The following is a 127,328-nucleotide window of genomic DNA, read 5'->3' as shown; positions in this document are numbered from 1 at the left end:
TATGTTACCAGGGTGTGTGTTCATACTTTGGCAAATATTTACAAATACTTCTATTAAAAACAAAAGGCTGTGCTTTTCATATGGCTTAAATTATTAGAGAAAAAGCAGTGCCTTCTTTCTGTGGAGAGATATTTGACAAATAAAAGATATTTCATAAGTTTCTTCAAGATGTGGTAACAGAGACTTAGCTTGAATTGACCATGGAATAGAAATTTGATATCTTATTTTCACTCTGAAATGATGTTGTATAATAGTACTTTGGGCAAAATAAGACAAGAAAATAGTTCCGATTTCAAAGAATTTTTCATTTATATTTAAAGAATAAAATGTTTACTACCTTTTGGAGAATATTGAAGTCTATCATGGTTTGGCAAATTTTTAAGAAGTTATATTTGTTAGGGTCATCTAAGGGCAGAAAAACTAGATGTCAAGACCTTTTTGTATCAGCGTAATGTCTTAATACTTAAATTGTTGTGTATTTATTTTTTATTATGTGCCTTACTATGTGCTTATGATACAATAGCTCAGAGTTGTCTGAACTATCTTGAAAAATATATTGTGGGCTTTGAAAATTCTATTCTTGGTCTTTTTGGAAAGCTTTTCCTTGATATTTCAAAATAGATTTATTTTTTTTTCATTAAGTAATACTCTGAATTCTAGTCTTGTGCTTTGGTGTAAAGGGGGGAATAAGGTTTAACTCATTGCGTAATTGTGTTGTGATTCTTTGGATTTACCTGGTTGCAGCTGTCTGATACCACTACTTGGCTGAAAAAAAATTCACACCCATAAAAATGCACTAAAAACTATATAGAAAGATCAAATAGCAAATTCACTCCAGTTTCTGGACTTCATCTAACTTTTTGAGAGACATTGACAGTATCAGAATATTCTCTTTTGTGTTCCTGCATTTTTCTTTCACTATTAAACTTCAAGAGCTGTCGTTCTTTCCTTTAAGTATGAAAAAATGTTCAATACTGAGTGTCCATGTGGAGAATGAGCTGAGATAGTTAGTTTTGTGTTGGAAGTACATATAAACTTTAGTGACTTCTGCTTGTTTTTAAAAAGTTAAATTCCATTTTAAGAGATTCTTCGTTTTTAAAGACATTCCTCTCAAACATAGCATTTATTTACTTCTAACTACTGTGGAATTTGTTTCTGCTGTAATGTTTTGCCACTGTTTCATTTTGTTTTTTCATTAATCTGTATGAATTGTATGACTTTTTTTTCTATCTTTCTAGAAGAAAGGGCATGTTTCTACCATGATCTGAGTATTCTGGAGTAAGCTTTTTCAAATCTCTGAGTTATTTTTGCAAAATCAGCAAGATACTAGCTGGCTTTCCTTTATTGCATGTAAATTAATTAGAAGTGCAGCAGCCAATCATTGTAAAGATGGTGCCAGACCTCTATACTGCAACGAAAGTGTGCTATTTGACAGTAGATAAAATGCTGAGTAAATATAATAAGTGCTATACAACACAAATACTCGGAATGTACTATTTACTGGAAAGTTAAATTGCTTAACAGTAATAGACAATGTTATCTTTGGGATCTGAGTCTTTCTGTTTTCCCCTTTCTGAAATAGCTAATTCTGTTTGAAGTTTGAAACTCTTTGATTTTGTTTATGCTGCAATGTATTCTGTTTCTTTTAGGTTAGTGTATTTGATGATTACTTGTTACCTCTACGTAACTCTTTTCCTAAATTTAGTTGTTGTAGCATGCCTTTTAATAAATGTAATTCCTGCTGAACTCTTTTACATTTTCCTGTGTTCTTTTCTATTGTTTTGAAGGTTTTTTGTCTCATACAGCTCTTAATGTTTCATTTTCTTGTTTTTCTTTAGCAAACATGGCCATCTAAGTAAAAACTTTTCATATCAGAAGTATTTTAAGAGGACTAATGCACATCTTCAAAAACAGTGGAAGTTTGGTAGTACCTAAACTTTCCCCTAAGTGGGGTGGAAATTCTTATTTACAGTAGGATGGGAATCTATTCTGCAAATCTGAGCCAATACAGCAGTAGAAGACTGCTTCATTCCTCGAGACATAGATGAGAAACTTCAAGACTTGGGGCCTTATCAGTGAGAATTCTTTTGTTTTCTGTTTTACCATGCTGTACTGTTTTCTAGCCTTAGGATTCAAGTTCATATAATTTGCACAGAGATTAAAAAAAATGCAACTAGTACCTGAAAAGATGGTCTGCTTTTAGTTTTCTGTTTCTCATCTTTCTTGCTGATTGCTTTTCTTTCATACTTTTCTGCTTGTCCTTTTGTGTGTTACACAACGCTAATTTAGATCCTTTTATTCTTGCATCCAAAATTCAGGATTGATGGTAAACAGGCAGTAGTCTAAAGCAATAGATACAAGTATGGGTGTGATGTGGGGAGTGCAGTGTCTCTTTCTGAGCTAAAATTCTCAGTCAATCTGGCAAGGATTTAATTGTCTGCCACTGAGTCCAAGCCTAGCACATTTTGAAGAATCTGAAGTCTCATATGTGTACATAATGACTGCCTGTGTCTCAAGGCTAGGACTAGAGCACTGAACAAATCTAGAGTACACTATATTACCAACCTCTGAATGTAGATGCTTTTGTAGGGAGAAAAATCTAAGTCAGTTTAGACTGGATCGCAGCTTTCAGCAAAATACTTATTCTCCAAAGGCTAGATATGTAGTTCCCAAGTATAACTCCTGATTTTGTCCTTGATACTTAAATATTTGATGAACATTCCAGACAAAATGCTAGCTTTTGGTGGCCAAAATCTGGCTTTTTTTATTGCTAAGTCTGCCTGAGGAAGTATGGTGGGAGAGTGGAATTCCCACCTGTCATTTTCTCACCTTCGTCCTTAACCAAAAAATGAATCTCATCTCAAATTTTTGTCTGCTGTTATTATAGACCTGTAATGTTGTCCTGGTTTAGCTAGGATAGGGTTAAGTTTCCCCAGCAGTGGGGGGAAGCTCTAGCCGGGTTATTCATATACCATGCTGACATCAAATCCTGGCACCATAGCGCGGCAGTGCGAGAGCGTCGGTTAACATGTGTGTTATGACATCGCTCTGTTCTCACTGCTGTATTGGTACATACCTTGCTCTGTTCATTGTTATCACTGTTACTGTTATTGTTGTTGTTTGTTGTGTTGCTGTTGCACTGTTGTATTAAACCTCTCCTTATCTCAGCCCCGGGGATTTGTATTTCACTCCCTTTTGGAGGAGGGGCAGCGGCCACGTGGTCTCAGACCCTGGCAGGGACTAAACCACCACAACTTTTGGCGCCCAGCGTGGGGCATGAGAGGGCTGAGATAAGGACAAAAGGAGAAGGTGTGTTAGAGCAATCTGTTAGGTGCAATTTTTCTGTTTGTATTGCTTGATAAGGAACATTTGCAATGCTGGCCAATTTGCTTGCGTGGTGGGGCTGGATTAATCCTTATATCCACTGTGTGTTCCCAGTGCTGGTGTTTGTTGTTGGTGGAAAATGTGTCAAGGGTTTTATTTTGCTGTACTGGCTACTGTCTGCTTATAATGGGTTTGTGTCACTGCTTGTGGGGGTGAACCGGTATCTGTGTGCTGCCTGGGCTTTTGTTAGGGGTCTCACCCCCTCTATGGGTGAGCCAGGGGAAGAGATTCTCTCGGTTTTGGAGAGTTTCAGCTATCCCTGGAGCACCCAGACCAGTGTGCTTGCAGCACTGTGCTTTCTAAATGTCTGCCAGATCTTGTTTTGGGCCACGCGGTACTTCTCCAACAATAGCACCACCCGGAAACCTGCCCCGAGAGCAGATAGTTATGAGTGGCAAGGTGTGTGGGAAGAGATGGGCAAGTGCCTGGGTCAGTGGTCACCCCCAACGTTCTGGGATTTCACTCCCGAACAAATGCAGAGTCCTGATAAACTGGTGGAGTATTTGGAAAAGGTGTGTGGCCAATCTGACAAACCCCAGGAGCACAACTCACTGCGATGTGCTGGGGGCCTTGTCCATGCCTACTGTGTCATCTTTAACACTGTTCACTGCTCTCAAGGGTGAGAAGGGGCTGCAGGATCTGAAAGTGAACTTACTGGTACAGCAGCTGGGCCAGAGGGACAAGCAGTACCAATATCAGTTGCCCCAATATGGAAAACCAAATACACCAAAAAATCCCCTCACAGTGTACAGGGTGGTGATGAACCAGGCCCAGTGCAAGAGCAGGAGGAAGAGCCGGAGGTAACCATTCGATCTCTATCCCCGAGTGAGTTGCGAGATATGCGGAAGGATTTCAGCTGCCTTCCAGGCGAGCAGGTTTTCACCTGGCTGCTCCGATGCTGGGATAGTGGAGCTGCTGGTTTGGAATTGGAGGGGAGAGAGGCCAAGCAGGTGGGACCTTTAGCCAAGCAGGCTGGTATTGACAAGGCAATAGGGAAACAGGCTCAAACCCTCAGTCTTTGGAGGCGACTCCTGCTCGCTGTGAGGGAGAGGTACCCCTACAAGGATGATGCTCTATGTCGGTTAGGCAGGTGGACCGACATGGAGAAAGGCATCCAAAACCTCAGGGAAATGGCTGTGTTTGACATGGTCTATGGTGATCTGAATGATGAGCAGTCACCAATGGATCCAGATCAGGCCCCTCGCACACAGCTGATGTGGCGGAAGTTCCTGCAAAGTGGGCCAGAGGCACATTCCAAAGCATTAGCAGCAGCATCCTGGTGGCGAGACACCCAGACTCAGACAGTGGACGAAGTGATTATCCAGCTCCGGCAATATGAGGGAAATCTCCCTTGCTCCCAACATGCTTTGGTTTCAGCTGTAGAGGAACTGTCTCAGAGGCTCCAAAAAATGGAAGAGGACATATCCTACATTTCACCTGCACGGGCCCATGTCTCAGCCATTAGAAGCAGGCGCTTCCCCACCCAAGAGAAGAGCAGTGGAAGGCACACACCACGGGGCACCCTGTGGTTCTTCCTCCATGACCATGGGGAAAACATGAGGAGGTGGCATGGACAGCCCACTTCCGCCCTAGCTGTACGAGTACAGCAGCTGGAAGGGAAGACCACCATGAAAGGGGAGTCTTCCAAGAGAGATGCAGCTCCAGTGTCCAGTCAGAAATCCCCCAGACAGAATAGAATGGCCAACACTATGCTTGACCCTCTTGAGGGGACCGGGAAGTCATTCTTGCAGGAGTCACTCTTAGGACAAGTGAGTGATGGTGAGCAGGATTAGAGGGGCCCTGCCTCCAGCCAGGTTGAGGAAAGGGGTAGTCAGATTTACTGGAAGGTGTGGATCCGATGGCCTGGCACATCAGACCCACAAGAATATAAGGCCTTGGTAGACACTGGCGCACAGTGCACCCTGATGCCATCAGGCCACGGTGGGGTTGAACCCATCTGTATCTCCGGAGTGACAGGAGGATCCCAACAGCTGACCCTATTAGAAGCTGAAGTGAGCTTAACTGGGAAGGACTGGCATAAGCACCCCATTGTGACTGGCCCAGATGCCCCGTGCATCCTAGGTATAGACTACCTCAGGAGAGGGTACTTTAAAGACCCAAAAGGGTACCGGTGGGCCTTTGGTATAGCTGCCCTGGAGGAGGTTGAGCAATTGTCCACCTTACCCAGCCTCTCAGAGGACCCCTTGGTGGTGAGGTTGCTTAAGGTTGAAGAGCAGCGAGTGCCAATTGCCACCAAGACGGTGCACCGGCGGCAGTACCGCACTAACCGAGATTCCTTGGTCCCCATCCATCAGCTGATCCGTCGACTAGAAAGCCAGAAGGTGATCAGCAAGACTCACTCACCTTTCAACAGCCCTATATGGCCAGTGAGAAAGTCTAATGGCGAATGGAGACTAACCATGGACTACCGTGGCCTGAATGAAGTTACGCCAGCGATGAGTGCTGCAGTGCCGGACATGCTAGAGCTCCAGTATGAGCTGGAGTCGAAGGCAGCCACGTGGTACGCCACGATTGACATCGCTAACGCGTTTTTCTCCATTCCAATAGCACCAGAGTGCAGGCCACAGTTTGCGTTCACTTGGAGGGGTATCCAGTACACCTGGAATCGATTGCCCCAGGGGTGGAAACACAGCTCCACCATTTGCCATAGACTGGTCCATACTGCACTGGAGAAAGGTGGGGCTCCAGAACACCTGCAGTTCATTGATGATATCATTGTATGGGGGGACACAGCTGAGGAAGTCTTTGAGAAAGGAAAGAAGGTAATTGAAATCCTTCTGAAGGCTGGTTTTGCCATCAAGCGACAGAAAGTTAAGGGGCCTGGAAGGGAGATTCAGTTCCTAGGAATAAAATGGCAAGATGGGCGTCGCCACATCCCAATGGAGGTGATAAACAAGATAACAGCCACGGCCCCACCAACCACCAAAAAGGAGACTCAGTCTTTCCTGGGCGCTGTGGGGTTCTGGAGGATGCACATCCCAAACTACAGCCTGATTGTGAGCCCTCTCTACCACGTAACCCGCAAGAAGAACGATTTTAAATGGGGCCCTGAGCAACAACAAGCCTTTGAACAAATTAAGCAGGAGATTACCCAGGCAGTGGCTCTCGGGCCAGTCCGGACAGGGCAGGAGATTAAGAACGTGCTCTACACCGCAGCCGGGGAGAATGGCCCTTCCTGGAGCCTTTGGCAGAGAGCAGATGGGGAATCCCGAGGCCGACCTCTAGGCTTTTGGAGCCGGGGATACAAAGGCTCTGAAGCTAACTATACCCTGACTGAGAAGGAGATACTGGCAGCGTATGAAGGAATTCGAGCTGCCTCAGAAGTGGTCGGCACTGAGACACAGCTCCTCCTGGCACCCCGACTGCCGGTACTGGGATGGATGTTCAAAGGAAAGGCTCCCTCCACACATCATGCAACAGATGCCACGTGGAGTAAATGGGTTGCGTTGATAACACAACGGGCTTGAATAGGGAACCGCGACCCCCCAGGATTAGTGGAAATGATCATGAACTGGCCAGAGAGCAAAGATGCTGGGATGTCACCAGAACAAGAGGTGAAACGTGCTGAGGAGGCCCCACCATATAACGAGCTGCCAGAGGAAGAAAAACAATATGCCCTGTTCACTGATGGGTCTTGTCTCATTGTGGGAAAACATCGACGATGGAAGGCTGCAGTGTGGCATCCCACACGAGAAACCACTGAAGCTGTTGAGGGACAAGGGGAATCGAGCCAGTTCGCACAGGTGAAAGCCACCCAGCTGGCTTTGGATATTGCTGAGCGAGAAAAGTGGCCGAGGCTCTATATCTACACTGACTCGTGGGTGATGGCAAGTGCCCTGTGGATGTGGTTGCAGCAATGGAAACAGAACAACTGGCAACGCAAGGGCAAACCCATCTGGGCCGCTGAAGTATGGCAGGACATTGCAGCCCGGGTGGAGAACCTCGTTGTGAAGGTGCGCCATGTGGACGCCCATATACCCAAGAGTCGAGCCACTGATGAACATCAGCATAACCAGCAGGCAGACCAAGCTGCTAAGATTGAGGTGGCTCAGGTGGACTTGGACTGGCAGCGTAAAGGTGAACTGTTCATAGCCCGGTGGGCCCACGAGACCTCGGGCCACCAAGGCAGAGATGCAACATATAGGTGGGCTCGAGATCGAGGGGTGGACCTCACCATTGACACCATCGCAGAGATCATCCACGGATGTGAGATATGTGCTACAATCAAACAAGCCAAATGGGTGAAGCCCCAGCAGAATGAAGATCGATGGATGAAATATAAATATGGAGAGGCCTGGCAGATCGACTACATCACACTGCCACAGACCCGCCGAGGCAAGCGCCACGTGCTCACAATGGTGGAAGCAACCACCGGATGGCTCGAAACTTATCCAGTGTCCCACGCCACCGCCCGAAACACCATTCTGGGCCTTGAAGAGCGAGTCCTGTGGCGACACGGCACCCCAGAAAGGATTGAGTCGGACAACGGGACTCACTTCCGAAATAACCTCATAGATGCCTGGGCAGAAGAACACGGCATCGAGTGGGTCTACCACATCCCCTACCACGCACCAGCCTCCGGGAAGATCGAGCGCTACAATGGACTGTTAAAAACTACATTGAGAGCAATGGGGGGTGGAACCTTCAAACACTGGGACACACATCTGACAAAGGCCACTTGGTTAGTGAACACAAGAGGATCTGCCAATCGAGCTGGCCCGGCTCAGTCAAAACTTCCATGTGTTGTGGACGGGGATAGAGTCCCTGTGGTGCGCATGAGGGATCTGCTGGGAAAAATGGTCTGGGTTAGTCCTGCGCCGGGCAAAGGCAAACCCATCCACGGGATTGTTTTTGCTCAAGGACCTGGGTGCACCTGGTGGGTGATGCAGAAGGACGGAGAGGTCCGATGCGTGCCACAAGGGGACTTGATTGTGGGTGAAAACACACCGTGAGTTATACTGTGCTTTTGTTAATTTTTCTTTGTCAATGCTAATTGCTAAGTGGCAGCTGGATGTGACGCACATGGTATAGAATAAAGGGGTGGATTATGTCCTGGTTTAGCTAGGATAGGGTTAAGTTTCCCCAGCAGTGGGGGGGGAGCTCTAGCCGGGTTATTCAGATACCATGCGGACGTCACATCCTGGCAGGTCACATTTTCCTGGCGCGGAGCGCGGTGCACTCGTGGTTTTGTACATCGTGCTTCAAACTGCTGTATTTGGTAGCTATTTTGCTCTGTTCATTGCTATCACTATTATTGTTATTGTTATTGTTGTTGTTTGTTGTGTTGCTATTGCACTGTTGTATTAAACCTTTCCTTATTTCAGTCTTGGGGCTTTGTATTTCACTCCCTTTGTGGGGGAGGGGCAGCGGCCGCGTGGTCTCAGACCCCGGCAGGGGCTAAACCACCACAAAAACAGAGCAACTGGCAACGCAAGGGTAAACCCATCTGGGCCGCTGAAGTATGGCAGGATATTGCAGCCCGGCTGGAGAACCTCTTTGTGAAGGTGCACCATGTGGACGCCCATATACCCAAGAGTCGTGCTACTGATGAACATCAACACAACCAGCAGGTGGACTAGGCTGCTAAGATCAGAGTGGCTCAGGTGGACTTGGACTGGCAGCGTAAAGGTGAACTGTTCATAGCCCAGTGGGCCCATAAGACCTCGGGCCACCAAGGCAGAGATGCAACATACAGGTGGGCTCGAGATCGAGGGGTGGACCTCACCATTGACACCATCACAGAGATCATCCACGGATGTGAGACGTGTGCTGCGATCAAACAAGCCAAACGGGTGAAGCCCCAGCGGAATGAAGATCAATGGATGAAATATAAATATGGAGAGGCCTGGCAGATCGACTACATCACACTGCCACAGACCCGCCGAGGCAAGCGCCACGTGCTCACAATGGTGGAAGCAACCACTGGATGGCTCGAAACTTATCCAGTGTCCCACGCCACCGCCCGAAACACCATTCTGGGCCTTGAAGAGCGAGTCCTGTGGCGACACGGCACCCCAGAAAGGATTGAGTCGGACAATGGGACTCAATTCCGAAATAACCTCATAGATGCCTGGGCAGAAGAACACGGCATCGAGTGGGTCTACCACATCCCCTACCACGCACCAGCCTCTGGGAAGATCGGGCGCTACAATGGACTGTTAAAAACTACATTGAGAGCAATGGGGGGTGGAACCTTCAAACACTGGGACACACATCTGACAAAGGCCACTTGGTTAGTGAACACAAGAGGATCTGCCAATCGAGCTGGCCCGGCTCAGTCAAAACTTCCATGTGTTGTAGACGGGGATAAAGTCCCTGTGGTGCGCATGAGGGATCTGCTGGGAAAAATGGTCTGGGTTAATCCTGCGCCGGGCAAAGGCAAACCCATCCACGGGATTGTTTTTGCTCAAGGACCTGGGTGCATCTGGTGGGTGATGCAGAAGGATGGAGAGGTCCGATGTGTACCACAAGGGGACTTGATTGTGGGTGAAAACAGACCATGAATTATACTGTGCTTTTGTTAATTTTTCTTTGTCAATGCTAATTGCTAAGTGGCAGCTGGATGTGACGCATATGGTATAGAATAAAGAGGTGGATTATGTCCTGGTTTAGCTAGGATAGGGTTAAGTTTCCCCAGCAGTGGGGGGGAGCTCTAGCTGGGTTATTCAGATACCATGCTGACATCACGTCCTGGCGCAAAAAAGCGCGGCAGCGCGAGAGCGTCGGTTAACATGTGTGTTATGCCATCGCTCTGTTCTCACTGCTGTATCGGTAGATATCTTGCTCTGTTCATTGTTATTACTGTTACTGTTATTGTTGTTTGTTGTGTTGCTGTTGCACTGTTGTATTAAACCTTTCCTTATTTCAGTCTTGGGGCTTTGTATTTCACTCCCTTTGTGGGGGAGGGGCAGCGGCCGCGTGGTCTCAGACTCCAGCAGGGACTAAACCACCACAAATATAATCACAAGTAATTATTTTTCCCTAAGTAGTTAATATAAGTGTCCATCTTGGAAAATGAACAATCACTTTTAGATAGTGTTGTGGTTTGAACTCAGCCGGTAGCCAGTTGCCATGTGTCCAGTTGTTTACTTCCCCCCCTGCCCCCGTGAAATAGGGGAGGGACAAAAGAAGACATTTGTAGGTTGAATAAAAAAATATTTAGTAATAGTAACAAAAAACCCAACAGTAACAATAGTAGGTCCAAAACGGGTAAAAATACAGCAGTGGCTTAACGAGCACGGCAACAGGTATGCAGCCCACGCTCCCCCCCAGCAGCGATCTGACCACACCAGAAAATCCCACCACACCGACCCGGAAACTGAAATGGGTGTGAGAGAGTACGCTGAGCATGATGTCACATGATATGGAATACTCCAGCGATCAATCGGGGTCCAGCCCTCCAGCTGTGCTCCCTCTCAGCCCAAGGAAAGTTAACTCTATCCTGGCCAAAACCAGGAAAGATAGCATGGATGTAAAATTTCTGATACCAGAATTTGTTCTGTTACTTGCAAGCTGAAACAGAAAGGGCAGTGACTGGTGAATTTGCCAACAGATAAAATCTCATATGGTTTGGATATGTCCCAAAAGATTACTCTACAGACCCAGGGCTCACCTATTTACAGAGCTGGAAGCAAGATAATGTATATTTTAAAAAGAAAATAAAAATCTCCTCTTGCATTTTCTTAAGTGCACTTGGATATTTGGCTTTGAGTTCTTTGAGTGTAGTGGGTGAGTACCAGGATGTCTAAACAAAAGATATGATAGTGGAAGTCATGTGGCAGAATAGATAGGTGAGAGGAAGCATGGGAGGTAAAGGCAGAGAGAAAATGAGACCTCAGGGAAGTGAATCCTCCCAGAGACCATTTCCAGATGAATGCTTTTGCTGTTGACCATAAACTCAGCTCAGATGCTGCAAAAAACGATAGAAATTGTCCATTGACAATGAGGAAAAACCTCTTTAGGATCGTGTAGGGTAGCAACATGTGTTGCCTGACTCCAAAATTGCTCTTATAAGGAGAGTAATACTTTAGTCTCAAGTTAGTGATCATTCCTGCTCCTTAACATTTGCTGTCTAAGTCAGTTTATTACAGTAATGATTTTAGGTCCTGGTTTTTATTTCCAATCTGCTTCAAGTACAGCTAGTTAGTGTTCATCTGAGCAAATCTTAGCTTTTAATGCAAACATTAAAAATTATTTTGTTGAAATGCAAAGGCATACCTTCTGTAGTACCTGCATTCAATATACTGTGCAAAAGCTTTTTTCCAGCTATGGTTTAACTGGATCTCTTGTGTGTGCATATCACCTGTATGGTGAAGGGTCTATAATAGTTTTTATTGAGGGTTTTGTGTGGTGGTTTTTTTCCCCTCCAGAGTCCATTTCCATCTGAAAAGCCACATTATTCCATGCTTGGAAACTTTTTAAAAGAGGTCTCCCTGAAGGATATTGCATAATGCTGCAGGGCCTGCAGCTCTGTGGTCGAATACAGTTTCTATTTCTACCCTGCTATGCTGGTTCCTAGCACACACCTAGAGAAAATGTGTTTGCAAACACTGTTCAGTGATCACTGCCTGTAAAAATAAAAACGAAGCTTTTTTAAAAAATATGATCTTAACACAAACAATGACACAAGGCTATCTCAAAAGCTAAAGAAATCAGGATAATTCTTCTGTTCAGGACTATGAATTCTGATGATGATCTGGGAAGAACTGACTGTCGCTCCATAAACTATTTTAGTCACTCCAATGTGGGTGGATGCTTGGACAAAGGGTGTGAACTCTTTTCTAATTAAAAACTTTCAGTTAAGATTTGACAAAAAATTGAAATTTTCAGGTTTAGTTCTTACCAAAGAACATGGCAATGTCACTGACTGATTTTTCATCATTTCTAATCTGTTCTTTCCTTCCCTCCCCTCTTATTCCCAATTCTGTCCCATGGCCAAATTGCCCTAAAACAGTATGAGATTTAATAGTGGCAATACAGTGCGTTCAGCAAAAGGTCATCCCTGATACGCAGAACTTGATTCATTTGCTCAACAGATTTGGAAATATCTTGTGAAATGTGTAACTAAGGTTCCTCATTTTACAGAGCTGTGAAAGTAGTTTTTCTATTTAAGAGCACAGTAAGTTTCTGAAAAGCATTTGCTACCTAAGTAGTGTCTTCTGTTACATCTGTTAACTGAAAGTTGTTTCTACACTTTCCTTCATATATAAAGTTTAGCTGTGTTATATACCCTTTTCCTTTTTGCCTGTGTATTCTCAGCGTGACTGGATAGCTTCAAGTTCTCTCTTGCTGAGGCTTTAATTATCTTGTCAAAAGCATAAAGGGTTCACAGTGTTCCTGTATGTGTTTCAACAAGCTTACCCGCCTTCATTGGGCTATCAGATACTGAACTGGTTGAAGGTTTTGATAGGAGACCTATCCCAATTGGTGAGTGCCTTCTCTTTCTACAGCAAACAACAATGTATTATGCTATTTGAGTTCTTGAGTTTAAGCATCTCTCAGGATAAGATCTTCCAATGTTAATTCAACCACAGGGATAAAAAAGTGCTTTTTGATGTTAAAACTTGTTATGGCATAAATGTCTTTTTCTCTCTTTCTACTCTGGGTTGGCACTGTTGGTTACAGCCTGCCTGCCACAAGATGGCTTGGGCTTATTTCACCTTCAGGGCATGATATATATGGTTGTAAGACTTTATGGAGCCCTTTACACAGCACTCAGTGCAGTACTATGAGTTCCGCTTGTGTAAATTGTTTTTCTTTGAGGAAGGTGTTAAATTACTGTGTACCTTTAGCTGTTATACAAGCTGCTTATTCTGTGGGGCTTAGATTCTCCCAGTTTTATGTTATGGGAAGATTATACTTTTCACTTAGTTTCTATTTTGATGCATCAGATTTTAATCAAGGTCTTTGAAAAATATTTTCACAGTCATTATTGCCACTCATCAGCAGGAAAATAGATAAGGAAGAAATGACTTCTGAAGGGTCTGACATAACCATAAGATGTTAGCAAAAACATCCTGTCTTGCCTGGGATGCCTCAGCCACTTACTGTCTCATGTGATCTAACAGGAAAATTGCTGATCGCTTTGCAGATCAATTGCATACAAACAGTAGGTGCTGAATGCAAGTTGAAAAATCCTGTTCACATATCTTAATTTTTTTCCCTTTCAAAGTCTAGGATCCAGTCTAAACAACCACACTGCTAAACTTAAATACATGTATCTTCTCACTCTCCCAGTGATGGGACTATGGCTTCAGCCTAATTTTACAACAATCCCATGTGTTTTAAAGACTGGAAGTAATTGTAAAATCACTTACCTGGATCTTAATGCTATGTCAATGCACAGTGTTATATTATAAAGACAGTTATAAATTGGGAAAGTTGATTTATTTAGCTGTATAATGTCACAGATAAAATAGGTGTACTTCAAATGGGTATGAAATAAAAAAATCCGTAATTGTAATTAGACAGTGAGTTTATGTAGTACATAGCAAGACGAAAATACTCAACCTAGTGGAGGACTAAATAGTCAGTCATCATTTAGTTCCCACAGACTTACACAATTTGAATCTCAAGTTCTTCTGGTGTATAGAATGTTCCCCAAGAAGGCAAAAAGAGGATTAAGTGTGGGAGTAGCTCATTAACTACTCATTAGAGATTAATAGTAGCCATATGTTACCCACTCATCAAGGTTTGTTGTGGGGAGAAAGGGGGGGGGTGTGGGGGTGGGGGTGTGGGTGTGTGTGTGTGTGTGTGTGTGTGTGTGTGTCTGTCTTTGTGTGTCTGTCTTTGTGTCTTTGTTGGTTTTCTATACATTTTACGAGGTAAAGATTATATTTTTGTTTGGACTTTTCCTACAGATTTAAAAGTTATAGCTGACAGTGCATTCTAAGACAAACTTTGATTTCTTGCTCAGATTAATCTATGGGTATGTTGTGGATTTAGGCAACTTTCATTTGTCTCAGTTTTCCTCTTCATAATACTATCACAGGAGTTTTGAGAGGAATATTGCACATGACTTAAAACAATTGCAATGCCTCTTCTGCAACTCTAAAGTGTATTCTAATTACAATGTCAGAAAAGTAGTCTAGGAAAAGCAGTTACTGATGCATTGTATGCTTACTGACTGCCCTGTCCAGGTTTATTGGGGGATAATATTCTAGAATGCAAGTTGGCCATGCGTTCCTCAAGAAGATAAGCTACAAGAAGCTTAAATCATGCCCAAAATTTTGATTCTGGGTCTTAAATATTTACTATAGGTCCCAGTGTTCACTTTATGTATAATTGTCTTTAGAATCATAAGTATAGAAGGATCACTAAGTGAAAGTTGAACATGTTTGAGTAAAAATTATATTTTTCTTGGTTTTGAGTAAAAAATATGCTCAGAAGTCTGGATTCCCAAGATTTGGAAAAGTTGCTGTTTGAGAAACTCTGTGCTGGACAAGTCTGTCATTCAGACACCATTAGAAAAGCGCAGTTAAAATGCACTATGTTTTAATTTTGTGGTAACATACCATGAAATGCTCAGGTTGCCATTAAGGGGTGTTTTTTCTATACAGAAAGGAAAAAAAGAATAACTATAAAGGTAGAGCAAGTTATTTTTAAATTTCATGATTTCCAAGGTGTAGCTATTTTTCCTTAGGCACAAGATAAATTAATAATGCCTATAGATGTTTCTACACTTTTAATACACAGATGTCTCTGAGTGTTTTTCTGCCAGCAATGCTTTGTTTTTTCAAACACTGATTACAATTAAGCAATAGCTTAGGTTCAAATACAGTTTCCCTGTTTCCTAGCTGTTGTGCCATCTACAGTGACACTTCTCTGCCTAAATTTTCAGATTAAAGCAGAATGACTAAATGTACAGAAGAGTTTAATTTTGGAAATAATTTAATTTGGAATTTTTTAGTGTTTGGAAATATTTTAATTTTAGACAGTGCTTTAAAAAAACCTCTGTAATAGCCAACAAATACTTGTATCAAATACTTGTGTTTTTATGGTTTGACAAGCAGTGTCCCAAAGCCAGTACATACGAAAATGCATTTTCACGCACAGACCGTTCATCAGAGATGAACAGTAATCTCCCTAATTTTGGGTCTATATATAATGGAAAAATTGACTATCTAGTTGTGTGAGTGTTTTCCTCCAAATTTTTAGGACCCTTTAGAATGTGAACACCTATCCCAAAATACTTTCTTTTGCTTTTATAGAGAAGTTTCCACCATCTTTAAGCATACCTCTCATCCCAAATTGCTATTTAGGTCCTATTGACTAACACATACACTGTTCCTAATGGGAAGAAGCAGGTAGTAGACAAAATCCCAGTAAAGGTCAATGATTTTGTCGTTTAGCTACTGTATTTTTGTGGTGCAATAATAAATGTTCAGTACTAGACAGAATTCAACCTTTAATTACTGTAGCAAGTGGTCTCTTATTGTCAAAGAGTTTCTGTATAGCGGCATTACTGATAGACTTGAAGAGTCTTGTGGGAATATTATAAAGTATTTGAAGACAAACAGGGCTCTCAGCTTTGAATTAATATAAAAAAAGACGAGGTGACTTTTTATTTCCCTAGAAATGTTGATCTTATGTCTTTATTACAATTTATGACAACATACGGATGTCATCACCCAGTGTCTCTTTCTCTTCTGAGTGCCAGTAAATGTAGAAATAATAGAGTTATACCTAATTGAATTTTGAAAGACCAAAGAGCAGACCTTGTGCTGTTTTTGTAACCAAACAAAAGCACTCTGTCCTTGTATGCCAAAAATGAATGCATATTGTAATGAATCTGAAATCTAACTCTGGCTGGCTTTGCATTCACAGATTCTGAAAACCCAGTAAGTTTAGGTGCTTTCTAATTGAGATAACAATGGTTTCTTTAAACTTGATAAACAGCATCTGAAAGCTGACTTGCTTACAAAGCAGCACAGGGAATGAACGTCAAGGTATTTACTAAGAAAGGTTTGATTATTAGATTCTTTCCTCTTCTTTCCCACTATAAAGTGTTGATGAAAATAGGAGATTTCCAGGTGACAAAATAGAGTTGGTCTGTAGGGAGAAAAGCTGTAGGTAAAGAATGCCCAGCTGCCTTGCCTGCAGTGACCATGAAATGGTGGAGTTCAAGATCCTTAAGGTGGTGAGGAGGGCATGCAGCAAGCTCTCTGGCTACCTTGGACTTCAGGAGAGCAAACTTTGGCCTCTTCAGGGATCTGCTTGGCAGAGTAGCATGGGATAAAACCCTGGAGGGAAGAGGGGCCCAAGAAAGCTGTCTGATATTCAAAGATCACCTCCTCCAAGCTTAGGAGCGATGGATACTGACAAAGAGGAAGTCAGGTAATGATGCCAGGAGGCTTGCATGGATGAACAAGGAACTCCTGGACAAGCTCAAACACAAAAGGAAGCCTATGGAAGCCTATGGTGGAAGCAAGGACAGGTAGCCTGGGAGGAATACAGAGAAATTGTCTGAGCAGCCAGGAATCAGGTTAAGAAGGCCCAAGCCCTGATAGAATTAAATCTGGCCAGGGATATCAAGGGCAACAAAAAAGGCTTCTACAGGTACATTGGTGATAAAAGGAAGACTAGAGGAAATATAGGCCTTCTCTAGAAGGAAAAGGGAGACTTGGTCACCCGGGATATGGAGAAGGCTGAGGTACTTAATGACTTCTTTTCCCTCAGTCTTCACCAGCAAGGGCTCCAGCCACACCAAGCAAGATGCAGAGGTACAGACAACAACTGGGAGAATTAAGAACCATGCATCACAGGAGAAGATCAGGTTCAAGACCATCTAAGGAACCTGAAGTTGCACAAGTCCATGGGACTGATGAGGTGCATCCGTGGGTCCTGGGGGAACAGGAGGGTGAAGTGGGTAACCAACTATTCATCAGAAATTGTGTCAGACTGGCCAAGTTCCCACTGACTGGAAGAGGGGAAAAATAACCCCCATTTTTAAAAAGGGAATAAAGGAAGATCCAGGGAACTACAGGCCAGTCAGACTCACCTCTGTGCTCAGCAAGATCATGGAGCAGATCTTCCTGGAAACTATGCTAGGACACATGGAAAACAAGGAAGTGATTAGTGACAACCAACGTGGCTTCACTAAGGGCAAATCATGCCTGACTAATTTGGTGACCACCTACAATGGGGTTACAGCGTTGGTGGATGAGGAAAGAACAACTGACAACACCTGCCTGGACTTGTGCAAAGCATTTGACAGTCCCACATGACATCCTTGTCTCTGAATTGGAGAGACATGGATCTGACAGATGGACCACTCAGTGGATAAGGAATTGGCTGGATGGTCACACTCAAAGAGTTGTGGTCAAAGGCTCACTGTCCAAGTGGAGAGCAGTGACAAGTGGCGACCCTCAGGGGTCAGTATTGCCACCAATGCTGTTTAACACCTTTGTTGGTGATATGGACAGTGGGATTGAGTGCACCCTCAGCAAGTTTATGGATGACACCAAACGTGTATGTGGTGCGGTCGACACACTGGAGGGAAGGGAGGTGCATGCAGAGGGACCTGGACAGACTTGAGAGGTGGGCCCGTGCTAACCTCATGAAGATCAGCAAGGCCAAGTGCAAGGTCCTGCACATGTGTCAGGCCAATCCCAAGCACAAACACAGGCTGGGTGATGAGTGAATTGAGAGCAGCCCTGCAGAGAAGGACTTGGGGGTAGTAGTGGATGGAAAACTGACTATGAGCCAGCAGTGTGTGCTCACAGTCCAGAAAGCCAACTGTGTCTTGGGCTGCATCAAGGAAAGTGTGGCCAGCAGGTTGAGGGATGGGACTCTCCCCCTCTACTCTGCTCTCATGAGATCCCCCACCTGCAGTGCTGTGTTCAGCTTTGGGGCCCCCAACATAAGAAGGACACGGACCTTTTGGAGCGAGTCCAGAGGAGGCCATGAAGATGCTCAGGGGGCTGGAGCACCTCCCCTATGAGGACAGGCTGAGAGAGTTGGGATTGTTCAGCCTGGAGAAGAAAAAGCTCTGGGGGGACCTTATAGGGGCCTTCCAGTGCTTAAAGGGGGCTACAGGAAAGCTGGGGAGGGACTCTTTGTCAGGGGGTGTAGGGATAGGATGAGGGGTAACAGTTTTAAATTGACAGAGGGTAGATTTAGATTAGATATAAGGAAGAAGTTCTTCACTGGAACAGGTTGCTCAGAGAGGCTGTGGCTGCCCCTCTCCCTGGAAGTTTTCAAACCAAGTTAGGTGGGGCTTTGAGCAACGTGGTCTAGTGGAAGGTGTCCCTGCCCATGGCAGGGGGTTGGAACTAGATGATCTTTAAGGTCCCTTTCAATCCAAACCATTCTATGATTCTACGATTCTATGATTCTGAACAACTTGAGGACAACCCTTTGGTTTATAGTCTCTAGTCAATATTTGGTTTTCCCTTCTCGTAAGATGTGTGTAGGGAATTTTTTATTTTGATAGACAATATAGTTGGACAAGTTGCCATATTTCCCATCTAATGATTATTGCACTTCTAGACTGATCCTGCCCCAAAATCATGAATAATGGTGAGAGGAGGATAATACAGTTAGTGGGATTTGGTTTTCTTCCTCTACCTATCAAAGAAATTATCATTCATTTTTACCTTTTCTGTAAGTTGTTATTAACATTTGTGCAGCTGTGATATTAAGGCCAGCATCGATTTGGATGAGCTCAGGGATCCTGGCAGAGAAGGAAGCATTAAGCTCATTGCCCAGTTCTTTGTCTTCTGATTTTAGCAGGTGTTCTAGGATAGAAAAGGAAAAGATGTCTGTTCACCTACCTGGAGTCAAGAAAATCACAACTTTTTTTTTTCTGTTAATAATGTATGAAGGGGGTGCTGTTTCTCTTTTTTTTTCGTTTACTTTTCCTTTGTGACTCTCTGCCTCTCTCCTCTTAACTATTGCCTTCTGTCAGCACGGCCCTCAAAATAATGACAGAGCTTGTATATAACAGCATGAAACAATCAGAAGAAAAGACTAGTCAGCAACCTCCACATGATATTCCAAGATCCAACAACGTTAGGATGCTGCCCCATAAACTGATTGATGCTAAGTCCTTGTGGTTTAAAAATTGGGCCACACTGTAGTGACATCAAAGCTTCTATAGGAGAAGTTTACATTGCATCCTGTCAGACCCACTTTTATGGTGTTAAGCCACAACACACCTATGCAGGAATATTATCCCAGTTTCACAGTGAATTGGGAGGGAGAAGCAAAGAGAGGCAGAAAGTGGTTATCTTATCAAAGGTCACAGTGAGTTTGTGGCAAAGCTCAGTTTGAGGTCCTGCTCCTATGCTAAAACCCGCAGATAGCAGCCCTTTTGCTCTGTAGAACTGCTTTTCTGATTAGCAGCAACTGTCAGCCAGCTTTATCACTTACCATGCTCTTGCTATGAGATATACATGGTATACAATGATGTCTGTTTCATCCAAGGCCTATCCTCCAGGGAAACTGTATAGAAGCATTCAATATTTAAGGTTCGAATTCAGGTATCTCTCACTCTAATTCTTTTGCAGAAATCCTATGTCTTTTTTTCATCTTGACTTCATTTGTCAGGAGTTGAGACAGTGGCACAGGGGAACCTGAGAGTACAAACAGAAATGCTGCAAATAACTTGAGTGGTAATATTGCCTTTGTAGTAAAATTCATTATAAGAGAATGCTTTTATTCCATGCAATATTTATGGAAGAGTTTTCGCCAAAGAGGGTCAGTCAATTTTTCAGTTATTTCTGCTTCAACAGTTGCTATTGCTTATTCTGGAAATTAAGTGGATAACCAGAAACCAGTTATTAATCTGATTAATTTTAAATAGGCAAGAGAGGCAGAATTCAGACAGAAGGAACCTTCCATCAAGTTGCAGTTACTCTTTTCATTGCCAGCTGGAAAGAAGTGCTTGATAGCAAGCTGTCTGAGAATGCAACTGCATTATGAATAGCTGAGTGATCTGTTAACAAGGATGAATTACATTCATTCACTCTGACTGAAGATGTCTGCTGTGTTTTTAAAAATCTGTTTGCTGAAAGAGCCTTTAGTATCAAATATTTTGTCTTTATATGTCAGAATAAGTAGTGTAATCTATGCCAAACATCCTTACAAAAAGAATGTGATTTAGATGACATAGTGACATTCACTGTCTGCAAAGGAGACAACAAATATGGCTGAGATGTCTAATCCTGCTTGCCTTTCTGATTTTCAATTATCTCCATTTAGACAGCTGCAAGAAAAAACTGCACAGGAAACTTCCAAGTGTCTCTGGATGAATTCAATTACTTTGACCATCACAACTCCTTATCACAAAGAAGAGAAATGGAAGCAAATACTGGTAGAAATGCCTTTTGGGTAGTGAGATTTAATGCTACTAGGGACAAAGGAAACATTGTAATTACAAACTAGGTTCTATTAAGTTTGACAGTAAAAAGATTAAAAACCTTATCCTATCCAGAACAGAAAATCTACGTGGATATTGTCCTGTATTTTCATTAGACAGATTTTTGTATGAAATAAGCTAAATTTGCCTAAACATGTAGGGACGCTGATCTGTCTTACCCTCCTGAATCTTTGTCTTTCTAAATAAATTAGTTCAGGGCTTGGGCAGGTGACCTTGGAACAGAAGTGATCTGTGACTCAGTGGCTGATTCAAACCTGGGTCCAGATCGTGAAGACTGTTGGAAGTCTGTTGTGAACTCAAAAAAGACTTAACAATTGAACTAAGTGTTAAATTGAACTTTGGATTACCATTTTCAGATTACAAAGCGAGCAAAATACTGGAACAGATGGCTTGGGAATACTGTGAATTCTACATCACTGTCACTATAAAGAGCAGGTTAGACAAGTATGTCAGGAATCATTTATGTAGAGTTGATCTTGGTAGACCAGAAAACCAGAATAGATGACCTCTCATCCTTTTGACACTTATTTCATATGGCTCTGCTTTGAATTTAGATATGCAAACAAAGTATATGTAGTTTAAAGTAGCCTTGTGTGTAGTTTGATTATTCAGTATTAAAGTATGTCTTAAACAGCAACTAATCTGCTGGTTAAGATCTGCTAGGCTGGAATGAAACAAGGTTTGTTCCAGTCTTGGTCCTGTATTTTCTTCAACTGAAGGGTAGCAGAACCTGGTTAAAAATGTACACATGCTTAACTAGGCAGAACAGTAATTAAAAAACACTCGAATAAGAGCTGCTTATGTAACTAAATCAATAAAGCTGATAGTTTTATGAAACTGGGTTTTGTTTTCATTGAAATTAAAGATTGTTTGGTCTTTGTCATTATAGCACACACAGCAGCAGAAGATCAGGTTATATCACTTAAATGCAGTCATGATGGGGGACTTGACTGTGTTAGCATTAAAGGGCATAAATATAAAGCCAACATAGCACATGAGCAAAGCTTCTTCAGGAAGCTCATTAGAGCATATCAAAGATGCCTAAATCTACCTTTGTGTTAGGCTCCCCCCATTCATCTCCGTGGTACTCCTCTATTGCAGCTGTGATAACTGGGTAATTGCATTTGTAGGTAAATGCAAGTTTATGCAGCTTTCTAAATTCAGGCTTGTGGATCTGAATGAGGACCACGAACTTTAGGAGGATTACCATTCTCCAACAGCAGAAAGCTCTTCACGCGACACTGTTGGTACTGATTGGAAACAAAGATTTGGTATTTACTCGTACTGCGGCAAAGGCAAACAGTGAGAAGGTGTTACTGAATTTCAAGTACCAAGGGCTGGTGGTGTACAGTTACACCATTTTTATGCATTTGTAGAACGGACATGCCAACTTCAAGCAAGCTTGCAGATGGGTCCAGTAGAGCTGTTGGGCAGCTCCCTCTTGCGTACAGGGGAACATGGGCGCCTTCCAGATGCGGGGCTGTGGCACTGAGGACACGCCGGTGGCCGCCTTTCCCCAACATCAACCAGACTTCATGGTGGACAGGCCAGGAGCAACACAGCTGACACGTACAAACAGGTGTAACTTTCCAGTCGCCTTTCCCCCTTTCCCAGGAATCATGAACAACCCATCCCTCCACTTCTCTCCCCACGCCCCGGGTGAGGGCCGGCCGCCACTCAGCAACAGCCCTTATCAGCTCTGTCACTCGCCTGGGCCAGGCAGAGGCAGCGTCCTGGGGAAGGAAAAGGGTTGTGCCAGGGAACAGAGTACAAAAAAAAAAAAAAAAAAAAAAAAGGAAGAAAAGAGGGTTTTGCGGGCAAAGGCTCTTCGGCCGAGAGAGGAAAGGGGCCTCTTCGAGGGGAAAGCCGGGCGGCCCCCGAGGGCGCGGCGGCGGCGATAAGGGCAGCCCGCGGGTGCCCCCTCCCCCCGGGCTCTCCTCCCACCCTCCGCCCCGCGGGGAGGATGCGGAGGCGCCGCGGGCCGCGCAGCACCCAGGAGCGCAGAGGCGGCGGCGGGGATATGAGTGCGGGGGGCGGCGGGGCGCTGGGGCCGCTCCTGCTGCTGCTGGCGCTGCTGCTGTGCGCGGGCCGGCGGCGGGGTAAGTGCGGCCCCTCGGCCCGGCCCCGCGCCGCTCGCTCGGGGCCGTGAGGGCGGCGCCCCTCGGCCGAGGCGGGAGGGCGCGAAGGCGGACGGAGGCCGCGGGGCGAGGGGAGCGGCGGCGGGAGGGCTGGGGCCTGGCGGGGGGCGCCCGCCGCACCGGGACGTCGAGGGCCCGGTGGCGGAGGCGGCCGCGGGCGCGCCCGGTTTGGCGGCGGCCGGTCCCTCTCCTCGCCCGCGCGTGAGGGCGGCGGCGGCCTCGTGCGCCTGCCGGGCCAGGGCGGGAGCCGCGCCTGAGGGGGGCGCGGCAGGGTGGGACTGGAACCGCGAGGGGACTCGGTGCCGGCGTGGAAAATCCTGTGTGACTAAGGAGAAATGGCGGGGCGGGGGGGGGGGACGACGACGACACACAGAACGAACCGTTTTTTATCTCCCAGAGCAGCAATCTGAGGTGGACACTCCCATGCCTTATCAGTAGATAGAGGTATCATGAGAAAGTTCTTACCGTGGCTGTTTGTCCATTTAATTTTCTGACCTACCTTGGCTACCACTGCATGCTGACAGTTTTTGTTCTCTGTTCTTATTGGAAACATGCACACGAAGGTGTATAAAAGCATCGAGAATTAGGAGTAGGGATCTTACGATGCTTCCTATCAGCCTTAAGGCACTCCGAAATGCGCTGTGAGTAAAACTGGAGACGCTGTGCGCGTGGAAGGGCAGTTTTATCAGGCTGATAAATTCAGTGCATAAAAAAACCTGGCTAGGGTGTTTAGCTGACTTCTCCTTCTCGTTACTGTTACGTATTTAGACACTATGTAACGGCAGGCAAAATTTTGTCAGAGCTGCTATATCCGCAGTAAGATTTGCCTACTGTAAGAACCACACCATCCTTTTTGATCTTGGCTGTCTCAAAGGAGTAAAAAATTACGTACTGCCATGTCCGGCATCATGAGACAACATCAGCTTGTGCAGTATTAGTTATTTCTTTAAAAATGTAAAAAGGGTATAACCATATACATGCTTTGTCCACGTTCAAGCTATTAGTTCTGAGGTTTATCATTTGGAAAGCCAGTGCATGTGTGAAAGAACAAAAAGAGTTTACAAAAAATGGAGAGAAATGCACATAATGCATTAAAAGTATGAATACAAATAAAGGAAAAAGTTCATATGTTACTCTAGTTTCATGTATATTTATAGCCCTATCAAACTACAGTAAATTAGGTTGTGTGTCATATGCTGCTAAACTACTTCTAATATGAATTAATTTCTAAAATTACTTTAAGTCATTTTCCTACTGACAGCATTCTCAACATCGTTTTTATGAATGGCATTTATACTATATGCATGTTGATGGTATAAGATACAAATAGATTGATAAACAGCCTGAATGTCTATGTGTAAGTAATAGAATAAATGAGGAAACAGAAATCACAACAAAAGGGAAAGAAAATTAATATGGAGAAAAGATTAATAATATTGGATAGAGCTATTTATTATGTATCTCATAAGCCTTGCTAACTGGTGGAAAGCTGTTTTGCTTGTTGTCAGAGATGGATGGAGAAAACGATTCAGTGTAGTTATTTTGTTTAATCCTTTCTGTTTATTTTTGTTATCTTTGGTCTCTGAATACTATGGCTGTGGTTTTTCTGCAAGTCTGAACATGAGATGGGAGGAGATAGACTTTATTTTATTCTATGTGTTTTAATCTGGATTTTATCCACTTTGGATTTTATCTGGATTTCATCTCCACTTTAAATTCTGTGCCAGTTACCCAGACCACCTTTATGTTTTTTGGTTTTTTTTTAAAGAAAAACTAATTATGTCTTTTTGTTCTTAAAGCAGTTGTAAACAGATCGGTTCCAGATGTCTGTGCAACATGCCACATTCATGCTACATGTCACCAAACTGAAGGAAAAAGTGTCTGCATTTGTAACTATGGATTTGTAGGCAATGGAAGAACCCATTGTCAAGGTAGGCTGCCTCTTTGTAAAATGGCAAGAAACTGTGTACATTCCTAAAATATTCTGTCTTGAGTAATATTACTGAATCCTTCAAAATACAGTAAAAGCTTTGTCATTTCCTGGCAGAATTTCCAAAACATAGAATATACATGAATTGTTTTTCTTTTTTTTTTAACCCTAATGGCTAGCCATGGACTGTACTTTACTTGTACTTGATGTAAATATCATTTTGTAATTAGTTGCTTAACTATTTTATTCAGTTTCTGCTATATAGTGAAGGATTTAAATTAATTTTGTCTTAGAAAATGTAGGGTGTTATCAAATACTTTTGAAATATAATGTATTGGAGTGGTTTATATCTTTGTATCCTAGCTTCAGCAAAAATAAAAATTAAATATGGTGGGCTTCACTTTATTATTCTTTTCAACCTATGTGTCGTTGAACTGAAAGCTAGACAATAAAACTGACAAAAATTTGTGCTGATTTTTCCAGTTATCTCAGATTACTGGGTAACTAAAAATTAGTTTCATAAACTGAAGGTCTATTCTTAATAACAGTGTGCATATATACACAGATTTCTTAAGTGCAAATGTCTGTTACATGAAAAGTGTTGTTCAGCATTGTTTTATTACTGTAGTTGACAGTGTCCTTTTAATACTATCTCAATCAATATGTGAATCGAAGGATGATGTCAAATGCTGCGTTGGAGTGAGTGGTAGTTTACCACTGCTTAAAAGGGAAGGTCCTCCACCTCTGATCTCTTTCCCTCCATCTCTTCCCCTTCCTTCACGAGCACTGGCCCCTGTTGGGCTCTGCACAGAGTTCAGTTATCTCATTACTGCAAGAGAAGACAAGCTGTGTATTTTGCCATGTTTATCCTTTGCCAGTTGAGTACGCTGGTTAAGATCAGCACAAGCTCCATCAAGTGCTGCAGCCAGTGCATGCCATAAGGAAGAGCAGGGCTCTCAGTTTTCAACAGCTCTTAGATCAACTTTTCACAACTCAAGCTGTGTTGTGAAACTTTATTCACAGTTTGTCCTGGTTTAACCAGGATAGGGTTAAGTTTCCCCAGCAGTGGGGGGGAGCTCTAGCCGGGTTATTCAGATACCATGCGGACGTCACATCCTGGCAGGTCACATTTTCCTGGCTCTCGTGGTTTTGTACATCGTGCTTCAAACTGCTGTATTTGGTAGCTATTTTGCTCTGTTCATTGCCATCACTATTACTGTTATTGTTGTTGTTTGTTGTGTTGCTGTTGCACTGTTGTATTAAACCTTTCCTTATTTCAGTCTTGGGGTTTTGTATTTCACTCCCTTTGTGGGGGAGGGGCAGCTGCCTAGTGGTCTCAGACCCCGGCAGAGGCTAAACCAGTACACAGTTTCATCCAGGGACTACAACCCCTGTTGGTCTAAATACTCCAGTATTTAGTTAATACTCCAGGGAAAAAAAACAGTAAGGGGAAATCTGGTTACACAAGAGTGAGTGAGGAGGGGAGGATACTCCACTTCTGTTAATCTCTCTGATGTGTTTTAAATGTGCTAACAGATAAAGATGAATGCCAGATTGGAGCCAGCAAGATCTGTGGAAATCATACACTATGTCATAATACACATGGAAGTTTTTACTGTGTTTGCCTTGATGGATACCGAGCCTCCAACAACAACAAGACATTTATTCCCAATGACGGCACGAACTGTACAGGTGGACATCACAAAGAATCTTGAGCACCAGGAATCCAGAACTTAATTTTCTACTGCATGAATCTTTCTTTCCTGTCACTTTAGAACTTACTTTCTAAACCTATGTCAGAGCACTTTCTGCTGTGGATGCAAACACCTATTTGACACCTAGGTTCTAACAGCTGTGAATTAGTTCCATTTTGCATTCTTTGCTATGTTACAAATTGTTGCTTCACAGTCACATTGAAACAGTAATCTTTCCCAAAGAAGAAGCTAGATTAAAGAAAATAAAGTGATAGTTATCTTTTCCCCAGAATGTCATAGCTGGGTTTAGTGTAGAATATTAGCCAGTTCCTTGTTACAGTAATGAACTCTTGTAACTGATTAAGATATTTGCAGATAGGGGATTTTTCTAGGATAGTTGTAGCAGGAGATAACATTGGAAACTATTTGTCAGGTAAAACAGAAACAATTTAAAAGATAACTAGCTGCGAAATTGAGTCTTCTCCTTCCAGATGCTTGAACACCAGGCAATGATCAGCTCCTTTGTTTCCCAGAAAAGCCATCAGAAGCTACATAGAACCCTTCATGGAATGGTGTATTTGTTTTAAGCTTAGCTGCTACATTAATTAAACTATTACAAAGTGCATATATTTTTGTCTGAATTTTTAGATATAGATGAATGTGAGAAGTCTGGGCTGTGTGGTCACAATGCAAGATGTGTGAATACTGAAGGAAGCTACAAGTGTTACTGCAATGATGGTTATAAATTAGAAAATGGAGAGCATTCTTTTCATCCAGATGGAAACATAGTTTCATGCAAAGGTGAGAGTCTTTGGATGTGGTTTTTGCTAGCAGATAAAATCAGATCTTGCATGATATAGTAGCACCTGCTCTGACCTGTGCTTTTAAGTCTCTAGGGCAGAAGACCTCTCTGGGGACTTTGTCTGCTGTATGATTTTTTACTTCTTGGGTTCAGTTTGTTCCAGTCATGTCTGGATGGTGGAGTCAACACAGGATGTGGTTACTACAGACTCTCAGTAGTGGTTCAGGTGTGCGGGGTCAGAGAAGCTTAATAATGGTATGAAGACAATGTAGTTAGTTTCTGAATAGGAAGAAAGTGTGGTATAATCCACTTGCTAATATAATCGCACTGCATGAAGGGGAAGGGAGGAGAGGATAAACAGCTGGTAAGAGAGGTCAAATGAATGAAACAAGCCTACGGGAGAGGAATAATAAAATAATAGCTTAGCTATTTGTAACATACTGTCACCTGCATAAATAACCTGTTTATCTTGCCATCACAACAACAAAAATTTCAATTTGAAACTGTTCCTCCTTTCCTCTCTAGTGTAAGTTTTTGCAGATGCAAAGTGCTAGCAGTGTAAGCTGTAGCTGTCAGAGTATGTAATGAACCAGGCATCCCAGGTAGAAGGAACTGCCTTGATTGTATCCACCTCTTATTTCTGAATTACTGCAAGAACCGTCAGTAAAGCTTACTGCCTGTAGTTTGTCTATTTTTTCAACTGGAGTGCTCCGTTTCATTTTGCCAGAATTTGTGATAGCCCTGCTTACCTCACTGACTTCCCCTTCCACATGCTGTGGTAATGTGTCTGTGTCACTTGTGGGGTCGGACAAGGGAGCCCTGACAAGCCGCTGTGCTGAAGGAATGTAGCTTTTTTATGCAGGCTGGTTCAGTGAGATGGAGGAATTGAGGGGCAGACCATTTCAGCGCATCTGCATTGCTTCTCCTTTCCCATGCACAGGGAAATAAAGCTGTGCATTGAGGCCTGAAATTTTCCTCTGGTGTTGAAGGATTGTTCAGCCATTGCTGTAATGAGACTGGCACATGCAAAGCACCATCACATTGCAGTGTCTCCTCTTCCATGTTGTGAATGGCTCCAGCTGTACGTTACTAAAGATGTAGCTCGATACCTGGATCGCTGTGTTCCTTCAGCTGTGACCAGTACAACTCTTCAACTCCAGTCTTCTACCTCTTTGGTGACTGCTCAGATTCATCAGATTGGATGGATTTTGTGGTGTGACAATCCAACTGAGCTCATTTTAAAGTGGTTATGTGTTGTGATTTTTGTACTCTGAGATTTTTTAACACAATCTCTTTGCAGAAATTGGATGTGGTTCCCCTCCTGAAATGAAGCATGGCTACATTGTGGGGAACTACAGCTTGCTACCAGGAAGTGTGGTTCATTATGAATGTAAAGAAGGGTTTTACAGCAACGAGGGAAAGTTCTCTTACTGCACTGCAAATGAAACGTGGGAACCTGTCACTTTAAGCTGTAAAGGTGAAAACAGTCTTAAATCTTTCTTAAAATCTTCATTAAGGGGGTTTATGCATGGGGAAGAAAGATAGTAGACTGTTTCCTCAGCTGGAAGGATAATTTTTCAAGATCTGGCTATTTGAAAAACAAAAAAAAAAAGAAGAAAAGGACAGATTATAAAATAGTGCCACCTCTTCTTGTTAGTGTAATGACATTTTGGATGCTAGTTCTTGTATTTTTACAGACACTGCAATGTGTCCTTCTGCCTGTGAACCAAGGCCTAAAAGACAACTAGATTCTGTAGCATTTCATGGGAAAGGCCACTGAGTTGCAAGGCATCAATGACCTCTCATGAAAAGAACAATTTTTCTGACAGCTTGTGAAGTTTTTCCCAAAGGTTTACTATAGAGGCAAAAGAGAGGCATCATATCACCCCTCATCTCTGGATAGCTTTCATGATTTTGTGAACATTTGTGCATGAGCAAATGCTTTCATATCTCTGAAGTGTTAAGTTTCCCGTAAGCATCTTTAAAACTTCCACTTGCTTTGATGTTCTGATTGCCCATTCTGTTGAAATATTACTGCTTACAAGTGCAGGATTTTGTGTCCTGTGAGTAGTTAGAAAGTCTGTATATTAGTTAAATGGCACTTGAAGTGCTAGCTAACAGAAGCTACACGGTGTAGAGCAGTTCTACAGGGGAGAATTGTCATCCTGAAAATTGTCTCTTAGTGAGGGGAGTTCCTTTTCTCAAGATACAAAAGTGCTCTTGGTTTCTAATTCTTTCCTATTTTTTTTTTCTTTCCTTCGAGAGTGGATAGAAATGTCATGTTTTTATGTGTGTCTATGGGAAGGGAATAAATTAGAATAAAGATGCTAGATCAGTGTGGCTGGGAAAAGTGAAATATTTAATATCACTAGAAAATTCATAAGAAAGAAAATATAAAACAATTTAATCCTGAATTACTGGTATCAAAAGTAAAACAATTGAAATAATATTTTTCCCAAAAAATGAGTAAAGGACAATGAATTTGAAAACAAAAGGGAAGTGCCCATAGTCTCAGGAGGTCCTTAAAGAATACTTGTGGAATGCAGTCCTTGTGAGTTGTTGGTACCTTTGTTTTATATCAATATTAGTAGGTCAGGTCAGAGTTTCTGGGCACATCTCTCATGGTTAATTGAAATAAAATACATCAAACACCAAGAAACAGCCCGAGTCTGAAATGACAAACTTATTTCCCCTTTGTATTGTAAACTCTTTTCCTGGATTTCAGTTAGGACTTCTCTTTTTGTAAAACCAGCAAGTCTGATTTTTTTTTTTTTTTTTTAATATTAGTAAAGGCACCTTTAAATAATTCTTTAAATGCTGAGAGTTTCCCTGATAAGTCTTTATTGTTAATTAAAAAATTTCTCCTAGCCAGGTGTAGTGTCTTCTTTTTCAGGAAAATCGATGTTTGTCTTTTGTCTTCCTTCCTATGGTAATTTAAGAGTTTATTTTGTATAGTCATGGTGAAACTGGCCATTGAAGGTAGGTCAAACTTGGTAAGATGTGTGACCTAACTTCAGGCTACTGTAAGTGGAGCAGATCCCCTTTTTTAAATTTAAATGTAAGTATAAGGATATAATGTGTCTTTGAAGAGTATAGCTTCCTTTGAATATTAATAAAATAATTGCCTTGAGATGAAAAATCAGACAGTTTAATGGGAAGATACGATGTATGTGAAGAGGTGTAGTTAAACTGTTGAGTGTGAGTCTTGTGTCATGCTAACAAGAAAGCCTTTTAGATGGCTACCTTAGAAAATGGACATCATATCAAACATTGCTTTTCTGTGCTGCTTGACTTCTTTGTTTTATACCTTTGTAAATGACAACTTGGCACATTTGTGAATAGAGCAACTATTACAATACATTTTGAACACTGTGTAGACTCTTGCTTTAACAGGAAGCTTTTGCATTGTCTGTTGCAACCTTTTCTATGGTTTTGCATTTCTCTGTCCTTGTGCACTTTTTAAAATTTTGGTTCCTAAAGGCAGTTTTTGCTCATCCACCTCCCTCTGTCTGTTACTCACTGCAAATGGTATAGAACCAGCTTGCCACCTGTAATCAGGTTTGTAAAAGAATGAGAATCTTAAAGATAAAACCCTGGGACATTTTCTGTATACTAGCAGCTAGGCTGAGGAAGGAGTCACAGATCTAGCATGCCGTTCTGAGAGAAAGGCGGAGAGAAATTTTATTTGGAAGCAGCTCTGGAGTAGCTACAGCACTGTCAGTCATGGTGGGGATGTTGCAGAGGACACGAGGGAGTGTTGGATTGTCACAGGAGCTGAGGCTTAGTTGATAAAAATGAAAGAAATACTCATGGGAGTGCAGCCATCGTTACTTCTGCTGCTTGACTGACAAGTTTATCTTCCTCTTTCTTCCTCTCCCTAGGTGTGGATTGTGGGCTTCCACCTTCTGTTTTAAATGCACATCCAACATCTGTAAGTGGGACCACATACAGAAGCGAAGTTACTTACCATTGTGTTCATGGTTACTTTATTGCAAGTGGCAATCAGACTGCAGTCTGCAATGCCAAAGGACAGTGGGATGGTACTGACCTGGTGTGCAAAGGTAAATCAAATCTGCCTTCAGATGTAGTTAGCATAGGTACTGTTTCAGCCACCATAATAAATAGTAGTCATCAGTTAGAGACATCCTCTTTGGGCATTCAGTTTGTATGGTCTTCTGACATAGGAAGTTCAGTTACAAAACAAAAGCCATATATTAAACAGGATTTTTTATCTAAGTTGCTAATGAAGTTGCAATAAATTGTTAAAAGTTAACATTCTAAGGACAAAAATCCCAATGCATGTCAGTCATCCATGAGATGAAAATGCAGCCTAAATTGCTGCCATTTTTCTAGCTCAGTATCTTCTCTGTGGTTGAAGCCACTACTCAGAAATTGAACCACTATTAGCAGTTAGTGTCCCCTTAAAATTCCCATATTGGGATACAGTTGCAAACTATCATTGCTCAAGCATGTTATTGTTATTTGGAATTAGTCATAAATCCCTTTTGTTACTCTGATTTGTGAGAATGTAGCCTAATGAGTTCCTTGATAAGAAGAAACACAAAGGTACATTTAACAAAAAGTATTTCACCCAAAAAAATTTCTAGTGTATTTTCACTCTGAGCTCATATTATTAATTAATGTGACCTTAGGATAATTATAGTCTTCAGTCTGTTTTTACATTGGCACTTTTCTGTTCACTGGGTGATTAATATCTTTTCAGCTTGATCCAGCAGGGTTGAGTCTTCTGTTCATTGCAATCAAATGTAATATTTTTTTGAATGTGCAATGTGTATGTTACAACCACTCTCTTTTTTTAGAATCTTCTTTAATATTCTTATTTTGAGTCACCAGTCTATATAGAAGGTTTACTATGTTACACAGAAATGTGCTTCTGCATTTCTGCTTTTCCGTCTGATGACAGGATGGCCATGGGCAGATAGCTGGAGTTAAGCAGCAGTAATTTTTGTATCTCATCACATGCTCTCCTTCTGTAAGTTAAGAAATTCTTTTCATGTGCATTAGTTATTCTACAGCTTGTTCTGATGATTTATAATAGATACTACTTTCATACACATTGGGATATGAAAAGAAAAGTAGTCATGATGGTGCATGTATTGGCAATTGCAATACATATGTTTAACTTTTCCTTTAAAGAATTGGTTTTTTAATTCTTCATTTTCCTTTTTTTGCGTAGAATTTCAGAATTACTTAAGATTATTTATTAAACAGTTTTAAAAGCACTTGTTTTCTGCATGTAAGCTTTAGTGAAGGTTAGATTTTGATTCTTACATTGTTTACTTGATGCAGAATCTCTTATTGACGTTCATAGTGGATTTGAAAGGGAATTTTAACCCTAAATAATATTCTCCCATTGATTTGATCTTCACTCTTTATTCTTTTTTGTTCCCTAATTTTTTTTATGAAGCCTCTGAAAACAACTGAACAAATGAATTAATTTATAAGTGCATTACACCAGCTTTCTCAGTATCTCTAAAGTGTTCTGAATAATCCATCAAATTTTCCCCCGGAAGTGTTCTTTCTGCTTGTCTGCAGCAGCTTCTCCTTTTTTTTCAAAGCTTGAATTAAATCCACTGGCAAAGGAACATAACCTTCTTGATGCTGTTCTTCCATGTCACTCCTTGGACCATGTGTTGTTTTTCAGATCTATTGTTACTTAATGATAGGCAAAATAAAGGAATAATTAGCATGTAGGGGATAAGACAGTGTTGTGGGAAGATGGATCCATTTGTAAAAATTGGCTGAGAGATCCTTGTTCTCCCATTTCTAAGCAGGACCCTTCTATTTGATAGTTCATCTTGAAGGATAAATGCCCCACTCTGCTAGAAAGCCTCTGTTCACAAACTTCTGGGTTCTAAAGGGCTGGCCTGACTTCTAGAAATCACTAGGAAGTGGAAAAAAAGTGAAGCGTTACTTGCTGGAACAATTCATCTCTCTTCCTTAAACACTTTGGTACGCCTTGCCTGTTTGCATTTTCAGGTTTTGTTATCCTGTTTTTTCTGTTGCAGAAATAGACTGTGGCAAACCTTTGATGATTCCACACACAGAAATGATTTGGGACAACTCTACCACTCTATGGAGCAGAGTGTACTATCAGTGTAAAGAAGGATATTATTTTAATGGAGACAGGAATTTTTCAGAATGCACAATAGATCAGTTGTGGGAGAATATTACATACATATGCAAAGGTAAATATCACTGTAGGAAGTTGCTGTGGGGTGTGCTATTTAAACAGTTTCTCATTCTTGTTCTGAAGGTAAGAACAGGAGGAAGGATGAAGGCAAGAAATCCCTTTCTAATTTACAAGGTGGGGAATGTGCGTGTACTTTTGGATGGAAAGGTCACGGGAGAGAATGTTAACCATGCAATAGTTTCTAGTAGATGCCACAGATCTGTCTGTAGTCATCTTGCTTTTTATTTCAAACAGAAAGGGACTAATGCAACTGGAGTTTTATTGCTTTAAAAGCCAGGGGAATGTCACCAGATGAGCAGAAGACATTTAATGTTTTTTTGTTGTGTTCCTAATACTGTAAAGCGCACTGCAATGAAAGGAGGGGGAATGGAATTCAAAACTCTTTTTTTTTTTTTTTTTTCCCCCTCTCATAATGCCCAAAGTAAAATTTGTTTATGGCTGCCTTTCCAGCCTAGATCTAGTTGTCTGAATTTCAGGATTTTGTTAAAGAAGAATGAGTCCTGAGAAGGGAGATCTGTAATGAAGGTGTTGTTATACTGTGGGCTTGGAAACAGGATGTACTGACATTTTAATAATAGCAAAAAAATAGCAGATGTTTTGGACTATGTCATGCTCCTTAGTGGTCTTCTGTGTCCTTAGAAAGCAGTGTCACAGGATAGCTCTATGACTGTCAATTTTTTGTTCTTTAGTAGCAGTGCTGTCTTTTGCAGACGGTAATGTTCCTGTAGCTCTGTGACATCCACATGTTTTTCAAAAGAACTGGAAGTGCATCTTTGGCTGCTGCCAGTTCACAGACCAGAGAATTGCCACTTGATGCCTCTCCTGCCTCACTTGATGTCTTGAGCATTCACTGCAAATATAAAACGTGACATCAAATAAAATGAGCATGTAGAAAATCAGTTCTCTCACTTTTTATAGTGCCTTAATAAAAATGGAAGTACTGTTGTTAGAAGTCATAATTCGTATTTTATTTAGGCAATTTGCATAGCTGTACTTTCTGAATTGGTTTTGAAGCCAGCATTGTGTAGAGTGGCTAAGTTAATCAGGTGTGTCAGCCTTTGCAACGCCAGTAGTTCTATCTTGAGCACTCTGAATCTTTGAAGGGCCTGAACCTGCAGACTGTACTCACAGGATTACCATGAATTTCAGCAAGAGCTTTCCCAGAGGCAAAAACGTAGACTCCAGCTCTAGCTGGCCAAAAAATTCAAGAGTTATGGTCAAGTTGAATGGAAAAAGCTTTTAAAAAATAGCCCAACTTGTCCAGGCTCCTTTGAAAAAAAGAAATCATGAATAGGAAGTTAGTGCAAAGGTCTTCAGTTTAAGTTCTACATTTTTCACATTTATTGAGGGACCATATGACTTTCAAATGAAATGAAATTTCTCTTTCAGTAATGATGTATGGAAATTTATGTTTCAGATGTGTGTGATCTTAAGGATGTGTGTAATTAATCAGTAATTCCCATTAAAATGAGAGAAAATCATGTATCATTCCAAAATAACTTATGATAGAAGTCAGAAAACCATTTGTCTTTTCCTGCTGCCTGAAAAACGTCATTAGAAATAAGGAAGTTAAGAATTTCTGCTGAACATGTTCCCTTTGGCAAATAACTTCCTTATTTTTTAGGCAGTGATTTCTATGGAATGCCCTTTATTTGCATTGTCTGTTGGGATATATAATAAATGTGTGTGTGTATATAGAAGTACGTTTAATAGTAGCTGGTTTAAATGTTAAAAAATTGCTCAGCAAAGTTAATTTTACTGAGAGATGTTGATTGGATTAAGCCATCAGCAGTGAAGTCTGGCAATAGTCAGCTCGATTACAGTCTTCCTTTCCCAACCTTTGGTTTGTATACATAAACTCACGAGACTATCATCAATTAAATACCTGCTGTCCAGTATGCTCAATGTGTGAGTCTGGACATCCTGTGGAGCTTGTCCTGGAAGAACTTCTTTTTCCCCTGCAGAGTGGGAATGCATGGTTTCATTTATCTTTATTGCAGAAATAGTATGGTGTTATTCCAGGCACACTTTGTACTGAGCTCTGGTGGGATTTCATGGTAAATCTGGGAAGTTTTTTTTCAGAGTGAAAAACAAGATCCCTTTGCGGGAGTAGTGTTTCAGTTTGTTTCAGGGAAGGTCTTTGGCTGTAAGGCACAAGATAGGCTGAAAAAAGTTTGGGTTTCCCGTTGTGAGTTTCAGAGGAGAAATTGTCAGCCTGAACTTTTTTGATAGTAATATTTATCTTATTGAGAGAGGTTGTTCTGGGTGTGGGCTCAAAATGGGACATAAGGTAACATAAGACTTCCAGTTGCATTTTTTATTAAAGTGAAAAGTATAAAATGAAGCCTTCCCACTCATGTTTTTCTCTTTGAGTGGATTCCACGCATAAGGTGTGGATTTTTTTAATTTATCATGGCTATAAGAAGGTCAGAAAAAAGGTGATTTGTGCCTTGGCTGAGATGCTTGTTCCTAAATCTGCACTTGCAAATGGCGCAGTGCGCAATGTATAACATAAGCTGTTACCAAGCCCATGAAGAGTATCATTTTGAGAAGGCCAGGGAGAGGAACTGGAGGATGTCTGCAATGAAAATGTGTACATGAGTTGGCTTTGTCTTTCATTGAGCTTGGATATAAATGTTTGATAGTAAAAGGTCAGGAAGGGCTTACGTAGGTGCTGAAGTAAAATCTTTTCCCCTTGTAATATGTGTAGAGCATATATGTGTGTGCATGTACACACCTACACTCACATACAGACAGCTTAACTTTTGAGAACTTACTTCTTGGGCATCTGGGGAAAGTTAAGATGAATTATGGTGAATAGGGGCTTACGGGGTTGCCTTGCTCTTAATTCCGTATGCAGTTCTAAAACTTTTTTGGTACTTTTTCCAATCTTTTTCACAGTTATGAAAGGGTCAGTTCATGCTCAAAAAGGGCAGTGTCTGATGCACTTTTCTGTGTTAACTGGGCAATTGTTAAGGATGTTTTACCTACTGCAGCTCTCTTCATCCCATTTGCAGAGTCCTCCCTTCTACTATTCATCAAGCTTTTTCCAATTTCCCAGGCCCAAGTTCTAGAAATATCCTTGTCATAGAGAGCTTTTTGTCAGAATCTGATCTAGCCTTTCTGTAACAATTGACTCTAGTCCCAGCTGTAAGCCCATAGGCTGCATTGGCTGCTGCTCATTATTCTGATCCTAGAAAACTGCTTCTCTAGAAAACTCCTTTTCTGTGTCTGTTTTCTGTGGACGTTGTTAGTATTCAGTGTGTTTAGCATCTGTTGGTGTGGATAGCAACAATATGGTGTCTTAAAGTCAAACAGTTTGTCCAATTTCCTTACTTTTATCCAAGGAAAAGAAGATACAAATCTGCATTAAAGAATAACTTCTCAGTATTTAAGTGTCTCCAGTACCACTATTCACTATATTATTAGAAATGCGTTTATTAAAGTATATTCTGATGGGTTAAGTGAAATATTGTCCTTCCAAAAGAAGCAACTGCTGCACATGAGTGGGAAAAATCCATGGATATGTAAGAAGGATGGAGGAGGGAGTGAGTCTGACCTGCATGGAAAGGTAACATGCATAATTGATAAAGCAGGCAATGGGAAATAGCTGGTGTAGTCAAAAGGAGAGATTGTCCTCTGTGTCCCATTAATGCTGAGACTGACAGGATGGCAATTATGTTGGTCAGTTGTGAGAACCTTCCAAAGTAGTGTTAGGGGGTAAGGGCTGTCAGCAGATTGTAGGCTTCACATGTGTGGTGTATAGAGGAAAAGATGATCCAGTCCCAACATATTGTGAACCTAGAACTCAAATAGGGAAAAAGCGATTCTTCACACCAGTACACATTCCATCTGATCCTGAGCTTGGAGCTTCTGTGTCATAACCTTTTGTGTGCATGCTCTTTTTTATGTTACCTCTTCCTAAATGCAATGTGAACTGTCCATATTTCGCTAAAGGTTAATTTTCTGTTTCAAAATGCTTCATTCTTCTGTGTTGTGACTCCCCATCCACAAATGGAGTTTAGCTGCATGTCTTGATCTTTGGAGATTTTGTTGAGAAATCCATGTGAAACTTGGGTATTATGGTAGTGTTAGTTGGTGAGCCATTTCCGAGAAAATGGATGTTGTACACCAGCACTGAATGGGAGATACTTGCTTCAGAGATTTGAAGGTTTAGAAGGAACAGCAGTTTGATGAGTCCATCCAGAGAAGGCATAGCAGATTGTCCACACTGTGCACTTTAGAACATGCAGAAGAGGAAAAGAATACTTTCATAATGCAAAAAAACACTGGGAAAAAACAAAAGTGAAATCTGAATCCAACCTGAAATAAACAGAGCAGGATCATCCTTCAGGTGTCATTTAACTGTAGACCTATATCAAAGATAATTTTCATGCAACTGAGAGGGTCTAATTACTCTCTTTTTAATCTATTGTTTTACCTTTGCTTTCATTTTCCCTTCTTCTCCTGTGCCTTATCCCTATTCCCAATGACTTATTTTCCCTCTACCTAGAATTCTCTGAGATGTCAGTTTTTACATCCTCACTTGTACAATAAGAGATGATACAGAAAGGCAGCTATAGAATGTTTCTGTGGTGGCAGTGTCATAATTTCCACACTACAGTGAATGGGCTAATTGTCACTCCCCTAATTTTTATTTCCAGCCATGTGTAAATAATTTGTATCAGCAGTTATGATTTTAACAGAAAAGGTCTCACTCACATCTGTGGGCATTGGTTCAAACCCCATAATTCTATGGGAATAAGAACCCCATCAAACAATTAGGATAATTATAGTCATCAGTGAAGAGGATCTGATTGGCCTGAGTTCTTGTAAAGGCCTAATTTAATATGTTAAATCCAGACATCTGGTAATCTGGTAATTTCTTTAATTGTGTGGAAAAACAAACACAGTGGAGTCTGTGTTGTGGGAGGTGCTACTTCTTAGATCAAAGTGATGCAACCCAGGGACAAACAAAAAAAAAAATGTAGATTTTTGCAGGGCTATTTAGGCTTCTGTTTGTTTGAAACTAAATTAATAATTACCTAGTTTGTGATGGCAAATACCCATCTTGGGAACCTCTTTCAGAGGGGGGGTAGATTGTGCATTTCTAATCCCAGCCCATCTGATCCCATCTAGTCGGACACCCTTGACTGATACGTCTTTTCTTTGTAAGTACGCTCACAATTGCATCTCTTATGTTTTTGTCAGTCTGTTTCAATACATGAATTACTCTGCTCCTGATTGTTTCCTGGTAACATTTTTAGACCAAAGGAGGTAGTAAATCTTTAGCTATCTGCTTGTTCCTGCATGACTGTCTCTACCTCCAGCTTTGCTGTTTCTTTGTGGATTTCTTCTGTGTAAAGTTTGGGGCTGAAGGTGAAAATCTGCTGAAATTTTGCAATGCTAGTTAAACTGGAAGTACGTATGTTATTCAAAATGTGAAAAAGTCATAAAAACTTACACTATCCTAAAAAGTGTAAATACCGAAGATATGTCTTTGCAACAAATTCCATATATACTTGTGAAAGCTACTGTGCAAGAGGAGTTTGCCTGTTTGCTATGGGACAGGTGCCTTGAAACAGTCTGAGCAGAAGTTCTCTTTGAAATGTTTGCTCTCATTTAATTTCTGTGTCTGAGTGTGTGGTGCATGTTAGTAGCAGATGGCATTTGCAGCATCACTGACAGTTTTCACAGAATTTAACAGGCAAAACATACAAAAAAAAAGCTAATATTTGGATTTTTTATTTCCCTAAATTGCATGTATGTGTAGGGGTTGGTAGAAGGAGCTCTGTAAGTGAATTTGCATGCATGGCTGCACTTTTTAGCTACTTGCGGAAGATGAGGTGTCAGATCAGAGCTGGTTCTGTTTGCTTTCTGGTAAATAGCATTTTTTCATGCAAGTTCAAAAATACTTCCCTGATAAGATATATCTCGAGCTGAGGTCAGTGGTAGTCAAGTGCTCTTTCAACTGAAGACTAGTGAATTGTGTAAGTCAAAGTCATGTGGTTTTAATTACTGTTTAGACATGAAGTTCTCTATGTGTTACGGTTTTTTTCTGAATCAGCAAATAATAAGACTGAATACTGGGACCTGAACTTTCAGAGGCTGATAAGCAAAGGATTAAGGTTGATCCTCACAGCACAGGGTTAAGGCAGAAGATCATGACAGTACAGGCATTTATGCACTAGTTGTAATTACTGTGAAGATTTTTCCTACACACTCGAGTACAGAGAGATGCTGTCCTTCCTAGCAGAGCTTTTAATCTTCAGTCCCCGTTTTTCTTCTTAGAATTAATCTCTTTGGCTTCCTTAACATGATTTCTCCCCCCCCCCCCCCCCAATGCTCACAGATGCTGTTGAATCAGTTTGCTTGCTTTTTGCATTTTCCCATTTGTGTTCTGTTTACCAGCACCTGTCTTTCCTGGCTGCTAACAGCCAGGTGCTATTTGCATCTTTCTACCCTCTCCCAGATTTGACTCCTCCAGGATCTTTTTCCACCCTTCTGCTCTGGTCTCCAGGCATTTGCATGTCGTTTCTAGGGCACTTTCCCTTGGGATGGGAAGGAGATTGTGAGAGTAACCTGGAGGTCATTGGAGCAGCAGCGGCATCCAGTGGCCTTCTCGGTTAATCAGAAGTTGGAAGTTTCTAGTGCTGAGGTATGGGGAAATTGAGGGTCTTCACTTCTCCCATCTCATTTCTGAGTCTGAGTGAAAGCTGTTGATCAAAATCAGATATGTTGAAGACCTGGATGCCACTGTCTGCTAAGACCTCACACTGAGGGAGGCATGTAACTTCCCAAGCTCTGGAAGTCACTGGCACCATTAGTTTTTACAGAACTAATCTGTCAAGGGAACCTGTTTCCCTCTAGGAGCGTGAGAATAGTTTTTTCAGAGATACTGTTGTGCTGTTATTGGACCCTGTGTTTATGCTACTGGGATTCATGTTAAATCAAGGACTTGCTCTACATTTGGTTATCCAAACAAAGAGCATGTAATTGGTTTACTCAGAAAGCCCAGGACTTTGTTGTGGTGTTTACTCTGTGTGTGTTCCAGCTTTTTGTCCTCTTTCACTCCTACCCGTTTAGAGTGGAAACTTTTGAGAAGTCTGCAAACTCTTCTTTGGCTGTATAATAATTGCATGGTGGCCTCGTCCTTCTGAAAGTTCAGAAAGCATAACAGAAAAATTGATATAGTTACAGAAAAAAGTGCTACTAGTTCTGCCTTCTTTCTTCCAAGAAGGCCACTGTATAAGATTTCTTTCCTTGCCTGAATAGCTGGCATAATCCCTTTTTTGTTGTTTGCTGCTTTATTTTTCTCTGGTTTTTTACTTAGTATGAATCATGTGCCTGATTTTCTTATGGAGCAGTCTTGGAGATTACATGGATTTTTCTTCTTTCTTGGTTCACATTTTAATTCAGATCTCACTGATACGCAAACATTTTCCCTCTGGCTGTGCTCTAATGAGTGATTTTTGCCACCCAGTCTTTTAATAAGAATGTATCTGATTTAAAGAATAGAACAACTGAACATACTCTTTTGCTCTGTGTTGATACAGAAGTCTTAATACTCTGGAGTTTCTAGACAGTACTGTGAAACAGAAAACAGTAATAATACACAGCACTTAAATACAATTAATTACATGGCCATTTATAAGGAATTTTGTTTTAGAGGACATGCAGATTAATCTCTTTTTCTTCTGTCCTGTAGAAGAGGAAGCTTTCAATAGCATTTCCATACTTAATGGCAAGTTGGAATGGGGGAATTAAAAGTAGTTGGGAGATAAACTGGTCTAGTGAGTGAGGCATCTGTTGAATATGTGAAGAGGGAGATATCATTAGAAACGGTTTTATGACAGTTTTAATAATCAAAAAAAAAAGGAAAGGAAAAAGTGCTGCAAAATGCATAAACAGTTACACTTTAGTTCTAAATAACTGCCTACAAACAAGAATTTTAGAGACTGTATTCATTTATTTCAGTGACAGCTTCATGTGCTGTAGGGGGACCCCTGTGAAATGGTAATGAAGTTTACATATGGAGGAAGAGCGCCCTGAGCTTTTACAGCAGAGCATTACACCAACTATTGTGTGAATATTTCTGAAGTATCTACCAAGGCTGCCCTGTAAATTCCCTTCATTTCTTTCAGCAGCTAGTAAGGGCTTTTCAGCTTAGAAACTGTATGAGCTTGGATTTGTATGACCTCGGTGATGTAGTGAATGTAATAGGAAAATATGGTAGTAGGACAAAGGAATGATTGACAGCTGGTGAAAGAAAGAAGAGAAGCAAATACGTTCACTGTCCATCTGAGTTGTGACCAGAAGGAGCTTTGATCTTAGCTCTGGGAGGGTAGTTGATTATCTTGTTATGTGAAGACAACTGCTCTGTGTGTGATGGCAGCAGTGAGAGAACTACCTAAAAAAAGAACAGGTGACTTGATCTTCCTCGCTGTGCTTTTTCTCTGAGGCATAAGCCAACTTTTAAAAGTGTGTAAATTAACACAGTTATGTTGAGTGATGTATCTCTGGTTGCTAGAACTATACCCCTTACATTCTTAGTTCTGTGGGCTTCTTTCTTTTAATCTAGTGTTTGTTCTGAAAAGTCTTTTACTGTGGCTGTGTTGTTTAATTTTATTTATTATAAAACAAGGACAAATGTTGACAACTTTTAAAAAGCAACCCAAACAAATAATGAACCGAAACATTCATTCAGCTACAAAAAAGCTCTTTTCCAATCTAACACAGAAGCTTTTGTAAAACACTTTAATGCAGGTTGTTGTATTCAGAAAGGCATTATTTTCTACGTTTTTTTGGCTTATTGGTAACCTCTTTTTCTTACAGACAGATCTTTTCAATCTTCTTGACTTTATTTGCAGTTTAATGAAACTTCTAATCCATGAGATCCAATGGTCTACAAGGTCTTCAAGTTGATTTGTGTGTGGCTCATTCTTTAAAAGACAGAGCACTGCATGTCATGAGATCCCGATGCTGGCACCCAAGTTCAAGGAGAATACAGAACGGGTGGCAGAATTAGTGGAATTACAGCACTTGTTCATTGCCCCAGTTGTTTATTGGAGCAGTTGTTTATTGCTCTTCATTTTTGGTGGTGTAATACTGTCGTAAGGACACTTTAATGAAAGACTTTGACCTGTACACAGTACAAGTTTAATGTATTCAGACTAGGAGGAATGTGCAAAGCAGAGCAAAATGTCTTTTCTCAGTGGCTCTTCTGCCTGGATTGTCACCTGGTACGAAAGATTCTAGTCTTTGTATATACTGAAGATCCTTGTGTAAGAAACAATGCTGTTGTATACGTATGCTTTTATATACAGGAACATATCATCAGTCTGATGGAGTTAATGAACTTGTTCCTTTGCTGTCAGGAAACTGTAATGTAGTTTTGATGTCCTCTTCAAGGTCTGTAAAGTCATTAGAATTAAAATTGTCTACAATAAAATGCAAGCTTAGCAAAGTATTTTGTTTTCATTAGTCACAGTAGTTTACAAAGTGCTGGCTGTGTGTTTAAGGACTTCAGTCATTGGCTCAGAACAGGCTTCTTCAGTTAGCTTTGTATTTTAATTTTAGGAACCAACACAGTTAAGAGAAAACTTACTACCTAGCTTCTGCCTACCTTGTTTTATTTTTCCCATTTGAAAAAAAACAAAAACACAGAAAACAGAAGAAATAAACATTTGCTCCAAACATACTAAGATCTGCATGAGAAATAGTAACTGTTTTCATTTTGTGTTCGTGTTTTTGCTCACAGAGGAGGAATTACTCAGTAATTTGTCCATATTCAATGAAACATGTGTGAAGTGGCAAAGGAAAACTGGAAGACTGCAAGTGCAAGAAATGTACATAGTAAGTGAGACGGTATTTGAGATTGGGAGTAGCTTTTTCCTGGTCAGTTGTGATGAATCAGTTGTGGGTTTTGTTTGTGGGTAATTTGTCTTGCTCTTCCCAGTGAGCTGCTTAGAAACCTAAAGGTGGCTGGGTTAGGAAATGAAAAAATCCCTGTCCTAAAGTTAAGTAGAAAACTGAAAAGCTATTGGGATCCCATTCCAGTAAATCACCTAAACATCTGCTTGAAACTGTAAGAACTGTTTCAGCACAAGTTTATGTTTTAGTGGAATTCTGTTGTAGAGCTCAAAGTCACATTGACATAGAAGACACTGCAAAACTTGGGCTCTGTCCCTGTCTGTGATGCAATTTCAAGTAAACAGCATTTCACTTGCAGATACTGGATGCAACTTTTTTCAGAAATGCAATATATATTGATATACTGTGCCTTGCTCAAGAGATTCAACCACCTTATCTTTGAACATTTTAGAACTGTTTTTCATGGAAATTGAAAGCAACCTTGGTAACTACTTTTTTTTTTTAACATAAAAGCATATAAACATATAAGTTAAGATGTAAATTCTCAGAAACAAGTAGTTCAGTCAGTGTTATTGAAAGCCAAAACAGTATAAGAATTCCCATATTTTGAGAATGACAACATCCAAAGAAAGGTTGGTTTTTCGAGTGTGTACAAATAGAGAAAAAAGTAAAAGGGGATTATTTAGGATCTACAGGATGACTAGGTTAATGTGGAAAATACTTTTCAAGGTTGAGTCATAATTTTAGAAAGCAACCTGTCTTTCTCCTCCTGTCTTATAAACCAATGTATTTTCAGTTTGATTGCTTTTATTCAGCACTGCTGAGATGGAAAAAGCAAGTTTCCAATTACCCTAACAGTTCAAAACCAATGCTTTTCATGTATCCAGTGGTAACTGGCAAGCTGTGGATCTCTGGTGTAATGCACTTTGTGCACATGCTTTTGCCTGAATTCAGCTATCTGCAAGACACACCAGAATAGTCAAAACTGAGAATGATGTAGGCATAGGTTGAATGCAGTAAAGTTCAGAACACATTCTGGACTGCCTTGAGCTCAACTACGTAAGTTTTTACTGTCCCTTCATCTCATATAAACAACAGGTTTCTTTTCCTCTGCACTGGCATGACCTTAGGGAAGCTTGTCTTGTACAGCTGTTCGACGTTCAGTCTTACTACTGCTTCTGTATGGCAAGAGGGAAAAACTAGAGAAAACTAACAAGCAGGTGTAGTTTCCATCTGTGTGCTGTAAACAAGAAAAAATATTTACTTACACCTCACTATTTGTGTTGGAGGTGTTTGTTTGTAGTGTCCATGTTATAGATTCCTTCTATTTGTTGTAGAAATATAGGAAAAAATATTTGTAATTTTAACAGCCAGAGGAAATTAAAGATCTAATTTATTAAGCTGTCTTGTTCCACCAAAGCAGTTAGTCACAAGCCTATTTTTTTTTGATTGAGCTGGTATTCTAAAACAGATGTAATCCTAGGTTCTCAAGGCTTAATTGAACTAGTATTCTGAATTTTGGAGAGCCACAACCAATTGCACCATCGTTTTTGTTAAACCTTTAATAGTTTCACATACTGGGCCAAAGATTGGATGAGAAGAAGTTCTCAGAAGATGTGATATTTAACATCACTACAAGTGAAGATAATCCAAAGGTGTGTTTAGATCTCAAATCTGGCAGTAACTACGTGGTGAATATTACTACCATCTCTTCCACAAACATCACTGTCTCAGTTACAGTAGCAGTTCAAACAAAGGGTAGGTTGTGTTTTGTATTTTCTGTGCTTATAGAAGAACTTATAGTGCTGCAGAACTCACTGTTTTGCGTCTAGCAGACAGGATAACAGGCTGTCTCCTAGACTCTATCATTCTTTATGCCGACTGCACACATGTAGCCACCATCAGCATCCTCTTTTTCTGCAAGATGTTTTTTGTTCTGCTCACTGTGGCAGTTGAATCTATGAGCAAGCAGACCAATGGCGGTAACTGCCCTTCAGAAAGATTTGGCAAACTTGCTTCTTCAGGATTGGTCTTTTGGCTGAGGCAGGATTGGTGCAGTGGCATTCCTGGCTACATGCCAGAATTTCTGTCTGCGGTACAGTGCTTACTGGTTTCCATTCCTTGCCTTGAAAACTGATTCTCTTGCTTGTGAGAGAATTCCTTGTTGCAGAGCTGTGTGATAATAATCTGAATAATGTGAGGATTATAGATAGTGTTACTATGTCTAAGATGAGCATGATGTGATGAGCAGTGTTCTGGCAGTTTTTCAGTAATTGTAGAGAAGGCATGTTCTAACAGCAGGTTTCTGTAGAACCTTAGTCATGGAAACTTTAAACTTGCCTTCTGACATACTAATGCTGATGAGACAGACCTTGAGAAATAATTGCTTTTGGAATCCACAAAAATGCTTGTTCTCATGTGCTTTTTCCTAAAGGGCATAAACTGTGACAGATTGTTCTATGATAACTTCATTTCCATCAAAAGGTTTGAACCCCTGGATCTTTCTGTCATTATAACCTCACTAGCTCTGGACAAATAAATCCTATCTTGATTTTCCAAATAGTCTGCTTGAGTTTTTCCGAAAACCATTTTCCTCTAGCAAATGTTCATGCTTTATTTAGTAGGTTTGCTCATTCAAAAAGAAATGAGATTTTTACCTCCTTCCCAGAAGAGAATTAAATTATTTTTTTTTTTATTTTCAGCTACTCATATTCAATAAAGTTGAAGGTGAAGTTTTTGTAATAAGTTGTTCCCTTTTTTATTGTCTCTACAGTAAAGGAAGCTTTCAATAATGTATTAATTTTTAATGATACCTGCTTGAAATGGCGGCGAAATGTAAGAGGAGCTGATGTGGAAGACAGATACTCAGTAAGTGACAATCTGTATTTTGAAACTAGGAAACAGTTTATATCAATCACCTGTATGAAAAAAACTGTAATTTTTCAAACACTCACTGCTAGCAGTGTTCCTCATTCTAATAATGTCTCATAAAAAAACAGGGAGTAAGCCTGAATAGCAACCTTCAAAAAAGAAAGAAACCACCATGGTCTTTTGCAGTCTCCTTTTCTTGCTTATTTTTTTTCCCCTGTTCTACTCCATTTTGCCTTCCCTATCTGTACTTTCAACTTTGTCATGTTCAGGCCTCAGACAACTTGGTTCCAATTCCATGGAATCAGTCCACTCTGTCTTGTGATATGCCCATCCCAGCAGGGCATTTCTACATGAACTGTCTCTGCCAGGACTCTTGGCCACTTGCTGTTGTCTCAAATCTCTGTGTACTAAGAGGTGCTCAGAGATTATCTAAAGGCATAGGATCTGTTTAAAGGAAAATTAGCACATGGTTAAAATATAGCAAGCATTTTAGTTTTCATTACCAGAGGAATGATCAGGGGAGGCCTTAAGTTAATAACTTCACAATCATTTGGGACATCAACAACAAAACAAACACACAATCCAACAGAAACAAAAACCCCCACAGGTCTGTAAATTTGCCTGGAAACATAGATGTCTGTAGGCAGATCTTGGAGGGTACTTGGCATTTTGACATAGGTCAAAATGACTTGTTTTTGACTTGATCGTCGATCAAACCAGACAGGTGTTTGTGTGAGCTTACTTTTATAACTCATAAGTTTGCACCATGAGGGTATACTACAATGAAGTGCACTATTGATGGAAGCCTATATGTTAGCAAGAAATCAAGACTTGGGGGAAATCATAGTACTAATAAAAAAAGAAGATAGACTAGGAGGAGGAGAAGTGAAAGATTTAGGACAGTGTCAGACCTTATCAAGAGGGACTGCAATTCCTGTCAAATTTTGGAAGCACTTGAATTTGAATAACTGTCAGTGCCAAAATTTCTGGGGTTCTGAATGCAGTGATATGTTTTTCTGCTATTTCTTCTAATTTAGAGCATGACATGACTGAATGCAAATGATATATTAAAACATTGCAATTTCCATGCCATGATTGTTTGGTTACAGTTTCATGTGCAAGGCCAGCGTTGGTATCAGAAGGAATTCTTTCATGAAATGACCTTCAACCTTACTACACACAAGCAGGCTCCAGAAGTTTGTTTTGATTTGCAGCCAGGCACCAATTACTCTGTTAATATTTCCATGGTAGCTTTGAATTTTTCACTGCTCGTTTCCATGACAACACAAATTGCAGGTAGGTCCTGCCATTTATTTTATGTATTTATAAAAGCACCTATTGGGTGCCAGAGGCTCAAGTGAAACAGTGTTGTTGATCTCAGTGTTGTATGGTGGGTTGTCAAAGTGCTCTTTCTGTGCTCAAAATTGTTCATTGTTTTCACAGATTTCATAAGGTTGACAGTTCAGCAACAGAAGCGGGAGAGAAAGGGGGGGTGAAGTGTTATTCTGGCACAGCAGGGAAAAGACAGCTTGGTGCGTTAGACACAGGATTGGTGTCTAGGGGAGCTGGGTTAAATTCCCTGCGCTGTTGGAGGCTAAGTCACTTTTTTTGTGAGTTTGATTTTGCTCCACTGTGAAGTTGAGATAATAGCACAACTGCACTTCATATGGGGATTTGTGTTGTGACAACAGATATCACTAAAGTCTGCAAGGATCCAAAGTAGAGAGTCCTGCAATTACCTCAGACAGATACCTTCATCTCTAATTGGTGGACTACAAAACATAAAAGTCATTTGAGCAAATGAGGTTCTGTAGGGAGAGTCTCGACTTCACTATTTAGCAAGATTGTCAAATGGAGCTGAAACGCTGTGATGAAAAACATCTGTCATGTTTTGTTTAGAACAGTTTTTCACCATCCCTATACTGTCAGACTTCCTGTATTAGGTTATTACTGTTCCACTGTGGAGTGCAGTGTTTTGTACTGGTGTTGTTCCCATTGGGACCACAAATTGGAATAGGTAAGAACCATGATAAATCTCTGAGTATTTGTAACTCTTTTCAGCCACTAGATGGGACCAGTTCTCTTCTGACTGCTTAGGAAGCACTAGGGATTTGTGGTGGTTTTAAAATGGGTAGTGGAGCAATATTTTTTGTAGTAAATCTAAGGTTTTCAAACTTTGTGAAAAGCAAAACATCTCTTGTTTCCTAAAGGTACTGTTTAGGATATACAGTGACCTGTTGTTTGTTTGTTGTTTTTTTTTAAAATGAAATTACAGTAATGATTTGATAACTTATATTCAGAAGTTTCCTAGCTGTCAGTCAAAGGTAGCATCCATGAGTTCATGTAGCTTTGTAAAAACTAGTAAGCTGTCTTAGAATTTGGTTCACTGAGGTAATTTTTGAATACGTACTCAGAGTAAAGGCCTAGCACTTTACTCTGTCATCCTGTGGTATTTCCTAAACTCTGCAGGATTGCATCAGGTCACTTACTCAGCAGATCTCTAGAGAACACTTTGCAGCAGGTGCTGTGTGAAGTGGTATTTGTGCCTGGGCAGCTGGCATGTTTTCCTCTTCACTGAGTTAGTGCTTAACAAATGCACATGCATAGCCCCAGAAAAGGTCTTCATGTAAAAGTTAGGTCATTTCCATTTTGAAAAAAGATCCTGCTACACAAGCCACTACTTTTTTTCAGTGAGCAATAAAAGGTAGGTGTTGTTCTGTCATTAGGAATCTTCATCCAAAACTTGCCATGCAAACACTTCATATTGTGCTTTTTTTAATGGAAGCCAAAAAATAAAAGTAGGTCTTTTTGTCGTTGAAATTCAGTGAAAATTAAAAAGCCAACAGTGATCATGCTGCATAGCTCACCAAATAATGAAATTTAAATACGATGTTAAATTTGTTGCTATTTCAGCTTATCTGAGATGAAAAGGGTACAGTTAAAATAATTCTTCTGGCAGTGTCCCTTTGACTTCTATGCCTTACGTTTCAGGAATTGCATTATCTGTACAAGCAATTTAATTTATATAAAAACTATTTCTATTTTAGAGTAGGTGTATAATTTGTTTCTTCGTTTGTCCAGTTATTTTGTAATTATGTATGTTGTTAAACCAGACAGTTGTGTTTCTATCATGCGTGGAATGATCTTAATGTATCTGCCAGCTTAAGTCTGAAAAGTGTTTTTTGGCTTGGGTGGTTTTCTGCCTAAATAGTACTGTATAAGTGCAAAGTATGCCTTAAGCACAGAGGCTCGAAGTAAGCTGACTTACAGAAGTGTTTTACTGTTAATGTACTGGAGGTGGTCTCATTTGTTGCTTAAGGTTTCATATGGTATCCCTGAACAAATGCACAGTCAGTTTGTCTGTTTTCCTGGCCGGCGGCAAATCCAGATACTGTATCTCTCTGACTTTCACACACCTCCTACCTTTTGAGAGTTCCTGAGATCTTAACTGTGGAGTTTCAACAACTGTGGAGAGACATGTCCCAGAGGATTTAATGAACACTGCCTGACAGACTTATTTCCTGACAAGGATAGTAATCTGTGTAAATTCTTAAAGATTGTTGCAGAATACAATAAGCATGTAAATGCTAGCAACAAGTTTGGGTCTTTTTTCAAAAACAGAAAGATTTGTGAATGCGCGTTAGGAAAACTACTCCTATATCCTGAATATCTATATTTGTATATCTCCTGAATGAGGATATATTATGTCCATAGTATTTCTAAAGAAAAAAAAGCAAGAACAAAAGCAAGAACTTGGGACTTAAAAGCCTGCTTTCATCCCTGGCAAGTATCATCCTTTAAAAATAGTTCCATGCTGAGCACAAAGCTGGGTTTGCCCATCATCTAGTGGATGGTAAATATAGTCTAGCAAATGCTTCATGGATCATTGAAATTCTGCTCCTTTCATACTTCCAGTAACAGGCATCTTGCACAGACTTTTATGTCTACTTAGCTTATTTTAGACAAGCTCTCAACACCTGTCTACTTGAGATAGGAAATTGAGTCAATTATGAAAAATGATTAGACAGTGATTATGTTGTGGTTGTAAAAAGATGGTAGCAAGATTGTCTTTTAAGCAGGAAGGGAGTTCATGTCTGTTTCCAAGGAAGGAAAGGAGTGTATTGTGGGTGTACTTTCTCATTCATTATTTCTGTTGGGATTGCACTTCTTACGTATGGCTCTTAATTTTCCTCTTTGAAGATCATTTATTAAGGCATGCTCAGACAAGTCATTGTTCTTAATTTCATTATCTGCGTATGAATCTAAGAAGACTGAATGTTGTAACCATTTTCAAATGTTTGAAAAACAGAATCATAGAGAAATATACTAATTCTAATATCCTAAATAAGAGTAACTTTCTCAGTTGAGTCACGTTACAATGCTATTGATATTTGAATCTGTTTGCAAGCTTTGCTTTGGGATAGAGTCAAAAAGTGACAAAGTTGTGGTCTTTGGGAAGTTCATGAGTGCCTCCTTATTTACAGTGTCTGGCTAGCTATTTTTAGTTTAGAGCAGACCACTGTGACCTAAGACATCATGCTTATGAGACAGAAAATTTTTGGATGTTAGAAATAGATCTTTTTGTGCTTGAATTACATTTGCTTGGACTACATTTCCTTCTTGTAAAATAATTCATATTAGAGTCAATGATTATTTCTCATAACTCTTCATCCTCTTGATTTTTTGCTTTGAATCAAGCTATATTTTGAGTTTGTTCTATGCTTACCGTTCACACATGCTGCCATTTCTTACATATTTGTACATGTATTTTCCAGTGGGTTTGGGTAGGTTTGACTGCGAGCCTGTGTACCTCAGGCAGTTGCAGTAGTTCCTGTGTTTCTCAGCTGCTATTCTTTTTGTTTTAGTCCAGGATATACCTGCAGGCCACATATTCTTGTGTGTGTACCCTCTCTCTCTTCATATGGACATGTCAGAAAGTAGGCTCACAAGCAGGGAGTCTAGAAAGTGACTTGAATTAGAAGAATGAATTCCATCACATACTAAGAATAATCTTCTAGAGACGTGTACTTTCATCTTGGTATGTGAAAAATATACTACATTACAGATCAGGTTGTGATGTCCAGCTTGTTTGCCTGCCCACAGACGTAGACACACACATAGAAGATACATTATTGCTCTGCTTTGTTGTATGATGGAAAGGATTTACATTCATTCTTTCATAAAGGAGCCTCTTCAAGGTCTGGAAAAAGAGCAAAAAACCAAATTACTTTCCAGTGAGGAAGTGAAAGACTGTTGGAGATGTGGTGATCTGACAGCTCTTACTCTGACAGCACATCATGTACCTCCAGATATACAGTCCATTACTGTGTGCAGCTTCAGAACATGAGTATTTCAAAGAAGGGAGCTTCTGATTTATGTAATGGGAAAAAAATCTGAGTATGATTCCATAATTTTTTTTTTTATGTAGGGAGGAATTTAGCTGCCAGTCCTGTAAACACTTTTATACATATGTTCATACATGCATTTTGTATTTTTATGCAGAGGCTGTTCAAATGCATGATATTTTAAGTTCACATAAACTCCACCTCTCCATTATTTTTCTGATCTCTTTCATAGCAAGAATTTTTTTGATAAATATTTGTGAAGTCATGCTCATTCTTATCACCTCTATCATACTGTTTACAAAGCACTTGATGTGGATGGCACAGTCTATGCTTTATAGCCAGTGCTTTACAGGCTGAACAAAATTCTTTGCTTCTTCAATCTTTTCAACCCGTGTGAGGTGGGGGTTCTTCAGTGTTGCTTCAGGTAGCCCTTTACAAATTTATAGTGATGTTTGTGCATCAGCCTTTATGTTGTTCTCAACTTGTTAGCGTAATTGAAGTGTAATGAAGTAAATGAGTGACATGCAAAATGGAAGAAAACAATATAAGAATAGGCTACAATGCAGAGGAATATAGATTGTAATAGATTTTCAGCTAGAAACTCATACATGAGAAGGTCATGCATATACCCTGATACTGTTCCCATTTCTAAGATACAGCTATAGAATGGTTTGGGTTGGAAGGGACCATTAAGGTCATTTAGTCTGACCCCCCTGAAATAAGCAGGGACATCTTCACCTAGATCAAGTTGCTCAGAGTCCCATCCAACCTGACTTTGAATGTTTCCAGGGATGGGGCATCTACCACCTCTGTGGGCAACCTGTTCCAGTGTTTCACCACTGCCATCATAAAAAATTTCATCCTTATATCTGGTGTGAATCTACCCTCTTTCAATTTAAAACCATTACCTCTCGTCCTATCCCTACACCCCCTGATAAAGAGTCCCTCCCCATCTTTCCTGTAGCCCCCTTTAAGCACTAGAAGACTGCTGGACCAGCTCGAGCAGGTCCATGTCTTTCTTATGCTAGGGGCCCCAGAGCTGGACACAGCACTGCAGCGGGGGTCTCACGAGAGCGGAGTAGAGGGGGAGAATCCCCACGTTGACCTGCTGGCCACACTTCTCTTAATGCAGCCCAGGATGCGATTGGCTCTCTGAGCTGTGAGCACCCATCGCTGGCTCATGTCCAGTTTTTCATCCGCCAGTACCCCCGAGTCCTTCTCCCCAGGGCTGCTCTCAATCCACTCATCCCTCAGCCTGTATTGATACTGGGGGTTGCCCCAACCCATGTGTAGGACCTTGCACTTGGCCTCGTTGAACCTCATGAAGTTCACGTGGGCCCACTTCTTGAGCTTGTCCAGGTCCCTCTGGTTGGCATCCTGTCCCTCAGGCGTGTCAACCGCCCCACGCAGCTTGGTGTCACCAGGCTGGTGACTTATATCCCAATAGCTCATTAAAGCTAAGTTGCTTCCAGTTACACTTTGTGTTTTGCTGAGCTGCTGACAGTGGTGTCTTTCAGTGGTTTTAATGTTACCTGTGTAGTACAGCAAAGCTTATTAAAGCAGCTAAGAATAATAATACATCTAAAAAACATGTGCCCCTCACCCCACCCCCTTTGTGAGGAAGTGGGGCAACACTTTCTGTTTGTGCTCTGCCTCGCTCTAAGAAGTGCTGTTCACTCAGGAAGCTTTGCAGTTTGCTGTGTCTCAGCACAGAGGAGCAGAGACAGGATTTGAGTCCTCAGCAGGAAGGAGCAAAGCAGCTGGGCAGTTGTTGCAATTCCCATGTCGCTAGATCTAACCAGCCTGCTTGCCTTCATGTCCTGCCCACCCCATTGTGGAGCAGCACACCCTGGTTCTCCCCGCTGCAGCTTCCTCCCTGGTGTGCCTCTTGCTCCTTGCCCCAGGGTCACTGTGCTGGGAGATCCAGGTGTTGTGGCTCTTGCTGTATGAAGATGCCAGTGCCTCCCTGTCCGCGTGAAAGCTGCAACCAGCAAACTCCACAACCTGCCACTACAAGGAATTACATTGATTTCCATCCTGTTTACTTTGGGTGGATGTTTCCCAGATGAGAAAAGAGAAATAGAAAAAACAAGTGGTGTATTTCCTCATGCCTCTTAGTTGAAAAAGCACCTTGCGGAGTTTCCCCTGACCAAATCTTCCCCCTCTGCGTGGCCAGGACTGCGTCACTGCCTTCATCTTGGTGCATATGAGCAGCTGCCAGTCCCCTGTGCCACAGGTCCCGCCTGGCCAGCTCCGGCTCGTGCAGAGGAGCGCTGCAGAGCGGTGAGCACCGGCGGGGGACGTAGGAACCGGCTGCCACTGCCAGGCCGGGTGCTCAGCCTGCGAGTCCAGCACAGAGCTGCACCCCTCCGCCTACCCATGCGAGGTCCTGACATCGGCTGAGGAAGCGGGGCGGGAGCGGTGGTGGCTGTTCGCAGGATCCCAGCACAGAGCTCTTTAGCTGAGCTGGGGATGCTGTCACACCAGGTCCATGCCTGTGGAAATGCCAGGCGTGCCCCTAACCCAAACACCCTGAGCAAACAGCCCCCGCCTCCCATTCTGCTGGCAGAGCCCAAACCCCTCTCGCTGGCTATGCAGAACAGCGGGCATGAGGACTCCCGTGTTTCGTAGGTTGTGTTTTGTGTGTGAGACGTTTGTTCCTAGAGATGGCAAGGGAAAGGCGCCACAGGAAGAACCAGAGGAAATGGCAGCAGGTGACAAGGCAGAGAAACGTTCAGGTAGAGATGAACCGGGAGATATGGACCAAACTGGCTCACATAAACACGTGGCAGCAAAATTAGGTTAAAAAATCAGGTGTAGAAAAACAGCAACGGGATGACAAACTAGCCATGTGCCCACTTTCCAGTCCTGTCCTGTGGCTGCTCTGCCCCTGCCTCTGCCGTGGACCCGGGGTTTCTGCCTGCTGGGCAGGGCACTCTGCGCTTTCCTTTTCCTTCTGTTTTGCAGCTGAATATCAAAACCATGAGCAAGACTTGTCCCTGCCCGGCCTTCTGTTAGTGTTTCCTATCATCTCGGGGCAGTCGGTGGCCGGTGCGTTCTGGCTCTGAGCTGGCTCTGCTTTTCCCGGGCTTGCTGCAAGCCCCTTCCTCGCTGGGTCAGGCCGTGGGTTCTGCCCTGGGAAACCTCAGAGCATGGCTCTGCCTGCCTGCTCCTCTGCCCCAGGGGCAACGCACGCCCATAATGCAATCTAGCAATGGCCCCTAGAAGAAAAAGCAAGACGTACGTGGGTTTACTTTGAAGGGCGGAGTCTCTGGCAGCCTAAGCGGTGCTCGCATGCTCCAGAGAGAGCTGTTCACTTTCGTGACACGTCAGCAGTGGGACTGTGGCAGCCAGACGCTCTCTGACTCACCTGTCTTCATGTGCCAGGCACCAGCTTTCAGGGCTTGCGGCAAGGCAGGCCCTCCGCCTCGGTGCAGGACTCGGCTCAGAGGAGGCCCCCACGCGCTCAGCTGTGGTCCCGTCCCCGACCCCACACCCGCCTCGCTGCCCCCTGAGCGTATCCCCCCATTGGAGACTGTCCCGCAGCTCGCTCATCACAGGGTTGCCGGAAGGAAATCCGTGTGGACCAGGGGGGCTCTTCCCCTCGCGTGGGGCTCTTGTTTTCACTTTCCCTCTTCGGCAGTCCTGGGTGACCTCCCGGGGACTGGCTGCGGGCCAGGACCTTGCTCTGCAAAGTCGCAGCAGTGGCTGCCTGGTGTCAGCTCCCCTGGGGAAAGCCTGGGAAGGCTCAGCGGCTCACACCATCTGTAGAGAAACTGCTAAGGAGGTTCGAATTTGTATGATATTGTGATGTGAACAATCCAGCAGTTCCTTTATCTTCTCTTCCTTTTAATTTTTTCTCATAAGCTCATATATTCTCCCTATTCAATACTGTCAACTCTTCCTCTTGCAGGAAAAGTCATTAGCTGGCTGCCTGCTAGCGGACACCAAGTATGTAGCTAAATACTCAGAGATCAGGTTTTTAAAAGGCCCCCAGAAAATCCACGTTTAAAGGCTTATTCCTGAGACATGCCGACTGGCTCCGTCTCTGAGCAATTTTAGGCTCTTCCTACCCTCCTGGGACACGGCCTCCATTAGCCCATGACCCTCTGTGTTAATAAACCCCAAATGGTACGCACCGATCGATACACAACGAGGCAGGCAGGGTCACCTTCTGTGTGCAAAGCACCACGTACCCTCTGCAATCCCTTTCCCTGAAAGAAGCCACCAACAGGGTGGCTACGGCTGATGCTCCCCTGGTCGCTCCTCCACCAAGCCGTAACGCTCCCCCGGCTCTGCCTGCGCGTGGCAAACCCTGACCTCAGGTGGAGAGCGGGTATTTCGGTATGCTGGACGCCTGAGCATCCACGGGAAGCTGTGGGCCCAGCTTCAGTTTTGCAGAGGTAAGTCAAAAGCTGTTGTGTGAGGGCACAGGGGTTAGCCTTGAATTGGGAACGGGGCCAGGTGTAGCTGCTGTTGGCATAATTCAGGCTGGTGTTCCCTTGGGTGGTTAAACAACTGCTCTTTTCTTTGGCGTCACCGCCAGGCCAGCAGGTGCTCCCACGATTCGCTAGGGGATCGCTAGGGGATAGGGCACTGACACTGCCCCGGGACTTCCCCGGGGACAGTTCACTTTAGCCATGGACCCAGAGAGGCTCTGTTCTGCTTTGCCTTACCAGAGCCGCGCGTGAATGGTTTGTCTTTGCGCAGCTCAGGAGAGCAGCACCTTTGGCAAAGACCACGCGATATTTGCATGACAGGATTTCCGAGGAAAGTCCTCGCGGAGCTCAGTCGTGTTGCTAAAGGGCAGAGAGCGAAAACGGCGTTGCTGAAGGGTGCTCAGAGGGAAAGAAAACAGCTGCGTGAAACTGAGGCGCCTGCAGGATGTTTTTGCTGTGGCTTGCTTTTCTGCGTCAAAAGGCTTCTCAGTCCTCCCAGTCCGAGCAAGGGAGACACTGCAGCCCTAAAATGAACCTCCTGTTTGTCTTGCCCGTGACAGTACGTGGGAATCTCCACCCCCTGTCAGCCTCACGGCGGACCCTGGGGCTTTGCGGAGGAAGGAGCCCATTCTCAGAGCTCTTCCCTACGGCATCCTTTCTTATTTCTCCTTGATGCCCAGAAGTGGTCTGCAGCTTCAGTCAGCACTGTTGCGGACCCGTTGCTCTGACACAGAAAATGTGATAGTGCACAAGCTGGCTTCACGTCTGTCACGTGGCTGTGACTTACACTGACTTGTGGGCATGGTCGCAGGTCACTTGATGCTACGTTAAAGACCGAGAGGTGCCAGTCAAGATCCCCTAAACACGTCTCCCTGCTTTCATCTTTCCTTCCTTCCCTAGGACCGTTTTACTTCAAAGGCATCCTGGCCCGGGGAGTATTTTCCCAAAGAGAAAGGATTTTTTGTAAAGCAGAGTTCAGTCTCGCACAGCGCAGGGGCCAAACCCGCAGGAGGCAAAGCACACCACTGCAAGCAGAGCTGCGCCTGGCTGGTGGCACGGCGCTGGCCACTAGTTCCCTTTCCATTTTTACTGTCTGCCTCACTGAATTCATACCTTCCCTGTGATGAACAGGATAGTGTGACATTCGGCCACAGATCGGGTGAACAAAGCCCGCAGTCAGCACAGCGAATCACGTGAGTGGGATTTCCAGAGAGGACCAGTCTTTAAAGAAGATTCAGATGATCATTTTCTGTAGATGTGATCTCGATTTATTCAACGTCCTTCATTCCCTCCCTTCTTTAAGTAATGTCTTTCTCCAAGTTAAAAATCTGTTCTTTTTGTTAAAGCAATTATACTGTATCATGTACAGTAAACTTAATTACTCTTCACAGAGTAATACAAGTGGTAAGGTTTTTTTACCACTTTCTATTTTATCAATATCTCTACCTTTAAAAAAAAAATAAATTACAGCAGTGTTTTTGACTTCCTTGTTTCAAAATTTGTTAAAAACATTTTGGACATAATGTCTGTAAATCACCATTTAAAAAAATTCCTTGTTTGCAGGAAATGAAGATCACGGAAATGGCATTATGTCAGGAAAGGGCTGTTTCAATTAGAACTTGGCCTTAAGAGGAATCTTTGATTTTACTTCCCTGAACTTGGAAGTGTTGCTATCTGGTTTTGGACTTTGTGGTTCAATTCCATTACTATTTTTAAAGCTTTTATCATTAGCACAAAATGGTGAAGGGAAGCTGTAAAGATGTCTGTGCTGGCACCAAGCAAAGGTTTTTTTAATAAGGTACAGATGATTCAGTTTAACAGGTTTTGTGCATATCCATATATATGGTGGGACAGAAACAGATTTGTGCATTTATTTGACATGTCTGTGTAGAGGAAACTTACAGCATTTCTTTCCTGTATTATATAACCAAAGGTAAGTAGCACTGAGTTGTCCCAGAGTTACAGTTTCAGAGCTGTACAGAAGGTCAGATGACAGGAAAGGCATTAAATATTCCTGTTACCACTACTGGAGAATGTCATAAAAGTGCCCACATTCCTTGTATTGCAGCAGTTTGCCTGTGAAGTCCTCGGACTGCAGCAGTAAACAGTATTGGCAAAAAACAGGGCTTTAAAACAAGAAGTAAACAACTCATTTCCATGATTAAAGAAAGAAACATAGCTGTTCCATTGTGAAATATTTTCATAACTAATAGTGAGCTGCTTCCAATAAGCTAGCTTTTTCTGAAGAGCATGATTACAGTATAACACCAGGCAGACTTTTGCTCCAGCATTGAGGCATGTGCTATTTTCCTGTGCTGTTGCAGTGGTCGGCACTTCCTGGCATGCATTTCTTTCTAGTAGCCTGCCTTCATGGTCAGAAGGAGACTCAGCGGTGGATTCTTATTGCAGAAAATGAGCCTGTATATGAAATGTCCAAGGGTTAGTAACACAGCACTGCTGTGACAAGGAAGTAGTGAGAGTGGGACTATCTCTGGATGTACTTGCATTTCTTGCTATGTTCTTCCGTGTTTTCCTGTTGTTGCTACAGATATATTAGTCTGTTCTGCTGGGGAAGAATTAAAAAACCCACAAAAACCTTTAACAAAGGCAAGGTGCTAGCAGCACCTGAACAGACTGGAGGATCACAGCCCATGTGGTGCAAGTCTTGATCTCTCCATACTTTCCCCCGTTCTCTCCACCTCTTCTAGATGGTGTTAAGTCAGTATTTTTTCCATGTGGATTTTTAAATCTGGAGATTATGATGACTTCACAGCGGACTTTTTTTTTTAATGTTAAATTTCTGGAAAGGTGCTTCTTTTAATAAAAGTTCATAGTGGCCAAATACCGCATATCAAATAATTCCTTCAGTGTTTCCTTTCTGGTCACTGAAGCAAAAATGAAATACATTTAATCTATTATTATTTATTTATTATTATTACTACTTCACATTGTTGCAAGTTGTTCACTTTTCTTATTAGAACAGGCATATTTCTTTTGGTGTGCTTGATGTTTGTAGTAATTAGTATTTCTCACCAGCAACTGAAAATGGCAAAAGACTCCCAGACTTTAAAAGCACTATGTGGTTTTTTGCATTTTACTCTCTTCTGCCCACTTACTAGGGCTGTCAGTTCTGGATGGCTGCTTATTTTCATGTTTTGCATTTTTCCCGTCAAATTATTGAAAATAAAAAATGTAATTGTTATGAACTCAGCATTTTTTTGTCCCCTGTTCCCCCTTGCACTGCTTCTCTGGAGAAAAGATACAAAACTGTAGGATGCAATGCACATTCTGGCTGGCATTAAAGAAGAAATTCCCAAGTTTTTCTTGGAAATTGGAAAATTCTCAAGAGAAGTTACTAGCGGTGTCTTGTGGTGGTATTGGATGCCAAAGGAAAGGAAGATAGGAGAAACAGACCAGATGAATCTACTCTGACATATATTTTCCTGTTACTCTGTCCACTGGCAATGTCTATTGAAGTTAAGGGTGGGTTTACATTTCTTAAGTTCTGTTTACTTAGGTTTGCAAGGTGCAAAGGCCATAAAGGTTGGCTGATAAATATTATTTGTTCATTTATTTTGTTCGCATAGAAATGTCTATACATTTTACAATATCTGCAGTTGCAGAAGTTTTGGAAAGGCCCTCCAAAGTAAATACTATTTCCTGTTCTTGCAGGCAGCCATGCAATACACTTCATTAATTCAGAAAACTATCTGACAGGGTTTTCTGCCCTGTCTCTGCTAGACGAAAGCCACTGTAGAACAATCAGCTTTTGCTAGATATAATCTTACTCACATTTCAGTCCTAAACATTCGTAGCTATTTTCTTCACTGGTTTTGAAGAGGACCTGGTAAAGGGAGATACCAGAGCAATTCATTTGGCTAGGTAAGCTTTCAGGAGGTTGTCTTGAAGATGATTTTTGCCAAGGGCAAGGTAGGGTTTTTCTTGCTAGGGATGCTTGTATGGCCTGTTGTCTTTATTTTGGGCATACTGTGCTTAAGGCGTTCCTTTCCCATGTTTCATTTGTTTAAAGCAGAGGCCATGTAGACTTTCAAATTTCTTTTTCATAGGCTACAAAGACAAGGTCCTGGTTCTGTCATAAAAGACAATTTCTCCTTTATTTGGATCTTTCTTGAGGTTTCACTTAGCTCTGATGATTGGAACTTCAGACACTCTGAAATGATCACACCTGGGCCTTCTATACCTCTGGTAGTACTACTCTAGTGTTACAGAAATCTGTTTCATATGCTTTTTAGAGCAGCCTTTTCCTTTTTATTTCTCTTGTCATTATAGTAACTAACACTCATTCTGAGATGTACTAATGTGCTTGTCCTACTACTTAGAATATATAGCAAAAAATTTTTGTTAGTAGTCCCAAGTGTATCACCTTGTACTTTATACTGGTGAATTTCATCCCATTTCTGCAAAACAACAGCTGTTGAGGTCATTCAGTTCTTGGGTAGTGTCTCGGTACTGCTTTTGGTTTACAGTAGCATTATTTGAGCAGCAAAATTCATCTGTATACACACGGATTTTGCACCATGTTTGTTAACAAAATGGCAGACTTACTACTTACTTTGTTTAGTCTTGGAGGAACTTCTCTGATAACCCTCCCGCACCCCAGTAATTCTGCTTCCAACATGCTGTATTTTGCCAACTGCATGTTTATCAGTTATTTACCCATTTCACAGTTTTTCTACCAAGCCTCATTTTCTCCTGATGAATTAAGGACTTTCTGTGTTTCAACATGTATGTGCAGCTACCCATATTCCAGCTGTTTGAAAAACCCGTGCATCTCAGGAAGATTTTGCCTGATGTGACAACATGGTCAAATCTGCATATGTTTTCTTTTGTTTGTCTCTATGACATTGATTATTCTTTCTAATGGTGCTCTGAAGCCTTGGTTTTCTGTATATAAGGACTGCATTTGTTACTCTTTAGTCAGATACCACACCAGCAGCCTGATAGACCAGTTTTCAAACAGCCTAGCTATATCTGTAAATACCTGTGCTAGTTCTTTCGGACTTCTGGGGTAGATGATAGTATCTGTACTTTACACTCTGCCCCCTCGGTTGTGCACACTGAAGCTCTTTTCATTTTTGCTTCCATGCTGATAGTGGTAATTTCCATTATCGTAGCACCAGTCTCTGTCAGTGTGCAGCTGTCATCATTGCCATTGAAATTAGAGGCAGAAATGTTTGTTCAGTTTTGGCCTTGATGCAAATTCCCACTAAAACAAATTAGAGCTCTGTACCCATACTGAAATCCAATTTAAAGGACTGGATATTGCCAGCTGACTGTGAGTAGTAACCAAGGAAGTTGCCTTCTTGAAAGTGCTTTTGGCACTAATAGGTTCTCCTTTATTCATACCATTTTATTTCTTGTAGTGGGCTGTGTGCCCAGAGTTTCATCTTTTTCTTCTTGACCATTTCAGTTAGTCTAATAAATAATATTGCTTCTTCCAACAAATCCTTCCTGTCTCATTTCTCTGCAGTCTACTGTCATTTTTGGGTGTCTCTTTTTCCCAGCTAGCAGATATACTTCAATACAGGCATTTGAGTTGGGGCTGTCATGCCATCAAACTCGTATTTGCTCTGTGTTTTTCCTGACCAGACTATTTCTGTTGCCTGCAGACTTTAGCCGTCAGGGGTTTGAGGCTCAGTTAACAGAGGAAGTTTTTTGGGAAGAAATAGCTAGGAACTGTCATGCCTGAAATATTTATAAAGCCTCTCTGAAGCACCGGTATTTGTTTACTTTTTAGATCCCCCTTTTCCAGATGTAGAATTTGTTGTAAAAGGTTCTGCACCTTTGCTCAGACTCCGGAAAGCAGAAGATCGAAATGGACCGATCAGGTTTGTCTCTGTGCACTCTTCACCCTTTCAAAAAACATTCTGCAGGTTTATGTTACTTACATATTGGAACTTTTTGTGGGGGTTAGATTATTTTTGTTAGCAATGGGAGAAAACTTAAGCTGTAACTCCCAGTTCCTCCTCCCTTAGCAGAGAAATATTTGGCTTCAGACTCTTCCCTGCTTTCTGGAACAAAATCCTGGTTTTGACAATTCCGAGTTTTCACTGTTGGGTTTTTGTTTTTGTTTTTTTTTCCTTTATCCACAGTGAAATCACAGTAGATTTGCACAAGCACAGCTAACTCATGCAGCCAGTACATTTTTTTTTTTCTAGGAGCCAGAAGAAATGGTGAACAATGTCTATATTTATACATATTCTGAAGTAGTGTTTTCATACTGATGTATTGCTACCAAAATAGAAATTTAGAGAAAAAGGATTTACACCTTACTAAGTGCTGTTTGTGACAGAAAAAAAGGTAATGGTAACATCATTGCACTAAAGCAGAAAATACGTGAACTCTAATAATGTTTCATGAAGTGACTAGTGTAACAGCCCCAATAATTAGTCTTCCTGTGGTTGGATACCATAGACTAAATATTGTTTTGAGAGGCCTGAAGACAGATTTGAATAATTTTTTACAAATGGTATCTGTTCTCTCCTTTAAACAGAAAAAGTCTTTTCTAGGAAATTATGAATCATTTTTAGAGGCCAATGATTTATTGTTTCATAGGTGAACTTATATGTTAGATGACAAGAGCAAGAGATAACCTGTAATAACTCATTTTGATGCTCTTCTGAGCATGAATAAACATGTAAAGGTAATGTGTGTGTGATGAGGAGAACCACCTCTAAGCTGTGCATGCAGTGCTTTTGGTTCAAAATGCAATGGAACACACAGAGAAATATTTTAGTATAAGAAGCATTTGTATTGGACATTGATAATAAAAAGCAATTAAGAGGCTACAAATAGAAAAGGCTGAATTAATGAATGTCTGGTGCTTAGTACATTGAAGTGAGGGCTAATGTTTACTTTTTTGTTTCTCTCTAGTCTTTATCAAGTGATTGTGCTTCCTCTGGGTTTGCAAAGCACTTTTATTTGTGACTCCTTCGCTGCTGCAACTTTCTTTAGTAACACCACTGACATTAAAGGATATGTGGCAGCTGAATTTCAGGCGAAGGATGTTGCTGATAACATGTCAATTGCTCTTGGAGACAGACATTACTACGGGAAGTTTTATAATGCTCCTTTAAAGCTGGGAGAAGAGTATTGTGTTTTTTTGAGAATAATAAGTGAGTGGAATAAGGTAATGGATGTTTTAAAACCTTTTCTTTACACCTGTTGAATGAAATGTTGTTGGGGGAAAAAAGAGGAAAATGTTAGCTTTGTGTTAATTTTTTTATGAAGTTGCAAGGATCTGTGAGTTGACAGAATTAGATTAAATAATTCTTGTAATTCCTTACAGATATTTATGTCACTGTAATGTTGGAGCAACTCTGGATGCCCAAAGACAAACAATGCAGAAAACTAAAAATGAAGGGCCATCGCTGCCCTCAGTGATTGAGGGTGTCTTTATTGTGCCAGAATTTAGTGGAAGAGATTAGTATGAGAATCTGAAAATTACTCCTTAGTAATGAAAAATTCACTCATTTTAATTTTTAATTGAATGTTTTATAGCAAAATATTCCAGTTCTCCAAATCACAATGAAAAATATGTTTTATCATGTGTGTTACCTTCCACATAGCAGTGAATGTCAACTCCAACTGCCTTGGGAAAGCCTTGTGGAAAAAAATATGTATGACTAACACTAATTCTTTTCTCATTTTAAAGTAAATATGTATTTTAATTAGAAACAAAAAGTTTCTAGAAACATCTCAGCTGTTTTGTGCTCCAGTGTCTGTCCAGTGTCTGTCCAGTGTCCAGCCTCCCATAATGTCATTATGCCACTAGTTTTCCAGTTGTTATCTATCTCAGGAGTCAACAGCTTGTCATTTTTTCTATAATATAAGTCTTAGCAGTAGGAAGTTTTTCTTATATGGGCCAGGTGATAGACTTTTCATGTGCATACAGTTCCTGAATATCAAATGTAAAAACAACAAAGCAACCCTTACTAAAGAAGAAAACACCTAAACAGTGCCTCACCCTGACACCCCAAAAAATTAAAATAGAGTTTTAGGACTTTGTGCATACAGCATGAAGCAAGGGCGAACGCAAAAACTGATCTGTTAGTCACTTGTACATAATTGTCTACAATTTTGGAAGCCTACACCCAAATCTCAGTACGTTAAAGCAGTTTCTGTTAAGGAATGTAACTCTGCCTCTGTCCAAAGCAAGTGAAATTAAAAAAGTACACATAATAGCTGTTACTGGTATCTGCTAATCTGTGCAGCATAAGTTTTGTGTGGCATCAACTTTAACAATAGTCTAAGAAGTTTTTATAGCACAGAGAAAGTGGTTTCTGATCCTGATACAAGTCTGTTGTTTGTCATAAATCTTTAACTAGTTATGTGAGGGAATAAGTGGGAAAATGACATCTGAAGGCATTCAGTTCACAAATAATGTTAAGTTAGCCCAAAATGTTCTGGGATTTGACCAATGAACTGTATTTTTAAAAAAAAATTTACTCTGTGGAGCATGTTTGTTGATGAGTCAAATCTATACAAGTTTAGCCTCCTTAAGCACTCCTAGATACATCCTTGAACTCAGGTTATGTATCCTTGGGTATATGCACTGGTTTCCCTAGCTTTTTCCCTTCAATATTTTCTGATAATGGGGAACATTTCCTATTGTTACTTGTGTTTGGGCTTTTCTTGCACAGAACAGTACAGATTGCTTATGTCTTTCTGCCAGCTGTTTGTTAAATTGCTTCTAAATTACATTATTCTTTCACTTTCATATAGGTTATTTCCTGATGTTTCATCTCTAGCATTGCCAGATGAATTTTCTAGGCCACTGATTTAATGAAATATTATTACCATTATTTGTAGAAGTCACTCTTTGCTTCCTTCCATTTAGAATGCATCAGCTACTTAATATACACTTTCTTGTATGGCTTTTGTTACTTGATAAAGTACAAGAAGTTACATACAACATGTATAAATCATTATTAGGATTGCAAATACCAAACAGCTTTGGTTTCCAGCTTTGCTTATTTGAAGTGGAACTTACACCTGTGGCTCAGAAGTACTGATTTATCTTCAATTCTCATGCCCTTGTATTTTGCACAATTGTTGGTATTAAGAAGTTAAAGAAATTTAGAATTATAAATTGAGAGTTTTTGGGTTTTGAGAATTTCTGAAAATCTGTCTACTTAAGTAACTGAATTTGGATTCAAGAATTAGTATTTAAAAGTCTGCCTTTTAAAAAAATCTGCTATTTCATTTGCCCTCAATTATTGATAGATGTGAAATCAACATTTCTGTAGTGTATTTTACTTGTGAACACATTTCCATCTGAATACAGACAGAGGAATACATGTCATAGACTCCTATCAGATGTTCTCATTATTGTACTTTTATGTTCTGGCATCCTCCAGAGTTCCTTCTGACTCCAGACCCCTTCATGATGAGAATGGTACAATTTGTATCATACCTCCTGCAAAATCATGACTTAGTTGTGACTTTTTATTGCTATTATTCCTCAATACACCTGTCATATTTTCTTTGTGATAAGGGTGGGAAAATCAGTTCAGATAAAATTGTGTGGACACAGTTAAGTAAGCTGTTCCGTTTTGTTGAATCTACATTTATTTAACCCTCACTCAGATTTGGAGGTTCTGAGAACGGTGTCTGCTGTGTGGTTTTTACTTTCTGTTTATTTTTCAAGGTGGAGGATTTAAAATGCATATTTCATTTGTGGAGGACATTCACATGTGTTAAAAGGCTGTCAGATGATCTGTGGAGATCATTAGGGATGTACAAGGAAAGCAGTTAGGAAGTTGGAGATAATGGAAATGATCATTTTTCATATTTAAGAATTTAGCAATTAGAATATAGAGATGATGGAGACCAAGAGAGGATTTGGGAACAAACAGGAATTTACTGTCATTACCATAAAAACCTTACTGAAGTGGAACAAATTGTCCAGCCTTGGAAGTGTCCTTCTCCATCAGGGATACTGCTAATTAAATAACTCAAACCCATCTGGCACCTATTTTAATCTCCAGTGATTACTTTATGGATTCCATGCTGTGCAGATCCAAGGATCATAGTGAAGGGCAAGAACTAAAAAAGGTGTTTGATGTTTAAACTTATTTGAGATGAATTTATTTAGCACAGCTTTTGTTCAGTGTCAGCATCAGCTTTTTTTTGGATCAGTTTCTGCATGTAACGGAAGTAAGAGCAGGACTGTGAAAGGTGAAGATGACACGCAGTCTTTTCAGAAAAAAAGGTATGACCTGTTTGGAAAACTGGAATCGGAATGACCCCTACTGTGAGAAAAGTCTGTTAAAATTAGCCTAATAAAAAATCATATGAGAAAAGTGTATATGCAGGCAAAATGTTTTCTCCAGATGTGCAGCTGTGGAAGGGATTTCTATCTCCAGTTTAGCTACCTGTGAATATTCAAGTTGAAATATGGACTTTGAGATCCATGAATACTCAAGTATTTGGAGGAGTAATTTCACTGATAACTTTCTGGAGAGGTGCTAATTTATCAGTGGAGCAGATTTATAATTTGATTTAGTATAAAGTGCAAATGAGTGAACTTTACTGCTGATAGTCCTGGGAGCTCTGTAATTTCTCTGATAAGCAGAAGATGACCAATTTCCTGCAAACTGAAGTATGTTATGGAGGTGGCTATTTCAAGATGAGGGCACTCACACCTGTGCATCCAGAATCTGGCATTTGGTTGAGTTTTTAAATCCACCCCCTCTTCTTTTTTCTCCCTCTCCTAAGAGGGTTTTCTTTGTCAGTGTTTTGCCTTTTTAAAGAACCAGAAAACTCCTTATAAAAAATTAGTTTAAGAAACACTGAGATTCCACAATTTGGCATGCAGACACACTAAAATAAGATTAAGCAGACAAATGTGCCTTTGCTTTTTTGTGCAAATGCTTCAAAATGTAGCCTTGAATGTCATAGAAACATACTGTTATCCAGAGCAACTTAATACACATTTTGCCAAAAGATGAAAAATATATTTGTGTGTATTCTGTTAAAGTCTGTGAAAGTCATTTAGCAGGAAAGTACATATAGAAGCACTACAAAAATAGACCTCACAGTAATTATACAACAGACAATAGAACTTAGAGTAGAAATTCTTGTGTATGTATGAGCATGAAGTGCTGGGGGGAAGAAGCTCTACAGGGATGAAAGCTTACTGTAAAAAAAAACCAAACTTGCAGAAGCAGACCCCTGATAAACATTAACTCTACTACTATAAACATTAACTACTATAAGTATGCTATAAAAATTGTTTAAAATAACCAAGCAAGTTGTCATAACTGAAGAAAACCTACAGCTAGTATTTGAAAATCATGCCGTTAAGTACCATACTACATATTCTACATGGGGATAGAATTAATGCAGCATATTCAGTCTTAGCATTTCATAAATTTTTAATTCTTATCCAATCAGCTTCAAAGATCCTTCCATGTTACTTGTATGCCTAGGTTATAGAAGGGAATAGTGATGATCTAAAAGACTATAGCCAGCCTTTCATCAAAGCTCTATCTCTAGTCTTATCTTTATAATCTTTTCAGGCAAGCTAGAGGCTGCTATGAGAGGACTAAGAAACTCCATTCCCAGTAGTAGTAAAATACAGTATGTTGTGGAAGGCTGCTCTTGCAGAAGGTGTTAGTGATAATAAATTTCTCTCATGAGAAACAGTGATTTTTATGTTTTCATTTTCAGGTGACAACACAGTCCTGTGCTGTTTGGGCACAAATTAAAAGTAAGTAAATTCTTCCTTCAGTGAGAAACCAGAAGTTGACATGGCAGCATAAACTAATAATTGCTGTGGCTGTTTCTTCGTTTGCCATTTATGGTTGGTTGACCTTGAGGACTGGAAATGTTAGAGGCAGAAAATTTGCCTTGCACTTCTGTATTCCATTCTAATGGATTCAATAATCCATTCTACGGTGGATTCTTTGGTTTCCCCTGGTTTTCAATATTACTCTTTCTATGCATCACATCTGAATATTTACAGCAATTTTTATGCATAAAGTATTTGAAGCACAGAAGACGTGAAATTTTAGAAGCCTCTTTTAAGGTATACTGTCTTAAAGATTTTAAAAAAAAAAAATAACCAAACTTTTTCTAGCTTTTAGAAGCCACATTATTTATTTTGTTATGTTCAGGTGGTCCTTGGAGAATTAATTCCTTTTATGAACTTAGGAAAATAAAGGACACCATGCAAAAATAAAAAGATGGCTAATTTTTGTACTTGTAAGTACAGTTTCTTAAAAATACAATGGCATAACTTTAAAATCCAGTGAATTTCTCAGCATGGTTTTATCTTTGTATTACTTTTTGACTATAAAATGTTTCCAGTAAATGAGTTTACCTCAGAGGAGTTTGGAATCCACTAGACATCAAGTTTCCTTCCTTTCCATGGTGGTAAAAAATACTCTCTTCACCCATTTCATCATGTTTCAGCAAAACACAAACATTTGCCTCTCCTGACAAAGAAAGTGGCACCACTGGAGTCCCCTACAAACTCTAAATTCTGCTTTTGAGTTGAAAGACTTATGAATTTGAATTAGGAAATGCAGTGACACTGAAGAGTGAGACAGTACTTTGGAATGATAATAAATCATGTGGTGCATAGAGTGCTTGAAGTACATCTTCTCCACTGTTCACAAAATCCATGTCTGACTTGCTATTACCGATCTTCTGGTGACAACTGTGTGTTTATTTCTAGGTTGCCTTTTGCTGTGTATTCATGTGACCTAGTTCATTTACCACCACACTTAGAATATAATTTAGGTAGTTTGTGGTTGTGGAGACTCAGCTAAGACCAAGGATTCCCTAGGTTTGAGGTCTCTATGGCAAGAGCTGTAAAATAACTCTGGAAAGAGTCCTCTTCTGAATTTGTCAATTATCAGCTGATAGAGCATCGTCAGGTAGAACAGGCCAGGCCTTTGGCTTTCTATTGTAAATCCATTTGCCTTTATATTGAATGGACTTCTAGCCAAATGGTGTACTTAGCCTAATGTGCTTCTGCAGCTGGAGAGGCTGAGAGTATTTTTGTCTTACTGAATCCTTTGAGGAGTATTTCTTAATTCAACTTGTGTGGAAGGCAAATCTGTAAATTAAATCTAAACCAAATGGGCCTGTTTCAGATGCTGTCTAGACAAACCTACACATTGTATGATAAATCATTGTAAAAAGTTATAGAAAGCTGTTAAAAGCACACTTCCTTCTGTCACAAGTAAGTAAAACGAATTTTGAGGGGGTTTCAGCAAATATATTCTACAAAGCGTAGGGAGGACAGTTCTCTCATTTTTATGGAGGTCTGACATCTGCTTTAGAGATGCATAGTTTGTGTATGGAATTGGTGTTACAGTGATATAAGGACAGATATAACTTTTACCAAAACTGAACATGCTTGTAGGTTGAACAGATTTTCCTTGTAGGGTCCCTATCTGAAATTCTTTATTTTGCCAGACTCACAGTAAGTTTACAGGTGAGAGGTGCTGCACAGATACAAGCCTTGCTTCACTGAGTAGTGTTAGGCAAAACTAGTAAACTGGTCACGTTCTCCTTATGGGTCTGTGTGATTTTCTGTGCTTCAGATCCATTGTTGGGGCTGTTTTGGGAGAATGCCCAGCCAGTTTTTTTCCTGTACATTAAGATGAGCCAAGAAAGAGTTCAATTTAAGTAACAGAAATTGCTTTTCTGATGTTCAGGCACTTGGATTCTCATCATGGACATATTTCCTTGAATAAGTGCCATTTTTGCAAGAATTTAAAGTTTTGCTGAAACACTAACTACTCATGCTTGCAAGATTTAATAGGAAGTAGATTTGTGGAACATTGAAGGAATAAGAGCATCCTAGATGTCTGTGAGAAATACAGTAAGAAGTAGGTAATCTTTGATTAATGCTGAAAATGGGAACATAGAATGGTTTGGGTTGGAAGGGACCTTAAAAACCATCTAGTTTCAACCCCCCTGCCATGGGCAGGGACACCTTCCAGTAGACCAGGTTGCTCAAAGTCCTGTCCAGCCTGGCCTTGAACGCTTCCAGGGAGGGGGCAGCCAGAGCCTCTCTGGGCAACCTGTGCCAGTGTCTCACCACCCTCACAGAGAAGAATTTCATCCATATATCTATTCTGAATGTATCCTCTTTCAATTTAAAACCATTACCCTTCATCCTATCCCTACACCCCCTGACAAAGAGTCCCTCCCCAGCTTTCCTGTAGCCCCCTTTAAGTACTGGAAGGCTGCTATAAGGTCTCCCCGGAGCCTTCTCTTCTCCAGGCTGAACAACCCCAACTCTTCCAGCCTGTCCTCACAGGGGAGGTGCTCCAGCCCCCTGAGCATCTTCATGGCCTCCTCTGGATCTGCTCCAACAGGTCCATGTCGTCCTTATGTTGGGGTCCCAGAGCTGGACACAGCACTGCAGGTGGGGGATCTCACAAGAGCAGAGTAGAGGGGGAGAGTCCCATCCCTCAACCTGCTGGCCACACTTTTCTTGATGCAGCCCAGGACACGGTTGGCTTTCTGGACTGTGAGCACATATTGCTGGCTCATAGTCAGTTTTCCATCCACTACTACCCCCAAGTCCTTCTCCACAGGGCTGCTCTCAATCCACTCATTGCTCAGCCTGTGTTTGTGCTTGGGATTGGCCTGACCCATGTGCAGGACCTTGTTGGACTCCATGAGGTTTGCACAGGCCCACCTCTCCAGCCTGCCCAGGTCCCTCTGGATGGCACATCCCTTTGCTCCAGTGTGTCGACTGCACCACACAGCTTGGTGTCATCAGCAAACTTGCTGAGGGTGCACTCAATCCCACTGTCCATATCTCCAACTAAGATGTTAAACATCACTGGTCCCAACACTGACCCCTGAGGAATGGCACTCGTCACTGCTCTCCACTTGGACATCGAGCTGTTGACTGCAAGTCTCTGAGTGTGACCATCCAGCCAATTCTTTATCCACTGAGCGGCCCATCTGTCAAATCCATGTCTTTCCAATTCAGAGACAAGGATGTTGTGTGGGACAGTGTCAAAAGCTTTGCACAAGTCCAGGCAGGTGACATAAGTTGCTCTTCCCTTATCCACCAATGCTGCAACCCTGTCATAGAAGACCACGAAATTAGTCAGGCATGGTTTGCCCATGTGCCCTAGCATAGTTTTCGGGAGGATCCACTCCATGATGTTGCTGACCACAGAGGTGATCTGACTGGCTTGTAGTTCCCCAGGTCATTCTTTTTTCCCTTTTTAAAAATGGGGGTTAAATTTACCCTTTTCCAGTCAGCAGGAACTTCACCAGTCTGCCACGACTTCTGGAATATGATGGATAGTGGCTTAGCCACTTCACTTCCCAGCTCCCTCAGGACCCAGGGATGCATCTCATCAGGTCCCATGGACTTGTGCACCTTCAGGTTCCTTAGATGGTGTCAGATCTGATCTTCTCTTACAGTGGGTGGTTCTTCGTTCTCCCAGTCCCTGCCTTTACTTTCTGTGACCTGATCAGTGTGGCTGGAGCACTTGCCAGTGAAAACTGAGGGGAAAAAAGAATAAAGGTGGCCGGAAGGGATTGAATTTCTATTTTCTCAGATTACCTTCACCAGTAGTCCTTAGTAATTCTGGATTTGACAACAATTCTCTGTAAGCCTTCTATTCTGTCCCGGAGTGGTTTCTGGTATTATGGCTTGGGTAAGGCTGTGATTGTGACGTTCATTTCTGTTCTGTTACTTGGGAGAAAAAAAAAAGGGGGGGGGGGGAGGAGAAGGGAAGAGAAATCATGCACAGATCATGAAGATTTTGAAGAACATGCAATGCTCAGTTTAATAAAGCACTAGGATTTTCTGGTAGCAGAGACCACCGTGATCTATGACTTAGATTGAATTTGCCAGTGATGAGAGGGGAAAATGTTGACATGGAGTATCTGAATTAAAAAAAAAAAAAAAAAAAAAAAAAAAGGCAGGAAGCTGAGGGATGGAGAATTATAATCACTTTGAGAAATACACCATTTAATCTTACTTCCTCAACTGGATATTAACTACTAGATAGTCACCTCCATTACTGCTTGACCAATCAGTAAGTCTAGCGTCCGAGTTTTTTTAAAGTACTTTGAGCAGACTCAGTTGATCAGTCACCAGACTAAAGCTACACTATTTGCTATTTGTTTGTTTGAGTTGTTTGATATTTTGTTTCAGATTTATCACCCACTCTGCAATACATGACTGCTGTTGGAGTAGGATCAGTTGCTGCTGTCTGCCTTATACTGATCCTGTCATTCTCAGCAGCACGGTACGTATTTTTATTAACTCCATTTTTGTAGTCCTCTGGCACAAGGCTTATGTGTTTTTTCTTCTCAGTTAGTTTTTCTTGCCAACCTGCTTAGTTTAGGCCTCTTGGCTGGTTAAAAACTATTATCAAGAGTTCCTTCAGTGGCCACTAACACTGTCCATTGCTTGAACTGATGCCCTCTATATCTTTGCATTCACTGGTGAAACATCTGAAAATATGGGGACATCTTAATAAAGGAAGGATGCAGTCAGTGAGTAGCACCAGGAATTTAGTTGATAGGTTTTTTTGATTTAATGGTATCTAAATAAATGAAGTTGTGCTACTCTAGAAGTAAATCATACTAACAGAAATGTCAATGCACATTTCTTATGTAAGAAGCTAATTTCTAGTCTTCCAAACTTTATTCAAAATGCCTAAAATGATTGTTTTTCAGAAGCAGTTGATCTTTAGCTAAAGGCCACAATAAAAACATGTTAGAAATTTTTAAGTAAATGATTTCTTTCTGTTTTGTGATCCTTCATGCAGGGGCAGTAACTTTATAACTGTCTTCCTTTCAAAGATAAAACAAATATGTACCTCTAAGTAATTGTGAATGTCTATGTATGTGTAAAATCTCTTGACTAAAAAATATGTCTTTGTTGTTGTTTTAATATGTTTAATCTTTAAGAATAGTCTTCTGACTTATGGCCCTTGAAAGGTCAGAAGCCTCCAGCTTGGGGGCTGTAAAGTATAGAGCATTGATCAGTTAAGCTGCTTATTTGTCATTCAGGAATTGAGGAGCTAGTTTTATACAGAGCTGGAGAAAGTAGGATTATTTGGATTATTTGTAGTTGTCTAAATTTCAAATTAGTTCTTTCAATTCCAAAATGAAGGCTCCACGGTGTCTTTCTTTAAGTAATTAAAGAAAGGGATCTCAGGATTCCCTTGGCAATAGGGTGCAATGGTAAACTTGAGCTTGCAGTCTTGATTGTTTTTGTTTTTTGAAAAATATTGTCAGAGTCAGCTTTGACATTTGGGGCAGAAAGGGCGGTAACTGTCTTGGAGTCAAAACTTGCAATGCTGTCTGAGGGCTTATTGCAGGAGCAAGGGCGTCCCTGGGCTGTCATGGTGGGAAGGGCCCCTCAGTTATTGCAGTTTCTCTGACAAAAATGTGACAGAGGGATATAAATACCTTTTAAAACTATGTCAAATCAATTAGCATCAAAATGATGGGGAGCCATTTAAGATAATAGACAGTACTGGAAGAATCATGTGTGAGTATGAATCAGTTGTGAATGAGTGTAGATAAGATTAGGTCCTGAACTTCCATTTCAATCTTCTTTTAAGAGGAGTGAGAGCAAAGAAAATCCAGGTAGCATCCTTAGGGAGCTGAGTACATTGAGTACATTTGACAGGAGTGATGCTGAAATGTGGTGTAATGTTGAGGGCCAGGACTTGATAATTCAACAAGTATCTTTCACAGAATCACAGAATCATCTAGTTTGGAAAAGACCTTGAAGGTCACTAGTCCAACCATTAACCTAACATTGACAGTTCTCAACTACACCATATCCCTAAGCGCTGTGTCGACCCTACTCTTAAACACCTCCAGGGGTGGGGACTCCACCACCTCCCTGGGCAGCCCATTCCAACACTTAACTACCTGTTCTGTAAAGAAATACTTCCTAATATCTAGTCTAAACCTTCCCTGGCACAACTTGAGGCCATTCCCTCTTGTCCTGTCGCTCATTACTTGGTTCAAGAGACTCATCCCCAGCTCTCTGCAGCCTCCTTTCAGGAAGTTGTAGAGGGCGATGAGGTCTCCCCTCAGCCTCCTCTTCTCCAGACTAAACACCCCCAGTTCCCTCAGCCGCTCCTCGTACGACATGTGCTCCAGACCCTGCACCAGCTTCGTTGCCCTTCTCTGGACACACTCAAGTAATTCAATGTCCTTTTTGTAGTGAGGGGCCCAAAACTGAACACAGTAATCGAGGTGCAGCCTCACCAGTGCCGAGTACAGGGGTAAGATCCCTTCCCTGTCCCTGCTGGCCACGCTATTTCTGATACAAGCCAGGATGCCATTGGCCTTCTTGGCCACCTGGGCACACTGCTGGCTCCTGTTCAGCCAGCTGTCAATCAACACCCCCAGGTCCCTCTCTGACTGGCAGCTCTGCAGCCACTCCTCCCCAAGCCTGTAGCGCTGCTGGGGGTTGTTGTGGCCCAAGTGCAGCACCCGGCATTTGGCCTTATTGAAACTCCTACAGTTGGCCTCAGCCCATCGCTCCAGCCTGTCCAGGTCTCTCTGCAGAGCCTCCCTACCCTCGAGCACATCAACACTCCCACCCAACTTGGTGTCATCTGCAAACTTACTGAGGGTGCACTCGATCCCCTCATCTAGATCATCAATAAAGATGTTAAACAGGAGTGGCCCCAAAACCGACCCCTGGGCGACACCACTTGTGACCGGCCACCAACTGGATTTAACTCCGTTCACCACAACTCTTTGGGCCCGGCCATCCAGACAGTTTTTTACCCAGCAAAGCGTGTGATCATCCAAGCCTCGAGCAGCCAGTTTCACCAGGAGAATGCTGTGGGAAACGGTGTCAATGGCCTTATTAGAGTCAAGGTAGACGACATCCACAGCCTTTCCCTCATCCAATAAGCAGGTCACCCTGTCGTAGAAGGAGATCAGGTTTGTCAAGCAGGACCTGCCTTTCACAAACCCCTGCTGACTGGGCCTGATCGTCTGGTTGTCCCGCATGTGTTGTCTGTTGGTACTCAGGATGAGCTGCTCCATCAGCTTCCCGGGCACCGACGTCAAGCTGACAGGCCTGTAATTTCCCAGATCATCCTTCCAACCCTTCTTATAGATGGGTGTCACATTGGCCAATTTCCAATCTGTGGGGACCTCCCCGGTCAGCCAGGACTGCTGGTAAATGATGGAAAGCGTCTTGGCGAGCACCCCAGCCAGCTCCTTCAGCACCCTCGGGTGTATCCCATCTGGTCCCATAGACTTGTGTGTGTCTATGTGATGCAGTAGGTCACTGACTGTCTCCTCCTGGATTGCAGGGGGGTCATTCTCCTAGTCTCTGTCTTCTGGCTGAGCAGGCTGGATTCCCTCAGTACAACTAGTCTTGTTATTAAAGACTGAGCCAAAGAAGGCATTAAGCACCTCAGCCTTTTCCTCATCACTTGTTACCATGTTTCCTCCTGCGTCTAGTAGGGGATGGAGGCTCTCCCTGGTCTTTCTTTTGCTGTTGAAGCCCTTGATCCCAGGTACAGAGAAATTCTTGAATCCATTCTCCTGTTTTAGAGAGCACCAGACAGAATCCTTTGCAGAAATTAAAGCTGCCCCATCCCAGTAGAAGGCAGAGAAGAGAAAACCCAGATGTCAGTTGTGAGAAGACCCTTCACAGTGCTCACAAGAAATAGCTGTAATGGTCATAAATAACAAGTACCCTTTTAGTTTTAAATAAACATCCGTTTAATGCATTTCTGAGTAAGAATGTAATTTGAAAAAACATCTGAAGTCAGCCTTCTGTCCTGTCCAGTTGTAAAGTCATGGTCTTGTTTTAGGCACTGTACTCCAAGAAAGATGTGGCCCATCAAGAGAAAGAGACAGAGGAACTCAACAAAAGTGGCATGAGAACTATCTGATACAGCTGCAAGTAGGGTAATCTACTAGTATGTTGCTTAGCCTGCCAGAGAAGAGACTGCCAAGAAGCATGATATACAAATAAAAATTCATTATAGAAACACCAGCTTCCTCCTGTCCATAGTGCCCATGGCACATGTAGCATGCATGGGCAGTATCCCTGTGTGCTTCTGAATAGTAGGAGAGGGAAGCGTGGGAACAGATTGCTGCGAATGCTGTGAAATGTGGCTTCTGGGTGGTCTGCAAGGGCAGGTTAAACAAACATTTGTCAGGAATGACACAGCTACAGCTGATCTTGCCATGCTGTCAGGTGAATGGTCTTGGATTATTTCTTGGGGTCCCTGTAAACTTTCCTGTTCTGCAGCTCTCAGTCACAAAGAATGACTGTATTCAAGTGCTCACCAGTTTGCCACATGTCTGCTGCCTCAGGGATTAAATTACTGCAGTGGGACAGATTGTGAATTCCCACTTGCTGACAGCAGTCTTAACTGTTCCTGAGTGAGTAAAAGTCTGACGCTGGATTCACAAAGCGCCCAGCTTGACTGCTGATGTCCTCAGATATTATTTTTTTTCATCTAAAAAATGCATTAGTTATTATTAAGGCACCTTGTCACACATTCACCTTGTTTCATTCTTCCTAGTCCTTTGCTTCCTTTTATATGTGATGCCCATCTAGATGCATAAGGACAATGCCAAAACTTCAGCTTTCTGAAGATCTGCTTTGGGCATGAGTGTTGTTGATGCCAGGGTTAACACAGGTCAGGTAGTCATCAGACCCTATGGGAATGCTTCCTACCCATCTCATGTTGGCCATAATGTTCAGAATTTATATCAGCACCTTAGGTCTTCAGAAAACTTTAGAAAGTCTGTCATTTATCCCATCAATATGAGTGATGCAAATTCTCTGCCAAGTCCATGCTTGAGTCTTGAATAGGTTTTAAGTATTTTTTTTTTAACTGGAAATTTTTCTCTTTCTCCAGCTCTTATCTCCACAGCACAGTGCACTCCCCACCTGCTGCTTTAGCCTGTGAGGCTGTACATTTATCTGCTACAATGGACGTGGCACAAACAGGGATTACGTCATCATTCCTAGAGACTGAAAATGTCTCTCTTCTCTGATGTGTCATCCCCTGAAGTCAGCATAGAGAAAATGCACTCTTTTTACCAAAGCCAGCGTCTGTTGGGTATGGACATATCTGCACGGCACACATGTACTATAGCATGGGCAGTTGAAATGTGTTTGTTACTGGAAGCGAGATGTTTATTGTCTCCCCTTGTTTCCAGATGGTGTGCTATGTAAAGGAGAACCTTGCCTCACAAACAGATTTGTGTCAGAGACATTAGCATCCATCCTGTGTGCTGACCACAGGCTTTCAGCTGTGCCAGCCACAAGAATGCCTGATAATGAGTGTCTGTATTGTACTTTATTACATGAATAATCCCCTGATCCAGTTGAGACTGTCTGAGGATCAACTGCTACTTTAGGTACCTTAGGACACATAAAGTCGGCCATTTTGAGAGAAAGTATAGATCAACCCTTATATCAGATAAAGTGCCTATTGTATTTCCAAGTTTAAAGGTAGAAGACTTTTATCAGTCACTTATGGGTAATGGTACTTCAATAACAAGTACAGAGTTATTAGCCATGAAATCGTCACATTTAAATAGTGTCAGCAACAGATGTGTTCCAGAGATATTGCAATCATTGCTCATAGCAATTAGCAATAATTGCAAATAATATACCAATCTATAAAACTGCAGTTTGCCAAAAAACTGAGCAGCTTTAATGGCATGTGAAACTAATTTAAATAAGGAGCTACCTGTGTTAAATGAGGTTTTGTTAATCTGCATTCTATAATTACAGCTGAGTAAAGCCATTTAAATCATTGTCTGATTAATGAACTGGTGTGTGACATGTGGTTAGAGTTCCTTAATAAAGTACAATTAACCAATTTCTTATGACATACTCCCAGTTAATATTTTTTCCTTCTGTAAGAAAGAATCAAGTGCCTTTAATTACTTCCACTCGTGTTCAGAAGTTGCATTGAAATATATTAGCAAAATCATTCTGTTAACTGGTGAAATAAAGAAGTGAGAGTTTGGTTTTTACTCAGTTTTGTCATTTTTTCCAAGTTGTGTTTTTGTGTTTTTTGTTTTACCGCTTTGGAAATATGATACCCATTTTTGGAATTCTAAAAGTTTCTGATTTCTGCTGCCTTTATAATTTTAGGTTGTGGAATTCCCTTTTTTGGTGGTTAAAAAGAGTATTTTAAAGTGTAACAGCAGACTTTGTAGCAGATAGCAGAGAGGAATTACTATCAAAGTTATGTGAGAGAGCTTTTAAATGCTGTATCTAACTGGGGGTGCTTTTTTAAGATCTGGGCAGACATAATTCCAGTTATCCAGCATTTCCACTGCTTACTAAACCTGCCCTCAAGTTAGTAAGTTTTCGGTAGTTAGTAGCTAAGAACACCTTTGTCTACATTATCGATTAAGAGTTGGTAACATTTTCCTTTGCTGAATGAGAAAGAACAACTTAACTGTTCATACTGGGTTACTGTTACTTAATTTTTCAGTTTCTGCTTCTGAATTCATTCTCACACATTCTGATCGTAATTCCCTTTCTCAATGGAATAGGTTGCCAAGTGGTACAAATTGCACCACTTCATTCTGGTTCATTCTCCTGCTGCTCTGTTCCTGTGAGAGAGTTCATGAGCAGCTGTTCCTGAATGAGGGAGAGCTGGGGAGGCAGGAAATGATTTAAAGAGACAGACATGCTATCCTCTGTGAAAGAAAACGTCTTTCACCTTTTGCTAAGACCAGCAGTGTTCTAGTATGTTATGCAGGACCAGTAATGTGAAGTCCATCTTGTTAGTGGGTATAGTTGGAAAGTTGGAAAGTTCTTCATGTAACCTTCAACAAGTAATTTCTTCTCTGTGTGCCTCCTCTTTACCTAGCTTGTCTTTTCCTAATGTAAAGTTTTCAGGGCAGGGTTTCTTTTTACCAAACATCTACACTTCTGCTGGGACTTACAAAATGTGTTTAACAATTAATTTGGACATCTCTCCACAGCAGAGCAGTGCAGCATATTAATGCCCAGAAATGAACCGACAAGGGAGAAGCAATGAGGCAGGACTCCCTCCCATCTTAAGTTCTCCAAAACAGCTACAGTACTGCAAGTTCCCCTTTTTCCCTCTGCCTCCTTTATCACTCTTGGCAGACCTACCTCTGGCTGTGAGCCTGTCTTCATCTGTGGTGTACTTATCTTTCCTCCATCTACATCTGCTTCAGTTTAATGTGGGAAGCATAGAGAAATAATTTAGCCTTACCCTCCTCAGATAATTGTGCAGATGTTAACAGTTCATTTGTTAGAGCCTCTCTCTTTCAAAAACATTCCTCTATTGCTCCTAAGCTTTCCAATTATATTTTTAAAATTATTTTTTAGGGAAAGTAAAAAGGTTTAAACAGAGGAAATGAAGAAGTAGCTAGAACAGAAGGTTCTTAAAAGTTCTACTCAGAACAACTGTTAGAGGACTGGACAAAAAGAACAACACAAAATTTATAGTGGCTGTATTTTCTGTGTTACAGAAACAAGCTTGTACAGTGGAATTAATCTGGTTTAAGATCACTGCTAGTGAAGGCCAGTTCTCTGACATTTCATTTGAAGAAAATATGCCATTATGCTAGAAAGGGTTTCACTGCAAATATGAACTTTTAGACTTCTGATCAGATAGCCGATTTACAAAAATACTTCTTCGGAGAAGATAGTTCTAGCAGGTGCCACTTTGAGGCTTTGGAGTTCGAAGTGTGTGTCTGTAGGAGTACTTCCATTACTCAGATTTCTAATCCTTAAACTCAAGTTTATGGAACGATCTAGTGGCTCTGTATTTTATACGTAGCATCCTGCCAAACTAATTGCAACATTGACATAATCACACCCTTATGGTTTGAGAAATTCTAGAGACATTTCTAATGATCCTTCACTGCTGTTCCTTCAGTTAACACTGAAATTCTCCTTTTTCTTCCATGTTTTTTTGCTTTGCTTCCTCAGATATGTGTTTCACACCCAGGCCAAGTAAGGTAAAGCCAGCTGAAGCTGGTCTGCTTTTACTGCTGATCTGTACCCATGCATGGTGCTATACTGAGATGTGCTATATTGAGAAACTTTGTTTTAGATACATACCAATGTCTGCGTTATCTCCAAAGTGTCTTTGTGTATAGAGGAAACAGGAAATTGTTAGTCCTGGATAAACAATTCTGTGTAAGCTTAAGTTAAACTATTTAAAACTTTTATTCTGTAATAGATAACATGGAGATTACTGTAAAAATCCAGTATTTATGCATGTGACTGTGATGGTGTGTCAAATGGAAAACCTTTTATCATAAAATACACTTTCTACTACATGTCACTGATTGGTCCTTTAAATCTTTTGGTGAGATTTCGTTGTTCCGGGCATGATAGAGACAGTGAAAAGCCATCCAAGCTTGTTTGTTTCAGTGTTTATAGTCTCAATCAGTTGTAGGGGCAGGGCCAGATGTGTGGGCCAGTATGCTCTTTGTTTCTTCCTCTGGTCTCAGATTTAACTGTTCTCTGATACCATTCCTGCTTCTCAGGTCTTCCCCTATTTTGCAGGGCCATTTTGTATTCAGCAGAATTCAGACAATCCATCATGAGCTGACAGATCCACGATCTCTAGCTCAGATGGAAGTCTTTCTATTCCTGGTGGCAGCATTGCTAGGAAGTTATGAAAGTCTCTGAAAAAAACCAACTGTTGCATTGCTTTCAAGGACAGAGCTGGTGCCTTCAGATGACATTCTGAGGAAACTCTCTGAAATTAGTTGGTGATCTCAGTGCTGAGCTCTAGTGGAAAGGAACAAGTGTCAGCACTGCTAAAGCACCTCCCTAGCTGCAGTTCCTGACAGCAGGAGAAATTACTCTGGACAGCACAGACACTTGTTCCTTTTGGCTCTGACAGAGGTGAGGTCTGAGGAGGCAGAGAGCGATGACAGTATCTGTGGTGTGGCTATTATGGAGCTATTTCCATTCTGAGGTTAACAAAAATGGCACCTTTGAAGTCACAAAGAAGGGAGACTTGCTCTGAAGTTCTGGTTTTCTCCTCTCCCCCTTCCCCAATGTTTTTGTGTATTTTTTCCAGAAATACTGCTTTTGTTTGTGCAGTCTCACAGCTGAATAAGGAAGAGTGACCTTTTATTGCTATTTTCCCAGGTTGAGGCAGCACAACTGATGTATTTCAGCTGCACTTCATGTTTTATGTTCCCTGGTGTCCTTGTTGGATCACTGTGAAAAACTGTACACATTATATACTTATAATATATATGTGTGTGTATATATATATGTAGCTTATATATGTGTGTGTATATATATGTAGCTTGTTCTGTTTCTTTCATTTCACTTAAGTAACTGAAGATTTAGTCTGAATTTCACAACAAGGGTGAGGAAGTTCAGTTTCTGCTCCCAGGACTATAAAAAATATTAATAAACTGGGGAGCAACAGAAAAATGATTATAGAAATAAAGTCAGTTCTTAATAGAAGGTAATTTCCAAAGGCCCAGATTTTCCTGAGGATCTTTTAGCCTGGAACGTTTTAGCTTGACTTTGACGGTTCATATAAAAGTCTCTCCTGCAGCCACCCTGGAAGGAATGAAAAGAGAACGGAATGGATTGGAGTAGTCTGGTGAAGATGTTTCAAGCTAATGGGCACAAATCAGCTGTGCTAATACATTGGATAAAGCCTAACATAACAAGAACTACTTGGTGGTGTAACTACTGGGTGGTATAAGCCAGTTCTCAGCTTTCCCTTTTAGCAGTGTAAAATGAACTACTCAGTTTAGTTCTTGACTAGTGAAGATGTTAGGAAGTTCCATTTTGTTTTGCATTCCAGTGAATTCTGACCCATTCTAGGTATTTTTTTCCCAAGTGTACAATTGGCCAGTCCTTTCCTCTAACCTGGAATTTCATTCAGCCACACAAAAACAGAGGCAGGTGAATGTGGAATGCCAGACGAGTAGCAATTGTAAAGATCTGCTGAGAGGCAGGGAAATAGTGCTTCAACAGCGGTTCCGCAGCTCTGCGATATACCAGTATCTTACTGGCAAATGAATAAAATTATTATTATGTGATTATGCAGCGTGTTTCAGAAAAGTGATTTGAGTGTTTTGTGGCTAAATGAAACCTAGCTCCTTCCAGTTTTGTTAAATACTACCTTAGTCCCTTTATTCTTCAAGGCTTTAATCTGCCAGATGCTCATTTTTATTATAATAAAACAGGCTCAAAATTGGGCATACACCCAGATATTCTGAGGAATCTTACTTTCTGCCCCAGATTTTCATGAAATTCCCTTGAAATTGTGGAATTATCCAGGTTCTCACCATGTGCCACTTAACATTGTTCTTACTAAATTTAGTGCAATGATACATATTTACATTAGTTTAAAATCTGCTCTTATGTTTTAACTCGAGACAGAAAGAGGAGACCAGAAAGACGATTACACTGTGCATTTCTGCGAGGAGATTGAAAGCAGTAGCTGTAAGAATGTTTCCTAGTATGGCAACAGCAGCACCCAAAGACTTTTCAGCAGTACTATTATTTATCCACTGTTTGTCTACACAGGAGGTCAGTGTGAATCAAGGTAGATGGGAATTTCCAGCTGCATATCGCCTTTGCAATTTCATCTTTTTTTTTTTCCTTAAAAGATTTTTCTATTGGTCAGTCCAACAGCATTTGAGATTAAATAGGATTTTTTGAGATAGTTTAGGATCCTGTTGATCTGTTCTGCTTTCTGCTGGGACTCCTGGGAGTTTGTTTTTTCATCCTACATCCTGATAATTACCACAGCAGGACTGATTCATATTTTCAGACAGATCAGACTGTTTGAACACATTATCAGGTATTGGCTTTGGGCATTTTGCAATGAAAAGCAATGTCACCTTTGACAGGGTATAACAGTTATTTCTTATTTGATAATATGACTTAAGGCAAGCACCAGTTCTGGCTTTGCCCAGGTTCACCCTCCAAAATAAAAGGCAGTTTGTGCATTGATGCCAGTGCCAGCGGTAGATGCCCAGAGCCTGGAGAGAGGTCACAGGTCAGCAGAAGAGCACCTGAAGAGCAGCACAGAGGAGTTCCAGCCAGTAAGTCAGCTTCATCAGGACTAAGTTAAATGCCTCTATGCAAACACATGTAGCATGGGGAATAAACAAGCAGAGTTAGAGATGTGCACATGCCTGCAGGGCTACGATCTTGTTGGCATCACAGAGATGCAGTGAGATGGTTCCTATCACTGGAGATTTGGAATACAAGGATACAGGCGCTTTAGGAAGGACAGGAAGGAGAGATGAGGAGTGGGGGTCACCCTCTATGTCAGTGACCATCTGGAGTGCCTGGAGCTCTGCCTGGGGATGGATGAGGAACTGACCAAGAGCTTATGGGTCAGGATTAAAGGGAGGGCAGGGACAGGTGACTTTATAGTGGGGGTCTGCTACAGGCCACCCAACCAAGAAGACAGAGTGTATGAGGCCCTCAATAGGCAGATAGGAGCAGCCTCACGTTCACAAGTCCTGGTCCTCATGGGGGACTTCAACCACCCGGATCCCTGTTGGAGGGACCACACAGCAGGCCATAAGCAACCCTGGAGGTTCCTGGAATGCATTGATGATAACCTCCTTCTCCAAGTGATAGAGGAGCCAACAGAGAGGTGCTCTGCTGGACCTTGTTCTTGCCAACAAGGAGGGGCTGGTGGGGAATGTGAAGTTCAAGGGCAGCCTTGACTGCAGTGACCATGAAATGGTGGAGTTCAAGATCCTGAGGGCAGTGAGGAGGGCACACAGCAAGCTCATTACCCTGGACTTCAGGAGAGCAAACTTTGGCCTCTTCAGGGATGTGCTTGGCAGAGTAGCATGGGAGAAAGCCCTGGAGGGAAGAGGGGCCCCAGAAAGCTGGTTGATATCCAAGCATCACCTCCTCCAAGCTCAGGAGCGATGCATACTGACAAAGAGGAAGTCAGGTAAGAATGCCAGGAGTCCTGCATGGAAGAACAAGGAGTTCCTGGACAAGCTGAAACACAAAAAGGAAGCCTACAGAGGGTGGAAGCAATGACAGGTAGCCTGGGAGGAATACAGAGAAATTGTCTGAGCAGCCAGGGATCAGGTTAGGAAGGCCAAAGCCCTGACAGAATTATATCTGGCCAGGGATGTCAAGGGCAAGAAACAAGATTTTATGGGTACATCAGTGGTAAAAGAAGACTAGGGAAAATGTGGACCCTCTCTGGAAGGAAAAGGGCGACCTGGTCACCCAGGATATGGAGAAGGCTGAGGTACTCAATGACCTTTTGTCTCTGTCTTCACTGGCAAGGACTCCAGTCACACTGACCAACAAGCAGAAATTAAAGAACGGGACTGGGAGAATGAAAAGCCGCGTATTGTAGGAGAAGACTAGGTTTAAGACCATCTAAGGAACCTGAAGGTGCACAAGTCCATGGAACGTGATGAGATGCATCCATGGGTCCCAAGGGAACTGGCTGATGCTGTGGCTAAGCCACTATCCATCATATTTCAGAAGTCGTGGCAGACTGGTGAAGTTCCCACTGACTGGAAAGGGGGAAATTTAACCCCCATTTTTAAAAAGGGAAAAAGGAATACCTGGGGAACTTCAGGTCAGTCAGACTCAGCTCTGTGCTCAGCAAGATCATGGAGTAGATCCTTCTGGAAAGTATATGAGAGCACATGGAAAATAAGGAGGTAACTGGTGACAGCCAACATGTCTTCACTAAGGGCAAACCATGCCTGACTAATTTCATGGCCTTCTACGACAGTGTTACAGTGTTGATGGATAAAGGAAGAGCAACTGATGTCACCTGCCTGGACTTGTGCAAAGCTTTTGACACTGTCCCACACAACATCCTTGTCTCTGAATTGGAAAGACATGGATTTGATGGATGGACCACTCGGTGGATGAGGAATTGGCTGGATGATTGCACTCAAAGAGTTGCAGTCAGTGGCTTGATGTCCAAGTGGAGAGCAGTGACGAGTGCCATTCCTCAGGGATCAGTGTTGGGACCAGTGATGTTTAACATCTTAGTTGGAGATATGGACAGCGGGATTGAGTGCATCCTCAGCAAGTTTGCTGATGACACCAAGCTGTGTGGTGCGGTCGACACACTGGAGGAAAGGGATGTGCCATCCAGAGGGACCTGGACAGGCTGGAGAGGTGGGCCTGTGCAAACCTCATGGAGTTCAACAAGGTCAAGTGCAAGGTCCTGCCCATGGGTCAGGCCAATCCCAAGCACAAATCCAGGCTGAGCAATGAGTGGATTGAGAACAGCCCTGTGGAGAAGGACTTGGGGGTAGTAGTGGATGGAAAACTGACTATGAGCCAGCAATGTGTGCTCACAGTCCAGAAAGCCAACCGTGTCCTGGGCTGCATCAAGAGAAGTGTGGCCAGCAGGTTGAGGGAGGGGATTCTCCCCCTCTACTATGCTCTCATGAGACTCCCCCCTGCAGTGCTGTGTTCAGCTTTGGGGTCCCCAACATAAGAAGGACATGGAACTGTTGGAGCGGGTCCAGAGGAGGCCACGAAGATGCTCAGGGGGCTAGAGCACCTTCCTTATGAGGACAGGCTGAGAGAGTTGGGGGTGTTCAGCCTGGAGAAGAGAAGGCTCCAGGGAGACCTTATAGCAGCCTTCCAGTACTTAAAGGGGGCTACAGGAAAGCTAGGGAGGGACTCTTTATCAGGGGCTGTAGGGATAGGACAAGGAGTAACATTTTTAAACTGAAAGAGGGTAGATTCAGACTAGATAAAAGGAATAATTTCTTCCCTGTGAGGGTGGTGAGACACTGGCACAGGTTACCCGGAGAAGCTGTGGCTGCCCCCTCCCTGGAAGTGTTCAAGGCCAGGTTGGACGGGGCTTTGAGCAACCTGGGCTAGTGGAAGGTGTCCCTGCCCGTGGCAGGAGGGTGGAATTAGATGATCTTTAAAGTCCCTTTCAACCCAAACCACTCTATGATTCTATGAAAATAGATTGCATTTAGAGTGACAAAGTAAGGCGTAAATGACAGTGATTTTGTAATCACAGGAGCGATGAACCCAGTATACTTGGTAGAGTATCAGCAAGCAAGAATGCAACCTTAATATGAGAAGTGATCCAATTTAATCCCATTTAGATGTCACTTTGTTTTGCATTTATCCATAAACATGTTCCAGCATATGACAGTAAGTCAGTATCATAGTGAAATACTTTTGCCTCCAGTCTTTTTATCTGCTACCTGGAATTTCCCTTCCCAAATGTTTTCCTCACAAGCCTGCCTTGAGTAATTACTTCCTGTGTTTAGTCATATCCTAAAATGCTCTTTCTGTGTGGGTAGATTGTCTGCGTCAGGATATGCTTCTCCATAGGAATAATGGCCTGGTGAAAATTGTTTGAAGTGTTTTGGTACAGTGTGTGGAAACTACAATACCTAAAAGAAACATTATGTCACAGTACTGGCCTTCTGCTCTCTGACTATCAGGTGCTTTTTTTTTTTTTTTTTTTTTTTTTTTCCTTCTTAAGATTTCCAGTCCCTTTTGAATATCTTAGCTCTGCAGTCTCTGAGAATCTGGAACACTTACTCTGAACTTCACTTCTATATCGCTTTCCATTGTTAAGGTATGTTTTACTGTGAGTGACATGTGAGTCAAGATTTAGAATCATAGAATGTCTCAAGTTGGAAAGGACCCATAAGGATTGTCGGGTCCAACTCCCTACTTCTTGCAGGACTACCTAAAATTAAACCTTATGACTAAGAGCATCACCCAGACACTCCTTGAACCCTGGCAGGATTGGTGCCATGATTTGCCTGGGAGCCTGTTCTGGTGACCAACCACCCTGCCAGTGAAGAACCTTTTCCTAATGTCTAACCCAAACTTCCCCTGATGCAGCTTCATTCCATTTCCTTGTGTCCTATTGCTGAGAGAGCACATCAGCACCTCCCCCTCCGCTGCCCCCACTGCCCTCATTTGTATGCTTGGGATCAGTTTGTCCAAATTCATTTGTGTTAGTTGAATGTTCCTTCTGCAAACAAGCCTGTTACAAACTCTCAATTTCCCCATAATAATGTCTTTGCCTGAGGGCACATGCAAGAGCAACAGGAGTCACAAAGTCTTCATATTGTGAGTTTGGTGAAAGGAGGCAGTTGAGGAGGAGTAGAATACAGCCTCTATTTTTGTCAGACACCAGAGAATCCACTGCACAAGTTGACAATGTTACAAAGGCTCTGCGCATGGTTCAGGAGACATGCAATATAGAAGACTCCATTGCACAATCAATTCTCTCTGTCTCTTGCGTGCAAACAGCAATGAAAATCTTTTACTGCTTAGTATGTGATTAATCTCCTGTGCCTGCTAAGAGCTGAGCTTATTTAACAGCAATGCTCAAGCTCTGTTAGACATTCAGTTCAATGACAAGACACAAATCCAAGGAAAACCAGGTTTGGTTGAGCCCAGTATCCACAAATCTGCTTATTATCTAAACTGTTTCAGCATGCTTGCAGGCTGTTCCCTGCAGACAGATTTAAACAATTATAGAGCAATGTTTTTTTTCAATACTCATTTGCAGTCTGCTAATTCTTAAAACCTGTTACGAGCTTTGGAAAATCAGTGGAGCTGAAGGCAGCTGTCATAGAGAATCGTGGAAGTGTTTTTCACTAGAAAAGAACAGTGGCATACTCTGAATTGAAGAGAAAAAAAAAAAATCAATGCAGGTGCAAGCTTTCCTTAAGTAGGTCTTACCCAATAGCTGCTGGTCAAGAATGATGACATCTAAGCAGAAGAAGAAGATTACAGGTAGACTCAGGCATCCTCAAGGAATATATTTTCCCAGTACTCTAGTGTTCTAGGATAGATAGACACAGCACAAACAATATCTAGGGAACATACAGTGCATAGAAGAAGGTTTACAAGACAAATCTTGGTGTTTGTATGAATAGAGGAAGCAGATAGGTTTATGCTGTAATGAACTGAGCAGTGTAGAACATTTTAAATATGAAGCAAGATAATTATTAGAATAATTCAGTTAACAAAAAGCCTTTGAGTCTCAGACTTTAAGAGTGAGCTTTTAAAGGTGGCTTCTAAAATCATTCTCTTTATGCCACATTCATGTTCTTACACATTTATGTTCTTTCCAAGAACCGTGCTGAGTCTGCAGATACCTACGTCTCTAAGGCTCTATATTAGGGGCTGCTGATTACAGGTCCTTATGTGCGTTAGCTGCAACTTACTGGTTTTGCCCTTTATAGTTTCTATGCTAATTCTGCTGTTGCCTGTCTCTAGCAAACATTTGCTGCTTTTAAAGGAGGAAATTAGTAATCTGGGAGGAGTCTCCACTTCAGCCTTAGCCTTTCTCACAGCTGTAAAAATCTGGCTATCGGCTGCTGGGAAATCATGGGCTACAGATACAAGTCTTGAAACTGCAGAAGCAGCAGGTTTCTTTCCAGCCATCCACAAGTGCAAATCACTATAATCAGTCCTTGTTTTTCCAAGTAAACAAGCAGCTTTCCAAACAGATATAAATCTTTCTCTTCTTGCCTTTGGCATCCTTAAGCAAACATGCTGTTCTTTGACTTTCACTTTGTTACCCTCTTATCTTGTATTCATTTTCTCCTACATTTTAAGTTACATTTAGTTCCCTTTGTCTTTTTCCCAATGGAGTCAACATCCTGTGGGAGCATGTGATTCCATTTTTTCCCTTTGTAGGGAGAGGGGAGTGATGGTTCTTTTCTGTTGGGGAAAAAAAAAAAAAATTATGATCAGTTAAAGCCCTAGGAAATACATTGTATTTAACAGGTCTTCCAGCCTGAGGTAGAGGTGAGGATTTGAAATGTGGTTGTTGTGGCATTTGATCTTTTGCACTATTCCGCTCAGATTTCACATCAAGGCAGAAAGGTGTATGGATACACTTTAAATGTGGAACTTTCTGTCCAGCAGCAGGGAAGACTGGAGAGAGAAAGAGAGAGAGAAAAGTGTCTGTTAACTTAATATAATTTCAACCCTTATCTTGCAATCTGACACCAACAAACCAACAAGGGATCAGCAAATGAAATGTGGAGAAAATGATAGAACCACTCTGTTCACTTCAATTTCAGACTGCCAAAGGCTGCCTTGCAGACAGCAACTTTCACATGTGTCAGTAGGGAAGCATTACCACAGTTAGAATTAGAGATCTGACTAAACAAAGAGTAAGTGGCCTGACACCCATTAGAGGAGTTGTTCTGTGTTTTGTTGAGCTTTTTAAGAAAAACAGTGTTCATGTCAAGACTGAGGATTTCTGCCCACATAGGTCACCTTCTGAGAGAAGGTTGAAGGTCTGCTGTTATTTTGAAGCTGTAATTTCCAAGTGCCGTGACTGGCTCAGGGAGAGTCTTTGTCTCCTAACTTCTTCAGATTTCTTTTGAAAATTCTGTACCCTGCCCTCCTCCCTTCCCTTGTAAAACATCAGAAAACCTGATTAAGAAGGAAAAAAATAAGGTTGACAAGATCTTAAGATGCCGCTGAAGTACATTAGCATTTACACCAAGGCAGTGCTGATAAGTTTTGCTTGGAAGGTAAGTCTGGGTCATGTACCTTTTAGCAAAAGTAGAGCCCTAGTGTTTTTGATGTGGGACTTGGATATGTGTCTGTGGTCAGGGTTTGCACATTCATTTAAGCTACTCTGCATGACTGAGGTACTGGCACCCACTTGAATCATTCATGGATTCATTTGAAAAATATTGATAAAACCCATATCTTGTCAGATTTTTTTTAAACCAAATATGGATGTTTGTTTAAAAAACATTAAATCACCCAGTTTTGCCTTTTTAAAAAAACAAATGTAGATGGTATGGACAAACTGCATTTTTAGGCATTGTTGTGTTCACTTCTTTCTTTGTTTTTAAACTGCTACTTCTCCTTTGTACTTGGGAAAAATCTTGTCAGGACCCAATGCTCGCTCTTTGCTTTGTACAACAAAACTCCTTTTCAAATGATTCCTCTGCTTGTTACCTGGGGTTAATTATCTTTGAGGGCATCTCACTGCCATGAAGAACCTTGTCTCTGGTTCTGAATATAGATAATCATCTTACTCCTGTGCCTGTCAATCTATTTCCACCTTCCTTACCTGTTCTTTATACATCGTTTTCCTGAAGAACTCAAAACAGGTTACTGTAAGAAAGCATGAGGAATAGAGAAGTTTGGGGTTCTACTGGCTGCTGCAGCGTAAACTGGTAAAAACATAAAACTAGAACTGTTGCAGTTTGACTGTCAGTTTTGTATCATGAGCGCTGATTTAGACAATGCTATCTGTTTCTCTTCTGATAACTGTCTTTTATGGCTTAGAAGGTGGTTCTGCTGCATGTACCTGTCTGTGGTCAGGTCAAGTAGCATGATACAGATTGGTTTTACATTACTTTGGTGAATCAGAAGGTTACATAAGGTGTTTGCTAATATAGGGGTATTTCACATGGTTTTTTAGCCACCTTTGTACTTATGATTAGAGCGATACATTTTGAGAGTAGGTGGAAAACTGCAATATTCCGTGCTGTAGGAATTCATGCATTATTTATTTTTTAACTGTTTGGTGAAAATTATCTGTGTGAATGTTACACAGAAGGCTATTCCATATATGAAAAAGATTTTAAAATATTGTGTACTTTGTAGCTACGTGCCTGATACTGGTTTTGAGCAAGAGGAGGAGGTCATAGACCTCTACAAGATTTGTTAGCTTACTCACATAAAGAAACTACAAGTAGAGCAACCTGTCTGCATTCTGTATATATGGTGTCAACAGCAGGCAGTGTTACCTGTGCAGTTCCCCTCAGCTGTGATGTGGTCTTTGCAGTTTCTGTTGCTTTAAATGGGATACCAGCTAAACCCACAGTACCCTGCTTTCCACAACTCCCAAAAGAGTAGTGGGAGTCAGAACTGGACAGTAGTTGCTGTCAGGCTTTAGTGGAGTTATCTCTCTACTCTCTCTGATACTCTTTGTCTGCTAGTGTGTGGTACAAACTAACAGATGCAGAGACTAGAAGTATCAGAAGCATCTATCAGCAGGGCCTTAGGCTTCGAGCATACAGTTGCGATCTGAGTACTGTAGCTACTGCATGACAGATGTCTGAAACGCCTTTGGGCCTGAGGAGGAGTTAAAGACAATAAATGCAGCCAAATTTAGTGAAACTTTAATTTTTCCTTTCTCCTTCTTCATGGGAAACACCTCACTGACAACTGCAAAATAGTGCTAAGCTGTGGCCAGCAGTCATCTTTTTGGTCCACAGTGAAGTCACTGGTGGAAAATACAGACATTTTCTAGGGGAAAGGACAATTATCACTGAAGGAAACTTTGGAGAGAGGCCAGGGAAAAGAAACACTATCACAAGAACATGAGTAAAGAGGGGAATGACTTGCATGACAGATAAAAGAAAATAAAGTGGACAGAATCTGGAAAGAGATGAATGCACCACTTCTGCTTTTTGTGCTGTTTTTTGCAATATCCCTCTTTGTTGCGGTCCATCATAGCCAGCTGTGTTCAGCTGTCAATTTGAGGGAGTAGCCAGACAGGTTATTTGCAAGTCAGCAGCATATGTGTAAGGATTGCAACATCATGGTCACTCTGGGTGTGCTGGTGGCAGGACCAGGAGAAATCTTATTTCCCCAGCAAAATGTTTACCTACAAAGAAAAAGTGGTGCAGTGGGAGGAGTGGGAACAGCTGAAGCAGCCTTTGGGCTTGAGGTCAGATCATAGTTTGCCCTGAAAACTTTGGGATGTTTTTTCCCCCTCCCAAAAATATGGAAGGTTTGCCCCTGACTTAAATTTTGCAAAGCTCAGGGGGAAGCAGGTGCCAGTAGACACCTTTCTAACCTGGTTGTTCAGGCATCCATCAAAAGCCAGATCTTCTCTGTCCTGCTGAGAGCAGGAGCTTCAACTCTTCCCTTGCAGAAGGCCCTGAATAGTGTAATCCTAGACACTTTCATAGTAATTGTAGAAAATACATCCTCATCCACCCAGTAAATCATGTTCCAATACTTTCCATGCTAAGCTCCCTGCAATCTTTTTAAGGAAGCAACGCTTTCTGCTGCTTTTGTTTTTCTTTTTTCTTTTTTTTTCTTAACCAGTAGTGTGTTTGTACCGTTTTTATACCCAAGCACACAGCCAGTACTTGTGCTCTAGCAATCTGCAGGCATAGACAGAGCCATGACCTGAGCTTGGGCAGGAACTACACACCAGCTGCGTGGTCAAGTCTGTGCTACGTAGCACAGGAAGACCAGCTGCAGGCTCTGACGCTCATGGGACCAATGTCTTGTTGTGTTCCCGTGTGGAACTCCACCATCCCTCGTCCATCTTGTGTCTGGCACTGTCGCTCCCCTTCCCTTTCACAACTCACATTTTTTAGTAAGTTGAAATAAAGTATCTCTTTGTTTTGTTTTGTTTTGGGTTTTTTTTGTTCCAGAGATGTCAGTGAACTGAAAAAACAGCTCCTGCTTTGGCACAACTGACCTATAGCAGCCTTGCTCCCACCACATAGGGTCTTGCTGAGACTGTGACTTTGATTTATCCAAGTGCTGACATAAGTGAGAAAGGTAGGTGATTAAAATTTGATATAGATGAGTTTCAGAGACTCATGTTATTTTTCCCAGCTTTTAAATGGCTGTTGGTAGTTATATACCCAAAGGTTTCTACTGGCTTTGGATTTTTTTGTCAAACACAATGATAATTTTGTAATAAAAATACTGCTTTTCCTGTGGAAGAATACAGTTTCACAGAAAGGTTGCTGAAATAATTAAATAAACAGACATTTTGTCAGGTACAAACTTTATGAAAGTTCAGTGATTTGAAACCATCTTTTTTTTCACAGTGTTCCCCATATAAGGGATCATCTGGAGAGAGGAAGGCATCCCTTCAGAACCTTATAGTACCCCTTCCACCTCTGTGCTTGTCTGAGCTTTAATCTTCACATCCGAAGGCAAGCCCTCAGCCTGGGCTGCTCTGTTGGGCTTTTTATCCATGAGATATTTTCTAATGCATTTAGATGCTGGGAGTTCTTCTGGGTGGATAGGCAAATGCCAATAAATATCTAACTGGGTGCCTCCACCCTCACAAATTAGGCTTCCTGAAGATGGTGATGTCTGGAGCTGTTCTGGATGAACGGGAGAGACAAGGGCAATAGCTGCTCTTACTTACTGTGAGCTGTGGATGAGATAAAAGTGGTTCTGATGAGAAACAGCACAGTGGCATCAGTAGGCCTCTGGTGGAGCTCCACAGGGCTGTGGAGAAGTCCCCTAGCCCACCACCAGTAAAGGTGAACATGACAGTAATTGGAGAGGCATTTCTGGACTGGAGTGACATCCAGTAACACTCTCCCTAGGAAGTGGAGCTGGCGAAAAGCTGGACCAAGCCAACCAGGAGTGCAGGTTTCACCAGCATCGAACTGTGAGATGCAAGGAAAGGCTTGAGGAATATTTGTTTAATGGGTGTTTGTGCTGGCAGATGAGTAATCCTTTATAGCCACTGCCACTGAGAGAATGGGTGTTTTCCAGTCTTTGTGAGCTGCATATATAAATATACATTTGTATATATATTGATGCTGCATTTCCTTTCCTCTGATAAAAGGTCTTCCCGTTACATAAACAGGCTTTTGACTGCATAAAATTACTTTCAACCCCTAAAGTCATCTAAACTGTAGGAAAAGAAGGGGCAGTTTGTCTTTCTAACTCCTCCATTGGTGTTTTCACCAGCACATCACATCACCACACCCCTAAGAACATAGCTGTGCTGCCAAAATCCCGTTGAGAGGGCTGGATGCACACCTGCGCTGCTGCCAAGGTACAGTTGTAGCTGGGAGAGCTCCAGGTTCCAATATGCCTCCAGGTCATTGCCAAATGAACAGATCTGATGTCCTTTGATGCAGATTTCTCAGGGAGGTGGGAGATACTTCATGTTCTGCTCTCAGGGTTATCAAGGGGAAACTTTGTGACTTGCCAGAAAATCCCTGAAGGTCCCCCCTGCAAATTCAAAGCCTGCCTCTTCTTTGAAACAACGCTTGCTGAGAAACACGAGATCTTTCCACTGCAGTTTTCCGTGGCACAGCTTTCCTTTGATCACCTCTGTACCACTTTGCCATCTTTGCGTTTCTCAATGAAGTGCTGAAAGTCGCAAGGGTATCTACAAACAAGAGAAGGTTTTACAGGAACTGAAAACAACAGTAACTGGTACAGCTACTGCACCCAAGCCAGAAAATTAAAGGCCTAGAAAGTTCTGGCATTACAAGAATGACTTACTACTTTCCTGTTGGAAAGGGTCAAGCAGACAAAGAACAGCCCAAATTGTGTGCGCCAAAGCACATCCATAAAAAGAGCAACTCCCTTTAGCTCCAATGGGATGATGCCCAAACTCAAGAAATATTTGCTTAGGGGCAATTTTTTAAAATTAATTTCTTGATTATTAGCTTCCCAGTGTCCCTTTAATATGCATACATCTACATGGAGAAGGGATGAATGGTGGATACAATCACAGACCTGTCCCCTGCACTAACTTTGCATGTAGTGTATTTATATGGCTTCCTTTGCCAGGTGTTTGATTGCACAGCACCTGTGGTTTATTTTTCATTGCAACACCTCTATATGATGCAGAACTACACTTAATAATGATCTCTTACTAGATAGAGGATAGTAAAGTGAGTACAGAGAGCTTGGTTGATGAGATACTTTTAGCCATTGTCTTATAAGTAACTTAAAAATCCCTACCTTTGGGATTTCTATTCTGCCTTCTTTTTTTTTTTTTTTTAAATGGTTATGATAAATCTGATATGATTTGGTTCAGGAAATACTACAGGTTAGCTTATCTGACAGATCTGCAGACAGCTGGACTGCTTAATCCTGAGTACAGGTGAGGAAGGGTTTTAGCTAAAGCCATCAGGAGAGGAGGAGGCTTAGTCTTCTTTGAATTGCAGCCAGTCTTTCTACAGCATCAACTCTAAGAGCACACTTGTATCTTCATCAATTCATCCAGCATCACATAGAAATTGCTAACACTTTTTCAGTAATCTGGAAACAAAACTCAGTATGGATTTGGTTTGTTTGGGTGTTTTTGTGTAATTTTCTTAGAGCTCAGCCCACATTCATTTGTATCTCACAACAGAACTGGTCCTCTCTGGAAATCCCACTCACGTGATTCGCTGTGCTGACTGCGGGCTTTGTTCACCCGATCTGTGGCTGAATGTCACACTATCCTGTTCATCACAGGGAAGGTATGAATTCAGTGAGGCAGACAGTAAAAATGGAAAGGGAACTAGTGGCCAGCGCCGTGCCACCAGCCAGGCGCAGCTCTGCTTGCAGTGGTGTGCTTTGCCTCCTGCGGGTTTGGCCCCTGCGCTGTGCGAGACTGAACTCTGCTTTACAAAAAATCCTTTCTCTTTGGGAAAATACTCCCCGGGCCAGGATGCCTTTGAAGTAAAACGGTCCTAGGGAAGGAAGGAAAGATGAAAGCAGGGAGACGTGTTTAGGGGATCTTGACTGGGACCTCTCGGTCTTTAACGTAGCATCAAGTGACCTGCGACCATGCCCACAAGTCAGTGTAAGTCACAGCCACGTGACAGACGTGAAGCCAGCTTGTGCACTATCACATTTTCTGTGTCAGAGCAACGGGTCCGCAACAGTGCTGACTGAAGCTGCAGACCACTTCTGGGCATCAAGGAGAAATAAGAAAGGATGCCGTAGGGAAGAGCTCTGAGAATGGGCTCCTTCCTCCGCAAAGCCCCAGGGTCCGCCGTGAGGCTGACAGGGGGTGGAGATTCCCACGTACTGTCACGGGCAAGACAAACAGGAGGTTCATTTTAGGGCTGCAGTGTCTCCCTTGCTCGGACTGGGAGGACTGAGAAGCCTTTTGACGCAGAAAAGCAAGCCACAGCAAAAACATCCTGCAGGCGCCTCAGTTTCACGCAGCTGTTTTCTTTCCCTCTGAGCACCCTTCAGCAACGCCGTTTTCGCTCTCTGCCCTTTAGCAACACGACTGAGCTCCGCGAGGACTTTCCTCGGAAATCCTGTCATGCAAATATCGCGTGGTCTTTGCCAAAGGTGCTGCTCTCCTGAGCTGCGCAAAGACAAACCATTCACGCGCGGCTCTGGTAAGGCAAAGCAGAACAGAGCCTCTCTGGGTCCATGGCTAAAGTGAACTGTCCCCGGGGAAGTCCCGGGGCAGTGTCAGTGCCCTATCCCCTAGCGATCCCCTAGCGAATCGTGGGAGCACCTGCTGGCCTGGCGGTGACGCCAAAGAAAAGAGCAGTTGTTTAACCACCCAAGGGAACACCAGCCTGAATTATGCCAACAGCAGCTACACCTGGCCCCGTTCCCAATTCAAGGCTAACCCCTGTGCCCTCACACAACAGCTTTTGACTTACCTCTGCAAAACTGAAGCTGGGCCCACAGCTTCCCGTGGATGCTCAGGCGTCCAGCATACCGAAATACCCGCTCTCCACCTGAGGTCAGGGTTTGCCACGCGCAGGCAGAGCCGGGGGAGCGTTACGGCTTGGTGGAGGAGCGACCAGGGGAGCATCAGCCGTAGCCACCCTGTTGGTGGCTTCTTTCAGGGAAAGGGATTGCAGAGGGTACGTGGTGCTTTGCACACAGAAGGTGACCCTGCCTGCCTCGTTGTGTATCGATCGGTGCGTACCATTTGGGGTTTATTAACACAGAGGGTCATGGGCTAATGGAGGCCGTGTCCCAGGAGGGTAGGAAGAGCCTAAAATTGCTCAGAGACGGAGCCAGTCGGCATGTCTCAGGAATAAGCCTTTAAACGTGGATTTTCTGGGGGCCTTTTAAAAACCTGATCTCTGAGTATTTAGCTACATACTTGGTGTCCGCTAGCAGGCAGCCAGCTAATGACTTTTCCTGCAAGAGGAAGAGTTGACAGTATTGAATAGGGAGAATATATGAGCTTATGAGAAAAAATTAAAAGGAAGAGAAGATAAAGGAACTGCTGGATTGTTCACATCACAATATTATACAAATTCGAACCTCCTTAGCAGTTTCTCTACAGATGGTGTGAGCCGCTGAGCCTTCCCAGGCTTTCCCCAGGGGAGCTGACACCAGGCAGCCACTGCTGCGACTTTGCAGAGCAAGGTCCTGGCCCGCAGCCAGTCCCCGGGAGGTCACCCAGGACTGCCGAAGAGGGAAAGTGAAAACAAGAGCCCCACGCGAGGGGAAGAGCCCCCCTGGTCCACACGGATTTCCTTCCGGCAACCCTGTGATGAGCGAGCTGCGGGACAGTCTCCAATGGGGGGATACGCTCAGGGGGCAGCGAGGCGGGTGTGGGGTCGGGGACGGGACCACAGCTGAGCGCGTGGGGGCCTCCTCTGAGCCGAGTCCTGCACCGAGGCGGAGGGCCTGCCTTGCCGCAAGCCCTGAAAGCTGGTGCCTGGCACATGAAGACAGGTGAGTCAGAGAGCGTCTGGCTGCCACAGTCCCACTGCTGACGTGTCACGAAAGTGAACAGCTCTCTCTGGAGCATGCGAGCACCGCTTAGGCTGCCAGAGACTCCGCCCTTCAAAGTAAACCCACGTACGTCTTGCTTTTTCTTCTAGGGGCCATTGCTAGATTGCATTATGGGCGTGCGTTGCCCCTGGGGCAGAGGAGCAGGCAGGCAGAGCCATGCTCTGAGGTTTCCCAGGGCAGAACCCACGGCCTGACCCAGCGAGGAAGGGGCTTGCAGCAAGCCCGGGAAAAGCAGAGCCAGCTCAGAGCCAGAACGCACCGGCCACCGACTGCCCCGAGATGATAGGAAACACTAACAGAAGGCCGGGCAGGGACAAGTCTTGCTCATGGTTTTGATATTCAGCTGCAAAACAGAAGGAAAAGGAAAGCGCAGAGTGCCCTGCCCAGCAGGCAGAAACCCCGGGTCCACGGCAGAGGCAGGGGCAGAGCAGCCACAGGACAGGACTGGAAAGTGGGCACATGGCTAGTTTGTCATCCCGTTGCTGTTTTTCTACACCTGATTTTTTAACCTAATTTTGCTGCCACGTGTTTATGTGAGCCAGTTTGGTCCATATCTCCCGGTTCATTTCTACCTGAACGTTTCTCTGCCTTGTCACCTGCTGCCATTTCCTCTGGTTCTTCCTGTGGCGCCTTTCCCTTGCCATCTCTAGGAACAAACGTCTCACACACAAAACACAACCTACGAAACACGGGAGTCCTCATGCCCGCTGTTCTGCATAGCCAGCGAGAGGGGTTTGGGCTCTGCCAGCAGAATGGGAGGCGGGGGCTGTTTGCTCAGGGTGTTTGGGTTAGGGGCACGCCTGGCATTTCCACAGGCATGGACCTGGTGTGACAGCATCCCCAGCTCAGCTAAAGAGCTCTGTGCTGGGATCCTGCGAACAGCCACCACCGCTCCCGCCCCGCTTCCTCAGCCGATGTCAGGACCTCGCATGGGTAGGCGGAGGGGTGCAGCTCTGTGCTGGACTCGCAGGCTGAGCACCCGGCCTGGCAGTGGCAGCCGGTTCCTACGTCCCCCGCCGGTGCTCACCGCTCTGCAGCGCTCCTCTGCACGAGCCGGAGCTGGCCAGGCGGGACCTGTGGCACAGGGGACTGGCAGCTGCTCATATGCACCAAGATGAAGGCAGTGACGCAGTCCTGGCCATGCAGAGGGGGAAGATTTGGTCAGGGGAAACTCTGCAAGGTGCTTTTTCAACTAAGAGGCATGAGGAAATACACCACTTGTTTTTTCTATTTCTCTTTTCTCATCTGGGAAACATCCACCCAAAGTAAACAGGATGGAAATCAATGTAATTCCTTGTAGTGGCAGGTTGTGGAGTTTGCTGGTTGCAGCTTTCACGCGGACAGGGAGGCACTGGCATCTTCATACAGCAAGAGCCACAACACCTGGATCTCCCAGCACAGTGACCCTGGGGCAAGGAGCAAGAGGCACACCAGGGAGGAAGCTGCAGCGGGGAGAACCAGGGTGTGCTGCTCCACAATGGGGTGGGCAGGACATGAAGGCAAGCAGGCTGGTTAGAACTAGCGACATGGGAATTGCAACAACTGCCCAGCTGCTTTGCTCCTTCCTGCTGAGGACTCAAATCCTGTCTCTGCTCCTCTGTGCTGAGACACAGCAAACTGCAAAGCTTCCTGAGTGAACAGCACTTCTTAGAGCGAGGCAGAGCACAAACAGAAAGTGTTGCCCCACTTCCTCACAAAGGGGGTGGGGTGAGGGGCACATGTTTTTTAGATGTATTATTATTCTTAGCTGCTTTAATAAGCTTTGCTGTACTACACAGGTAACATTAAAACCACTGAAAGACACCACTGTCAGCAGCTCAGCAAAACACAAAGTGTAACTGGAAGCAACTTAGCTTTAATGAGCTATTGGGATATAAGTCACCAGCCTGGTGACACCAAGCTGCGTGGGGCGGTTGACACGCCTGAGGGACAGGATGCCAACCAGAGGGACCTGGACAAGCTGAAGAAGTGGGCCCACGTGAACTTCATGAGGTTCAACGAGGCCAAGTGCAAGGTCCTACACATGGGTTGGGGCAACCCCCAGTATCAATACAGGCTGAGGGATGAGTGGATTGAGAGCAGCCCTGGGGAGAAGGACTCGGGGGTACTGGCGGATGAAAAACTGGACATGAGCCAGCGATGGGTGCTCACAGCTCAGAGAGCCAATCGCATCCTGGGCTGCATTAAGAGAAGTGTGGCCAGCAGGTCAACGTGGGGATTCTCCCCCTCTACTCCGCTCTCGTGAGACCCCCGCTGCAGTGCTGTGTCCAGCTCTGGGGCCCCTAGCATAAGAAAGACATGGACCTGCTCGAGCTGGTCCAGCAGTCTTCTAGTGCTTAAAGGGGGCTACAGGAAAGATGAGGAGGGACTCTTTATCAGGGGGTGTAGGGATAGGACGAGAGGTAATGGTTTTAAATTGAAAGAGGGTAGATGCACACCAGATATAAGGATGAAATTTTTTATGATGGCAGTGGTGAAACACTGGAACAGGTTGCCCACAGAGGTGGTAGATGCCCCATCCCTGGAAACATTCAAAGTCAGGTTGGACAGTGCCCTGAACAACCTGATCTAGTTGAAGATGTCCCTGCCCATGGCAGAGGGATTGGACTAGATGACCTTCCAACAAAGGTGCCTTCCTACCCAAACCATTCCATGATTCTATGATTCTGTGACAACTGAAGACTGTCACAACTGTGACAACTGAGAAATGTCAGAAGTCAGAATTAAGAAATGAAACATACCTTTCTACAGGCAGGGCCCAAAAAGCCCTGATGACCCAGAGCTGATCACAGTATCTCTTACAGCAGGTAAAATGAGGATCAGTGCTCTGTGTGAGGGACTCTGCTGCCACAGCACACAGCTGAATTTAAAATTAAATTGAAATAAAAAAGTCTGTCTTTGTTGCTGTGTGTCTTGTGTGGTGTTATTTTCTCCTGAGTTAAATAAATGAAATCAGTTTACAATGTATTTGTTAATAGTTGATACCTGTTTTGTAAAGAGTATACAAGATGCAATTCAGGAAGAGACTGGAACAGGACATGTGAGAATGCTCCCTTCCAGAACATCCTCAGCATAGGAAAAGTTCAAGAGATGATAGAAAAGAGACAAAATACCCTAGAGCTTTAAAGTGTTTTGTAAGAAATTATGATGTTGAGCAGGAAGCCAAGTTAATGTCTGCAGAACAATTATCACAGTCCAAAGGTTTTCTCAATATCAGTGTTTCTAAGTTTGATGAAGGAGTAAAAAGATGGTCAACTTGGAGAGTCTTATGGATTTTTAGTTGTATCTTGCAGTGGTTTGGGAAAAGATGCTGAAAAGAAAGAAAACTGTAAACTTTTGAAACATGGTATAGAAAAATAGGCCCATTTTAAATTGTTTTGACACTTCTGAGTAGAAATTCAGTGAGTGCTTTAGAAAGGTTAGTATTATAAATTTGAAATGCCATGGAGTTATTGAGCAAATTCCAGCCCATAACACTGTCTTATGCTTAGTTCATGACCATGAGCAGTCCTCATTTATGCCAGAGCATAGTGACAGAAGATCAGGAGTGTTCTGCAGTCAGTGGCAGACTTTCTTTACCCTGAAGCTATTCAGGTAAATAGGGAAAGCAGACCAGGCTCCAGCTGCGTCAAGGCTCTTGACTCTGGAAGCAATTAAAGCATTAAATGAAAGAGAACAGCAAAACAATTATGTGTTTTTCAAGGACAAAAAAAAAAAGGTTTAGATTTCTTAAATCCTATTTCAAATCAACAGAAAAAAACTTCCTCATTTTTGCCTCTGGTGCATGAAGAGTTAGATTAGATATAAAGAAGAAATTCTTTACTGTGAGGGTGGTGAGACACTGGAACAGGTTGCCCAGAGAGGCTGTGGCTGCCCCCTCCCTGGCAGTGTTCAAGGCCAGGTTGGACGGGGCTTTGAGCAACCTGGGCTAGTGGAAGGTGTCCCTGACTGTGGCAGGGGGTTGGCCCTTCCAGCCCAAACCATTCTATGTTTCTATGATTCCATGATTCTATGAATTAGTTCAGGTCCCTGTGAGTGGCTGTTCCCAAGTAATTGCTTTTCAATTGAGACCTTCACAGGTCTGAAACAGTGCAGAAAGGAGTTAATTCACATAGCTCTGACATATTGCCCCAGATTCTGGATACATGGCAGGTGGGAAGGATTGCAGATCATAGACCATCATGCAGGAGGTACCAGCCAGCCCATTTCTGCAAGGATTTGACTTGTTTCTGCTGCTGTGGGGGCAGGTGGCCGGACCACAGGAGATCCAATGAGACAGAGGTTCATTAAAAGTGCGAGTCATGTTTTCAGCTCAGGAGAAGAAATACCCTAGAAAAAAAGGACCATTTCTGCTACCTTTTTCTCTTAATCAGTCTCAATTAAATCAGGCAAATTAGTGCCTGGACATCTCCCCTCCCCATCACAATTTCTGAAAGAAAGTCTGTCTATAGAGAGGAGGTTTACGGTTGTTTGCTGCAGTAGACATTATGCCTTCCAACCACAGAGAGGAAACTTTCCCAGTCCCTAGATGTTTGAGATTTCAAATAAAAAAACCCCCAAAGGGCAAAGATACCAATTTTGTATGTGTACCAATCCCACCATCCCCAGACTTGCAAGATTTCATAGATTTCATCAGAACAACAATTGCCAGCATATAGCTCAGCACACAGCTCAACACAGCCAGATGAAAAACTTATCAGGTACTTGTGGCTAATACTAAAACCTAGATTTTGTAAACACTGCAGTTTTATGCCAGCATCTTTATGCATTAGACATAGAAATCATGCTTTAAATTTAATAGATGTGACATCATATCCTGGGGAAAAAACAAAACTCAATATTTGCCATTTTAGCTGCCAGTTAAGCTGTATACAGGAGCAATGGGGAAAGTTTAGAAGCAATTATAGACAAATTAACTTCTCATTCAAACAGTTTTAAAGAGCCTTAACTCTTCTGAAATAAAAAGACCTACTAGGCACTGGAGTCACAGAATCACAGACTCATTCAGGTTGGAAAAGACCCTTGGGATCATCGAGTCCAACCATCAGCCCTACTCTACAAAGTTCTCCCCTACACCATATCCCCCAGCATCTCATCTAAACGACCCTTAAACACATCCAGGAATGGTGACTCCACCACCTCCCTGAGTAGCCTATTCCACTCTCTGACCACTCCTTCTGTGAAAAATTTTTTCCTAATGTCCAGTCTAAACCTCCCCTGTTGCAGTTTAAAGTCCTTCCCCCTTGTTCTGTCACTAATCACCTGTGAGAAGAGACCAGCACCAACCTCTCTACAATGTCCTTTCAGGTAGCTGTAGAGAGTGATGAGGTCTCCCCTTAGCCTTCTCCTCCTGAAACTAAACAGTTCCAGCTCCCTCAATCTCTCCTCATAGGATTTGTTCTCCAGGCCCTTCACCAGCTTCGTTGCCCTCCTCTGCACTCACTCCAGCACCTCGAGATCCCTCTTGTATTGAGGTGCCCAAAACTGGACACAATACTCCAGGTGTGGCCTCACCAGTGCAGAGTAGAGGGGGACTATCACCTCCCTACTTCTGCTGGTCACACTATTTCTAATACAAGCCAGGATGCCGTTGGCTTTCTTGGCCACCTGGGCACACTGCTGGCTCATGTTCAGCTGCTTGTCAATTAGAACCCCCAGATCCTTCTCTTCCACACAGCTCTCCAGCCACACCTCCCCAAGTGCAGGACCTGGCACTTGGCCTTGTTGAAGCTCATCCCGTTAACGTTGGCCCACCGATCCAACCTATCCAAGTCTCTCTGTAGTGCCTCCCTATCTTCATGCAGATCGACGCTCCTGCTTAACTTGGTGTCATCTGAGAACTTACTGATGATACAGATGAGTCACATTTTAAATATTTAGAGATACTAGAACATTTCTGAAAGCTAGAAGATCCAACTAAAATTCAAAGTTTTAATACACTTCTAGCAATTTCCTTCAAAATACTCAACCTTTTTCTGCTGATAAGATTTGCTTTAATGTTAGGAAACCTCTACCATGGATGTTGCTAGCAGAGTGAAGGGTGCACATTTTTTTCCCTCTCCAGAATAATCTAGGCTTACTTCAAGGATAGCAAAAAGATATAAATAGAAATTACGAAGCTTTCACCTCAAAATTACTCTGTCTAAAAGGCACTGTCAAAATTACTCTGTCAAAAACAAGGGCACTGAGCCATCCTCATAAAAGGTAGGAGGTTGATCCCAAAGATACTGTACAATCAGAAGACTAAAATGTCCCTTTAGGGGATGAAGCGATGTGACCCTAGGTGAGGACAGCTACCGTTGCATCTCACAGTCACATGCTTTCTGACTTTCAGATCCTGTTCTTCATTTCCATTATTATGCTGGCTCTAGTGGCATCTCAGATGGCTTGAGCAAGCTATGAAGTTCAAGCCCTAGCTCAGGAGCAGGAGCACTTTTTGTTTAATTATCATGCTGTTATTGCTTCTGCATTTTTTCCCCCTCACTTCCTCCAGTTTACAGCATTCTGTCTGCTCCAGTTTGCTCTATTGCTGGAGGGGCTGAAAGGCAGGTGCTATTAACCACATGAGCACATGGAGATGAAACCACTGGAAGACCGACCAGTATGTGGCTCCGGTGTCCTGTGAGCACAGTGGCTGGCTGGGACAACAATGTGCTTCCTTCCTGCATCAGGAGTTAGGCAAATGCTTCAGTGTCACCAGCTGCCTCTCATCACATGATGCTCTAACTTACATTAAATTGGGCAAAGATGTTAAACTAATAATGCACAGATTTGGGAGGCTGATTTTAGTTTTTTAGAGCCAGTGGGACCACACCTTCTGCTTGTGTGATCTGTATCATGAGATGAAAAATTGCTTCATGACTGCATATCTAAGAGAAAAACCTTTACCCTGAAGAAGTAGTAATTTGGCTATATGTTGTATGTATTTGAGAAGACGCAGTTTGTAAGCACTGACACCTGACACTTTCACCAGGATATCGAAGTGCATGAGATAGTTGTTCTTCTCTGTAAGTTCAGAGTGATCCTAGAGTTTGCCAGAAGATAGTTTGAAAAATGTTGCTGAAGGATTTTGTGATGCTTTTCACCATTCCAGAGAGGGGCAGAGGGGAGCAGCAGAGCTATCAACTTCCTTGGGATATGTTTAATACATCATTGAATCATTACACAGCTAGGAAATGGATATGATTTTGCTACTCATGCATAGAGGTGGTAAAATACAAATAATGCCTATGGTGAGATAGCCAGTATATCCAAAACCACACACCAGTTCTCAGAGGACTTAGAGCTAAGCAACCAGATTACTGTTTCATCAAGAAAGTATGGAGAAGTATACATTGCCCCTTAGGACTATGATTTTGCTGGACCAAAATGATTTCATGGGAGATAATGGGAGACTAAGGGTTGGTGCCACTTGTCAGTCTCTGTGATGTTGTCCTTGATCCGACTGCAGCTGCCATTCCAAATTTCTGTAAATCATTAGACCCCAAAGCTGACACCTGCAGTGCCCTTAGCTCTACAAAATGTTTTCAGAAGTAGCAATCTAGTTATTAATTCACCCAGTGTCCCTCATCTCCAGGGTTTAGTCTCCTGTCTGCGGTGCTATGGAAATAAGAAAGATCCTTCAGAGATTTGCTAATCCTTCAGCTCTGGTTTGGTGCATAGCTAACACACAGCAGTGTTACAGTTGGTTTTTTCATAGGTCTTTCATGCTGGTCTTGTCTAATGTCTTTAAATACTAAACAGTTACACTCAATGTTGTCCAACCAAATACATAATTTTGAGCAATATTAAAGATGGATTGGTGTCCAGCACCAGATGGTATTCCTGGATGGTATGTTTAACATATGGACAAATAAAACCAGCCTAAAACAATCCATTTTTGTTACCAATGGCACTTTTATACAGTGGCATCCCTCTCCATCATGGCACTGGTAGTACTAACCTACCAAAATAAAAACCCTATTTTTGTCCTACCCACCACTCACAGATCTTCATCCATGCAACAGGTTGTGTTGATTTAGCCCCTGCCAGGGTCTGAGACCACGCGGCCGCTGCCCCTCCCCCACAAAGGGAGTGAAATACAAAGCCCCAAGACTGAAATAAGGAAAGGTTTAATACAACAGTGCAACAGCAACACAACCAACAACAACAATAACAATAACAGTAATAGTGATAGCAATGAACAGAGCAAAATAGCTACCAAATACAGCAGTGAGAAGCACGATGTACAAAACCACGAGAGCACCGCGCTCCCCGCCAGGAAAATGTGACCTGCCAGGATGTGACTTCCCCATGGTATCTGAATAACCCAGCTCCCCCCACTGCTGGGGAAACTTAACCCTATCCTGGTTAAACCAGGACACAGGTTTTCTCTTGTTAACGTGAATTATTACAATGCTGGAATGAAATATTTGAGGCATGGTATGAGCATTAAATATAGTTAGAAAGTTGAGAACCCACTGCTATTTTAAATCCTTTAAGGTGCAGTCACCTCTGTATGTTGAGTTGATTGATGGCTATTGTAACAATGCAGTCACATGTCAAAACTCAGCAGTACCATTTTCACATATTAATTTGGTTTACAAAGCACTCACTACATTTCTGCCTAATCAGTAATATATTAGCTTCACCTCCTCCGGTTGTAAAGTGATAAAATGTGCAAATACCGTTCTATCAAACTGGCTAAAAATTGTCTTAGGCTGTTTTTAAAAAATGAGAGAAGATAACAGTAAACAAGAATAATTTTTAATTCAAAGTGGGGAAGAAAAACCCACCAAAGCCCAGACAAACTTGCAAATCACAGGGCAAAATATGGACTTTGTTGGAGTTTGGAGAAACCAGATGGTTTTTATACAGATTGCAATCAAATCATATCAAAAGGTAATATAGTTCCTGCCACTCTCATTAAATTGCAGAACAGAGAGCTTGTTATACCAAAAGTGTTGAAAAAGCCTGGGGAAAAAGCCTGGGGATACTGAAGCAGAACTTCCAAGAAGGAGAGAAGCACAAGGATCATAGAAGAGTCTCTAGTAAGTAATAAACTGCAGGAACATACCAACAGTGCAAATCCCAAACTTAACTGCTACTGAAAATATCAGGATAGCTTTCTATTACAAAACTAAATGTAAAACAGTGTCACTGGTGATCTGTGTATAAAATAATGTTGCAGTAACCAAGTGTAACGCACCCTTGAAACCACAAGCAATTCCAGTTTCATGCTGAAGCTCAGATCAAGTCTCTGCAGCCGCTTCCAAAACCAGACGAGGGAACCTGTACTTGATAGTCTTGAAAAATAGACAGAAACTTTTACTTTTAAAATTACTGCAGAATTCATTGCCAAAGTTCATCTATAGCGAAGGGGCACTTAGACCTTAAAATTAACTCTGATGAAAGATCATCCTTTGGCAGAGAGGTCTGTAGAGTTCACACAAAATTACTGGAAACTGAAGGAAAGCTATACTTTACTGACTTCAAAGGTCTGGTAGAGTGAAAAGAACAATCTGGATCCTTAAAAAAGGTTTAAAAAAACAGTGGTGAGAACAGGGACCTCCTGTATGCAGGCTGAGTCCTAGGTTAAATTGCTTTTGAGAACCTTACTGGACCTCATCTGCTGCTTCTGGTTTGCGCTGTTCATTCAGGGCTGGAGTATTTTGACCACCAGTGAGCTGGAAATGGTCAATATCTTACTATGGTGATTATCCATCTCTAAGAAGTCTGGTGGCTGAAAAAGCAGAGACGCATTCAGAAAGCTAAATCATTATGTGAAAAGCATTGAAATGGACAGGACTTGGAAAACTGTTTATCTGATAAAGTCACTGCACAGCCTGGGTTAGCTTCTTCTGTAAAACTGTAGACAAACAGTGTAATGCCGTCAATTAAATTTATATGCTCATTTGAAAAAAGTAATTAAGTTTATTGCACAAATCACCCATCGTGATACCCCAAAAATGCTTCTGTTTAATAGGATGCTGCAACTGCTGCCTGTACTAACAAGAGGAACATCTAAAGGAGCTTTGATCTTCCAGAAATCATCCTTTAGATTTTCTCATCCAACATAAGACAGTTTATAAAATCCAAACCTGTGCTAAACATGATTTCACTAGTCAGGTTTCTACACTCCTTTGAAGGTTTCAAAAATATTGACATTAGAAAATCCCTGAGAATATTTGCCATGAGCAAGAATAAATACTTCAGCTGTAATCAACCTCATGATGGACTAATTCAAGCAGAGGGGTAGAAAGACCACAGGTGGGATATCAGTTATCAGCTGGTCTAATGCTATGACTACCATTCTTTCTGGAGAGATTTATAAGGGAAATTTACTAGAGATTTTAATAGAGAAAGAATTTTACTTTATTCTCCAGGCAAATGATAACAGCGAATTAGTGTTTCTTGGAAGATCAGTATTGAAATTTTCCTACATCTTTTGTTAAACATATTCCGCCTTAGAGTGAAAAGGCTTAATCATAAGGAAACACAAGCAGCCCAAACACAAATTTGACTAGTTCCTGGAATGGTAATAGAAAACATTAATTTTGCATTGCTTCTCACTGAAACTAAATAATAGTTATTAAAACGTTTTATTAGAAATTCCCAAACTTTGCCTCTGTTACTCTGTTACCAGGAAGACACAGAACTCATAGAAAAAAGTGCACATTTAAATCAAATAATTTCTTAGAACAATTGTGTCAGAAAAAAAGTCCATCTTATACATTAGATAGTGTTTATTTACAATTTTATTATTTTTTATTATTTTTGATTACTAAGTACAGAGAGATATGAAACCTGTACCAAATCCCATTTCCATTTCTAAAAGCCTGTATCTAGGCTTTGAGTTGAATGCAATTTCCAAATGAAGACATATGTCACCCAAGCCTAGAAATAAATAAATATTTACAAACAATCAGACAAAACAGATTTCATTTTCACTCCTTTTTCCTCAGTTTAAATAAACGATGTCAACATTTTTCTGTGTCTCTAAATTCACATTTGCTAGACCGTGAATATTTTTCCTTATTGTAAGGATGTCAAGGTGGATTTGTTTCATTCAGTTCCAAGGTTATTCAGGTATTTCCTTTTGACAGAAAATGCAGAAATGAAATGCAAGTGAAGAGGACATTGGGGAAAACCTGGAACTGGAACTCTTGCTGGTGGTGCAGCTTAGGAATGTCTGTATCATGTAAAATTGAAAAGGATAAAGCTCCTGATCAACAAGGAGCTTCTTCACAAAACAGCAAATCTCGTACCTTCAGGAATAGAAATAATAGCCCAAGAAAAATGTTTCTGTATTTAATATCCAACTATTTGCTAAATAATTTAATTATAACGAGCATAAAATAAATTATTTACTTGATTTACACTCTCTGTGGAGGTAAATTCTAGAAAACATTGTGCAAAATCTGCTCATGTCAATTTACGGAGCAGCCCCAGTCAAAATCCAGCAGACTTCCAGGCAGCTCTGGCTTATGCAGTGTAGCTTGAGCTCAGGCTCAAGCTGGGCACTGCAGTGCTTATAAATTTATGAGCTATACCATCCACCGGTCATGTAAGAGGCAGCAGCCCCTGCTCCAAAACTCGCCTGCCTTTGTTAGCAGGTTTCCAAGAAACATCCAGCACAGAACGATCTAAGGATCAGCAGTTTGATCCCAGGAGGGATATCCTTGCAATGCATCATACTGTATTTTAGACAGCCTTTCCTGTCTGCAGACAGTCAAATGATTCAACCACATGTCTTGTGAAGATAAAGAGAGAAATATGCTGAGAGGAAGAGAAAGTCACTTATGTTCAGGACAGCTTGAAGTTGGTGGCTGCTAACCAGAAAATAACTTCTTATGCTCGAACAAGCTGTTAAGAGTCCCATAGCAAAGTTTTGCCTTAAACCAGAGTGTTAGCGTCCAAACTCATGTGTTGTCTCATGTAGAGAATAAAAACTCCCAGCAAAAATCAAAGAAGTTTTTTAAACCCTCAAGGCTGCTGTCCCTACATTAGATTTAGAATAACAAAAATCTAACTCCTCTATGAATTGGGATTAATATGGAGATCAGGCAAGTCTTAAGGCACCTGCTGATTAACCAAGGTAAAAAATAAATTTTGCCTCTGCAGAAATAATGGAGATTTAAAGCATAAATAATTGCTGAGGCAGTAGTAATACTCCCTGTGATGGCCTTTTGGTGCTGTTTATATTAAAAGGCTAACAAATTATCACCTGATAACTGTCAGCAGACTAAGCATTAGCATAAATTATATGAAGTATCTAATTTACCTTGTGAAGCATCTATGAAGGCTATGAGCTTTCAGCTCTGTAAATAGCTGGGAAACATCCGTGGTTTCCTATTTCATTGAACTGGCTGAAGGGGATAGTCAGCAGATCTGCTGTTTAACCTTTGATTCTTAGTATTACATTGTGTAAGAATAAAATAAGTAAGAATTGTAGGTATGGCCAGGCAGCAATGTCAACAGTGGCTTAGGAGCCCTTGAACAACAGCTGTGTGCCAACACCCAGCTCACTGGCTGAAGATACTCTCATGTTCCTGATGGGATGATGTCCCAAAGCATATATTTAATATAATAACTGTTCATTGCCAGTTCGGCAGCAGTGTGCAGTCAAGGCATGAGAGCTGTCAGCATAGGAAGAGTCTAGGCTTGGAGGGAGAACTTTGGTTTTGCCCCTCTGGCTTTCCCATGACTTTCTACATTGCTATGCCCCACTAGTGTCTCAGCGCTGCTGCTATCACTTCCTTCAGGGAGAGGAGCAAGCTGTCTCAGCATTTTTGATGCTTGTGCATTAAATGGCCTTTTCTTTTTCACTTCCTGACATGAAGACAACATTGTGATGGCTGCACCTTTGAAAAGTGTTGGCTCAACATCGTGCCTGCCAGAGGCGCATCCTGTTATTGTAGTCAGTGTCTGCTTCCATCTTACACCAGCTGATCCACTGGACTGGGCTTATTTCAGCAGTGTTATTTCCAGCACCCAGCAGCAGAGCAAATGTTGGCTAACTCAGCTAGTTCCCAGCTGATTTTTCCATATTTCTAGATGTGGTCTGTCACTTCAATTTTTCCCTCCTCCTGACACAAACTGCATATCCATTTTCAGCTTAATCACGTTTTGCTCTTTGGGGACTGGCATGCACTCATCTCAGGAGTAAATGCTGTGACTTGTAGAGAGTACTAAGGAGGACCAAACCAGGGCAGTGCACTGGCAAGTGCACTCATGGTAATGTTGCTAAATGTTTCATGAGGGGACACAGGCAGCTCTGAGTGCTCACATCAGGGGGTGAAGTCACCGTGTCTTGGTGGCTGCAAAGTATCCACATTCCTGGAAGATAACCATGTTTTTGTCCCTGCCATCCAGGCTGTGCAAATACAGGTTTGGTGGTGCATAGGACAGAGCAGAAGGTACCCTTGGGAGACTGATGTAGCACCAGAGATACTGCCCATGGCCAGGCAGAAACACACCCTGGTCTTTTACTCTTCTCTGATTCAGCCTCTGAGCTATGCAAAATAAACTCCTTTAAAAAAAAAAAACCAAAAAAAAAACAACAACAACAAAAAAAACCCCCACACAAAACCAAGCACCAACAAACCAAACGAAACACAACAGAAAATGAGCTACTTATTACTTTTCAGATGGGAAGAGCAGCTACTATGGTAACAGTGGGTTGGGATATTCTCCCTCTTCGAATAAAGCTCTAAAAACTCCCCAAACACCCCTCTGACAGAGACCATGATAATAATGTGATAACCTCCTGAAAATAATCTTAGAATACTTTTAGAGCTCCAGCAACTTGCTCTTGTGTCTTTAGCAGCTGTGCAAAAAATTGTGTGTGCAGGAGTGGATTTACAGCAAGAAGGATTTTCTGCATAAAATCCTAAGGGAGACAAGGCAAAAGGAATTTTAATTTTAAACAGAAAGGTGAAGGTAACATTATTCTCTTGGAGAACAGAACTATTCGTAAAAGCTACAGAAGTGCAGATACAGCTTTTAAAGTTCTCCTGTAGGAAAAAGAAAATGAACTGGTTTTTTTACTTCTATGTGGAACTTTTTGCATATTTCTGGAAAAAGTGTAGAATTTAATCTGCATAGCCCATTGCTTCCAGCAGCTTTCAGATGTCCAGTGAACTAGGAGTACTGGAATACAATGATACTCAAAAGCAAACCATACTTGAATGGGGAAGGACACCACAGTTTGGAGGCTTTTTTTCTCAATTTATTATTCTTTTGAGCATCTGTTGGAAGAATAAGGTCTTTAAAAAAGATAAACATCCACCCGAGCCTGAAGATAAGGCTTTCATATCTTCTGTATTTATGTAATGATCCTCTCCAGAGACTTGCAAAGAAGAGAACAAACAAAATAAAACAAAAGTAGCAGAGAGGGGAAGGGACATTGGGAGGTCTCTAGACCACCCTCCTTCTCCAAGGAGGGTCAGATGTGAGATCAAACAGAGTTGCTTAGGGCTTTATCCAGCTAGGGTTTGGAAATCTCCAAGGATGGAGGTGGTATCACCTCCCTGTGCTGTCTGTGTGGGGAAAAAAGCTTTTACTTACCTCCAGCCTCACTGGCCCAACTCAGCTCACTGCATGCCAGGGTTTGCCCCTGACCCCACTGGCATCGCTGCTGGGGCTCTGTCTGCCTGGGGCTTTGGTCTCTCACAAGTGCATGGGGTCCCACTGGCCCCTTGCTCACCCTGTACCAGCCCCTCCATACAGCAGCCCTGCCCTTGTGCATATTGACTGGCTGACTGGTCTACTCCCATTTGGTGCCATCTGCAACTATCTGATATTTGCAAGGAGTGGTTTTTCTTTTTTTTCTTTTTTTTAAAGTGTTTATTGAAATAATCATGCCTAAGAAACTACTTCAGAAATCTGAAAGGAAAGAAGAAACAAAGAAAAAAAAAGAAGGCAAAGCAAATCACTCCCTTAAATATTTCATTTAGGACCAATTGCCTATTGACAGCTGTGGTGGTGGACTTCTGAAACCTTGTGTGTTTTGGACAGAATCTAGGCAAGCAATCTTGCAAAAAAACCCAGGGGACCAGACCTCTACCCACAATAAACTACAGGCAGCTGGGTTATGTTGAATTCGTATATGCTATGGAAATGGCCCCAAGAACTTTGGAAATTTTCTTCCTTCTCCTAAACAAGCAAATCTGCTGCAAGCTGGCATTTCCAGTTTAGAATCAATATTTCTAACAAGCCTCTCTCCTGTTTTGAGAATCTCATGAGGAGAATTATTGCAGCTACTCAGAATTTCAGGAGGCAAAAAATGCAGACGCATAGACTGGTTTGGGCAGAAAGAGATCACTAGAAACCTCTCATCCAGTCTCCTCATGGCTTTATTCAGCCCAGTTTTGAAAGCTCCCAAGGAGGGAAGTTGCACTGCCTCTCTTGGAATTGTACTCCACTACTTCACTATCCTGTTGGCAAATTATTTTGCCTTTGTGTCTAGACAGAATTTCCTTTACTGTGACTCTTTACAGTTGCCTTTGCTGTGCATTGCTGAAAAGAGTATGGCTCTGTCTTCTTGATAAGCAGAGAAAGTAGTAAGCACTACCCTTGACCCTCTGATTGTACAGCCCTCATGCAGTCATAAAACTGTTAAAGATATTCAAAGGAAAACTCAGCTGAAAGTCCAGATACCCACGTTATGCAACCTTGGCTAGAAGTACCTGTCTACACCCTTGCTTAGTACCTTCCCTTCAGAGGGATGGTTAAAGTGCCCATATGTCAAAGTTTTGAGCAAGGGCATATCACACCTCCATGATCTCCTGCACCAGCCATCTGAACAGGGAGAGCTGCGGGTGCTGGGGCACGGCAGGGGATGACACTGCTGGCACGTACCCGTGCTGCAAGACCAAGCAGTTACTGCGTATAGTGATTATTCCTGACCAGTAAATGCAAGAGGCTTCACAGAGAACAGGAGGAAAAAAACCCTCAAACCCTTGGCTTGGCTCAGGTGCTGGCAGATCCTTTGCAAAAGCGAGAGAAGAAGGACGAATGTTGCTTGTAAGGCATTTCATTGGCCAGGAGCTGCAGAGCATCCAATGCTTCCCCTCCCTGCCCTGCCTGCCCTGCCTCCTCTGCCCAGGATCTAACACCTGCACAGGGCAGAGCAGTGCCATGATCCTGCTAGAGAAGGTTTGAGAACCGGCCATGGCACTTTGCAATTACTGGAATTTGGGGTTCAGTTGTACGGTCGGCCCTTGGACAAAGCTTCTTTAGACTTCAGGAAGGGTTTGTTCCTGGGGAAGGAACACAGCATGGGGCATTTGTTAGTGCTGCATGTCTGTGCCAGCCAAACAAGGCTGAGTACCTCCACTTTGTGAGTAGCAAGAAACACAGAAATCTACACATTCCCTTGCATTTCACACAGATTTTGAATTTTCCTCAAAGCCACAAACAGGCATCAAGGCACCTCTGTCTCCATGAGCGTTCATAGTTGTGGCAGGCTTGGGAGTCTGTAGCTATGTGCTGTGATTTAGCAGCAACTGAGTGTTCAAGATCTAGTATATCTTGCTTCTACGACGTGCTGTCCCCCACGCTCCATAAGCCCTCTGGGAAGATCTCCCGTCTGTCATTGTCAGCCCAGGGCATGAGATCAGACAGCTTTTTTTATAGCTTTAACCTTACAGGTGTTAACATCCACTTGGCCTCTGTGATGCCTGTGTAAAGCAGGTACCCCAATGCTATTCAGAAATGACAACTCACACACATCTGTGATCAGGTGACCTGGTGGTGACCCACTTGGAGATGGCACTTCATAACTTTTCTGTGGTGGCTGCTGGGGTCTCACAGATGGCTTGATTTCTGGATCCCTGAGCAGCTCTCAGGGAGAAACTTCACAGTGTGGGCTTGCAATTGCATGTAAAGTTGTGCATTTGAGCATTTGCACTGGCACCGGGAGATACCCACAGAGACCCCAAGTGATATTGTCACAGAGGAAATTGCAGAGATTTCTAAATCACAAAGTAACTTCAACCACAAGCTTGCCTTCCTTCTTCCTGCTCCCTCAACAGGCAGAGCAGAGGGCAGTCGGGGGAATGCGAAACTAACAAGCATAGACAGCAATCCACTAACGAGCTGAGCTCCTGCTTGCCTGTGTACTGCCAGCCTGGCATTTTAACATTGTCTCTGGTATAAATATCGCTCTTCAAATCCTGCAGACTCCTTCAGCTATTTTACTAGAGGATCTTCATTAATGAATGCTCTATGGGCTTGTAAACATTTCTGCACCTCATTAATTACCACTTCTGAATAGAAGCCTGCTTGGAGCTTCATTAACAAAGATTATCGTTGTGAACCATGACTAATTCCTCCCAGAGCACTTCCATCTCTCATGATCATTTTTAAGTTTAAAAATAAATGCCAGCTGCCCGTCTTTGCTGGAGCTTGTGCAAAGTACAATGACAGCCTGGGAAGACTATTGCTGGGCTGATCACAAGTTGGTTTGTGTCAGAGGTTCCAAAAGAGGCTTTATTTTGCTTTATGGCTCAGAGAATAATTTCTTTAAGCTTTATGGGAAATAGAAAAAATCAGCTTGCCTATGCTGCCATACTGACCTGCTTGCAGGAATGAACTTTGTAAACTTGTAAAAATGGAGGGACAAAAAAAGAAACAATTATTAACTCACTTGAAACAAGTCAGGAAAAACGCTGATTTGCACTTGGTTGGAGCTTGCAATGGTCATTCTTAAGTTTCAGTTTGCAGTAACCATTATCCAAACCAATCTAGATACAGAAGGAAAACAAAGCCATTTTGCCTCCCCACCTGCAAAGCCACACCCTTGGGGTTTATATTTTGCTGTTGTTACTTAAAACTGCAACCTACATAGCTATGTACAGAAGGTTAAACCAAGCAGATTGTACAATCCCAGTTTATTCTCAAGTTCTCCATTGGCTGTAATTCAGGGAGCCTGACGTTTGGGTAAAAGGGGAGCCCCACACTGTCTGCAACAGCCCAGCTAATAGTAATTGAGTTATCTGTATTTAAAGTTACTAAGACCAGGCCGATTGATACCAACAGGGAAGGCAGTCTCAGTTTTAGGATGCCCTCCAGCACACACTCTAGTAAGTCTTGAGGAAAGCTGCTATGGCTTTCAGCTGACGACTTTGAAAAGAAGCATAAGGCTTGAGTGCATTCCTTACTGGCACCCATGGGAAGGGACACCTCCACTTTTGAAGTAGCTGATATTATGCCAGTAGGAAATCAAGCCTGGCATCCCTTGCAGTAACTTGGTAGCAACAGCTTTGGGGAAGAAGGAGCTTGAACTCTAAAGGAAGAAACAAAGAAAACAGCAAGCTTGCGTTTTTCTTTTCAGAGCACAGATAACCTCTGAATGCCTTTGGTTATGCTGAAAGAACATGAAGCCACTGGACATGGTTATAATTCATGGTCCTCCTAAGTGTGTGATTGAAAAAATAGATATAATGGAAGTCTCATCCTGATCCAAGGCTGAGTGAATATTTACATCTTCCCTCTACAACCAGGGTAAAAGTGGAGGCCGGGGAACAACATTCCTAACTATATTTTTCTTATGCAGGTGGTTGTTTCAATGTTTTTCAAAGATTTCAGTGATTTCAGAGCAGCAAACAAAAACTGTATTTACTTGGTTTTGCTACTGCTTTTTTAGATTATGTTGATATTTTGCACAGGAGCATCAGACATCTGATTGCCTGGCTTGACTGCTGCAGGATGTCAATACAAATTGACATGACTGAAAGAGATTCAAAAAAGGCTTCTGTAAAGAGTGGTAAAACTGGAAAAAGTATTTGCTATTTCCTGGGGAACCGATTCATGGTTCCTGTCCCTCTGTCCTCAGCTGCTGTCTCCTTGTTTCCTGCCTATGTGGAGACAACAATGTGGGTTCAGTGACTGCTCTGGTGTACATAGGACTCACTGCAAAAAGCCTGAGCTTGAACACCTCTCCCAAAATTGTGATGTTTAAAGCTAAACTTTCTGGTGTTGCAGAGATAGTTTTCCCCACTTGCAAACATGCATTAAACAAGAAAATCTTGTTTTCCGCAAATAACAAACGGAAAAAATAAAACTATTTCAATATAAATTTTAAAAAGAAATCTAAATCCTTCTCCTAAAGTCACAGTCTTCCTCTGGGATGGCATCTACGAGGCTTTCACCCTCCCAATATCACCTTCACACAGGTTCAGACTGTAAAACTCTTGCTGGGTATCAAGGCCTGGTGGTGCTGGATGGATGTAGCGGAGCAACCTGTTTCTCTTACTTGCTTCTTTCTTACCAATTCCTCCTGCCACATGCCACCCCCCCATCTCCTATCCAACCTTTGCACTACCCCAATATCTGCACAAGCAAATCCTGGCAACCTCCGAACAGGTTCTGTTACCTAAGTGCTCAGCAGACAATACATAGTGCTATAACCTAAATACAACTTCTCAAGTTTTAAGAGGCTCTCAGACTGCTTCTGCTCTTTCTCAAATAGCTCTTCAAGTTTTCCTACCCTCTTTTCCCATTTTCTTTCAGTTGGTTCATTTGTTCACTTTCTCTGGGACAAGCCTTTCTACTGCAGTGCTGGAGGCTGTTGCTGGAAGTGAACGTGATGCTCAAGCGTGTTCAAATGATTAGCTGGCTTGGACTTCTGCACCTGCTACAACTGCAAACTTTTCTCCACGCTATGATATTACTTCTGTTTCACAAAAATAATTAAAAAAAATTCTTTTCAGACCAGTTCTTTCTGTTTCTCTCCCTTTCTCTCTGCCAGATCCACCTCTTCTTCTCTGCACTTCTTTTCCCTCTGAAATATTTTCTTTTCTGGGAGGGCAGCTGGAAGGAGTGGCTTTCCTTTTAGACCTTGACATTTAGATCTTGGTTTTCTCAGAGATTGACAGGCATCTCAGGGGAGGCTGTTTGCACTTGAGGCTTGGCCCTCCATACCTTCCAGTTTGGTGCAGTGGAGCAGACTGTTTTCATGCATATATGCCATATTGCAGGCTTGTGAGATCATGGTGTTTGATGAACTGGGAAAAGAGAAGAAAGCTGATTGGATTCTGAAGTGATGCCTCTGACAAGCTGGTGGAAAATTTAGAGTCAGGTCTCGGGTTATCACCTGGTTGTGTTCTTCCACATGGCCAACATGGATGACATTGACTCCTCTGAGCCTTTGTGACAGGCAGTACAGCTCTGGTATGCATGCAGTTTTGAAAAGTATTTGGGTAGGATGCTGGGCTCTGTGCTGCTTCTTTGCAGTACATAGTGGGAAGAGTGACCAACACTTCTTAAAAGAGATCTCTGCAGTCTGAGGGGACGGTGGTGTGGTGGGACAATGTCTTCTTTCCACTCAGTGGATGTTTAACAAGTAAGCAAAAGGCTAGGCTGGCAAGGCTGCTGGATGCAGACATAAGGCTATACCAGCAAACTTATTTGAAGATGCAGCCTCGTGTCGGTTCATCTCCCACACACAGAGCCATGTGTGCTAGCCCTGTTCCCACCTATGTCCTGTTTTGGCTCTTCTTGGTGTGCCACACAGCTCTGATTCATGTTAAAATAAGACATGGCTGCTGGTGTGCTGCTCACTGGAGACCTCCACCCCCAGAGCAGAGAGAGGAGAGGCAAGGGTTGGAGCAAAAGCTGGAAGTCAGGTGCTGAAATACTCTCCTCTCCTATTGAAAAGTGTGATTTCACCACGTTTAGAGACAGAACTGAAGGCAGCAGGGTTTGGCCTTGCTCAGCGCCTCAGCCATCCTTGTCCTGCCAACAGCAGCAGTGTGCAGATGTCTGAACATCTCTCAAAACAGCATGTTGGAGACAAAACAACTGGAGGCTGTTAGCTTATACTGTGAAAACATGGGCAATGATGCAGGCAGAAAGTCTCTGTGCTGTTGCACATGCCCTAGGAACCATATTACATATAGAAAGAATACTTAGTTGGTATCAGCACATCTGCAAGTGCTCACACCTCCAGAGAAAGCCAGTTCCCATGCAGCTGAGGAAGCAGGATGCCCTGCAGTGGGGTAGTGCTCCTGTGTCACAACGTTGGCTGTTGACAATCTGGCACAGAAATTATGCCCTCCTCAGGCACCATGATGCATACTTCAGTAGGTTGTTGAGGATTTTTATGCATCAATACACCATTGCATATTGTTCCCTGGCAAAGCCACTGTCAAGAGTAGCTTGTACTTGGTACAGGCACAAAGGTGCCCTGTGCTCGTGGCCACTTTTGCTGCTCCAATTTTTGCTGTTTAGCTATTGCTGTAGCCTAAAGGTCCTGAGCAGCAGCAGAGCAAAAGCAAGACTCCCTTTTTTCTCAAGGTTCCAGGAGGAGCACTGAACAACCTCTGTGTGTCCAAACCAGAATAGCACAAGGGTATGCAGAGGGTTGCTGTAGCAGGAATAGCACAAGCACTGGCTTAGCTGGCTGCTTTTCAGCTTGCTTCCATCAGGAAAACTCCACCACCTCAAAATATCTGCTTTAAAAGAGGCTGCCCTCCTCTCAGATATGAATTTCTGGTATGTAGGGAAGACACAGGCCTGTGCTTTTGCTAAGAGATGCCAAAAGGGATCCATGCACACAGTTTTGAGATTGAACACCAGGAAGCTGCTTTTCCCTCCACAGCCACCTTCACACAAGCAAACAGTTCTGCAGTGGCTTCACACATGTAGATTCATCCCTCTCCATCTTCTGCATTACAGTTGGCAATGGAAAGACAATAAAGTCACTCTTATGATGGTACTTGGCAAATTAAGTCTTGAAGCTGTCTAAAAGCATTAGTGTGGACCATGGGTCCCACTAGCACAGTATCTTGTCTCCAGCTGGGGCCAGAAATGGGTATCCAGGAACCAGCAGCAACTTCACGGCAATAGGTTATGCTGCATCTTCCCTGAGTTTTCTCCCAGCCTCAAACTTTTTCGCTTGAGACATTTCCTGTAATGGATGTGGTTGCTGTCTCTTTTGTAACCACCAAAGAATTTATTTCCCAGTCTTGACCAGTCTCCCAGTTGTAGTATGATTTTTGCCGGGTCTTTTGAGGAAACATTGCAGCAGCTCAGCTATACCACTCCACATCAGAGGTATGACAAATAAGACTGACATGCTTTGCTGAGGACTAGCCAAAGTCTCTGCAGCAGTGGTCCACTTTCAAGCACACAATGTCATCAAGGAAGGTGATGTTAGGTTGATAAAGGTGTTCTTCTTTTCTTCCATTTCGAGGTACTTCAGTTCACCTGGTTACATACCTTATTCATGTATATTTGTCCTTAGCCAGCTGTGATTTCAATTTATAAGGTAAGCATGGCACTGCAGGCATCACCTTGTTGTACTGTGTTTGCCACTACATCTACCTGTGGCATGCAGGGCTCATGCACTGATGTGGTGGTGGCTCTCGGGGGAAGGCACCAGTGAAAGAGAGGAAGAAGCCATACAGCAGTCATGGTTTCCCCTTGCACTGGTCATGTCTGTGACAGCCTGTGGCGAAGCGTTCACCAACCCTACAAGGAGCCACCTCCCCTGCTTGGCTTTGGACCTGGCTGCTGCTAACTTCATTGGGTGGCCTGGAGCAGCTTCTTCTGGAGGAGGCTAAGCTTTGTCAGGAGGAAAAATGGAAATACAGGAACTGGGAGGTTTGAACAAGGACAACAGATCAATTGGAATAACTGGGGAAGAGAACTGAGGTTACCAGTTTACAAACCCCAGCCACTACACCATCCCATTTACTATTCTGGTACCAACAACACAGGCATACAGATCTCCTAAAGGTGCATTCTTGTCATGAACAGCTGTTTCCAAAGATTTTCTGAGGGGATTACCAAAAGAGCTACCCACTATCATGGTGTTACAGGTGCAATTGTCCTATTTCGAGGGCAGTAGGACATGGTGCCCTGGAAAGCAGTGGTCCTTAGCTCAGCTGATACTTCTGTCTTGCTCCTGACCCATCAAAGTGAGTTGCTAGATTGCTGTACAGATGAGGAATCAGCATTAGTCTCAGTTTGCATACAAGGATTTGAAGTCCAATGGATGTTAGCCATTGGCTAGTGGTCACACTGTGGAGGGGTGCAACTAGCTGAGCTACCAGCTGAGGGTAAACAGGCATGTCTTTACCCATGAGATATGTGGGGCTGAAAACTGTCTCAGGCAACAAAGATTTGCCCTGCTTCCATTTATGCTGTGGGTGAAAAGCTTTGGAGGTCAGTTCCAGCTGCATGGGATGACCTGTGTGACCAGGAACATCTCTGGAGGGAGACCCAAATATTCATTGGGTCTGTAGGGTATTCTCTTCCCAAAAAATCCCTATTTTTATCTTTATGATGAAAAGCCTGTGCTATAAAAATCTTGTCTTTCCCGAAAGTGTTTACTAATTCTTGTAGATAAACCTGCCCTTCCCACAGGCTATTTTCTTATTTTTCCTTCTTTAAAGACACAACTCTGTGAAGATTTGGGGAGGGGGGAGGGGGTTCTGCTTATTGCGCCATATAACTTGGCTACTAACTTACACCAAAGCAAACATGGCTGTGGAGGAATCTGGGGCAAGTCTCTGTAGTAGTGCAATGACATTAAGTTAGGGTAATTTACGTCAGTAAGGATGAACTTGGCCCTGGGTACTATTCCTTAGGATTTCATAATGAAAACCAGGCATCCACCCCAAGCAAACCTTAGCAGAGGCACAGCTAGATGAATGCAAACTCCTAATGCTGTGATGGCTGGAGGTGGGGAGGATTTCCATGTAGTTCTGCTGGGCAGGGAAACTTGAGGTATTTGCGTGCATCCCGAGGGTACAGTGTGTTTCAGTTCTCTTAGCTGCCTTGGCCCTGGCTGCTTTGCCGGGAACTCATTCAATGACTGCCAGAAATAACACAGAATTAAAATATACTCATGCAGAACAAGCACCCACATATCAGTGATACCTGTGTGCGTATAAAGGCGTATTAGATGTATGCAGAGACACCTCAAATATCAGCTCCTGGCACATTTTGCTTTCTCCAAAGTAGGTGACCATTCTTCCTAAAGGCAACATAGCAAACACCTCACTAGAAAGTGGTTGTGTATGAGTGTGTTTCTGCTCCCTGACTTTTTGTTCAAAGGGCAGTGCCCACTGTGGTTTTCCTTTACATATATTGATGTTTCACCTGCAAATGTGGATTCATAGGAGGTCCTACACATCCTCTTCAGCATTTGTGTTAGCTGTCAGTTTCATCTGTCTGTGCTGTCCTTCATGTCTGACTGTTTTCTTTGCCATGTTATTTGGAAAATAAGAAGGAATATTTACTTTCACTGGTCTCTTCATCTTTCTCTTTTCCTTCATCACTCTTTCTTGCTAAATATCTCTCCGCTTAACTGCAGTGATTTCTTTTGTAACAAATAAGGAAGTCTGGGCAAACATTTTGAAGGCTGTTTGCCTGAGTTTTCATGAAATTACCCCCAGCCCTATTCCCACCTTGTTATTTCGAACAGTGTTTTGTATACAGTCATACCAACCCTTGGTGCCAGGACCTAGCTGACAAAAGAAACTTGCTGCTTACAGATCAGTGACAGCACTTGTCTTTAATGGAAAAGGCTTTTATGTTTGATGTTAAGTCCCCAGGAAAATTGTAATACTTGTTGGCAGATGGATATCATTCATGCTTGGTGCACAAAATTACACTTGGTACTAACCAGGCAACCACTGGATGTGAACTGTGTATACATTTACCAAGTTTGATCAATTTTCCCACTATACTATCTGTGCTAGGCATGTGTATTATTTTTTAAGGCCCATATGAGCTGTTTTATGGAGAATTAAACTGCCTTTAAAAAAAAAGCCGCAAAGCAATATTCAAGTCTTACTTTGTTTTTATTTTGAACATGTTAAATAATACATATTATTTCTTCTGTTACTCAAAGCTTCTCAGACATTGAATTGTCTCCTAGTGGGAGGTCCAAATGGGGGAAACTGCAAAAGAAATGTCTCTTGCTGTTTGAGTGCTTTGCCCTCTGAACAGATTTTGCTTCAGGCATGTTCCCTTCAAAAATGCAACTTGGTCTTGTTGATCAGCAGTGCTGCAGGAAACTGTTTTATCTGCAAGTCATTACAGGTGTATTTTATGGTGGAGTGGTCAACATCCAGTCCAAACAGGAGATGCCCTGTTGCCCTACCTCCACCCCGGGCAAGTGACTATACATATAATCCCTGCTCAAAAGAGACAGGCTGTTAGAGAAAAAAGAGTGAAGTGGCATGCCCAGGGCCACCTGAACCTATGTGTCACAGCCAGCTCATTTTCCTAGCCAATTGCAATTGCTGCATGAGCAGCAGGAATTATATTGGAGAACAAAAATGCTGGCCCAAAGTGTAAGGGAGATCACCCATTACTTTCTGATCAATTTTGAGGCAGATCCAGAACAGGCTGCAGATTTCGTTGTGAAAGCACCTGTCTGCTTTCAGTGTCCCCAGGGGCAGGCTGTGGTGAGGTGACACTGAGCTGGGAACAGTGCATGTACCCTTGGAGCTGGGAATAAGAAGGAGCAGGGCAAATATACAGGCATGTTTTGGTGTGGAAAGGTCTGGTCTTAATAAATAGATAATAAAAACAATAATAGATATCATAGTGGGTGATCAGAATGAGCCATGAAAATTAGCTCCTCTTGAAGGCAAGGTAGACTCTGCCTTTGGTTCAGATGTAGGTAGTATCAGTGAATCTTAAAAGCAGGCAGATGGGGATCAAAGTCACATCTACCAGTCATTTTGCTTTCACTGCCACGTTAGGACCAAAGCCTTATTTTGGACTCTGGGGCAAAAATAAAGTGATTATATCCTGGGTATTTTCCAGTCTTACCATCTAGCCAAGCCTCGCTTCTTAAACATCAGAGCTTTTTATTAACTTCCACATTGTTCTTGTTAAGTGGGTCAGAAATATTCTCTCTTCATCTTTTTCTCTCCTCTCTCTCCTTTTTTTCCTTTTTTTTTTTTTTTATTGACGGCAAGTAAGAGAACAGACTTCTGCTTGCTGTATTCATGCAGTTCCACTAACCAAATGCTGATCACTATCCCCTCCCCCATCCTTTTTCACAGTCACCTGTTTTATTTACCTCTTCTTTGCACAAGAAAATTATTCTGAAAGAGCAAAAGACCATAAGTAACTTGATTTCCCCAGCTTAATCAGTCTCAGCTCCTCAGAGATACATTTTTCCTTGCTCAGAGTAGACCTTACTGTACCACTGACTTATGGAGGTGACACCAATACTGCAGTTCAGTGGTGCAGCAATGCCCTGGTTGTGAAGTGGAAAGAAATCTCTGAGCAAAAGGATGCTATGGGCGGGGGAGGTTCAAAGTCTCACCTAAGCTTCTGAGAGGAAATTGTCTTGTTTGCTTCATGGCAACTCACTCTGCTTTCTGTCCCTAGCTGTGGCCTTAAACCACCACACTAAAAACTGTGGGGAGGTGGGAAGCATTTAACTTGGTCCCATGTCTTAATTCTTCTCCCATTTCACAGAGACTTGTGCTTGTAAATTGCACTAAAGTCCCTACCTGGAAGAGTGGGGTTTCGTTTTTGAAGGGGGTGGCTTTTGCTCTGTTTACCCAACAAAGTTTAAGAAGGCTCTCCTGGGAGATTGCTAGCTATCCGCAGAGGTCCCTTCTCACCTGCTCCATGCTCCTTTTGCCCCATCCCCAGCAGGGCTGTGAGTGCTGCAGGGCAGTCGCAGGCTGCTTGGCTTCTCCCACTCCTGTGGCACACACAAGCACCTCTAGACTCTGATAATTGCAGTTGAGCTGAAAGGTATTTCTTGTTGCTGGCAACCACAAAAACTCAGATTTTGAAAGCCATTACACACAACCTGCCTTTCTCTTGCAGCCCATGTTTGGACCTGCTAGAAGGCTGTTCGCTCCTTCTTCACACAGGGACTTGGCCACTTCCCAGGGCTGAGCTGTAGGAGACCCAGTGCTGTGTCTGTACATAGATACTGGATCTATATGTGTCTATACATAGATACTGGATTGGGTATATTGCAACATGGAAAGATTAAAAGAGGGCCAAGAAATTTCCCTCCAGGAGGGTTGCTATGCTGTCTCTGTGCATGAGAAGCTGGGACCTGGCTGGGTGAGAAAATTCATCAGTAACAGGACCAGCAGCAAGGAAGACACTGCAGTAAGAGAACAGCGAAAAAAAAAACCAGTGTCTGGAAAGGGATTTTGGGGCAGGGACAAGGAGGGTATTCAAATGGATGCCTAACTAACATTATGACCAACAGACAGTGGTCCAGCTGCCAAGGTTCATATAAACAGCGTAAGGGCTCAAAAACTGTTGGAGAATGGGGGAAGGAATTTCCACTCAAGGTGAGCTTGGCTATCTCTAATGCCTGGCTTCAGTTGCGTGACACCCCTCAGGTGATCCCAGGCTGCAGCTGAAAGCAGGGGCTTTGGGAAGACACCTCCCCTCCACGCTTCCAGCCCAGGGGTCCTGCTACTTCCCCCTGCCAGCTCCAGTGCCCAGAGCCCATTTGTCCCGCTAACACTACAGAAAGCTACCTACCTCTAGTTTAGTGTCCTTCAGGAGTACTCAGCAAGCAGAAATCAAACAGTTTCTCTGACAAGACCAGCTCTGGGGGACAGATGCCTCTTTAGAAACATGCAGAAGCTTTCTTTTTGAGTGAGAAAAAAAAAAAAAAGCTTTTATTTGTTTAGGCAACTGCCTTCTCATGTTTGTTCTGGTCATCGTAACTACTCCGTTGCTTTTTGAACTCAACAGTTTTGAGTCACAGGAAGTATATGCTCTTTAAGTCTCTGATTATTTTGGGAGTTGCCCAACCCCGTGGATGACATGCAGTTAAGATCTGGTGCTTTCAGGGAAGGTGGGGTGGTCTGGTGTTCCCCTTCTTATCTATTGGACATCTGGTAGCCTAAGAGCCACAGGACAGTGATGATGTGGTTTGGGAACAGATTTTTTGTGGGTCACTCACAAGAGTGATGCATGCACAGTGAATTCTCTGCATGTGCTTCTCTCTGGGACAGTCAAGGGCAAAGAAATGCAGATTGAAGAAGAGACCCTGAGAATATGCTTGCTGTGATGGTAACACGCTAGGGTGCCAACATGCACTGCCAGTTTCCTTTGGGATCTTTCTCCTCTTCTCCTTTACTGGGGGGTGTCAATATCAATGACAGATGCTGAACAATGGCCACTGACTTCTGCTGTAACTGTCCTTGAACCCATCCTCTTTCCCACTGCAACAGCATGCATGTTTGGACAGCTCTGATATTACTTAATTAGAAGTATGGTACAATTCATAATTAGGACAATTTATAATTTTGCCCTGCTTCCTGCACTTGTTTTCTAAAAGACCCAAGTTAACAGAGCCCAGGCAGCAGCAGGACAGATGCCTCCCTGACTTCACAATAATTAGCAAGTTGAATCAATGAAGCCTGGTTTTCCTTATTAATCTGTCTATTGGATGAGCTACTCTGTGAATGCTGTGATGGCTAATATAGGCTGCACACATTCTCAAGTGAGGAATGTGTGGAGAAGAAGAACCCTATTAAAGTGTTTATTTTCATGAAAAGGGTAAGAACTGACAGTGTTTGGGACCCCAGCCCCTTGGTCAAATGCAGTCAACACTGGCAAAATGTGTTGAGAAGTGACAACCATCAATAGATCTTCGCTATTGTGTTCATCCAATGGTAGACAGCAAAATGAAAACTCTCCTCCTTTTCCTCCCACTTCTTCACATGGGAAGCTAACAGAATTATTTTGCTTTTCTTGCTCTTATTTGCAGGTTTACTCCCTGGTGTGAGCCTCTTGCTGTGCCTGGAGCCATTAGCAACCCCCTGCGGCATTCGGGTGAGAGTTTGCTTTGCTTTACTTGCAGAGGGGAAGTGGGACTGCCTCTCTGGCATGTTTTATCTACAGCATATCTGTAACATTAACTACATTTTGACTCTTTGGGAGTCCCTTCCCAAGCCTGTACCAGACCGGAAGGGAAATGATGGTCAGGAGGTGGGTTTGCTTCCCATTTGTGGCCAGGTCACACTTCCGCAGAGCAGGTTCAGCAACATATGCTCTGTGCACTTCTGCAAATGTCATGAATGCAGAGAGGGGTGGGTGCTGAGCCGTACCCTCTCTATTCTTGCTTTTCTGACAAACATAATGGCAGGATCTCCTCCAATGAGTCACTGAAATGAAGATGTCTGGATGATATACTTGCAAAAGTCTGTTCTGCAATGACCGGTATGTTGGGTAATCTTTTTTTGTAGGTTTCCATGTAGAAGGAAGCGTGGGTTGTCTAGCATTTTGTGAGCTATCAGGCTTTCTTAGGAAAACTCTGTGTGCAGTGGCAGACACCCTGTGATGTAGGCCATGCTTTTTCCCTTTTTGGGGGTTTTCTTGGGTTTTGAAATTCACACGAACCATAGGGCAGACGGGAATAAGTTCTGGGAAAACAGACAAAGAGGCTCCTTCTGAACAAAGTAAACATGTTTAAATCACGGACAAACAATGACCTTGGAGCAGTGATCTGTAAGCTGTTGCTCTGCAGACCCTCCTGCTCCTAGTACCTTTGACAAATCAGTTGGATTTCCAACGCAGGGAAGGCTGAAAGGTAATTTGTACCAAAAGCTCGTCTATGCCAGGGCCCTTTCCTGAGCCCCATCCCTGCTGAGGGCTCTGTGCCATCTCCCTGATTTTACAGAGCTTCTGTAGCTCCCACTGGCATCTCCTGGAAAACCACAAAACTATGGCAGCCATCAGAGCACAATGTGGGGGATGGATGGTTCAACTGCTCCTTCAGTGATACTGACCTCCTTTGCCTGTCAATTACACACATGGGAGTCTCCTCTGCTCTCCTCTCTGCTTCACTGGTAATTACTTAACAAGGAAAGCACACCTCCAAACAAACCATTTGCTCCAT

General features: G+C 42.3%; 1 protein-coding gene across 11 annotated transcripts; it reads left to right on the top strand.

Moving 5' to 3' along the window:
• Positions 1-22,425: 22,425 nt before the first annotated feature.
• On the top strand, positions 22,426-78,094 carry SUSD1 (sushi domain containing 1). 11 transcript variants are annotated; one of them, XM_074855513.1, is made up of 16 exons: positions 22,426-22,884; positions 24,726-24,854; positions 26,390-26,545; positions 27,196-27,348; positions 28,650-28,826; positions 31,231-31,410; positions 33,379-33,558; positions 43,324-43,418; positions 45,005-45,194; positions 46,210-46,304; positions 47,417-47,603; positions 61,850-61,940; positions 62,986-63,241; positions 67,786-67,825; positions 72,257-72,350; positions 76,965-78,094. In XM_074855513.1, exons 1-16 carry the CDS (start codon positions 22,749-22,751, stop codon positions 77,101-77,103), a joined length of 2,298 nt encoding a protein of 765 aa, XP_074711614.1. In that variant the 5' UTR covers positions 22,426-22,748; the 3' UTR covers positions 77,104-78,094. The 11 variants fall into 11 exon arrangements, 10 of the variants coding, with proteins under 10 accessions (XP_074711614.1, XP_074711613.1, XP_074711619.1 ...); XM_074855512.1 differs by having other exon boundaries at positions 24,723-24,854; XM_074855514.1 differs by lacking the exon at positions 22,426-22,884 and adding an exon at positions 23,423-23,564 and having other exon boundaries at positions 24,723-24,854.
• The last annotated feature ends 49,234 nt before the right edge of the window (positions 78,095-127,328 follow it).

This window comes from Strix uralensis, chromosome Z (genome assembly GCF_047716275.1).
Source record: "Strix uralensis isolate ZFMK-TIS-50842 chromosome Z, bStrUra1, whole genome shotgun sequence".
NCBI classification, from domain to species: domain Eukaryota; kingdom Metazoa; phylum Chordata; class Aves; order Strigiformes; family Strigidae; genus Strix; species Strix uralensis.
Note: the sequence above shows the minus strand (reverse complement) of the source record. Positions and strands in the feature narration are given on the sequence as shown.

What these genes read in the sequence shown, in the direction of transcription:
- SUSD1 (XM_074855512.1), top strand. Translation starts at nt 22,749, where the DNA reads ATGCGGAGGCGCCGCGGGCCGCGCAGCACCCAGGAGCGCAGAGGCGGC. An exon ending in ATGTGGAAGACAGATACTCA is followed by an intron (nt 46,305 to 47,416) that starts GTAAGTGACAAT and finishes GTTTGGTTACAG; the next exon opens with TTTCATGTGCAAGGCCAGCG. An exon ending in CTGTCATTCTCAGCAGCACG is followed by an intron (nt 72,351 to 76,964) that starts GTACGTATTTTT and finishes CTCTTTCTCCAG; the next exon opens with CTCTTATCTCCACAGCACAG.